Genomic DNA, 121,896 nt, shown 5'->3' with positions numbered 1-121,896 from the left:
CAACCGTGTAGTCAATAACTCAATTTGTTTAAGGGTTATACTTAATATTAACAGCAAGAGGAAATTTATGAGAGACAATAATATTTTCATTAAGGTGATTTGAGCTGTGTTGTCTCCCTTACGGCACAATAGAAAGATTATTTCGATTAATATAAATTACTTATTTACAAATGCAAATTAGCATCAACATATGTAAAAAGTCGCGGTTAATGTTAATAAAAATTGTACGAACCAGACACATTACTACTGTAAATGTCTTAATGTAAAATTTTATTATCCATATAGAGTGTCTCTCATTTCAACTTTATGTGAGAGTCGCGAGACTTAGTTGTATCGAGTTATAGGATAAGTCACGTTAATTTAGGCTCAAATATGATTGCTTTCTGCGACTCGGTGAGTAGAAAAGAAATATATTTTCATTTAATGCATTTAAACATACGTCATATCTAATTCCGATATTTGTTTATATTCATGATATTTCTGGTTTCATTTTTTTTATTTTTTTTTCTCACTTTTCAATATCTTTAAAACCTACTAAGATCATGTATTTTCTTCTATTCAAGTTTAAGAACATCAACGTTAGTTTTTGTGCTTAAAATCAAAGTATTCTAATTTTTGGTTGAAGTTATTGAATATAGATGCATATGTTAAGTTCGAACGAATTTATCCAATAATTTTCTACATAATAAGGCTAGTAACGTATTTTCCTCAGCGTGGTCATTCCTACCCTTCATTTATCAGTATTTGGCCGGATTTTTATACCTAAAAAATCTATAAATGGTGATGTTAATTTGACTTAGCTAGCCATATGCAGACTGCATCAATTTTTTTTTATATCACGAGTCTTGTTTAAAACTTTATCCAAGTCTATTTCGATCATTACATTGTTTGACTCCCGCTCATTTGTTCTAATATACAACTCTCTTCTTTGGAAAAATGTAAGGTTTGAACTTTTGTTGATTGATTTACCAGTTGTAGCTCTCATATCTATATTTTATATTACTAAGCAGATCTTAAAATGGCTATACCAAAGTTATCAATAACGGTTGTCATAGCAAATTTTACCGAAGACACATTTATATTATAACATTTATTTGTCAATAATTTTCAATAATAGGTTTAACATCAATGAGGCAAAACAAAACCACAACAACCACAACATATATGTACTTTCTAAATCATGTTTTGTTTAATTTAATGAGGTTAATGACTGCCTTGTTATATAAGTTTATAGTGCATTGCTTTTTATTTGTTTTAAGATATTGCCTTTATTGGCAAGGAAAATGTAAGGTTAAGAAATGAGAACACTAACCATCCAATCCACACATTTTGTTTCTAGTAGACATTTGTTCTAATAGGACATTGAACGGATATAACTGTTCACTACATCTTAAATTAGGAAATAAATTTTGCTATGTTTGCATGTAAAAGGTTCAAATGTAGATGAATATCGCAGAACATATTCTTCATCAATATGAAGGTGGTGATATTTCATACACTATCAATAACATTATAGTTTGTGTTATAAGTTATAATGCATTAAACATGGTAAAAGCCTTCTGTATTTAAAAAAAGAAAAAAGATTTCATAAAAAGGCAAAAAGAGCATCAACATATTTGTCTGTCCTTGCTTAATCTTCACCGGTTGAATGGTTATTCAGTATAGCTGCAAACAGTGTCAGGACCAGACAGAATGCATATGGAAAATGAAACATTTGAAATTTCATTGGTGATTAACTATAACAGCCACCTTGGCTTGGGTAGACTTTCAAAACCATTTTCAAGGGTTACCATGATTTCAGTAGAAAATATTATGAAATGTTTCTTTTGATAATTAAATTTATAGTGCATAACTTTGATAAAGTAAGTGTAATGTACTGCATTTCTTTGCCAAAGTAATTGTAATGTAATGCATTACTTTGCTAAAGTAATTGTAATGTAATTATTTCCAAAATAAATGTAATTGTAATTTTAATATAACGCTGGTTTTGTCAAAGTAATGTTATGTATCAAATTGCAATGTAATTCGCTCATTGTCAGGTTTCTACCTAGTAAGATTACCTGTTCGAAACTTGTTCCTTATAACTGTATAATCGACGAGTTGGCTGTGGGTGTATTTGTTACATGAACCAAGTACACATTTTTACAGTTACTATGATATATCATCATTCTACAATTTTAGTTTACGTCAGTTTTCCCCATTTTGAAATATCTTATTGCAAGATAAAGTTTTTGGAACTTTAAACGTTTTGAAAATAAAAAAAAGGGGAGCGAACATTACTTTACATAGTGCGTCCGATGAGCTATACTGAGGTTCATTGAGAGCTTAAGCCTGAATATTTGAAAGCTAAGGTTTTATTTAACCGAACCAGTTGAAGAGCTTTCAGACCAAAAAGGACACCAAACAAAATAGCCAAATGTATTTAAGAGCAACTTTGCTTGAAGTAGTAGGAACTCTGTTTCTGTTTTATTTTTTAATCTATAAACGGACAATTTAAAAAGGTTTGTTATAAATCATATCAATATGATATATTATGAATCAGAAGTTTATGACAAATGTATATTTCCCCCTAAATTTCCAGGTGTTCAATTTTTTCCTCCTATAGGTCGAAGTCGTCTTGGTATTTTCTACAACAACATATATTGTTTGACAAATATATGCATTACAATATTAGCAGAAAAACAATTTGAGGTCCAAGGTCCATAAACTACACAATATATAAATTTTTAAAATCAAATGCAAGTGCCCCCATTATTGCATTGATATTTAAATGACAAAACTCTGTTTTTTTCGAGCTGAATGAATAACTGCCGCAATAAATTAAACCTCAAAATGATAAATGTTGAATATTTTTTAATTGAAATTAAAAAATAAATATAATAAATATAAGCAACGAAACATTTTTGGTAAATGAATCACAGAATTGAAAAATATCATATTCATGGGTAAGGATAGGTATATTTGCGTCACTGTTGGAAATATTGTGCATGTACACTTAATTTTTTACCTTCGACAACATTAAAATCTACCCTATGGTTTTTTTTTCATTTCGATAAAAGATTTCGAAATATTCATTCTCTGATGTTAAAATAAAATCTCAACGAAAAACGAATATTTACCTCGTGAAACATATTTTCGTACCAAACAACATAGTACATTGGAATCTTTATTTGCTCGGTCTGTCTGTTTTGGGGATCCTTAATTTAAAAGAGCAAAAAAAAGAAAACAAATTTCAAAGGTGGGAACAACGTTTATTGACAGAATCGGAGATATTCATTTTTTGATGTTGACAACATAACATATCTTTAGCTAGTTCCCTTTTCTTTTAACCTGTTAGCGTGTTTGATATATTTGTTGCTTATAATTTTCTTTCATTTTGAGATAACTTCTGAGGGATTTAACAACGCTTAGTTGTGGTTTAACAAATATGCATGCAAGGGAAAAGAAACGGTATTGTGGCGATTATTACGTTCTATTTGTGGATTACAATTTGGACGAAGTGTTCACCACTATTATACGGAAAAGAGATTAATCCGCATGTGTTTCTTCAAACTTTTAAGAAACGATGATCAACTACTATGTAAAGATTATCAAGTTTTCCACTGAGTTCTGTTTCTAAGATAAATTGATATATTTGTGTCTGCAATTTGGCTGATTTTTCATTGGTCGCTTTCGTTCGAGTTAAAGGGGCACTAGCTACAAGATGTATGAAAAAAAACTAATTTTTTTTTTTTGCTCAATCAATAATGAAATGCAAATAGTGAAATAATTATTGGCTTTAGCAGCCAGTATGGTTTAATTTTGTCAAAATAAGTTAAAACAAGAGGCTGTCACAACGACAGCAAACCGGATTTATTAACATTTATTTGTGTCCTCGCAATATCACAAGAACCATTACTGATGAATGGTGAAAGTGAAAATCGTCAATATCAAATTTGACTTCCATTTTGTCATCAGTATCAACATATTAAAATTTGAAAAGCTTTGATTGAATGGTTCATGAGTAAGTGCAACAACGTGAATGGAAACACCATTTTACGATCTTTCAAGAACCATAACTCCTGAACAGTAAAAGTCAAAATCGTCATTATTGAACTTGACCTCCATTTTGTCATCAGTAACAACATATAAAAATTTCAAAAGCTTTGGTTGAATGGTTCATGAGAAAATGCACGGACACGACTGGAAACACCATTTTTCAATCTTTCAAGAACCATTACTGATGAATGGTGAAAGTGAAAATCGTCAATATCAAATTTGACCTCCATTTTGTCATCAGTATCAACATATTAAAATTTGAAAAGCTTAGATTGAATGGTTCATGAGTAAATGCAACAACGTGAATGGAAACACCATTTTACGATCTTTCAAGAACCATAACTCATGAACAGTAAAAGTCAAAATCGTCATTATTGAACTTGACCTCCATTTTGTCATCAGTAACAACATATTAAAATTTGGGAAGCTTTGGTAGAACAGTTCATGTGTAAATGCACGGACACGACTGGAAACACCATTTTTCAATCTTTCAAGAACCATAACTCCTGAACAGTAAAAGTCAAAATCGTCGTTATTGAACTTGACCTCCATTTTGTCATCAGTAACAACATATTAAAATTTGGGAAGCTTTGGTAGAACAGTTCATGTGTAAATGCACGGACACGACTGGAAACACCATAACACATGAATGGTATGTGTAAAGTTATTTAAAGGAAAAGAATGTCAACATTGAAAGTGAAACAAAGATAAATCATTTGATTGACTTATATGATCCACAAAAAATCATCAGGTAAAAACGATGATAAACATTTATTTTTCAGCTATAATATGAAATTAGATAGACTTAGAATAATCAAACAACACGAGTTTGCTTAATCTATTTATATTTATATTTATGTTTACATCGCTTATATGGTCATCACATGACTTTAGAGGTCAATTCGATAATTAATTAGATGGCGTCTGGACTAAAATACACACGAAACGAAGCTACGTATTTTCATGCTCATGCCCTGTTTATTAATTATTTTAGACTTTAAATAGTTTGGATAAATGACTTACATTGTTATAAATAAAATATGAGAATTTAATTAAAATCGGTGAACATGAATTTGACAGCTAGTGCCCCTTTAACATACCGGTAAACCTTACATGTAGTATCAGATTTGATGGTGTGTGTAGCAAAATCTAAATGTTTTACCAATTTATTAATTTATCTTATTTGGATTTTTTTTTATACTCATTAACAGTCACCCTATATATTCCTTGATTTGAAATTCTAAAATCTATAAAAAAAAAACTACACAAATATTTAATATTTATTAGTACAGTATATGAATATTAACAGTATAATTAAAAGAAACCTTTATTTCATGAGTTTTTTTTAAACAGTTGTTAACGATACACGAACATTTGCAGTGAATAGTTCATTCCAATAATGTTAAAATCGCTTGAAAATAGCAACGATCTCGGTTATACTGGAAGGGTAGAACAGTGTATACTTTGTACAATTATCGGTTTTATCGACATAGAGATCCGGTATTATGCTGCATAATATTGTGAAGAATACATGTTCAACCAAAAAATGTCTACTTATGGTGACATTTTGCTAAAAAAAAAAAAAAAAATAGACAATATAGTTACATGGCAAACTCAAATTTTTCCAGCACATGGTTTGAGCCAGTTCAAAGCAGTGGTTGTTGTCGGTTGTGGTCCGCCATATGTATTTTCCCACATTTTGTTTTACATTTTATCATGTCGGCGCCTTTTATAGCTTGCTATACGATATGGTTTTTGCTAATTGTCGAAGGCTTGTTACCTGTAATTGTTAACATCATCGTCTTGTGGTCTCCGATAGACAACAATAAGCAATAATTCTATATTTATTAACCCTTATAGGAAATGCAAGTAAACCGTCATCGACATATTTTACCACATGTAAATGAAAAACTGCAAATCAATAATTTGTATCCGCTCAGATCCAAAGTTATAAAACGGCTTAATGTATATGCAAATGTTTCTATTTCAAGAACATTTTTGAAAAGATGATTGGTTATTTATATATGTAACACCGATTTGATCAATCTTTGCTATTTTTGTAATGACATATTAAAATAATACATTTTGATTGATAACTGCATTGGCAGATTTTCATGAATACATCACTAAAATAAAAAACATGTTTTCATATGCATATCATATAGACAAATTAATTCAGTCAGCTCCTCTTCTTTTTGCATTAATTGTTCATCAACATAATTATATAAACTTAATTATAAGCATCTCGAATTCATCCTAGCAATGTTAAAACTGCATTGTCGCATTTGCAAATTTGTAGTGTTTCCTCGAAGTGATTTGCACCTACTAATCTGTTTACACACCAATTTTGTTTGGCAATTCTTTAAAAACTTCGCCAGCTATGCTGCATAGCTTTGATCTACCATATCTAGATCCCTTTACAAGTTGTTGCAGTGGTTCGTTTGTAAAGGTGCAGGGGTCTTGGCACAAACCCTCATAATGTAATGACTTCAACGTCCACACTCCTGCATAGTTGCATATCTTTAATTCCCCACAGGCTAACGGACGCCTGCGAAGGAATCGAACCCCATAAAAGAATGAAACTGGGTCAATAAAGTGGCTTCATTTTGTTCAGTTGAACCTTTACAAGTCGTTGTTGTTGGGTTTACTAAAGGGGGGACTTAAGATTCCGGAGGGACTGCCACATTCATACATTAAAAATAAACTGACAACGCAATACAAGTTCATCTTTTTGGCCAATTATCTTTCGGGTTCACGTAATTTCCTCTGAAATGTGTTCTAAGAAAGATTTATAAATTAAAACACCAACTTACGACATGCATAGAAAATGAATAGTTTGTATTTCAAGGTCTACAACTAGACATGACTGTAAACAAAGAAAACCCAATTATAATACTGTTATGAATGAATGAATGTCCCAATAAATTAACCTTTACCTGATAAATGTAATGTGTTTTAATTTGCAATGCAACATTCATTTTGACAAATAGGTGCGATTGCTTGTTCTTTATGAATGCATCGCACAAATGAGAAGTAAATATTGAAACACTTTACAGAAATGTGCGACTTTGTTGGAAGATTTATGTTTTTCAACGTTAAAAAATCCTGACAATATGTGATTGAACATTTGAATGAGTCTTTTATTTATCACATAAGATGGTATCTTATCAATATGTCATATCAAAGTTATTTTACTAGAAACTGTCAGGTGATGTTTTATATTGTTATTTCTTCAAAATAAAAAGTTTCAAACCTCACCAGGCATATTCCATCCAACAGATGATTTGTCATACCCACTCTATCATACTTTTCTCTTTTCATCTGACAAGGAGCAAAACGTCGGGAACCACACTGGACCAGAAACTGATTGTCATTCAGCAACACACTCACAAGCCCAGTAGTCAGCACTTTTTGTGCTGACATGAATTATCATTGATATTGTTATATTTATAAATTAACTGTTTACAAAATTTAGAATTTTTTGAAATAATAAGGCTTTTCTACCGCAGGCATAGATTACCTTAGCTGTATTTGGCAACACTTTTAGGAATTTTTGATCTCAATGCTCTTCAACTTTGTACTTTATTTGGCTTTTTTTTTCTTTTTTTTTTCTTTTTTAATTTGTTTTTTTTTTTTTTTTTTAACTTTTTTGGATTCGAGCGTCACTGATGAGTCTTTTGTAGACGAAACGCGCGACTGGCGTATATACAAAATTTAGTCCTGGTATCTATAATGAGTTTATTTGTATATAGTTCTTGATCAAATCTGCATTTTCTGTGTATTGTTTTGTGGACTTGTTTTTCTTATCCTTTTTTTTTCTTGACTCAAAATTACTTTCTACGTTTTATTGTTTTTTACTGCACGCCCAATTGATATTCAAAAATTGTAGACACCATTTGTTATAAATTTCGAACGCCGAAAATGCTGTTCAATTTCACATCTATAATAGAATATTTTCAAAAATCATAAGTATTTAAGACTGAATGTCCCACATACATCGTCTTTGTTTTTTAATACCTTGGTGTTTTAAGAGACCATATTATTCTTTGTTTGAATTGCTTTCTGCTGAATTTTAATTTTAAGTGCAAATTTATCCTTAAATATAGTTACATTACTTAGTTTCAAACTATAAATTGGGTGCAATAATGGCTAATTTACGTTTAATGTCAACTTTGAGTCATCATCACGTGAAAAATGTACAGCAAGAAATAAAGCAGAATATCGCTACTGTTAGAAACCAGCTGACATGCAACCAGAAAAGTTCCAATAACATTATTAAAACATTTAAGTAATAAACCATCTACAGCTGTGGTTGTAAGAGAATTGGTACTCCTCAATAGATCTCATAGTACAGTGAAACCTGAATAAACCGAATCCTGCATAAACCAAAAACCTGTATAAACCAAACATGTTCTTAAACACCGTCGTATCAAATTGTATGCGTTGTGAACCCGGTAAAACCAGTTATCGACCAAAACCGAACAAAATTTAAAGTCCAGAAGAGGTTCGATTTAAACAGGTTTCACTGTACTTACACAAACGGTTAATTTTGTCATGATAGTATATGAGGTAATATTCCATTAAATAGATATAGATCCATTTATCAAAAGCATTATTTTCAAAATGGTTGCATAATTATTTTACACGTGTAGTATTAATGACACTAGTTTAAGCATATACGAAAAACACAATGTTCACCTGCCAGGTGTTAAAAATTTATTTGTGAATACTAAACTCAAGCACTTTTACTCCTCACATATGCATTAAGACTTATTTAATGGTTTAATCCTTTACCGAATAATCAGTTCTCTATTAACAATAATTAAAGATGTATAATGTGTCCTGGCTGGCCATTAGTAAACTAGTATTAATATGTAACTGTTATTTTGATCTTAACAGTCTGAACGATAAATCATTATGTCTTTTAGTCTATATTTTGCAGTATATACAGTTCTGGTGTCAGACCACTAATTCACTCCCTCCAATTTAGAACGTATGTAATATTATCCCCACAATGAAGCGAAACAGTGCCTTTGGAGTCATTTTTTACTTATACTAAACAAAAAAATTGCAGGTATTTAACTTTTCGTGAAAGAGACATGAATTTAGCACATTTTGAGCCCAAATGTACTATTTAAAATTTGAAGAATTATGCGCTCCAAAGTATACAAATATAAGATTTTCAGAAACACCTTTATCTTTCTTATGAATTACAGTCACAATGTAACTATATAGTACATATACAGTTACATAATCAGTATATACCTGGAAGTTAAACTGCATGTAATTTTATAGATTTTTAGTAGATAGGGATTTTGCATTGGTGGTTTTACACCGCATGTGTTTATTTAATTCATTCACAAAATACGTGATATTTTAGTTCGGGAAATAGGGTTTATTCACAAGCCACAATAAGGATTTTTACTGCGAGTATTGTATTGTGAAATCGGTACTTTTCTTTTTGATTTTGTAGTGCTACGTATAGATTTGATCGATAAGAAAATCCCTTTCAACTTAACCGTACCGTTGTTCTGGTACACACACAGGTTTGGGGATGTACTCGCAATAACATGTTCAACTCCACCACATTGCATATGTGTCTTTCAACAGCCACAGGTCTGTAGTCCTGTGAAAACCGTTGTTTGCCATCTTCAAGTTATGTTGTTTTTTGTTTGTTAGTGTGATTGGCTTACTCCGAACTGTAAGTGTTGTCTTTCAAAGTACATGGTAATCATATTGCCTCAATATACGATATCAATTTTGGTCATTATTGAAGGATGTACGTTGACCCGTAGCTGTACGAAGGTGACGAACAGGTCTAAACCATGCGAGTCATGTTGTTTTAAATACCACTTTCACCTTAAATATATGTTTTCTTTTACTTGAAGTTAAATCGTTTTGCTGCAAAAATAATCTTTACTCTTGTTTTGTGCAATGCTGTAAAAATAAACGATTAAAATAAAAACGCATTAATGGTAAATATTGTAACTTTAGTCAGTACCGTATATATTTCATTTTTCAAAACGCATTCATCGTAAATCAATAGTAATAAAAATTATAGATTTTAAATCATTTCAGTATACATACAACATATGAACAGGCTTGCTGTGCGGATGGTACCATTTGGACTACCATTCCACTTCTATTGAAACAGAATCATTGGTAGAAAAATAAACATATAATACTAAATTCAGTCTTAATTGCACCTCATGGTGAATTATCAAACATACTTTTTTCGTTGTGTAAAACTTTTTGACATTTTTATTCAGAATCCAAAGAATGTCCGTTTAAAATGAAGACAACGAAACTATATCAATGTCTACCCCTTTTCCTTTCTTGTAACTTACGGTCACAATGTAGCTATACAAAACGTATACAGTTACATAGGCGTCAAAGCATTTTTTTTTCTTTTTCGAATCAACAAATGTTACCACAAAGTCCACAACTACGCTTCATGGAGTGTTTAATTGTTGATACATAATTTATCGCAAGGAACTTGAGGTGAAGGACTGTATGTTCTAATAGATATGTACTATAAGAATCCCCCAACAATAACAAAAACTGCGGATATAGACTCGTCGTCTTGTACATACTGACGTCGTATTATGTTTGCGTAAACTGTGAAAATTATTTATGTTGTTGGTTTTTTATTCGCCGCCAAATGTACTGGAAACAGATTACATGAAATTTAACAACAGAAGACTTTTCCTCTTTTGATATTAGAAACTTTAATTTCCCAATGTATCATGCCTGTCGACAAAACAGTAGGTGTAAAAACCGAGGTCTTTATTCTCCGGGAGTCTAATTGAGCGGAAACCACGGCGATAGCAATGATATCTAAAATCGTTTTTCCATACTGTTGCACTGAGACATCCTCGAGGTTTAACTGTTTGTTTTCTATGTTATATTATACGATAAACGCTTAAAACATACACCGTACAAAACGTTAGTAGTACCTTTAGAACTAGTATTAAGAATTATTGGAAATTGAATGTAGAAAGTTGAACGTGGCAAAGACTTAAAGTCATTCGATAACATAAATAACAAAATATGTATTAAAATAATAATCATGAATTAATGATTTCGACTAAAAGGTATCATAAATGGTACTAGTACTTGACAAGAATTAACCGCAGAAATCTATACTATATATTGAAATTGTTTCGTATGGCAATAGTTTTTCGATCAGATACAATATGTCCATGATAAGCTTTTAAATTGATGCTTTAGTTGCAATTTCTTGCAGATTTTGATCAACCGCAACAATAAATTGGGCCAAAAGATTGTAACAGAACTGTCTTTGCCGAATACGTTTAAGTAGCATCCTTATCTTACCTATATATGTTTTTAATGTTTGGAAGGTTTAGTTTCAGACTCCCCATAACATTGCTTGAAATGTTATTCAACCTCGTTGCTCTCATATTGTCTTGCATTTTGCATTGTTACATTTTGTTTCAGTTTAACACGTAGCTGAAGGATTTTTTTCTCTATAGACATATCTATTTATATCCGACTGTCTTAGGCTTAATAACATATATCCTTACCAGAATTTAGTCATTGACATCTTTCATTCCATGCATTACAAGCCTCTTAAGAAATTTTGACCTTTTGACTATAACCCTACAAGAAAAAAAGCAACAATATTAATAATAGAAAAACAATTACCCATATCATGATCACCCATTTATCTTGGTAGTATGACGTTATACATATAATATGATAAATGATCCACTAAATTACTTATCAAACAATTACCATCTTTTAAGCCTTTTGATACCGTAACTAAATCGTATTCTGATTGATCATTTTCTCTGGATTAAATTGTTCAATATTTGTTACAATTATCACAAATGGTTAACAGAACTTTCTAAATAATAAACGTTACACGTGGGTAAAAAATAGATTTTAAAAATTGCAAATACTTTAAATAAAATGTGTGTTTTATAATGTGAAATAGGTTATATATTTTTAAGTAGATAAGGAATATGCAAAACATAATTGTTGAGGGGACTGTTTAGATTGTCAAATGACCAATAATCAAAAAAAGACTGAAAGAACAACGGTTTGTGATTTGAAAACTCATTGTACAACTGGCAATGCTACTATTATTTAATGCGTTCTGGAGGAATCTAAAAGAATGCTTATGAGAAAAATATATATAAAGTATGTTTTCTTTTTTTTCTCGCCAAAAAAATCAAAACTAAGAATAAAGTAAAAATCACAAAAATACCGAACTCCGAGGGAAATTCAAAACGGAAAGTCAAATTTAAATGATAAAACACATCAAACGAATAGACAACAATTGTCAGTTTTAATAAAATTATTGCTCAAGAGACAACGTTATCCATTTATGAACTCAAAATCACAACATGTTGCACATCTAAAAAAATAAAGCAGGTTGCAGCATTAATATATATGTACAAAACAACACAAACATTAAAAAGGAAACAGTGAATATAAGTATCAAGGAATATTTCGGATAACATATATCCGTCATCAGTGTGATGTAAAAATGAATCTTATCAATTTATTTTGATATTGCAAAAATAAATCTTTCGAAAAAAGCTAAAGTTTTTAACTAGATATTTAAGACTTAAGATGTTTATCATTTTAAAGCCTAAATTAAATGATGACAAATATTCGGGCCCATTCAACGTTGTGATGTTTCTATCGGTCCCATTCTTTCTGACGCACCTGAGCTCAATTCGTGGTTTTATTTTGCTGGGTTTTGGTTGCACAATATTTAGTTATATATATATGTAGTCTTCTGTGGTCTTTTTTTTTTTTATTTCTGTTTGTTAATATTTTGTATGTGTTTCGACGAAATATGATTTTAATTTAACTCTTGCTATCTGTACCCTTGAATTGTGTCTTCTCTTTCTTCCCATGTGACAATGACAAGGATGTCTCAGTTTTGTAGCTAAAAACAGAATAATATATTATTATAATTAATAAATTATAATTCATCAATTAGTAATACAAAAGTTGCATTCGTTTGAAATGTATATAGAAGATGAGTATTTTGTTAATAACTTTTATACAATTTGTAACGGTTAAATTAATATATGATTTGTTTCACTTCTTTTCCTTTTCTTTGTATGTTCCATTAATAATTTAAAACGCTTATTTTTTGGAGAAAAAAAACAATACTTCCTGTAAAATGATTTTATTTTACTTACATTACGAATAAAACTTAACATAGTTATGTATACGTTTTTTTTCTTGATAATTAAATAAGATACAAAAAGCCACTTTCTAAATTCACAAATTTGGCTAAGTTCATAAATTTGGGGAAAAGCTACGTAGACAACAACGTGGGGAAAAGCTTATATAAAACAAAAGTCTGTTAAACATTGCCTAAATGGAAACAATCTCGTTTAAAAAGTGTGGATTATCTCAGATGATCCGAGGTATAATCAAGGCAACAGTTGTATCCCGTTGTCAATGTTCATACATCCATTACTAATTAGCGAAAACAAATCCGGGTCACATACCAAAACAGACAGAACAACGGAAAAACTGAAACTGAAACTGAAACTCTGAACTGCAATAAAAAAAACTGTCATATTCCTGACATGGTACAGGACATTTTAAGAAATTAAATGGTGAGTTGAACATGGTGTTATAGTATCATATGTTCCTGTTCGCGGCTTTTAATAAATTGTTGTAGCACTGTTGTTAAAAAGAAATGTAAATAAAGGTTGACTCGAATAATTAATTTCTACAAAACATGCTAATAATTGAAATTAAACCAGTCAAGAAAAGCTGAAACATGCTAATAAGAAGAACCATAATATTTCAAAAGTGCGAATGAACTGTTGCACAAAACATGCAATGCTATAGTTGATATTCGTCAAACTTAACTTCATCATTTAACAATTTGAGTGAAATTATATGATAATGCAAGCAATTCATTTGCAGTTTCCTTGTAACATGTTACCAGTGACGGACTGAATCACCTCCAATGATAAATACATTTGGCTACAAAATTCTTTTATAATCATTGATTATGTATGCATTAGTGTCCTCCATGACATCTATACCTCTGTATTCACCAGGAAAGCGCTTTATGTCACAGCTTGATGCGGGATTTGGAAGTTTTTTGCCATTGTTTCTAAATAAACACAATGTAACACTAGCATACAGATTACAAAAACAATGATATAACTGGACATTAAGTCTCAATCGTACTTAAATAACAGGACAAGGGCCTCTTTGATGTTTTTAGTGCAGGGATAAACGGATATGACTTTTTGTGTTGAACGAATTTTTCCTTTTTCATAGTATAATTATTAAAATCAACGTTACGGGATTATAGAATATAAAACTAAAAGACTAATAAAAGAACTCATATACATTTTCAAATTATTCAGAAGCAAACTATCGACATATTTTAAACGACATTGCATCTAGAAAAGCAGTTAAATCCTGTTTGGTAGGAAATATTTAAAATATTTGAAAGGGATTGTTTACCTTTTGTACTTTTTATAACAACGGTTATCAAACTTAATATACAGAATGTACATAGCCAGAAATAAAGCGTGTGTTGCTCTTTGTATTTTCGGCGTGGCGGCTAAACTTATTCCACATATTTCTATTGCCCGACTGCTTACTTTTTTTTTTCAAAACAGGAAAGTAAAAAAAATCAGTCGTACTATAGCTGTTTAATAAAGTTACAAAGGCGTTTGCAGTTGGAGATCTTTTCCGAAGAATAAACGATTCCAAATTTATAAACAAATGTAGGTGTCCTTTTGTCTTTTTTTTTTGTTCATCCATCGTTGTCAAGATAATGACATTTGATGCGACTGTCATACAAGTGAGAGGCTAAGCGCTTTAAAACCAGGTTTAATCATCATTTTCTACATTTGATTTTGCCTATACCAAGTCAGAAATATGACAGTTGTTGTCGTTTGATGTGTTTTATCATTTGATTTTACCACTTGATTAGGAACTTTCCGTTTTGAATTTTCCTCGGAGTTTAGTATTTTTGAGATTTTACATTTTAACATATTTCGATGTACATTTTTTAAGACTTCATGATTGTTTTTATTGCTCTCATATTTATATCAAAAGAGAAATGGAAGATAATAAAGGGGTATTTAAACTCTTAAGTTTTTCAACAAACTGATAACCTCATGGCAGAAACGAAAATAGCACAACATGACAAACAACAAACAAAAGTAAAAGACGGAGCAACACGAATCGAACCATTACCGGTTGATATCTGGCACGTCAAGTTTGTAAGTAGATCCTGTTGGTGGTATTTTTTTTACTTTTGAATTATGGTATTTTATTGAAAACTTTGTATCTTTTTCTTGTAAAACAATTTTCGCTGTTGAAATATTTATCCTGACATCTATGATGAGTTTATTTTCTACACTATTCCTCAAAATATAGCTATAATATGAGAGTTTGATATGTTTTCCCAGCATAACGTGAGGCTAAAAATAGCAGAAAAACAATGTACGGATAGATTTCGCAACATACATATGTCTCATCTTGATCTTCTTTCTTTTTTAATACCATCATGTCATCCTTGCGGTATATGACAAATAAAACATCTTCTTTTAAGCCAAAATAATCGGTTTTATATTTGAAACTCAACGTGCGCTCTAAATATTAAAACGGTCCTTGGTCCAGTAATATAATTTGATATGCACTGGTGTCCGCATGTCAACAGCTTATTTAACTAAGATTGAGATGTCACATTCTTATAAACCGAATTAAATTTCAAGTTTAAAACGTAACGTTTTGTTCAATATTGAAGAATAAATGTCAAATTACGTTTTTAATTCAAAATATAAAATATTTTAGTAGACTTCCGTCATCTCCATGGTAATCAGTTATTTCAAGTGGTTAAGTTGAAAAAGTCAAAACTGTTTAAAAGCATGACAAATTCTTAATTTGTTTGCATATATTTTGTTGACTAATATAATTCCAAAAGGTTGAGTGACCGGTATAGTTCGATTGCTGACATTTCGTGTGTTTTAACTTTATCTGGTTTTTATGTATACAATGTCTGTCCGACCTTTTTTCGTGTATTGTTCATCTTAATTTGGACCGATGATAAAAAGTTGAAATTAATAAAAAGTTATATATGATCAGTTTAATGTAAATTTTCACGACAAACTCCTTGTGTCAAATTCGGTATTTTGTAGTCAACTTAGATCGGTTCTATATGTATTCTAACTAGTACATTTGTTTATTTACAAGTCATTCTACTGGTGCAGAAAAATTGGTACCGTTCATATTATTAATTAGTCTTTGTAGTTGAATAAGTTTTTACTGATTAGTTAAAATTACCAATCTTTCTGATTATTTAATAAGTCCTAATAGTTTTATCTACCTAGTAATTTGTACTAATCCTATGCACGACAAGTGTAGTGAACTTCTAGATATATCTTTAAGTGTCACTGATTTTCAGTAGCCGGCTATTTTGCAAATAAAAACAATAGATACTTACCTCTCTATAAATTGAAAAGAACAGTATATTGGATGGACTGAAATCAAATGTCTGAACAGTACTGAACATATAAGCATTATAAGTATAAAAATGACCTTTTCAAACTAAAATGAATTTACTAGTATTAATATATTTATATGTTTAGTCATGTGTCTACTGTCTAGAGAACAAAACAGATCAAAGCAGTTTATATAATAAATTCCATACCATTACAAGTAAAAGAAAAACTTGTTGTATAAAAAATATCTTTTGAGTTACTTTGATTTGTTAAAATATATTTTAATCAGAGTTCATTTATTATTTTATCCAACTAAATGGATAATGTAAGATTCTATTTTGTTGCTGAACTCATAAAAATATGAATTATTGTTTTTTTTAAATTTATATTTCGATTTAATAATAAACAGTATCACAAGACTGAATTGGTTTCATTAAAAGGATGGTCAAAATCATAAAAGAGGCAAATGAAATGCAACAAACTAAATGTTTAGACAAACAAACAAAAAAAAGGCGTATACAAACAGGAATCACTAACATCTAAAGCTTAATGCATTAGCAATTATTCCTATGAAAGTAAAGTCCGCGGAAAAGAAAACTTAAACATTAGATAACCTTTGCAATAAACTTGTTTTTCAATGACAATAAACGATTTTTTTCATGTCAATCGAAACGGTCTATATCCTTATCTGTTCAAAATGACATCAAGAGCCATCTATAACCATATATACATAGAAAAAACTGTCCCATGTATCCCCTTCCGGAAAAGTATTTATATGTATCAAGTTGTTTTATTCATTAACTATTTTTCCTTTTATGGTGTTACTTTTGACGTGCTAGCTCTCAACGTAAGTACTTTTGAATTTCTGAAACCAGTATTAGGGTTTGGGCTCAACTGAAGATATTTTTATTTCTCGAAATAACCAAATGATGAATCAAACTAATGTATAGTTACTGTTCACAGAAGTTTATCTAGCAATTTTTTCTGGTGTTCAGTTTGTGTCAGTTTGACCCTAGCTACTTTTTGGACCTAAAAGGTAACTTATAAAAACTAGCCCCCACCCACTATAAAAACATAATCATATTAACCCTATGACTAACAATTGGTCACGTTACCATGACAACAAGGTGACTATACAATAAACGTCTTTCCGATTAAGTTATGCATGTGCTTAAAATATTACAAACTTTAAACACGTTTATGCGTTATTATAAAAACATTATTTTTTATTGACAGTTGACGAGAAAAGTACAAGATTAGAACTTGCACTGGATGACGGAGAATCTAACAAGGACTTCTGATCGTAAAACGGAAATATATCTGTAATAAATATCGAACGTACCGAACTGGCCTCCAAATTCGACATTTTGTTGTCTCGATGAAAATAAGACAGCGTTTGTACAGAAGATTACTACAAGTGAAATTGATTAGTAACAAGAGAAATCCTTGTTCTTCGTTTGAAAATGATTTTTGTTCCGTTGTCACCTGGCGCTATCATTGTTTTTGATGTTTGAGTGCAGAATAAGAAAACTTTGATGAATAGTCAAAATAAAAGAACATTCTATAACTTTTATCAAGGTAAAACATAATCTTTATTCTTATTTTATTTTCATTAATTATTCGTCGCGAAAAATGGTGACGTTGCTATATTTGTTTCTTCATGTTAATTTCGATGTAAAGTCCCTTAAACTAAATTTATGTAAACTAAGCATTACGTTTTATGGCAATTGTTTCATTTTTGTAAATTCATTGATTAAAATCGAACGATAACCTGTGATTCGGTGTATAATTTAAATTCTGAAAGAGTCCATAATTGTTCAAATAAAGAATTTCTTTTTCCATTTGTATTTAAATCTTGGACACTTTATCTACATTTTTTTCATTGTTTTCAATGCACAAGTTTATTAATTAAAAAACCCAAGTATTTATTATGTTAATTAGTTTATCTATTAAAAACATGTACATGTATGATCCGAAAGATTAAAGGCATATGAACAAAACAAGTAAATTTACAATGCAAAAAATAATAAAATACTAAAACATAATATACCAGTTGCAAAATAAAAGTAATAATACTAATGCAGGTGAAGTATTCACCCTTCTAAGTACAAACGACTATTAATGCTAAACAAACAAATTATTAGAATTATTTTAAAAAAAAATAGTGAACCATGCAGTGTCTTGTTTTTAACCTTCTTTCCATTGTTTGTTAAAGAGTCAGTGATTCTATGTTGGTATTTTCGGATTGATAGAGTTCATTCAAATTAGTATTTAAAAATATATTAAAAAAATAAAAAAATCTCTAGCCATGATACATTTTAATATTGACATATTAGTATGATACCCATTCCAGCCACACTCTTAAGGAATAAATTTCATTAAATGCGATCGTCACACAATTATGGGAAAGCTAAATACATAAAAGTTTAATGGACACCAAGAGAAACATTGGCGTTAACAGCAGGCAAACACTATAAAAATCAAATTTGAGTTTCTGAAATTTACAATGAACTCTATCATTCCGAAAATACCAACATAGAATCACTGACTCTTTAACAAACAATAGAAAGTAGGTTTTATTTTATTTTGTAATTTGAAAGGGATTCGAAAATAATCATTTTAATAAGTATTCATTTAATATTCATCATTTTTACTTTAAGTGGACATAGACTTAATAAAACAAATATCATTCGTTGTCTTTTATTTAATGCTTTTTTATGTAAGGAACATACACAGCGGACACGGCTTCGTGTGTGAATAGCGTGCTTGGTATATGACGGGTCTTGATAATGCCTTACTTTTATTGCTTGTCCATATGTTTAGAAAGCTGAAGGTTGTGCAACAAAATCCCTTGAAAACAATAGGGCTGATCTCGGGTGCTCCGGAAGGGTCGATCTTGTAATAAATCTATAAAAGATGAAGACGAATGTTGTTGACATTGAGAAAATACATTAGTTGTCTTCATTTGTTTCGTTGATTGTAGCGTTAATTATGTTGATACGGATTTCCCATTTTTGAATATGCCTTTGAGTTTAGTATTTTTGTTATACTTTTTGAAACTTGTCCAACAGTGGGTATATACATACTTATAATTACGGTGTTAACTGTTTACAAAATTTTGTGTGAATTTTTGAAAAAGTAAGGCTTTTCTACCTGAGGCATAGATTACCTTAGCTGTATTTGGCATAACTTTTAGGAATTTTGGTCCTTAATGCTCTTCAACTTCGTACTTTATTTGGCCTTTTTAACTTTTTTGGATTCGAGCGTCACTGATGAGTCTTTTTAGACGAAACGCGCGTCTGGCGTATATACAAAATTAAGTCCTGGTATCTATGATGAGTTTATTTACAACCACTAGGTCGATGTCACTGCTGGTGGAGAATTATTTTCCCGAGGGTATCACCAGCCCAGTAGTCAGCACTTTTTGTGCTGACATGAACTATCATTGATATTGTTATATTGATAAATTAACTGTTTACAAAATTTTGAATTTTTGAAAAACTAAGGCTTTTATACCACAGGCATAGATTACCTTAGCTGTATTTGGCATAACTTTTAGGAATTTTGGTCCTTAATGCTCTTCAACTTCGTACTTTATTTAGCCTTTTTAACTTTTTGGGATTCGAGCGTCACTGATGAGTCTTATGTAGACGAAACGCGCGTCTGGCGTATATACAAAATTTAGTCCTGGTATCTATAATGAGTTTAACTGAATCATTAAATACATTTTGTCTATCTTAAAATTGAAAAACGGCACATAGTGCATTTGGATTAAAAAGTTACTATTAATATGTAAACATCACTACATCTATATATTCATATGAAGACAAATTCAAAAACCCCTTTCATAATACCTCCTTCTGAAGGCTGCATTTTGGCTAAATAGTTGTAAGTTGACACATGTTTTCAATTTTCTTGGAAGGAGTACTTGTACAAATGTATGGGACAGGGCAAATTAATGAGGAACTATCATAAACTATTATAATGATTTTTATTATTTTTATTTGAATTGATATTTGGCATGTTGTGTGTATTTTCGTCATATAAATTGGATGATATATTGCATTTTATTTATGTTATCTTTCATATTTGGTATGTTTCGATAAATATACTGATGACATATATCCAGGTTGATTACATATGAATAATTCCATATATTATGAAAAATAAGTGAACCAATGTTTTTAATGTCACATTATTTCAATCTCTGTCTTTTCGTTTAATTGAAAATGTATGTTTTAAAAACTCGATATGGGTGAGGGTGATTGAATATATGTTGTAGTAAACCATGACAATGTATTATCATGTTTGTGAACAATGGCATAATTCTATTTATTTCATTATTATTTAGTTAATAATTATCTTTATTCACAAGATCATCTCAAAGCGATTGTTGTAACAAATGTCATTTGCTACTATTACTTACTCTATAATTATGAGCATTGGTTAATGGCATGTTCGCATTGTCATGGCTTCTAATTCTAAACATTGAAAATGAATAAACCGAATGAATTCTCGAATAAAAAATTTGAATAAAACAAGAAATAGGTATAACAACATAATGTTTAGTTTAGAATGGACATTCAAGGATACACAAACATAACTTTTGAATAACACTTTACTGTCTAACACCGGCTATTGCTATCTTTCTTGACGTAAGCAGACGAACAATGGCACCGTTCCAAGTAAGCCCCATAAATATTGTTATCGAGTCTTGATCATAATTTTCAAACATATAGTCTATTTTTATAATGATAATGTTCTACATCAAAAAGAAAAGTGATTATTTAGATCTGTGAACATTTAGTAACAATCTGTACGAACTGAACTACCAAATGAGTTTTTACGTATGTATATGATTTCGGTTGCACAAATATCAACAAACAACGTTGTTGAACGGGAATGAAACACAAAACAAAACTCTTCCGTAGAATAATTGCTTTATTTATTTAAACTCATCTATAGTAACAATAAATACATTTAACATTCCCATATTCACAAATAGAACCAATTAATACATTCAATTATATATTTCATTTAGTTTTTATCAGTGGTAATTTATCAGCCTTTTACACGTCGAAATTAAAACGTTCCATTTAAATTGGACCACAATTAAATAACGAATATGAATTCAGACGTGTCGATGGTCTATCAATGTTTCAAAGGTTCGCGAGCCCAAATGGTCTTCTAAACGCACAACCACTTCGTGATGGTCGTTTGTGAATTAAATTCAGTTGTATTTAACATTTCAAACACGATGTAAAAATCAAATATTTGGAAAATGCTGGGTAAAATAGATTCAAAGGGTGCTCATAATGTTTGGATGGGGTCAAATATTAGAAAAAAATGATTTACCAAAATATTACTACACATTCAACACATTATATTAAATATTCAGCCATTAATATACATCAATATTTAGGCATACATAAATGATGATGGCGATAACAATTGAATTAAACAACTTGTTCCTTTTCTTAATTATTGAATTTATTTGTTTCATTTATAAATGATTTATGGTATCAAGTTACCACAGATATTCATAACGCTCGGTGATTTAAGGGTATAGTTATCTACAATCTGTATTTATTTATTCCTTTTATAAAAGCTATTCACAATGGTTGACATTTTTTCAATATCATGGGTTATGACATACATATAGAAATATATATCGGAGAATTTTTTTTCCACAACTCTTTCGAGAACAAATGGCAGCTACAGTTGCAACTCCCTGAGTTAAAATTGACCGTAGACGATTTTATATGCTTTCCTTTGTAACATTTGTATCCTTTATGTTCTCAAAAAATTGTGGTCAGGATCTTACAAGATTTCAGTTATTTCGACAGATAGAATTGATTGGTTGATTGATTATTTGTGTTTTACGCCATTTTCGGCAGGACAACTGCCAGTCCTAATCAGTTAAAAACCAGAGTCAAACAAACCCGCCACGAGGGGGTTCGAATTCGTCTTAGTGTTTTTAACAGGCTAGTGATCGCTATAAATGAGCTATTTCACTAGTCCATGGCACACAGACCCTCGACACACGTGTAGCATGCATGAAAGTGTTATCATTCGCGTTTTTTAGCCTCATAGTATAAGTTGTGTGTCCCCTTAACTGTGTTTTTTCTGGTGTTATAGTTCTGCCGTTTAAAAAGTTATCTTTCGGGATAGGCCTTATTAAATTGCCTTGTCTACATCATCTTCAATATAACACTCCAATTACATGACAAGTGGTTTTATGCTATCTTGAAGATGAATGTTCTTTTCGGTTTGTTCATACTTCCGTTTTCTCTTCTTTCAATCAAGTGTTTTTGCATGTTGTACTTTATATAATGCAATATCGCGTTACATGTATAATTTGATGGGTGTAAATGTATTTAATTATTACTGTAATGCCATTTTAGCAATCGAATCTTTCATCTTTTTGTTATATATTATCATGCAAAAACACATGTAAGCTGCACTCGAATTGTATATATCGATACCATTTGAACGGTTTATGATGATAATGATTTGTCTTGTAGAATAACTATAAAGTTTATCTAAGAAATTGATATTATGAATTCTGTATATTTAAAAAACTTTTGTTTTTATTTAAAGAACATCCTTTTTTTTTAATTGCAATGTCACAATTTGAACGTCTACTTTTACAAGGATTGATATATTTTGTGTTTATTTTTTATAGAGTCAGATAATTTGATTTATAAAATGAACATTCGACATAAAAGCTGGTATTCCTTGAATCTCCAAAAAGTAGAACTTCAAGGGAAATTGAATACGGATAGTCCCTTATCATATGGCAAAATTAAACACATCAAAAGAATGAAAAACAACTGCCATATTCCTGGCTTGATATGGGCATTTCCTTATGACAATATAATGCCCTAACTGATATTATTTCTATCAACTATGCACTAGGGCTGATAGCAATTCAAAAGATGGTTAGTGATCAGGGATATCATTATATATATATTATGCCTGGTGTCGATACACCCTAAAAAGGATCGTGATTATTTTTGTTTTAATAGAGATTATAAATTAAACTACGAAACATCGGTTATGTTTCATTGCTGAACTTTTACAAGTCAATAGAAGCGTAGCGTAACATAGACAACGCTACCACTGTTTCGGAGTCTGATTATAAATGCAACCGAAAATCTTCAGGTACAGATTTTTTATTCTTTTGCTTTGCTACTTTTTATACCATATATAAACAACGAATGCGCATTGAATTGAAATAGGAGGAATAATTCGAAATATGATTCTTCATGTAGAACGCTGTTCGTTGTTAACTGCTTAGTGTGTACACTCCTTACACAAACGTTATAACTAAGATAGAAGATATAAATGGGTTGAATTGGGCATTATAATGACCAATCAAATGGTACTTACATAATCATGAAAATATGACGACAGAAAGCAAAACAACATACAGAAAACAGACAAACCTCACTTAAAACCATATACCCTTGTCCAAAAAGGGAAAATACTGCCATCTAAAATTGTAAGGGGTATAAATCTGGTGTTGTGCTTGCTGTAGGGGTGAATTCATTTTGACATGATAATAAAAAAATAATCTACCTTCTACAACTATAAGGATCTTGGGTACATCACTGTTTGGGTCTCAATCATACATTTGAACATGCACATCAAAACATACACATATTATTTTTTTTATTTTTAATTTACGGTATTTAATTAAAAAAAATATCATTTAAATTAGAGGAGTTAACCGTTTCAACTATGCATTGCACTATAAAAGTTACAGCATAGTTTTTTTATTGAAGTATATTTGTCGGAAAATTCTTTTATTAATCTATTCTTGACTTATTTCCTTTCGATTAATAAAATATACAACTTTATATCACCCGGTCATCAAGTGTGGATATGGTAAATATTTATATATTTAGTTATGATTGATGGTATTTGTCCCGGTCAGTCCTCTGAAATGGTATCTGTTAAAAAAACACCTTTTGATATTATTTAAACACGTCATTTAACTTTTGTCAGTTGGACAAGTTAAGGTGTCAAACGTTTACCTTTATCGCATCTAATTCATTTTTCATAATATATAGCAAAATGGGTTTTTAATTGACAAAATTATTTGAAATAAGTCAAAATTGATCCTTTCTGTTTGGTGACTGTTGAAAGACTATACAAGTAATACGGATTTCTATCGTACACATGCATGTCGCTAGAAGCTTAAGGTATGCTTTCCAAGATTTTTATCAATATCTTATAAATGGACTTATAAATTGCTAATTCATCAAGATGCCGCCTCGTCTGATGACCTTTTCGTATGCAAGTTTTTAAGGTTACTTAGTACATAAATTATCATAAAAAGTATTAACAATTTACGATCCTTAAACAGTATGTTACATTCGATTGCACGTCATTTTGCAGAATGTTCGTTTTTTTTCTTTTTTTGCTATTGTACATGACAGTTTCTTAAATGACTTATAAGCATGACCTCTTGTTTGATAATTGAATAGTTGTCATCAATGTATTCCATAAGAGATTTGAACATGTAATTCGAAATGCTTTCTTTTTTAATATTTTATTGGTAAAATAATACTTAACCTTTATTTGTAACATATATCAAATAATTCATCAGTATCATTATTAGCTTCAGAATTATTTATCCAAGTTTTATATTTTTCAATTTATTTTCTATTGTTACTATAATTGGTTTTTTTTCTTTCCTTGTTGTGTTGTTCATTTTTATCATCAGCATCCTTCTGTATAAATGTTTTTTCATCTAAAACTTTGTGTTTTTTGTCATAAAAATGAACAGAAACCGTATCGTTTAAATCCGTTTACATTGTATTTTCCGATAGTGATTTAAAACTGTTAAAGGGGGCATTAATAGTGCCCTCCAACAGGTTTTCGTTGACAAGAAAATTCATCAAAATGATAATTTACAAAAAAAAAATACTATTCTTCGATAGCAATATATTACCGAAGAAGTTTACCCACACAAATTTATTTTTAAACAAAACCTATTTATTACAAATGCTTAAAAAGACAGAACTTTGATGTGTGTTTAGGAAAATATTGCTTTTTCGAAAGGCGGGACTGTTGCAAATCGTATACGGTCATGCATAAAATCTGACATGTTAGTTTTTCTTCTGTGTTGTCGCAATTTCAAGATCAATTCAAATTTAAAATAAATTTTCTTTATGGAAACACATTTGATCCATGTAAACTTCCAAATTAATTTTACAAATATATATTAATTTCTATTTTACTGCAACAGACGAAAACGACAGATCGGAAATTCTGTTGAACGTGAAATTGACCGGAATGATGACAATCAAGTGTCACGTGACACGGTTCATTGATCAAAAGTGAACGGATAAATGGTAATAAACTTACTTTCTTAAGGTTTAACAATTGTCGAGTCGATAATGTGAAAATGATTCTTTACTAGGAGTTTGTTTTCGTACAACAGTTGTGGATTTGGTCACTTTCAACACAAAAAGTTTGCCTTGAAGCTATTAAAACTTTGTCTGATGTTAAAATTGAGATATTGTTAGTACGGTTGATATCATTTATAGGGGGCGGGATATATTGTGCAACAACTTTTTTTTAACTCGCGAGACATACTGTTTTGTGGTCACTCCCTTTTCTTTGAATCGGTCGTCTGCCAAAGTCGGTGGTCGGGTTATTGCTATTGTCTTTGTGGTGATAACAAAAATCTTTTGAAGATTTATTATTTCATAATACCACCTTTTTCTATTTTCTCCATTTTCTTGTCTTTTTCTAAAGTGGTCACTCTGTCCTGGTGGTCATCTTGCATACCTATCTATTAAATAATTTGGACAAAGGCTAGGTTGTTAAAAACTTCGGTGTCTTCAAAGAAAGTCATTGATGACCTCTCCTGATTGAAGTTAGGAAACGATATTTTAAAACTGATGAAGATTTCAAAATAATGACTATGGTATTTATTGATCAACATAGTTGTGGCACAAAAGTTTAACTGTTACAGAAGATAAATGTTTCCTTACTGTGACTAATGTGCCGTATGGCCTTACTCTGTTTACAGTTATAAAGTGGTCTTCATTTTTGATAAAGCATCTTTTATCGAATGTTATTTTATCTTATAAAGTAATTCTTCTGATCAAAGCTATACCGTTTCCTGTGTTCTTGCTAATGCTTAGGCAACATTCTATTGTATTGTTGCTGAGATTAATTGCTGTCCTTGTTCAGAGGAAACATAGTGTTCCTATCTACACTCTGCTCAAATGTTTCTTTATACAGGTGTTTGTTCTGGCTTCCTTGATGATAAAAATCTCTCTCATATGACTTTTTTGTACCTTGAAGTTTAATGAATATTAACAGATAGATGTAAATCTTTTAAATTTTACAACTGTTACATTATTATTGTTTTAACACCATGACACTTACTGAATTCTGAAAAACAATTCTTCAGTAGTTTTACTCATTCGTGTATCTAAGAACAGTTTCAAAAAAATTGTCATGTAGAGTTTAAAATCTGTTGAAATTCATTGCTTTGTAAAAAGAGAACTTTCTAAGTTTATCTTAGAAAGATTTGGCACCTTTTACTGTCCTTATAGGTCACACATCTCTTTAACTGTTTCGGTTCTTGTACATTATCGTCTTTTAAAATTCGGTGTTGAACCTACCTGATGAAGATAAATTCAGAAAAGCTCTTTGAACGATTGAAGTTTATAACGTGTTTTTATTTTTGAATGAATTGTAAATAATTATATTTTATTTAAGGTCGTTCAATTTGTTCAATGAATATACTCCTGCTCAACCTATGTCTCTCGTTATATATGTAGATACGGAATTAAATCTAAGAAAACAATGAAACCGGTAATGCACAAAATATAGGCATGTAAGATCCATGACAGAATTAAAATGTCTGCAGATTTTATATAGCAGTGCATACGACAATTTATGTTTAATGATTCGGAATCTGCCTAAACGATTTTAGGTCCTTTTTATCAAATCTTCAACTGTTTCGGTTCTTGATCTTGTTGGTATTTAGCTTCAATCGTTCTTTGTGAAGGTAAATCTAGAAAAGCGCTTCCGAAACATGGAATTCATAAAGTGTTGTTTTCATTTTTTTTATGCCCCACCTACGATAGTAGAGGGGCATTATGTTGTCTGGTCTGTGCGTCCGTTCGTCCGTGTGTTCGTTCGTCTGTCCCGCTTCAGGTTAAAGTTTTTGGTCAAGGTAGTTTTTGATGAATCTGCTGTCCAATCAACCTGAAACTTAGTACACATGTTTCTCATGATATGATCTTTCTAATTTAACAGCCAAATTAGACTTTTGACTCCAATTTCACGGTCCACTGAACATAGAAAACGGAAGTGCCAGATTCAGGTTAAAGTTTTTGGTCAAGGTAGTTTTTTTTATGAAGTTGAAGTCCAATCAACTTGAAACTTAGTACACATGTTCCGTATGGTATGATCTTTCTAATTTTGATGCCAAATAAGACTTTTTACCCTATTTCACGGTCCATTGAACATGGAAAATGATAGTGCAAGTGGGGAATCAGTGTACTTTGGACACATTCTTGTTTTATGTGAAATTTGTTTCTTATAAAAATGACGCCCTCTCATTTTTAGCTTCCTTATACGTTAATTACCTGTTTCCATACTTTTGTTTCCGCATTTTCTTATTCCTCTCAAGCATGAAAATGCATTCCCAATACTTGCATACCTGTCAAAATGAGGTTATCTGTTTGACCTATATGGAACCAATGATCTGTGTAGAGTACTAGAAATTAGTGGTTGCAGGGATGTTATATGAAATACAAAAACCACAGTTATTGTTTATAAACTTAATCAGGAAAAAATATTTGACAGGATGTCATGTTTAGCTTCCAAAAGTAATGTTCAACACCATTTTAACTACATGACAATTCATGGCGGACTTGTTGTGACACTTGTCAGATATTTCTAAATCAAATATGCGTGGTAGGATCTTTCGAGAAATTAGTTTCTGTCATCAATTATAAGAATATATTCCCTTCTTTCAAAAAGTAATTTCGAGTGAATTTCGTAGTTCGGGTCTATTATGCAATTTGGTGTCTGTTTTAAATCGTTAGATGGATAAGAATCACCAAAAAGGTTAAGCAACTTCTGAAAGAATGCACGATAAAAAATATAAAAACTGTAGACATTTTTCAAAAAGTTGTGGTTGAAACCGCAAAAGTAACAATGACAAAAAGATAAGATGAGTGGTGCATAATTATAGTACGTGCTAAATCGGAGCACTGGCAGATTCTTTGATAGTTACGTTAGATTATCATTACAAATTTGGAAGGGCAATACTCTGAACAAACGGACTGAAGACCTAAATACGGACAAAACAGACCGTAATTTTCTTTATCAAAAATCAAAAAAATAACCGATCTGTATCATTTTATAATTAATAAATCGGAAAAATTTCAGTAAAATACAACCAATTGAGAAGAAGTATCTCGTATGCAGTAATAAATTACTACTGAAAATAATTAAGACATGAAAAAGAGGCAATGGTATTGGACTCGACTGGTTACCAAGAAGATAGACGTATTCAATCCAGTCATACAAGTCATATATCCCCTCGTGTCATGACTTTACGTAACATCCAATAATTTTTTGTATTTGATAAATGAGTGTTTTGTCAGTTAGATAAAATAATAGATATTTAATGATCAGGGGAAACAATCTCTGTCAATTATAGAAAAACATTAGTATCCACGATAAAGTGATTTTAAACAAATTTAGTAGATTATTATGTGAAGATCCACACATTAGTTAAATTGGTACAAATTAGGTCATATGATTTGTATATTCTTCTACAAAAGTTTCGTCTTAGTAGAAACAATAGTATATGATAAAGACATTTATCATTTATTTTATAGATCCCCGTTTGGAATTTAATGACACCCGTGCATGAATTGTGCACTAATGGATTTATTTATCAATAGTTAGTGGTAGTAGGCGATTTATATAATTACCACATAATAATAACGGTGGGTTTGATTAATATGTTTCTCAATAATCCATTATAGATTTAGAATATTTACAGGATGCAGATTTCATAGGTGGTAAATCAAGGTAATTTTCCATTTCAACCCTGCAAACCTTGTCAGTTTCAATTGATGTAAAATTTTATTTATCTTCCTAGCCTATAAAAATACATTATTTCAAATAGCAGCATTTTAAGTCAGCTTCGGAATACATTACTTAAAAACATTTTCAAAAATGTACATATGGAAGCCCTTGCTACCTGAAAAAAATATAGATAAAATAACAGCAAATTTGTGTCACAATATGGTCCTTTTACTCCTTTTTCTAAGAAGTTCCCCCTTTTCAATGTCAATATCGGCACGTGTAAAGGATGGGAAATGGTTATAACAGGTGTGTTAGAGCTCTGTCCCTTATGTGGTGCATGTTTCCTAGGGAGACTGTCAACCATACGAAAGAAGTCTGTGTGATAGAAATATTTAAAAAAAAGTTACGGTTCTGACTGTTCTAATGGTTTGAAATCTAAACATATTGTCTGTACATTTTTGTTACTAGTATTTGGCATATATTAACGGAGCTATTGGGTATATGTTAAGACAAATGCAACCTCAGATACAAAGAGCAAAAATATCTTGAGTCCTCATTATCATTCTAAAATTACTTCTTCTCAGTGTTTCTGGATGAAAATGCGAAAACAAGAAATATTTAGTGATACGTGTAGTTATTAATCGAACGAATATCAATTGTACTTTCTTATTTAAGGAAAATAAATAGTCACAGTGATAACGGTAAACTTGATTAATCATATACACTGACGTATCAATAATAGAAGACAATCAAACACAACAATCAAAACTTCACAATAATAATTACAAATTTGACAAACTTAGTTAAGACTAACTTGGTCAACTATACCGCCTTGTTTTAACGTGTTCATTTAATGTTGACAACCTTTCATTTTTATGTCTTATATCCGCGAAAGGACATGCCGCACAAACTGAAACTTTGGCCGACAAAGAAGTACACTGGACATTACATATGTTCAAATATGATTTACGTTGTAGTATGGACCTGTCCATGTCCGATAGTAGACTTGTCGGTTCCTGATTTAACACAGTGATTGACGTTGTGACATGCACTTTGCGCAGGTAACTAATGTCTTTAAACCTGCCTCGCGACTGGCGCGTGCATGTTTCAATTACCAATATTGTTTATGGTCATTCCTTTGTTTTTGGTCAGTTTGGGGTACGCAAAGGGTATATATTTATATCAGATTATTTTCACTTCAACAATTATAGCTGTATTGTTAAAATTTTCCAATTTATCAATGTGTAATTGAATTGTAAAACATGCTTTTTCAATTGCCTAAGGGAAATCTTATTATCAATGAATAAACGAAGGTAAAAGATTTAAACATCCTCTGTTTGATCCCCAAGGATACAAAAGTCTATAAATTAATATGAAGTTAATTTGGAGTTAATAATTTACTATGTGCAACATTTATGTCGTGTATTACAAGTAGAGCGTCGCGTTGACATATGAGTGTGCATCTTTATATCTTCTTCTCCACTCTACGTACATATTTAATGTCTAGAATATGATTTACAAATGGTAAGGAAACATAAATTTCCCCTATCAAGACTTGATATACTGCAAAGTTAATAGTCGTGGTCAAAATAAAAATAAATAATCAACCAGGTGCATTTATTTGGCAACATAAATTTCAAAATTACCTTATACGGGATCTAAACTGTATGCCGGTAAGAAAGTGTGTTGCCCTGGGTTCAGTATATGAAATTTAAGTTCACAGATTTTAATTATTCTTCTCAGATACCTATGCTATACCTGTCTCTGTTCATGTACATATTTTATACATTTTTTGTAGTACAGAGCAACCATCCGTTTACAGAAACGTTAATCAATTTATTATCGAATCAAATTGGTCTATAAGAAAACAATTTACAGCCATTTTCATTAATATCTTCGCTTTGATTAAATCTACAAGCCAAAAGAAAGAAAACGGGCATATTACATGATGCAGCAAAAAGTACTGCATATTAAATTTCACTTCAAAGTTCTATTAACATTGCATGCAATACGTATGCACATATATATGTTGATCTTGATACAATAGTTATTACCAAGTGGCATTTGTGATTAATGTTTTGTGTGTTTTAATAGTAGTCTTTTTTTTCATACAAAAGATTTATAATTGAATAATTACTTTCACTAAAAGCATTTACATGCTATTGGCTGCTAGGTTTTATTTCGTTGTGGTGTTCCATCTGCAGAGCACATTTAAACTTAAAATTAAAATTCCTAACAGAAATATGTATATTAAAGAGGATTAGTTTAAACATATTTATTTAAAGTGGATTGGGAAACAAGTTTTGCAACTTATAGTAATTTAACCCCTTTCCATTTTGCGGGTGCGAGTGCTGCCTTGTAGCGGCATTAGCCTGCTCTTTTTCGAAATCTACAAGGGTGTCTAGAACGTACAAGAAATATGGCTCTCTCTTAATACGGGTCAGCCATGTATATCATCGTTTTCCTCAAGACCAAACTCGAAAATGGTATTAGAGGATTAAGCTAGGGATATTTATTTCAAAGATCGAAAAAGAAGGGACAAAGGTAGACATGTGATAAAATGAATTTTCTCACAAAAAGATTGTCAAAAATAATAGCGATAACTTTAATCACGAAAACAATAAACGCACTGGTATCAAAAACTAGGTCTAGAATCATATTCAAATCAGTGTGGCTGTGGCCATTGATTGACGATCTAAATTATCCCATTGACTGGGACAAAGTAGGTGAAGGTTTGTCTGTAACGATCACTGCTCACTATGTACTTTTTAAAGACACTGAAACTGTGGGGTCACCAAAGGTTCTCAAAACCTAAATAAAGTAATTCGAAAAATTAATCAGGAAGGAATAACACGATGTTTTGATTTATATCAATAATATAAATCAAAACCTAAAGGTAATATTCCTGATTAATTTTACGATTTTTTAATTATTAAAGGCGTTAAAAACGTTTGGTGACCTCACAGTTTAAATTCTATAATAAGTCAGAAGTGAGCAGTGATCGTTACAGACAAACGTTTACTTAATCTGTCCCAGTCAATGGGATAATTTAGGTTGTCAATCAATGGCCACAGCCACACTGTTTTGAATATGATTCTATTTTAAATGTTTCGTCTTCAAGAATTATAATATTTCTAGGAAGGTTTCCAGCAAAGTTTCGCAAATAAAATTGTATACAAAAGTAAATGAATAGATTTTTATAGTTTTTATATAAATGTTTGGTTGGTGAATGACAAAATTAATTTCATATGATATTTGTTATTTGTGTTTTTTTTTATTATTTTTATGTTCTTTTCATTTTTTTTTTTTGGGGGGGGGGGGGGGGTCTGTCGAAATAACATATCCCTATTTTATTCAAATCAGGTTTGCCATTTAAAAAAAAAGAAATCCACTAATATTTCACTTGATCAAAATTACAACAGTGTTTTTTAGACATAATCCATTAAATCATTCTGGTAGTAGTTTATCGTTTCTATTCCGTATGTAATTTAAGATTTAGAAAGGACACACAACGGGCATTCAAATTGCGATCACCATCACGAATTTTGCTAACCAATACGATGTGTGACTTCACATGGCGGGGATGCATGCCTCGGATGACTAGTAAGCCATATCCACACACTCCGTTTTGGTGTTAAATGAATTTCATTCAGGTTCTTCTGTATATTAGTGCATTAAAGAGATTTGGACTTCTGTAAAGTAAAGTTTACCAATACATATCACCAGAATTGAATGGTATTGTATTCGCCAAAGAATTCTTATAACAACTCAACTCTGAATCCCAAGGTATTATTTTGTAACACAATATCTATCCTACTGCAATACCTATCCTACTACAACATACTATCTTACTTCAATTGAAGTTTAGAGTGCCTCTTCGTCCCAGTCAATCCATGCCACTAAGTTAAAGTAAAATTGAAATTATGAATTATATATATATCACTTTATTAAATTATGAAGAGCTGTATGTATTACAACAATAAAGTCTCATTCATGGCACAGAGAAATTATACGTATGAATATAACTATACATTTACTATTCTTTCCATTAGACAGTTTTTGCCATAGAGAGCTACATCGTTTCATAAAAAACTTCCAATCTATTAAAAACCAATATCAAAGCATTTGGTACTGTATTAGCAATGTTTTGAGCTAGACTAATGCTCCCATTTAAGATCTCTCTAGAGTTTAATTTCTACTTTACGCGAAACACTTCCAAAGCTCAACAAAAATAGCAGGCTTTGGAAGTTGATTTCCGTTAAGTCTTATTAGACTTTCATTTTTAGCAGATGCAAACACAACAATCCGAAACAGAGAACGTGATTTTAGCTATGTTACTTTATTTTTAACTTTTAACTTGTCGGATTTACTACATATGCACTTTGTCTGTATCTAAAGCAACTATTGGAATGAAATTATTAAGACTAAACTGCAAAGTATTGAAAATCCACTCTCGAACTGATTGTACTCCATAATACCGCTTTGCAGCAGATAACTTGTAAATCGAACTTTATACAGTATTATATATAACCTAAGCCGACCGTGCAAGGGCTGTATAGCCAGTCAAGGTCGTTAAAAACTTCCATTTGTTGTATAACCTAAGATCATAAAATATAAATGATATCCTAAATGTTTAGAAGTTTTTAAAAATACATAAGGGAAACAAATGTATATTTTTATAATATTGTAACTTTTTGGAATCAACTAAACTAATGATGGAATGTTCGGGGTCATCAACAATAAGCAAAGCCCATGCTCGTAAGACATACAACAACACAAGGTGAATGATCAGTACATAAGAGATGATAGAAATGTGTACATTTTTAATTTTAGTTCATTTATTTGTTTTGTATCTTTGTATGACGTGCATTTTCACTGAACTAGAACACATTTTTATTTAGGGGCCAGCCGAGGCCCGCCTCCGGGTAAGGAATTTTTTCGCTGCATTGAAGACCCAGTTGTGCACGGCCTTCGGCTGTTTTCTGCTCTTTGGTCTGGTTGTTGTCTCTTTGACATATTCCAATTTCCATTCTCAATTTCACATTACCTTGTAAAAGAGGGACGAAAGATACCAAAGGGACAGTCAAACTCATAAATCTAAAACAAACTGACAACGCCATGGCTAAAAATGAAAAAGACAAACCGAAACAACAGCACACACGACACAACATAGAAAACTAAAGAATAAACAACACGAACCCCACTGTTGAAACCCCCCAAATAGTGGTCAAGGGTGCCTTTTCTTTTCCTTAAGTCGTCTCGAATTAAAATAATGTATCCTTTTATGTTATTCCACATGGTTAGGTTCATTAATATCAAATAAGTTTTCCTGATCTTAATTCCCCAAATTTTAAAATAGTAATGGTAATTTCTTTTAAAAAAATGAAAACATAAGCATAAGTACATAAATGACGAAAAGGAAGAGGGGTGAAAATTTTGAAAGTCTTTAAGTTTCCTGTAAATAGAGGGATTTAACACGGTGGATAAGAGGAAGGGATATTGTATATAGGAACCAGTTGATATGAACGAAAACGTTATTCAATTTGGAATGCGACTATTTTGGCACTAATTAGGATAAAACGGAAAAAACTGTTCATCGTAATATTTCGCTTTAGTTTTATTGCAAGAAATTTCGAAACATTAAACAACTAAGCATCAGTCCAAAAAACAATCATAAAATTGGTTAACACAGATTTGATTTTTCTGTTTGACTTACTAAATGTGCAAGTTATCCACCCATCGTCCAATGCATGATTTTATGCGGAGTGGTACTTTAAGAAACATAACTGATGCAAATAAAGTATCACGAATTATTCTAAATGCCAACACATTCCATGTAAAAGACTAACAGATACAAGTTTCCGTCCAGAAACAATTTATCCTAGCATATTCAAAACAAAAACAGTTACCATTTTTGTTTAATGTGTGCACGGTAATAAAAGAGATGAGTTTCGACTGCCATTACAGAAAAAAAAGAATATTTTTTAGGGGCAGAAATTTATATATATCAACAATCAGTAATTTGTAGCAAGGGTTTTCTAATCAACAGAGGTTGCGTTATTACCCTTCATGATGCATCGGGTTGAAGAAGTCAATACAATACCATGTTTCAATGCTCTATTCAAACCTTGTGATATCTCTATCATGGAAGCGAAACCGATTGTTTTGCAGGGCGCTCAAATGTCCTCCGCCGGGGAGAGAGCGCAACTTCTGCAGATTAGAGAACCCTTGCAAAACCGGCGGAGGACATTTGAGCGCATTGATAGGACATTTGAGCGAAAAAAAATAGGACGTTTGAGCGAAAAGTAGAATCCGTTTGAGCTCCGGAATTTTAACCCATTTTAGAGAAATTTAAAATTGTCAAAGCCGATTTTAGCGAAATATTTTTTAACCCTTTTAAGTAAATAAATAATATATAATAAATTAAAATAGACTCAAGACAGCACAATATAAAACAATATAAAACATGTCCATTAAAATACAGCACAAATAGACTCAAGACAGCACAACATAAAACAATATAAAACTTTTCAATTAAAATACAGCACTTAAAGTCTAAAAGGTTAAATCAAATGTTAAAAGTCTGTTTTAGCATGGAATTTATAACCTAGAAAACGTACGTAATTGGGCTCTAGATATACCCCTTGTAAAATACTGTTCATAAAATTGCATAAGGAATTGCTCTTTCTCCTGGTCTTTTCTCGATTGTGGTGCACGTGCACATTCCTCTATACTTCGTATCTTTATATATGTTGTTGTTGAGTGTAATTTTATAATAGTATCGAGGAAAACATAAATTGCTGGGTGACAACTATTTTCGCTAAAATGGGCTATCGAAAATACAGGTGAGCTGATTAATCCGGCGCTTAAATGGGCTCTAATGTTGGCGCTCAAATGTCCCCTAGTAGTTTTATTTTTTTCGCTCAAATGTCCTGCGCCCTCTCTCCCTTCATGTGGCATCAGTGTGAAGAAGTCCATAGAATATTATATTTCTATGCTCTATTCAATCCTTGAGAATCAGACGTTTTTTCTCATTAGCTAGTTATTGCAGAATCATTTAGTATCATTATATTTTTACTCCAAACAAGTATATATTTTTTTTCAATTTAGATGCTTCGGTTTACTGCTTGCGTTTTTTTACTAAGCTCAGGTATTTAGTAAAAACAGTTTCTAAAACAGTTTTCACATCAAAACATCTACGCCGGATGATTAAATAAATTGAAAAAATACTCCTTTATGATTCCTTTGAATTCAAAGGTGTCTGGAAAAAAAACGTTCGTCACAGTTTTGATATTAAAAATTAATAAACAATTCTAAATGAAAAAGCAGTAATTAGGCGATTCATTCAAACAATTTCATCAATGACGAGAAATTTGAGTAAATTAAAAAAAAAACAATATCAAATTGAACTTGACTATCTTCAAAAGATAATTCTCATTTAGCATAAATGACACGGAAATTCCATAGGGATAAAAAGATTTTTTGAAGAATCACTACTCTCTGAACTTTGAAAAAAGGGAGATAACTTCTATAGAGAATAATATATGTAGCAAGTCTCGTTGTTCTGTGACATTGTAGCTCTCGTAAAGTTGTCCTCTCGTCACTTTTTATTATAGGACGCAAGTATTTGTGTTTCCTTTTTATCATTTAACTTTGGTATATGCATTTTTGCAATAAGATAAAATGACGTATCAAATTTCAAATGTATAATTTTGACGATTCCTAGGATGAATAAAATTGCTAGACAATACAGCAATTTTAAACTGCTTTATATTTAAAATTTTGGTTATTTGTATATATATTTAAATTTAAAAACATGATCAACCTTACGTGAGTTTTTACTGGGAGAAAAGGTGTTCGATAAAATGTTTTATCTTATTTATCTTTATGTTATTCAAATAGCTTCTTTTTTTTTTTAAATAGACCCCCGACCCATTACTTGCAAGAAATTATTTAAATTAGTGGTATTTTTATCTAGTTGACTACCTAAAGACGCATACACAAACACATGAACACACACACACTGAGTTGGGCAAGAGTTTCTTATAATCTTGCTATACCAAAAGTCGTCGGATGCAAGTTCTGAAACTTATCATTCAACAAGATACAAAACAGAAAGAAGAAAAAAATCACAAATTGTCTTTTTTTTTAAATGTTATCACTATTCTTCAATCTAAAAGCAAAAAAAAAACTTTTGTTTTTTCTTTTTCTTTTTCTTCTTCTTCATATTTTGGCTTTTTTTTTCATTGAGAAATCAACTCGCACCTGGTTGCACCTAGAATTCTATGAATCTGGCTAAGTACGTGAAGGACCAACGATTTCTTTTATCGAATTCGCTCTGTTTGCAAACTATTAAGAAAAAGACATTTATCTACAGCTAGGAACACATTACGCATCGCCATTTAGAGGTAATGCTTTTGATTTGAACTGATGAAACAGATTCTTGCCGAGCAGGAACACGTTTTTTTCGATGGGGTAAGCGGAGACGTAGATTTTTAGGTGGTGTACTTGATAACACTATAGGTAAACAATTTTGGCTTTTTCGTAACCCTCGAGATTCTTGATTTTCGATGATATTTTACAATATGGATTCTCTCTTCAAAATTCGTATCAGATTTGTGTATATGCAAATGTTTTATGATTAATTCATGGCAAATGATCAGTGAAACAATGATTTGTTATTGGTTTGCAAAAATGTAGATATAAATCAAAATGAAGATTTTTTGAAATATTGAATGCATAATTTAATGATTGTTTAACTGTGTAAAACTATATCAATTATAAATTATATAAATACTAAAACAGGGATAATTTCCTTCAATGTTTATGTGTCTCTTCCCTAGATTTTTTTAGTATTAAGTAGATAAAGGGAACCAAGGATTACATCTTGTGAATATTATTCTATTTTCTTTTAATTTTAATTTTTTTCATTTCATAAATGCACATTTAAAAGTTCCATGTTAATTTCTTTGAACTTTTTCTCAGTTGATTCATTTTCTTGGTAACTTGTTTTATTCAAAGATCTTCAGAAAATACTTAATCTTGATATGACACCAATCAAGATCATTATGTTTAATCTGCAGCCGATGTGTTGACCAATACAATGACAGAAAAAACATCTATCTTCTGCTGTCGCTGGTCAGAGTCTTCCAGATGTTTGATTTCAAAGAACAAACAACGGATCGCTCTTCATATCCGGAATATTTCTCACGCCGACGAATAAACTACTGACACGAATTAAAACTGTGACAAAACTAATTAATTATTTCTTGAATAAGATTAGTTTCTCTTCTTTTAAGGAGTTTATTTCCAGCTTTCTGTGGTTTGCTTCGGAGCCTCATCCAAGTAATATTAAAGATTCAATGTGTTTCTGATTATTCAGTAGCATGTTGGGAGCTTAATTCTTATAATTTTCTCTCCCTGATGCAACGCATTTGTTTTTTTTCTGCAACATTTAATTAAGTTGCCGAAAATTGAAAATTTTAAATATTTAATCTATGGAAAACTTTCATCTCTAAATAACTGATTATTATTGTTATGTGTTTGATACTAGTAACATAAGAAATAGATAAATAAATATTAAAAGACAAATAAATGATGAATAAATAAAAATATAGAGCGAAAATAATTTAATTTAATTGAATCACGTAGAAAAGGGGAAACAATAATATAAAATGATATCATTGCTTTTATGTAAAACTAGTACCCCCCCCCCCCCCTATTATTATGATGGTTATTATTATTATTATATTGATATTATTATCTTATGATGGAAACAAAATAGTTTGCATATTCTTACGATATATTTATCTTTTTCATTTTCTCTCTTTCAATACCCGTTTTAAATATAGCTTACCCGTTGTAAAAATTTGCTTTAAAAGGATTTCTTTTTACAATTTAATGTTCACAAAAAAGTTTAGAATGCACGATTGAAGCAGATCTATCCGAAAACCACTTAAGTGCAATTCCGTTGATAGAGACCCATTCCGTTATGACTTATGACCCATAATGGCCAATATATTCTTTGGTGATAATTTAAGGCTCGAATATCAATAAAATGAATTCTTATTTTTCATAAAAAGGGAACACATAAAACCGTTTGACCATCATTTCTAACTAATGGTAAAGGACACACGGGGTTTGTGAGGTAAATGTTATTTTTCTTCAACTTTGTGTAAATGATGATTATAATGTATAGATAATCATACTTAATCACGGTGATATCAATTTCAGTTATTTTCGGATTATATCTACAGATTAGTTATAAGAGGAACGCTAATAAGGTATTTAGTTGTATATTTTGATATTGAGGAATAAGTCTGTGTCGGTATTTGTTCCTTTTCCAAGCAAGGGCATCTTTAAAATTAGAGATAAACCAAATTTATTTTTTTATATAAAATTTTGTATTTATATGTATTAAGTCGTATCTTTCTAGTATTATGATACAAAATGAAAAAAAAACCAAAGAAATGTATTTTTTTGGATTATAATTAAATCGATTTCAGTACGAATTTTGAACAGAACCTTTTGCAATTAAAAAGAAAGTCAGAAGAAAAAAAGAAAGAAAATATTTATCTATTTCCACGACTTATTATTTTAATTTTGTGTCCAAACCTGTTTTTCCAATTATATATTTTCATTATTTTATTTATCTTTAAAGACAACTTTTTATTTACTTAACGGGAATGTTTACATATATGTAAACATCAAATAGAGTGGTGCTAATCCTTTCATCTGGGAGGTATCAAGCCGCTAAAACATCACACAATTCTTTTGAATAACCCCGATTACATGGATGATGACAAAATGATTGGATTCTAAAAAATACCTAGAGGGGAGTTAAGGACCGATTATCCAAAATCCACAATCTTATTTTCTTGTTGTTCAAGTATTGTAACGCCTTTCACCGCAGAAAGGAAAACTTGTTGTGAAATATCGGTACAAGTCTATAGGGTTAGAGTAATCCTATTGAAAAAATAAAATAGATAGAGCCGTTGATAATCAAATCTTAACAAGATCGTTTTGTTAACGTGTTATTTCTTTTGATTAAAGGAGTGAATATCCTCGCCTTTCGGAAGGATCACAGCTTTAATCTTACATCTCATGTTATTCAATATTTTGAAAATAGGTATATTACAAAGTAAATAAATAAAATGGTGTGAAGTAATTGGAAACGAAGTGTGTTTGATTTTCACCTTTTAAATTGTTTTTTTGGTTCCTAACTGATATAATTATGATTTTAATAATGTCCTATTAATAAAAATGCAAAAAGTTTCTTAACTTTTATAATTCATTTTTTAAAGATACTTTTTACTTTCACCTTTCTCGAATTACTGAAAATCAACGCACGAAAAACGATTGTTTTAATGTAAACTGATAAAATACACAAATAAAATACACAGTAGACAAAATTAGTGAAGTTTGCAAGTTGTACACCCATGGGGGACATTACATGTTTATTGAGCAATAAAATAATAATTATCCGTAAATGTAATGAAATAAAATCACAGCAATAAAAATACCGCTACTAAACATTTGTGACCAGAGAGCAAGACAGTAAGATAGAGAGAAAGTGTGAACAATTTACACCTTACAGATTTATAGGACAATAAAATAATAATTAATAATAAACTGATAAAAATATTATTATCATTCTACTACTCGAGTGCGCATTTGATTGAAATATATATTATATAGAGTTGCAGAAATGTTCATAATAATTTCTTTTTTGTAAATTAAAAAGAATTATTTGTGCATAATTTTCAAATTATGATCGTGAACATTATATGAATTATCATTAAACGTAATAAAATATTTATTGGGTGCACTTTTGGTAAAACTGCGTGAACATATATATTTCATAAAAAAATATTTGGTAATGTTTATCGAATAGAATGGGTAGATTTCACTAATAGATAATAATAATGAAACAAATCTTCGAATTTCTGTTTAAATTCAGTTGATTATCTTTATACAAACTAATAACAAATTTCCTAAAATGTCGTGATACAAGCAAAATACTCTATTTCGTTTCGTAATGAAATTGATTGTAGACGAGTGTTCTATCAAATTAATTTCTTTCAATGAAACGAACATTTTAAATTGAGCAATGTGTAATTCTCCTTGTTTTATTCACTTCAAAGAAACAAACAAATGTATAATTGATGAGAAAAATTGTTCTGTCCATGTTTCCAAGAAGGGTAGAGCGGATGGGTACAAACCGCTGTAGAAATGTACATCTTCAGATGGCTCTTGTACATTTCACTTCAAACATTAGATAATAAATTGGTTTTGTGTTATGCATGTTCTTTATAAAAGATGAATAGAAAAAGAAGAAGAACTGCCGATTTTTCGATATTTGATGTTGTTAACTTCTGTATAATGTTATTAGTGTAAAATCCAGACAATACGATTGTTTCTAGATAGTAAAAAAATAAACAAAAAAAATACAAGCATATGCCATTGACAAAAAATAAGTTTTGAATACGTGACAACATCCGTCTTCTAAAGTTAGCATTATAATTATAAAAATATTATATTTAGAACAGATCGAAAGAAACAAATGCTGCATAACTCTCTTATATATATTCACATTCTAAGTTCATAAGATATATATTCACATTCTAAGTTGATAAGAAGAAAATAAAACAAAAAGGGGGGAGGAAATAAAAATTCTGTTGAATTAAAGACAAAATACACTTTGAATGCGTAATAAAACATGATTGATTGATTGTTTAACGTTCATTGTAAAAAGACATGCAGTTGTTTGAGCTAGATTTGAAAAAAAGGTCCAAGAATTTTTCCCTTTTCTCTTCTTTTTTTCTAATGAACATGTAGAGCTACAAATTATTACTACAAATTAGAAATGAGGCACAGACGTCTTCATTATCAATAATTAATGCGATGTGCCATTTTTGTGTACATCTTCATTATCTGGTTTATCATAAGACTCAAGACTCGTGAATGAGGCCAAATGAGTTTGGTTTATCATGATCAGTTCGAGTAAGAAAACAACCTTCGCATTTTAAATTTGAATATTCAAAATGAAAAATATAAAAATATGCCCTACTAAAAGAAGGCAGGGTTAAATGGAAAAGTAAAGAAAAAAAAACATATTATCATTTAAAAATTCTACAAACAAAAGTAGAAATACAATTTCATTGATATTTTTACACTTCATTTGAACCGTTCTCATGCGAAATTTATATTCTATTTACGATAAATTTTCCTCGATTAATTTATTATTTAAATGATTGTTTTATCATTAAATAGCATACTACAATCACTAATAGTTATCATTCCTTCGCAAATGAAAATACAATGATTTTCAAAGAAACATATAAAAAAAATCATAAACGTTTGTAAAATGATTGAAAACGGGGAATTAAATGAACAATAATTTGGTGCCATATGTTTGCTTGAAAGAATATGACCCAAATAACCAAACGCTAACAATAACAGTTTTAAAACATAATATATAGAAAGAAATGTGATTTAGATATTGGTTTTTAAGTGCATTTTCAAAAATACTTAAAATTTGCGCCATTATAGTATGAAATTTACGTATCCTGTTCCAGATTTGTATAAATGTACAATATTCATTATTGATCACCTTCTATTGATTCATATATATATTTTCATTGAATTATGATTTCAATGAAAATATTGTTAGTTTAGACTTCTCCAATAACGACTCGGTTGAGTGGTGTTCAGTAACCATGAAAATGGTGAGGTTTGCCTACTGGCAAAATATGTGAATATAAATATAATTTGTGGTCATAAATACAATCATAACACATTGAGATTGACTAGACAAACTACTGCATAAATCTTGTAAGTAAAATATAATATAAAATACACTCAATTTTGAATATTATTGAAATGATCCTCAAATAATCATTGATTTTAAATTTTATTTTCAGATTAAGCAATTGACAGAATAGCAGAAGACATTAATCACGTGCTTTCAGAGAATTAATTCGATTGGTCGGAGCAAGAAGTCACATGCATCATTCTGAATAGTGAAATTTGTATGACGGCTAGTGGGGGTGGCTATTTGAAAAATATTAGAAAGTCATAGATTGCCTTAATGTTCAAACACAAATCATTAAGAAGATAAAATAGACTTACACATATGAGTTCATACTACAATAACATTTTACCAGCACACGTTCCGGTTAACTCCGGACCAACGGATATGTTTTACCACCGGCCAGAAAAGAGTTTGGACACTGGAAGTTTTCATTCATCATCTTATAATAATATGTGTTACGAAAACGAAAATCCGTCCTATGGAGTAGGAAACTATCAGTGTTATCCTTCTATGTACGACAGACTTCATGAAACATCACCGCCAAACCAACCTATGAACTTAGCGAAAGCACAAAACTTTCAAAGTGGAGGCAGTGGGAATGTGTTTCCATATCAGTCATCGAATACGTTTAACCATTTAAGTCATCTACAAAATTTACAAAATTTGTCATATCCGGATGATCGACCTAATTGTATAAAAAATGAGGACAGTTGCATTCCCACACCTCCTCCAAATTATCCTCTATTGGACACTCATGCGGGCGGACACCAACATCACCAACTCCCTGTGTCGGGACATCATGATATTTCACATCATCCACATTTTAATTCAAATTCTGTGCAAATGAATGGACTTTCAACTCAAGGGATGTCTTCAGTTTATCCATGGATGAGGGCAGCCATGAATGGAGGTAATATATTAAAATTTCAATTTAAGATATCATTTTTTGTTATATTTTCTGTTGGGGGTACATTTCAATTCTAATTCTGCATGAGAGTTAATGCTACATGGAGCAACCAGCAGCTTTCGAACTTCTTGATAAATATGTTATGTCAAATTCAAAGACTTAGACGAAAGCAGTAAATCAAATAAATGTTTCATTTTAATGGCTAAAGAATTATTTCCGCAGCGCTAATACCGCGATAAGCTAGTGTGAAACAAGGCTTCAACGGCCTCGCTTCAGTGTTTACACATCATTCAATCTTTCATCATCTTCTCAGAAAAACGAATTAGTTTCTTTTGATTTTGTGTTTTTGCTAGTCATATATAAGTTTGCACTTTCTATTTTGGAAATAGTTTTCTTTTGATCTTCTTGAAACAAAATATTTATGTAATGTTAAATATATGCATGATGTGTATCACATCCCTCTAAAACAAGGTATTAATGTTGAAGGAAATCGTAAAAAAATATTTATAACGCACTAAAACAGACAGACAAAATAAAGATATTGTTGATAAATAGTTATCATTTGCATAATATTTGTAACAGCTTTTATTATCAGATCACTGACTTGTGTTTATTAACAAAAAACATTTATAACTATACTTCATAATATACATTAATGTTTCATTCTTAAGAAAATATATTTTAAATTTCATACAAAAAGAATTTATAACTTATAATGGAAATTGACCAAAGAAAAATACAAGTTGTTTTATGTATATTTTAATTAATAAATGAAATTTTGCAACATTAAAAGAAAAACGAGAATTGAAATTGCACCACTGTCAAAATTTGTATTCATGATATAAATTAAGGTATACGGTATTGTGACACGTTGTAAGTATAATTGTATGAATGTGAAGAAAAAAACAAAACAAATAAAACAATTTGAGGGCTATGCGTCTGTGACACAGCAACCCAACTACTCAATACAAACAGAAAAATATCTGATTTTATAAACAAGGAAATGATTGTGAAAATGTCCTTCTACCTTAAAGTAAAATATAGGCTTTATAAACAGATTTTTTTGAATTTATAAAACAGTTTTAAGCAGCTTGATGCATGTGCTGAAATGTTTACAATGAGGTTTTATTCTATATTCTAATTATTCAAACACATATCTGCATAGACAGGCTTAAGTATTCTATACATTTCCATTGTTTTTGTTTACTTAATTTCTATATGCAGATTTCTTGCTAAACATGGAAGATATAACACATATCTACACATATAAATTGTACCGTTATGTAAAGTTTATGAGGTGCGAAGATAGAACAAACGAGTACAAATAACTGCATTGGTCAACTGTCCTATAACGGTCACTTTAGCCGTAAAATAATCATAAAGTAGACTTATTTACGACTTAACCTTTGAAAGGGACCTATGGCTATGGAAAGTCTAAATCATAGCCTTTCCTTCTAAAAGCAGTTATTTATGTGATTTTCTACGCTAAGGTATTGTGAATTTTATTGCGATTCATCCCGTGTAATGCGATTACACAATTGAACGATGATGCATCTAGATTGAATTTTATGCTAAAATAAATAGTAAAATGTTACAGAGAAAAAGAGAATACATCAATAACTAAACATCACCACAATAAGCTGTTAAAAATGCTTAAAATACAATGCGGTAAATAATTTATGTTTCTTCATTGTTTAAGTACCATGCTAAAAATCAAATGAGTTGAAAGTATCAAAAGGCATCTACTCTTTCTCTATTTACTGTCTGAAAAATATGGGTTTTCTTTTTCTCTTCCTCCGAAAAGAAAATAATTTCCTGTTTTTAAAGTACATTTTTTTCTATTAATTCCAAATCTTCTACAAAATTCTGAGTCGTTTTATTTCTTTAAAAAAAAAATAACATTTTGTTACAATACAAATATCTTTTTAACTTCTCATTGATGGTATTTTTTCTAACACAGTAAAGGCCAAAAATGAAAGCTTTGAAAATTATAAAAGGAAACATTTAATGCCTGAACAAATTCCTAATAGATGAGATAAATTCTACTCTATATATTTTTGTACTGTGTCATAAAATTAAATATTCGTGAATAAAAAAAAATCAGAAGCGGGCTTCTTTTCTTTTTAAGAAAAACAAATGCGCACAAAATCTTTATATTAATATTGATAATATTTTTTTAAGTTCTTTTTGTATTTAAACAAAAATGCTAGGTAAGGTAAATGAAAAATCTTGAAATAAACCAAACGCTGAAAACCTTGAAAAAAATACATTAATTTAGAAGTATATAACAAAATGAAATAAAAGCGAATGTAATGACAGATATCCATTTTTTAAAGTAAGCATTGACGCTTATTTCAGATGAATAATGATTTTCTGTGTATATAATATTACTGAATATAATACTATTAACCTTCTTTTGATAAACAACACTAGAATTTGTCTTGTAATTCGCAGAAGATATAAAAGGATGCATTGACGCGATTCGTAGTGTTAAATATCATCATTATAATGATCATTCAAATATTTTTATATCTTGCTTACAGAATTTTTTCAAGAAATGATTTTAATCCATATTTCCCTTTATTTCGTGTCAATTTATTTCATTTTCTATATTTAACATAAATATTTCTAAAAACTTTTGTACGTACTTGACCTGAAAGGATGAACATTTTGATCTACTGAACGAATTCAATGATAGATCACGTTAATTATAAATAATTTGGATTAAGATTCCTCGTACAAGTGAACCTAATTTTTTCTCTATTTTCTGTAGTGGTTTTCATCCCTAAGCATCATTACAAATCCATTATTTAGATATCATCCTTCATATCCAAACCTCATTAATTTCAAATTAACTACAGGTTTGTTTAAAAAAGATTTAAAACCGACGGTCAATATTTTTTTCTTTTAGAGAAATGACAGGACAAAATTTGTCGACAATGAATGACTATAGAAATACATTTATCTTAATGAAACATACACCTATTATTAAATATGAATTTATGATAATAATGTAAACAAAGACGGTTTGAAGATATATTGTGAAACATGATATATTAGAATAAACCTTGTGACCAAAGAAAGATCATAATTTCCGTTTTATCTATGCAAAATGCTCGTTACAAAACTAAGGTATTTGGAAAAATAGTAATGCATTTTCTATGGAAATAGAATGATAAAACTCATCATGCGGTCACGAATTTGATATTCAAGATATAAATAACATCACCTGTCTTGAATCTAAGCTACTTGATAATTTTTTATTTAGATGCATTTTCAAACAAATGTCAAAGGTCAATACAATGTATTATCTTAATTATTAAAACAATTGATAGAGGATCGTGTTAGAATATCGCATTCATTTACATATTGTAAACTTTCCGATGTATACAAGGTAACGGAATACGTATTTTAACCATCTTTTTCTGTTTAATTAAAACAAAATTGCGAATTGAAATAAAACTTGTGATTTTTAAAATACAATTTTATAAACTTGCAATAAGTTATTCATATTGACTTGCATGCCAATGTAAAAGCAGACATAACACAAAGACGTCTGATTTTATTTTCTCTCTCAAAATCATGAGTAATTTTAGCAAGACGTCTACATTAAGAAGCCTTGATAAAAAATTAGAAAGCCAATCGACGAGTTTCTGCATTAAAATAAAGTGGATTTTCATTATCTACAAAATCTTCGAAAATGACGGAAAATTACGGAAATAATTTATAATGTAATAATTTGGTATGCTTAGTTGTCTTTTAAATCATCATGTCATACGTAGCTCACTTGACAATGAAATATATGTGTAGGCTAACATGTCAGGTTTTCACTCTCACTAAACTGTTTTGTCATAGTGTTATTTACAAATTAAATATGGTCATAACGACCTATGCATCCACGCTAAATATGGTACGAAAAAAACATTTATTTTCACCATTTTCCTGTCTTGTGGTAACTTTTAATTATTATTCTGAAGCAAAATATGGAGCAAGAATTTAAACAGATATATTTGGTTCCTTATACCCTTATTTGCATATATTATTCAGAAGTTTTGTCTGTTTTTAAGACGTGAAGAAACAAAAATTAAATCAATCAATCAATCAGTGTCTTTCAATTTCACTACGAGCCCAGTGTATCAAAACAAAGACAAGATGGCTTTTTATTTTTTCATACATGTGATTCTATCGGCGGGAATCATAATCTCCCACTTTTCAGACCCTCTTCCTTCCCTCCCGTTAAGATTTGAAATCTGCCGCATTTTGAAAATGTCAACATCGAAAAAATTTCAGTAGACATTTTCCTCATATAGAATCGGGAAAAAGAAGGTCAATACATGTTATACATATAGTTTTGGTATACATGTACTTGTCTTATATAGTTTCTTCGGCTGTTTTCTGCATTGGTCGGGTTGTTGACACATTTTCCCTTTCCATTCTCAGTTTTAATATCTTCATCACTATTTTTTAGGATGTTAAAACAGTGACCAGAATTCGAAGTCTTTGATTTTGATCTTTTGGTGGCTATTTTCATTTGCCTACTTCTCTTTTTCGTGGTATCTCTGCACAATTTCGTTACCTCTGCCGTTATTTTAATCGTCTGACGTTTCTCCTATACATACACGATAGTCTTTGATTTCTAATAAATGTCGTTAAACCTCAATTATAACATATCTACCCCTCTTATATGTTTCTTTGGAACAGTTTTTTGAAGATATGCACAGCGCCTGTTTTAAAACTAACTAAAACCATTTCATTGCCTATCACAATCATACAAATCTGATTCTAGTCTACGACTCTAAAATACAACATGCTCATTAACGATGAAGTTAAAAATAGGTACTTGTATTCATTATTAATTCCGCCGTGTTTTGTTTCTATATTGATAATAAAATTACAGTTATAGACTCCTTATTTGTTATTAAACATGCTCTAATAACCGTCTATGAATTTTTCCCAGCAGACTTTCGTATCATTGTGTTAGACATAATATTGTTCTTGATCTTACCACAAGATAAGGAGGTGTACCTAATAAGGGAGTTAATATTTAATAGTATACGTTCTATATATTGAAAACTATGGCATGCATATCGTCTTGTCATCGTTAGACAATACGAAGAGATCTTATAGGAGTTTAAAAAATATAAGACATTCCTCTTACTCATTTGACACAAATAAACCACGACTCAGAACTCTCATCGATTTAGGAAAAAGATATCTGTTAGTTGATGAAACTGGCTCATGTGAAAAGATCAAATCTGCTTGCGAAACTACATCAATAAGTTCCCGTCAATACTGAAATGATATATTGTAATGGCTCCTTTGGGAAGTGTTCAAACAGTCGAATGACATTTTACAAAATACAGAACATACATAAATCATTGAAGAATTTTTCTATGGAATTAGAAATTATCATAACTTTGTTTGCCTTTCCATCTTGGAATCCACATGGAGGAGTAAAGTTAATAAGTCCGTTCAGACACGATTGATAAAAAATGAGTTTCTATTCAATTATATAGCATATAACCTTGCCCTCAGTAATGTATTCTTAATGGCTTTTACGCCATTTCGCTAACAGATTTGCTATACAAAAAGGGTTGATAAAAAAGGAGGCTAACACAAACTATATTATTTGAATGTTAAAATACAATGTCATGGTCAAAAGTAAAACGACTAAAAGACAAACAACGGATGATAAGTAACTAATGATTGAGTATAACACAAGCACACAAAAGTCAGGGGTTTATCCGAAGTGCTCCGGACGGGTTATCAGTTTTATTAAGAGTATTAAGTTTGGCTGTTGCTATATTGCTCTGTGCAAGACCCGACTCTACTTTAGTTTTCTATGTTGTGTCATGTTTACTATTGTTTTTCTGTTTGTCTTTTTCATTTTTAGCCATGGCGTTGTCAGTTTGTTTTAGATTTATGAGTTTGACTGTCCCTTTGGTATCTTTCGTCCCTCTTCTTTGAGGGGGGATAGGACCTTTATCAGGACTCCGGGATCGGGTGTTTTTAAGCTCGGGATTTCGGGATTGACCCTTTCAGGATCCGGGAATCCTTTTTTTCGGATTTCGGGATGTCGGGATTTGCTTTATTTAAATTCGGGACCTCGGGATTTCGTTTTTTCAAGTCCGGGATTTCGGGATCAAGACCCCTCCTATCCCCCCTCTTCTTTTACTCTGTATCATCTTATGTTCAGAAATTTATATTACTCGACAGATTTCTTCGTTTAAGCCAATTTATGCACATATGCTTGTTTTGGCTCGTGTCTACTAACATACAAACATTGGGAACAAAGATATGAAAAGCTATACCTGACTACCAAGGGGGATCACACGACTTCTCCATTTTAACGGACTCCGACGCTTTTATACAGTATTTACTACAGCAGCATTGAATGTAGTTTGGGCTGAAGATTGAGAATGGTCTTTTAGTTTTAATAACAAATAGGATGTTTTTCGACATTTCTTATATTTACATTTAACAATTCTAAAAAATTGAAGCAAAACCTTGTTCTTGGTTTTCTCAGCTACTGTTTCTTGGAACTTAGTTACCTCCATGAGTAAGGTATAGGAGAAACTATTTGCTTTTATTCATTTTTATCACCAAACGGTGTCTATCTTGTTGTATTCATAAACTAAGTTATTGAAAGATGCGTTGCAGTGTATGAAAAACAAGTAACCTATATCATCAATTACACATCGATTTCAGTATGCAGACGATAGATATAATAGATATATAAATAAAACCATCTGGTATTGTATAGTTTAAAATCTTAAAAAAGAAATAATACATTTGAAATTCAACTCTCTTTCATATTGGTCAGCAGGGGATAAAAAGTCTATCATAATTAACACACGGCACTTTCATTATTCAGAAAATAAATCAGAAAACTAATTTCGCTCAGAATCGTTCGACCTTTAGGGTGTAAAAAGTCATGCTTTCCGATTGATTTAGAGAAATGGTATAACATTAATTTGTCCATATTAATATGAAACCATCGTGATTCAGCACATTTGTCTCACAGTAAACTATGAATGCATTAAATAGTTTTTGTAGGCATATTTCAAAAGAAATTCTAGAACAGGCTTTGACAGTCTTCACTATGCAAGTTTTCGTTGAGTTTTTGTGTTTTATCGTGATTTGATTGAAATTTCGTATTAATTCAGTCAATTGCTGTTTCAACTTAATAATGATGATATTAATGATAAAATTACGTAATGTTAGATCAGGTTATTTTTTTCTGTTTCTGTAATTATGGCTTTCGTATTATTAGTATTTGATCTTTCAAACTTCAAACAACAAAGTGAATAAACGCGTTAAATGATAAATGATATCTGAGTAACCATATCGAGATATTTTATGAATTAGATTAACAATGAATAAAGAGTTGTTTCTCTTTAGTTATAACTTGAATATTATACGATTATCTTTTTAAATAAAGAATGAAATCCGTGTATGAACTAAGTTCAGAGCAAAAATATGTGCTTTTAACTTTAACAACTGGTTATTTCTTTTAATCAATTCTGCAAAAGGATGATAGGTTGCTTGTTTTAGTCTTTTTTTCTTTTTTTCTTTTTTATCGTATATATATATATAGCTCCTCAGATAAACAGGTTTTTATACAGTCGTGGCTTTCATAGCTTTGGCTGTGATCGTTGCCAATGCAGGGTAACCCAGAAAACGCAACAAATATAATATGTTATTTTCCTTTGCATTGTTGATTCTTGTTTCTTAATGTTTTTTTCTTTTTATTTTTAGATGTAACATACGAACAAAAAAGAACGAGACAAACATATACGAGACACCAAACATTAGAGCTAGAGAAAGAATTTCATTTCAACAGATATCTGACGAGACGGAGGCGAATAGAAATTGCACATATGCTAGGACTAACAGAAAGACAAATTAAAATTTGGTTTCAAAATAGGAGAATGAAATGGAAGAAGGAAAATAATATACCAAAATTAACTGGACCAGATAGGTCAAAACCGGAAAATGACTCTGAAAGAAGAATTGTTGCAAGTCCCAGTTCAGATGAAGCTAGTTTTTCAAGTTGATATGCATAAATCCTCGCTTGTGTTATAACTCAGGGTAAAACTGAATATGTTCTACAAGAAAACTATACTATTTGCTCAGATTCGAAGTGTGAATATTTGAGGACAGACTTTTCCGAGTGCTGAGACAATGTTGGTAAAACCATGGCGTTTGATATTATTGTGATTAAGTATTTAGTAATTACGAATTTAAATCCAGAATGTCGTGTTTTATATATTTAAGCATAATTTATTGTGAAATATCTGAAGGAAGAAATAATAAAAATGTTAATAGTTTATTTTACTTTTTTCCTCATTTTTGTGTTGCTTTTAAAACGTTTCGTACACGGCTGAACGGTATCGTTCCTTTCGTATTTTATTGGTAAAATAATCATAGTTAAATCAAGGAGGTTATATTTTATTTGAATATAACCTCATTTGTTTAATCTATTGTATTGAAAATTAACATCCAAAGAATAAAAGTGTAAAAATATTTTGCAAAAAAGCTTAAATAATTCTGCAAAACTGTTTTGCCAATAGTTAAAAGAAAATATTTTAGAATTTTCCATAGTGTTAAACACTTATGAAAATGGCTAAGCATAAAACCTTTCTAATAGTTCTGCGCAATAAAACTGCGTAAAAGACTTTATCATTTACATCTTCTGGTACCCAACACCTCTACTAAAATTAATTTGGCTCGTTTAATTTTCATAAAATTTTGACAAAGTATTTACTTTGACCCTTTGACAAAAATATAAAAATTTCAAAAAATTTTAACCAACTGTTTTATCAGAAAAATTACACTGGTTATATAACAGTTTGACAAACACTTATTTTGATCAACGAGAAGCTTAATATTTCATAAACAACACAGCGTAATTAAAACGTTTAGCTGATTTTACAGAGTTATCTTCCTGTAGTGTTAGGTACCACCTTAAACTAATATCTTGCACAAGATTACAATTTTTGTCGGATGTTACTTACTAATGAAAAGAAAGAGAGAGAAAAACCAGCAAAAAACAAAACAGAAATATTGTTGTGTATTTTCCCTCGAAGTAATTACATTCTATTCTATAAACTGACAGTGAAAATTATATTTATTTACTAGTATAAATGAATTTATTTTTTCAACTGCTTTCTGCCGGGCTGTACATTTTGTTTACGGAATAAGCATCGTTGTTTCGTATATGTATTTTTGGTATGTCCTAGATTACTGTGCACTATTTCTGCATGACACCAATAAGGTGGTTACATTCAAGTTATGATGGAAATGTTATTTTTTCTGATTATTAATGAATATTTCAAGGGTAGGCCTTGGTTGTGTTCCGTTGTCAATTAAAAAAAATAATACTTGTTTTGGAAAGGGGATGCTTTTTTTAAAATTATAGCTCAAATCTCATGTACAATCAACAGCCATATTTATTATGTTTTTACTTCTGAAATGCAAAAGCAACACTATCAAAGGAAGATGTGGTATGAATGCCAAATGAGACAACTCTCCACAAGAGACCAAATGACACAGAAATTAACAGCAAACTTGTTTGCTTTTAAAGATAAGATTCGTATTCGAACTTGCAAAGTTTTTTATATACATAATTTAGGTTGAAATTTTAGACATGCAAATAATAATATGCATTAAAATTAAATTATCATATTTTAGGAATATTGTAAATTCATCTTTAGAAAGGAGGAGTAACAATAAGATCTTGAATTTAATAAGATATTTAAAGTCTTCATTTCAAACTTTCAAAAACATATTAAAGTTCTATTAATAAATGAAAAAAATTATAAAATGTATATGTTGTGTACAAATTGTAATGTTGTACAAATTATAATTTGTACAGAATTTTTGTACAAGTTATCAGTGTTTTATGACCTGCTGAACAAAAATGGATGGTGCAAGCACACAGTCTTTTGCTCCGCATATTTCTGTCAATTTTTCACAACTTCATGATACAGTCTAATACTGAGCATTGATACAAAAGCATTATAAGACCTCACAAAGATTTTGTATAGATATGAATATGGTATAAGGAAAAAAATAAAATTAGAATTTAAACCATTCATGTATCCTCATTTTCAGTTTGAAGGCAAGGAGAATAGCACTAAATGTTAGGTTGACGTATATTTGTTTGAATTTAAAACATTACACTGGTACATTTTATAAGTTAAACCTGTATCACCTGTTGCAAGAAGGTAGGTGTCAAAAAACTTATAACTTGTACAAAAACCCTGTACAAATTATAATTTGTACAAACTTACATCTTGTACACAACATATACAGTTTATTATAGAAAAGTTCGTGTTGGTGTCACTAGGGTATTCAATATATGACCTAAAATAGCCAATTTTATACACCATTAGACTGTGAGTAAGGTTTAAACACAAGTTATAATTTTTATTGTACCCACATTTCAATATTTGAAAAATACATCTTTTAGCAAAATATCCTTTTTGGTGACCCCCTTTTTGGATAAGGCCTTTTTTAAATCATATAAAAATATCAATGACAAGTTCATTCAAATTAGGTTTTAAATGCAACATAAGTTTGAAACACATAAGGATATCAAATATGTAAGACACAACGTCAAATTAGGACTCCTCCGGCCATATGTGACTGGAAAATCAGACAAAACCTTGTGAGCATCAGAAGGAAATTGAAATATAGATAAAACTTCATGATCTTTGAATTCAGGGACCAAAAATATGCATAAGTATACCATCTTTTTTATATAAAAATATACGAAGGAGTAATATGGGATTTTTGTCATCTTCATACATTCACTTTATTTCATCAAATGAAAAATAACTGATAATTATAGTACTTAATTTGGTTCGATTCTTACAAGCTACTCCTTAACAATAATATCGCGCTAAGGATATGTTTAGGACGTCCTAACATGAGATGCGTCTTAGATAGCTTCAAGGCACAACTTAAGAGTGTCTTAATATGATTCTAAGGTTCATATTAAAATTGGTCTTATAATGTGTCATTGGACGAATCTTTAGATACTTTCGAGAACACATGCACTGGTGTGCCATCATGTTTTATTTTTATTTTATAAAATACACACAAGTAGATTGATGGCTTTAAAATAAAGGAATTCCATTTCAAGGCCGGACGAACTATTCACCACTGGACGTTAATGAATCAATATTCGAATTTTACAATTTAATTTAATTAACGTGGTTTTGGAAATGTTTATTTGAATTACTAACTTCTATTAACCAACCAAATTTGACTTTTTCTAGAATATGGAATTTGAGTTGACGTAAAACAAAAATAACACAAAAGGCAATGCCATCATAGAAAAGGTTTGACTGTCGACACGTTTATCCATTTGGCAGCTTTGGTTATATTCTATCTTCTATTGATGAATAATTTAATTTTGGATGTAACGCGTCTTCTGATTGGCTGACGTTATTTTGTTATGAGCTCATAGACATAATTTAGTCATGTGACCGTTACGTCATCAACGTTTTTTCATGGTTTTCTACATTTTGAAATGGAATTTAGAACTAAATTATAAGAAATGACTGTAATATTTTTTCTGTCTATTCGAAATAACATAAAAAATGTGGTGTACACTGTTAAATAACCCGCTACGCGTTATTCAGTGTGCACCAAATTTTTTATGTTATTTCTTCATAGACAGAAAAAATATTACAGTCATTCCTTAAATAGAGTATGCTTTTTCAAGCATAGAAACGAAAGGTAATAATAGCAAAGAATTATTTATGAGAAAAATGAATTGTACAGGCATTGAATTGATATCACAAATCGTATTTACCCCTTTTTAAATTTGAAAGTAGATTGCATGGTTTTTTCTTTCTAAACTTTGTTAACTGAGAAGGGGTCATTAATGAAACAAACGCACACCAACACTACTGAAATATAAAGATAAATAAAATATACTTATAAATGTCAACATATACGGTCTTCAACGATATATTGACAAACTTTGAATTTATTTGCCCCCATTCGGGCAATACGAGTCGAGATTGAATGCTGCCGACACGACATAAAATCTGATATCACCATAAAATTCCAAAATAGACAACAACTGACAAATATTCTTGCACATATTTGAAATGTGCAATCTGTTTCCTAAAACGCTGGTATTGTATTACATTCATATGTCGTCTGACTAGAAAGTTTACATGATGAATGTTAAATCTAAAGGTTACCCACAGAATAGCTGCTGTATTTGCCTTGGTTTTTGGTGATTATCGATGACTTTCTATGCACAAATATTGCGTATAACCGTTTGACTGTGCAGGATGTATAAATCTAAGGTCTACCCGAATAATAGCTGCTTTATTTGCCTTGGTTTTGGTGATTATCGATGACTTGCTATGCAGTAATATTGGTTATATGCGTTTGACTGTGCAGGATATATAAATCTAAAGATTACCCAAAGAATGGCTGCTGTATTTGCTTTGGTTATAAGTCATTGTCGATGATTTGTCATGCAGCAATATCGGTTATATACGTTTGACTGTGCAGGATATATAAATCTAAAGATTACCCAAAGAATGGCTGCTGTATTTGCCTTGGTTATAAGTCATTGTCGATGACTGGTCATGTAGCAATATCGGTTATATTTGTTTGACTATGCAGGATGTATAAATACACAACAACGCCCAGTATAGATGAGGACGATACAATATAATCTATCGTTGTTCAAAGATTTAATTTCATTGTAACAGGATAATTATACCACAGCTATAAAGGTTTTGTATCTTGTTGTTAGGGTTAACATGTTCGGTTATGCATCTTTACGGTTTCGTGAGATGTCGGTCTTTTTTACTGCGTTTTAACCTGTGTTTGCATATAAATACACGTGGTCATTGAGGATCAAAAGCGTGGTCTTGCAGATGAAGGTCTTGTAAAATCCTTTATATCATTTTCTCATTTTGCTTCTGCTGGTCTTTCTGTAAAAAAGAAGAAAATATGGTTTGATTATACAAATGAAATAACTATTCACCCGCGACCAAATGACGTAGTTTGAAGCATATATATATACTATTACTAGTAATGGCTATTATATATATATGGTTGAAGCAACGATAGGTCACTGTTCGGACTTCAACAATAAAAGGATTCCAACAAGAAAGGAAACTGTCTCATTTATTTACAAAATAAAACAAGTAAACGAAAAATAAATAGGATAGACAGCAACAACAACAAAATATCAGGCGCCTGACTTGGTTCAGTCACAGATTTTCATTGTCCTTAAAAATCTGCCATTTGTGATGTGCCTCGAGGTTGAATTGTCCCTAAGCTTTCCTTAGCATCTGTGAAAGGTTTTGGGGTATTGTATCCTTCAGTTTCTCTGTATTTTTAGTAGTATAGATCTTGTATTATGCTTTGTCTTTTTCTTTGATGATTCAGGTGATATTTATGATTCTCTTTGGTAGTCTTTAAAATTGAGAATGGAAATGGGGAATGTGTCAAAGAGACAACAACCCGACCATAGAAAAAAAAAACAACAGCAGAAGGTCACCAACAGGTTTTCAATGTAGCGAGAAATTCCGCACCCGGAGGCGTCCTTCAGCTGGCCCCTAAACAAATATATACTAGTTCAGTGATAATGAACGCCATACTAATTTCCAAATTGTACACAAGAAACTAAAATTAAAATAATACAAGACTAACAAAGGCCAGAGGCTCCTGACTTGGGACACATCAAATATATGCCTTGTCTCCTGGTAGTCGAGGAAACGAAAGGATAAGCTGTTATTATTCAAGACACAAAAATCAAAGACGCACTTGACAATATACAAAGCTATAGAACAACATTTTATTACAGTTCTTTATTTTACTTGTATTTTCTGATGTATGTCCAGAATAACAGGTGACATGGTGTTAAACGTCAATGAGCCAGAAACCAAGAGACATGCTACTTTTATTGTTCTTTCAACAATTGAAAAGAAAACCTTTATAAAGTGTATGCTTCTGTAGCGCTTCTCTGTATTAAACATCACTAGGAACGCTCAGAGTATTTGGAATCCAAGGATATTTAAGAACCGAAACAGTCGAACAGCTAAATGACAAAAAGGCCATATAATAAAACATTGTATTTATTTGAAATAATCTCGGTGTTTTATCTTTTCTGTGGTTGCAGTCGTGTCCTCTGAATTACAACCTTCACCGATTTGTCTTGGCGTTCTTTTTGAAAAGTTTTTTTTTCTTGTTCAAGATATTCTGCACCACGAAATAATACTGAACCGGATTACCCCTGTTCGTGTAACCCGATATGAAGTTGTTCTATATTCTGCCGCTTCCAGCTAAGTTGCTACTTGATGATTGGTTTGCATGGATAAAAACCATAACGATAATTAACTAAATGGATTGTAGTTTATAGATTTCAGAGATCAAAGGCGTTTTAACATACTTCTCTCGTAAAAATATTCCAAAGTCATTATATTTAATTAGCAATATTTTTTCACGCTTCTTAATATGTTTTCATTGTTTATAGGTCATATAAGTCTCTTGGAATTAAGTTTTATATAAGCAATGGTGTTATTTTTAAAACCTATTAGACATTTGATCCATTAAAATGTACAGAAATGTTACTTTTAATTTTCCAGGTGTGAAGGCTAGTGTTCTATGTCATCGGTTTTACGAAGAAAACGCTCCTTTGATGGAAGCTTAGAAGGCTCCTCCAAATCACCTAACATTTTAATATCTCACAATTTCTAAATGTAGCAGCAAAAGATAAACAGCAAATAAAATGTACTGCATCCTCACTTATCTAATGCAATGCACACAGCTGTGAAATGAAAAAATAAGATGTGGTATGATTGCCAATGAGACAACTCTCTACAAGAGACCAAAATGACACAGAAATTAACGATTATATGTCACTGCATGGCCTTCAACAACGAGCAAACCCCGTACCGTATAGTCAGCTAAAACAATCACAACAACAATCAAAACACTAATAACAACAACACAAAAGCAAACACTATAATATCACCAACAGCAACAACAGCAGCAATATCAACAACAATTAAAACACCAATTAAAACACCAATCAAAACAACATAAAAAACAGTGACTACAACCACAAAAACAATGACAACAAAATACAATAACAACAGCAACAACAGCAAAAACAATTAAAACAGAAACAACAGAAAAAACAGTAACTACAACAACAATATCAATGACAGCAAAAGCAAAAGCAATAACAACAATAGCAGAATTTATAATAATAATAATAATAATAATAATAATAATAATAATAATAATAATAATAATAATAATAATGATAATAATGATAATAATGATGATAATAATAATAATAATAATAATAATAATAATAATAATAATAATAATAATAATAATAATAATAATAATAATAATAATAAACTTTTATGAATAATACTAATAAAAATTAATAATACAATTATTATTATTAGTGTACAAATTCTAATAATGTTCTATCGATTAGAAATGCATATAGAAAGGATGTGTTGGATTATTTAAGAGACAAGTGAATCACTTTGGTCTAAAGCAATTAAGTTAACTAGAAATTCTTATTATCGATTCCTTACCAATTTTACAAATTGGTCCACAGTTAGAAGACAATATTTCACAATCTTTTTAAAAGCTTTCCTCTGTAGAACATTGATAACACTTGCTTTACTTTGGTTTATGAACTTGCGTTCATATAGAACACAATTTTCTAATGACTTCATGTTGCTGAAGGTCCTCCCACGTATTAGAGTCAGGAAATCAACCCTGTCCACTGGAGATAAATGTCATTGAAAGACACATGCATTGGAATTATCATATTATAACAAAATATGAATAAATTTGCATATATCTGCATGTAATTATTGTCAGTATAATGTATAACGATACACAGATAATTTATAATTGATCTTTATCAAGGAAATTACATTTATACATTTATAAATTCTTTCATGCAGTTTAGGGGAAGTTCCCATGGCTAAGAGTGAAACAATTTTATTATTTTACTTTTTATCTTATCATTTATTAAATCTTGTTCGAATATACATTCGGCCTAAAAAACAGAATGTATATAATTTTAAAAAGTGTTTTCTTTATTGACTTTCTTGTTAAATTGTTTATTTTAATTTATTGTCTTGTTATGAAGATAAAATAATTTTGATAATATCTCAAATAATAAAAAATAAAACGCTGTAAATATTTGATCAACTTGAATGATTTCAAATATTTTGTAAGAAAAAAGAAAAAGAAAATTAGTTATTATTTCTTCAAACAGAGCATAATTTAACATTTGACATTAATGTTCTACCACTGAATGATTTTGACGGACATTAATTAATGTTACTATATAGTACAAAATTTGTGAAATTGCCTCGTGCGGACATTAAGATCGTAATCAATAAATCTATAATTGATATATGCAATCACAGACTGATGAAATACCCCTTAGGTTTAACTAAACAGGTTTAAAACACAATATCCTATCTATTACATAGATTTAAATACACGCGAATAGAATAGCTGTGGGAAAAGTAGAACGACGTGTGAAGATTTGCCAAAAAGTAGTTAAGTGTGCCTAACCTTGCTTTATTTCCACATTTTCAAAGCTCGGAGCCTGTAATTCAGTGATTGCCGTTTGTTGCTCTGCTGCTCTGTTGCTTATTTGATTTTCGTTTATTATTTTGTACATAAATTAGGCCGTTGGTTTTCTCGTTTGAATTGTTTTACATTTGTCCTTTCGGGGCCTTTTTATAGCGGACTATTTGGTATGGACATCGCTCATTGTTGAAGGCCATACGGTGAACTGTAGTCGTTAATTTCTGTGTCAGTTTAGTCTCTGGTGGAGGGTTGTCTCTTTGGTAATCATGCCACATCTTCTTTTTTTATAGTTATTATAGTGCAACCATTTGGTTCACCGGGCCTTTGTTAAGAATTACATATAATATTTTCGATTTGCAACAGACAAGAAATGTTCATCAAGTATCGTAAATCTATCTATTTGTCAAGGGTCTTATACAGTATTTTATGCATTCGGAAACGGTGCTTCATTTCAAATTAATTTCACTAAAGTTTAACGATGTTCTTTTGTAGGGTCTCTATAGGGTTGTCTAACGGGTTGTTCTAGGGACAACATTTCCATTCCAACTGAAATGGGATTTTTTTGTTTGCCTGAAAGACAACCTCTTTACAAACTTTACATAGACGAGACTGAAATATGCATTTTAAATTGATCAGGTAAACATTTGAAATTGACAGATTATTTTTAGTTATGAACCAAACATATCAATAATTGGCTTGTCTATGTTGATAGAATTTCATAATCCTAAAACCACATGTTTAGAAAAAAAAAAGAAAATTAATTAAAAAAACAGTAATACTCATCAATGCAGTTCTGCACTTAGGATAAAATATTACTTTTTGTGCTCAAAGTATTTATAAATTACAAGACTAAGAAATGTGAAGCTACTAAATCGACCCAACTTGGTAGAAATTGGAGATCATAAAAGTCTTTCGAAAATCAAAGGGTCTCTAAGGAAAAGGTCAATCAATTAATTAGACATGGATTTGTGTAGTTTAACATATGAAGACTCATCGAGTGATTATTTTGTATTATCATCGCGATCGTCTATTCCTCTATCTCCTTATTTTAATTCTATACATCAATACAAGGACAAAAACATCATCACCACCATAATGAAACAGCTTTTACACAAAACCATTATACCACTACTATCACAATAACCATCACCATCACTACACCACAACAATCACCACCATCACCACAATTTATCATTACTACCATCATCACCACACCACAATCATCACCACACTTTATCTACCACCATCACAACTCCACAACCATCACCATCACCATCATCACAACAATCACCACAATTTAGCATTACCACAACCATCACCATCACTATCATCACCACCATAACCACAATTTACCATTACCATCACTATCATCACCACACCTAAACCATCATCATCTCCACCATCACCAAAATGTACCACCACCCCCACCACCATCCCCACCCCACAACCATCACCATCACCTATAACACACATCATGACCGTTATCGCCATTTATTAACAGAGAAGCAAACTAATAACAGCTTTTATCGTTGTTCTTCATCTTAAAATCTCAGTAATTTAGACTATTGTTATTATTATTATTAAGGTTATCAGATAACAGTAGTACACTGCTTATAGCATTATTAAGTCAGTTACACTTGAGAGCAGCAAAAATTCTTGAATCCGGGTCATTTTTATCATAAACCCTGCCACATTATTGTACTTTTCTAAAACCATGAATATTTACTATTCTTATTTCATATCAAATAATAGCGAATAAAAGCAGATGTTAGGTATTCATCATAAACCAAACAGCAACCCAACGATAAAAATGACAAAATAACATCAAATGGGCAGCATAGTCTACACCGTTAGACAAGTATCTGTTCAGTTTGTCCAGCTCTAATTATCTGATAAAAACGTGTACATAAATGAGTAAGACTGTAATAATGTATTCAAAGAACAGAAATCCGTAGAGTTATTTTTAAAATCAATGACGAGGGGGGATGGTCAGAGGAATGGGGTATTGTTTAAGTGGCAAGATAAGAAGAAAAGCCATGGCAATAACTTAGGCAAAACAAATGATTTAAGTTCTGTAAAAATAATCTGTTTGATTCGTACTTAACAAAACGTACTACCGCTACTTTTGGATGTTGTCAAATGATAAGTCGGGTGTGTTGTGTCCCATGGAATTTGCAAAACAGAATATCAATTTCAATTAACAGTGACAACAGTGTAGCAGGAATTACTTATGTAGACGAGCACAATAGCTGCTCCAGAATTGAAGTGCGGAACTTTTTTTTTAAATTTTTTATAGTGTTTTCGCCTATTGTTTGCAACCCAAGGCAACGATAAAAATGGACAACAAAATCAAGAGGGCAGCATATGCATCAACATTAGACAAGTATCTATACAATATGTAATAGCTCTAGAGATTACAAAAACGTATGCATAAATAAGAAAGACTAAAGCAATGCATAATACATATCACGAACTGTTATTCGGATTATGAAATAGTTAAAACGTGATTTTTTGTAATAACTCCTTGTGTTTAATGACTTGTTGTTGTAGAGTTAGGCCTCTGCACCAGTTCAAGGGGAGGATTGAAAGCTCACACACATATTTCACATCTTCACATTCTTTACCTCCATGTCCCAAGCAAAGAGTCTATAGTTTAAAGGTTGCATTGTTTTAGGTTTTTCTTTGTTTTTTTTGTTTTTTGTTTATCTATGTTAGGATCACGGTTTCCTCTTTGAATCGTCTCACATTTGTTAAACACGACGGTTGCCATATGTGGAGCAGGGTCTGGTTACCCTTCCGAAACATTTGAGATCACCCACAGGTGTTGGTGGGGTTCTTGTCGCTTAGTTTTTTTTATGTTGTATCTTGTGTACTATTATTTGTCTGTTTGTCTTTTTCTTTTTCGGCCATGGCGTTCTCTTTTGGTCTTTGTGGAGTTGGCTTATTGGCAACCATAAACGATCTCCCTGTTTTAATTTTGACATATTAGTAATCTTTTAAAAGCAACCTGTTATTTTACTTACTACATTAGTTTTTAAAGAAAAATAACTAATAATCCAATTTTGTTTTAAGGCATAAACTGGCAACGTTTTGTTCTTACTGCAAGTCTATTGTATATTTCAAATGTGTTTTATTCTTTAAATCCTTAGCTGGGCTTGAGAGTAACTATGAGTCTTTAGTTTTCTGTGTAGTGTTTTGGGGAACTTGTTAGTAATTTCTATGTCTTTCACTTTTTATGTGAAGTGCTATAATATTATGAAGTGTTGTTAATTTGCCTCGACTTATAAGTTTTGAATGTACCCTTGGTATCTTCTGCTTTTTTTATATATATATATATACGGACAACCAAGATACAATGGAGCATTTGCAATATTTAAAGTTGCACTCAAACATTCACATATGAACACAATTTATACATGCATATGACCTCCGCTTTAAACTTTGGTTTAATATAACAAACGCTTTGGTATTAGTTAGAGCAAATATTAAACAGTACCGTACAACTGAATGTTCACAGGTATTAAAACAAGCTAAACAGTAAAACCCCCCCAAAAATACTAATCTCCGACGAAAATTCAAAACGGAAAGCCCTTTAACAAAAGGCAAAATCAAAAGTTCAAACACATCAAACAAATGGATAACAACTGTCATATTCCTGACTTGGTTAAGGCATTTTCTTATGTAAAACATGGTGGATTAAACCTGGAGGTATAGCTAGCTAAGCTCCTCATTGTATGACAGTCGCAAAAAAATCGTTTATATTGACAACAGACATAATAGGTAAAAATTTCGAGAAGTGGGATACAATACAATTCTTTTTTTTTACTACCATAGAACAATAACACAATGACTGGATGTATAAGTACAGAGCCGAGTCAAATGTACATCACAAAAAAACAGACTAAACATGCAGTAAAAGTAATAATAGCAAAGACATGCAAACAAAAGAATACCATATAACACGTTATAAATATGATATCCGCCGACCGTGCAAGGACTGTATAGCCAGTCAAGGTCGTTAAAAACTTTAATTTGTATTGATATCCAACGTCAGTACCTAGAATCTCTACTTCAAGACAATCGTGTATTATTTGTGAAGTTGATACAAAACATGCATCAACAAGGTCTTGGTACCTGCCGATGAACTTTCATCAACTTTCTGCTCAGACACTTGTTACGTTTTACAAAGTCTGAGCAGGAACTGCTCTTGCATACCAAATATGCCGATAAAGTTGGTATATTGCTACTAAGGTTGGGTAGGGGGGGGGGATTGATTATTTCAAAATTAAATTCGTCTCGTTTGTCAAAGATTCTGGTTCTGAGATGACCATGTATGTAAAATTCCAGGTATAAGTCTAACAATCAGATGAAGGAAGCCGTGTCTGTTGTTTCTTATTTCTAGTTCATGGAGATATATTCATGGATCCCAGTCAGAAAAGTTTAAATCGTTAATGGAAAGAACATAATCAATATATCTGAATGCTAAATTAAATGACCTGGCTTCGTTGATCTTCTTATTTTTTAGGCACGACATCAAAAAATCAATGAAGTATATAACACTTAATTCAAATAGTTTGGGGGTGGGGGTCAAAGTTGCTGCAATTTTGGTTTAATTGACATTCATTTTATATATATCCTTATTGGTCAATCAATTTTCCCCAAATAAAGTTAAGAGGGGGTGGGGGATAGGGGGTCAGTGAAAAAACTACATGAATTAATTTTTTTTTATCCTACTTTGAACTTTTGATGTCGTCCCTTACAAGTGTTTGAAAAAACTCCGATTCATACGAAAATAAGAAGAGGACGGCAAGGAGACACAGTTCGTTCCCAATGGAATGCCGACAATTTGTTGAATAGGTCTACCTCCAAATTCAACAAATATGTTGTTAATAAGAAACTCACAGTTGGGCCTTAAACACGGTGCAAAACAAAATTTCACCTCATTGCAGGTTTAAGACGGCCCTAGCACCGGCTTGAGCGGAATTCGTTGCAAATTTAATTTGGATAGACTTTGTAACACCACCGAATCGGGTTCGATAATTTGTTTTAGCATACTTGAAAGTAGTATTTAAAACAAAATAGTTCCTATGCATATAGGTAAATCTTAATCTATGAAGCCTTTATTTTAGTAATTAAGGTATCGGATGAAAGGTGAGGTACTAGTGATTACACGATTTACTGATAATTCTGAATAATACAAAAAGGTATGAATAAATTTTAAAATTATAAGCAAATATAGCCTGTTTCTCAAATAGGAAGTTCCCGGTTTGGTGTATCCAAAATTCCAGTAACCAGTGTAATACGATCTAATGTATAAATACAAGTATTTGATCCCATGTTTTGAAGTGAAAAAAAATGACGTTGATGGGAATGAGGACCAATAATAGATAGTGTGCGTCTTCTCACAAAATTTAGCATACAAACTTGCCTTAACTTGAGAGAAGCATGTTTTGCCTTTTTACCTTTTTGTTCACAATTAACAAAATGTGCCGTATGAAATCAAAGTAATACACGTATGCTACCATTTCTATGTTGAAAAGCATTGTAAAGATTTTACTGGCTAATAAAATGTAATGGCGTTATGTAGTCCTGTGAACATACTATATTGCAATATAAACTGCCAACAAAATTGTTATCGGGAGCTCATGTAACCATGCAATCATAGTAAAGGATTTTTTACTTTATTTACATTGATAACTTTGCTACATGAAGGCAAAGAAGAACATCATAATAACTGGTTCAACGTTAGACATAAATAAAACTGATAAATCTATATTTTGTTATAGTTTCTTGAGAGTAACACTTCTGTTGTTAAAAAGAACCTCTTGACATAAAACACGAATAAAAAAAAAACACAGCACACAACTGAACCTGTCTACCCACATTGATATGTAGAATTGTTTGTATTTATTTATTTAAAATCTTGCGTATAGGTATAAAGTTTCTGACCCTTCCTGATCACCCCGTGTTCTTGGGGGATTTCGTGTTCCTCAGGGTTTACTTATACACGTACTGTTTCGTGGACTGCTGTGGTTGTATTTTTTCTACTTCAAATGTTTGACTGTGACTAAGTTATCTTTCCTCCCTATCTTAACTATTGCATGATTCTCGTAGTTTCTCACTAGACTCAAGCTGGCAGCCACTTTTATCGGCCAATCAAGATAGCAGCCACTTTTTTCCAGCAGCCAATTTTGGTGATATGTCTAAAAACCAAAAAACTGAATGAGACTCAAACGTTCCAAAAATCTCTAAAAATTAGTTAAATGCAATCTAACACCGGAAATCGACGATTTCACGGCTTGTACTGGTTCTAAAAGCATTTCATTCCGTTTAAAATATGTATGTGAAGCTAGTGGTCTGTTCGTTATTTGTTATTCGATAATTGATATTCAATATCCAATCTGCTGCTAGCAGTCGGTTAAATATTCAAATTTAGTTGAAAATCATTAAAAAGCATGAGGAAAGGCTACGCCGGAAATCGTTTTATGACCCCTTCAAGCTGTCGTAAATTTTCGTTCGAATATAAACCATTATATAAGTTGCATAGTTGTCTTTATTTTATATAGATTTTTATCAATAAATCGACACAAAAGATGTAATTTGATATATTATATAACAAACAAAAACAAAAACAATCACTCCAGAAATATTAAAAAAAAAAAAAAAAAGAAAAAAATGTATGGAAAGCCAAAAATACAAAAACAGAAATGTATAGTGAAAACCTACCGAGGACTGCTTAAATAAGGTTAAACCCGGGCAACTTTGAACCTCTGTGGTGGCTAGACGGGCCCGGATCCCAGAAAAATATTTAAGTGGGGAATAGCCTGGGTCAATACCTTTAAAATGAGCTAGGTCCGGTTCGGAACTTTGCCGTAGGTATATGTCGAAAAGTACCGAATGTGTGTTTGGTATGGAAAATACGTAAATGGGCGACTTTGAACCTCTGTGGTGGCTAGACGGGCCCGGATCCCAGAAAAATATTCAAGTGGGGAATAGCCTGGTTCAATACCTTTAAAATGAGCTAGGTCCGGTTCGGAACTTTGCCGTAGGGATATGCCGAAATGTACCGAGTGTGTGATTAATAATGAAAATTTGCCATAAGGGCAACTTTGAACCTCTGTGGTGGCTAGACGGGCCCGGATCCCAGAAAAATATTTAAGTGGGGAATAGCCTGGGTCAATACCTTTAAAATGAGCTAGGTCCGGTTCGGAACTTTGCCGTAGGTATATGTCGAATGTGTGTTTGGTATGGAAAATACGTAAATGGGCGACTTTGAACCTCTGTGGTGGCTAGACGGGCCCGGATCCCAGAAAAATATTCAAGTGGGGAATAGCCTGGTTCAATACCTTTAAAATGAGCTAGGTCCGGTTCGGAACTTTGCCGTAGGGATATGCCGAAATGTACCGAGTGTGTGATTAATAATGAAAATTTGCCATAAGGGCAACTTTGAACCTCTGTGGTGGCTAGACGGGCCCGGATCCCAGAAAAATATTTAAGTGGGGAATAGCCTGGGTCAATACCTTTAAAATGAGCTAGGTCCGGTTCGGAACTTTGCCGTAGGTATATGTCGAAAAGTACCGAATGTGTGTTTGGTATGGAAAATACGTAAATGGGCGACTATGAACCTCTGTGGTGGCTAGACGGGCCCGGATCCCAGAAAAATATTTAAGTGGGGAATAGCCTGGTTCAATACCTTTAAAATGAGCTAGGTCCGGTTCGGAACTTTGCCGTAGGGATATGCCGAAATGTACCGAGTGTGTGATTAATAATGAAAATTTGCCATAAGGGCAACTTTGAACCTCTGTGGTGGCTAGACGGGCGCGGATCCCAGAAAAATATTTAAGTGGGGAATAGCCTGGGTCAATACCTTTAAAATGAGATAGGTCCGGTTCGGAACTTTGCCGTAGGTATATGTCGAAAAGTACCGAATGTGTGTTTGGTATGGAAAATACGTAAATGGGCGACTTTGAACCTCTGTGGTGGCTAGACGGGCCCGGATCCCAGAAAAATATTCAAGTGGGGAATAGCCTGGTTCAATACCTTTAAAATGAGCTAGGTCCAGTTCGGAACTTTGCCGTAGGGATATGCCGAAATGTACCGAGTGTGTGATTAATAATGAAAATTTGCCATAAGGGCAACTTTGAACCTCTGTGGTGGCTAGACGGGCCCGGATCCCAGAAAAATATTTAAGTGGGGAATAGCCTGGTTCAATACCTTTAAAATGAGCTAGGTCCGGTTCGGAACTTTGCCGTAGGGATATGCCGAAATGTACCGAGTGTGTGATTAATAATGAAAATTTGCCATAAGGGCAACTTTGAACCTCTGTGGTGGCTAGACGGGCCCGGATCCCAGAAAAATATTTAAGTGGGGAATAGCCTGGGTCAATACCTTTAAAATGAGCTAGGTCCGGTTCGGAACTTTGCCGTAGGTATATGTCGAAAAGTACCGAATGTGTGTTTGGTATGGAAAATACGTAAATGGGCGACTTTGAACCTCTGTGGTGGCTAGACGGGCCCGGATCCCAGAAAAATATTCAAGTGGGGAATAGCCTGGTTCAATACCTTTAAAATGAGCTAGGTCCGGTTCGGAACTTTGCCGTAGGGATATGCCGAAATGTACCGAGTGTGTGATTAATAATGAAAATTTGCCATAAGGGCAACTTTGAACCTCTGTGGTGGCTAGACGGGCCCGGATCCCAGAAAAATATTTAAGTGGGGAATAGCCTGGGTCAATACCTTTAAAATGAGCTAGGTCCGGTTCGGAACTTTGCCGTAGGTATATGTCGAAAAGTACCGAATGTGTGTTTGGTATGGAAAATACGTAAATGGGCGACTTTGAACCTCTGTGGTGGCTAGACGGGCCCGGATCCCAGAAAAATATTCAAGTGGGGAATAGCCTGGTTCAATACCTTTAAAATGAGCTAGGTCCGGTTCGGAACTTTGCCGTAGGGATATGCCGAAATGTACCGAGTGTGTGATTAATAATGAAAATTTGCCATAAGGGCAACTTTGAACCTCTGTGGTGGCTAGACGGGCCCGGATCCCAGAAAAATATTTAAGTGGGGAATAGCCTGGGTCAATACCTTTAAAATGAGCTAGGTCCGGTTCGGAATTTTGCCGTAAGGATATGCCGAAATGTACCGAGTGTGTGTTTGGTATGGAAAAAACGTAAATGGGCAACTTTAAACCTCTGTGGTGGCCAGACGGGCCCGGATCCCCCAAAAAAAGTGGCGATTAGCCTGGGTGATACCTTTGAAATGAGCTAGGTCCAGTTCGGAACTTTGCCGTAGAGATATGCCGAGGAGTACCGAATGTGTGGTATTTATGCCTTGGGCCATTATAGACATTCTCGACCATTAATGCAGACCTTGGACATATAACAAGGCCATTATAAAAACACCCATTCATTAAAACTATAATGCAAAATACGCTTAATATGCGCAACTGTTAACCTCTGTGGTGGCCAGACAGGCACGGATCCCAGAAAAATATTTAAGCAGGTAATAGACCGGGTCAATACCTTGATAATGGGTTGGGTCTTGATAGAAAATTTTCCGTAGTGATATCCCATGAAGTACTTAATGTGATGTTTGTAAGGACAGTACTTTTAGGGGAAACATTGGTCCCTCATAACAAGAAATGTGTCACGGTCAAAGATGCATTGCAAGCGTTTATCACACCATCATGGGTTGTTCCAAAGCTATGAACAGATAAAGGTGCTGAATTTTGCAGCAACGAGGCTGAAGAGTTTTGTCAGGAACACAACATTGAACTGTACTCTACCGAGAATGAAGAAAAAACAAGTTTCTTTGAATGTTGGATGAGAACAATGAAAACTATCTTTTTTAAATACTTTTGGCTTATTCTACGCGTACTAACATAGATGTGTTGAATAATCTCGTTCATCAGTACAACACCTCCAAACATAGATCCATCAAGATGACTTCTTTTAATGCTAGTTAAACTGAACACGAACATAAAGTGTACGGAACTTTTATGGTAATCTTCTTCCATTAAAACAGGGTAAATTTAAAGTAGTCGATACAGTTTGAAATACTTTAAAAAGCGTGTTTAAAAAGGAGTACATCCCTAGGTGGAGCGAGGAAGTCTTAACTTTGTCCCACGTATAGAACACTCAAACCCAAACGTATCGTACCATGGATTTTAATGAAGTCTACGTAAAAGGGTCCTTTTATGAACCTTAACTTCAGAAAAACGAACCAAGGGTGGTTTAAAATAGATCTTTCTTCTTGTATTTAACAATCAGATTTGCAGTAACAACCTTTTATCAAGTATAGTCTTTGGCAATTTGCACAAGATCATAAAGGCTACTTTCCCTATGCAACTAATATGGCGAAGGCTTAAACATCTGGGTTATATCTTTACCAGGTGAAGAACAACCTAGGGTTTTTGATCTCACACCAGCATGTTTCAATAAATCAGACATCATCAGACTCTCTAGATCTTCCTTGTTTTGCTCTTAAGCTTCCATTGACAATGGACGTTCCAAGAGTTCATCAATGTTTTATGTGTCAAGTTTTTAATCTTATGTACCTAAAGTTTTTGTTGCAGAGTGGTCTTAAACTCATCTATCTTTTTCTCAAGTTCTTTAATGGTTGTTATAAAATCTTTCTCTAGTCGTTTTATATCCGTCTCCAATAGGTTACACTGGGATTGTAATTCATTTCTCAATTTCCATAGAATCCAAATGTGTCTGTCATGTGTTGTAGCAGATATTGATTTCAAGAAATTCACCATTACGTAGGGAGGGAAGGAAGTTTTATAGTCGGGTTGTTGTCTCTTTGACAAATTCCCCATTTGCATTCTCAACTTTATTTGCTAGTTGTCGTCCAATGGGTTACATGTCCCATAACGGTAGGATTAAAAGGTTTGGAAGGTAGGGTAACCCGCATCAACAAACTTCTCAAATATGAAAAGTTTTAACTGTTCTCTACAATTTCCCGTTGAGAGTGGCTTGTTTGGAAGTAGAATGTTGTGTACACGTAACACTTATTTTAAGTTTTCGAGCCTCCAAACAGGCACGAAATTGCAATCATCTTTCAATATCATTCATATTATTTTAACATATGATAAATGTTGTTGTTCCTTATATAACAATATTTTTAAGAGGTTTGATGAATCCAGGCATTGTTACTTCTATCACCACACGTCTCTTAGGTATTCGTTTTCAATTTGAAAATATCCATGTGCCAGTGTTCTGATTCCATCTTTTAAAATGTAACGTGTGTCATCTTGTGTGTTAGTTTCCTAAGTCACCACGTTTTAAAGGTAGCTGCGAATGACGTTCATTTTTCTATGACAACTTTGATAGGTCATAAAACACGTCTGGTAATCGTAACACGGAATATTCTGTCGATTGACCTGTTTGGTTTTTCCTAAGCTTTCCTTGTGTTTTAACCATCATTCATTCGATATTAAAACATTTTGCACGAAGCCCTACAAACTCAGCAATCATTTGACCACCAAATGTATCTTCAAACACACCAATCACTATTTGCTGACGTTGTTTGGAATTTTAACGATAGGTTGTCCGTACAATAGTTAAGTGTGTCAAACTTGTTTTGAATTTGAGATATCATGTCTTTAGAAAGTCGTCAGTTTGAATTTAATAGACTAAATTATCAGGGTCGGTAAACAATAGTCGGACTTTGTTCCCGAAGGTTTCATAATGAATGTCGTACATTAAAATCTTTGAAATGTCTAAGATGCATGCTCCCAAATACACAGGCTTGTCAAATTTGAGTTCGGTTTTCTTCATGTGTACGATTGTTTTTCGGTATTCACTTATTTTATATTCATCCGTTTCAGTATGTTTACCATGGTATTTCCAAACTTTGTTCATCAGTTTGAAAAAAAATGTTTTTTTCAGACACGGTGCGAGTGGTGGTTATGGTTATAAGGTTAATATTCAGTTAAATGCAAATTTCAAGCCTACATGATTGCTTAAATTTTAACACATGATACACTTTTGTTAATACCAACCCATTGGAATAACTCTGTTTCAAATTTCTATTATAAAGAACATACTTTACACCTTTGTCGGAATTGAATACGGTACCAACTTATGAAACTTGTTCATTTCTGTTTTCATGTAAAAACGATAAATCGTTATGATTATCGTAAAGGTCGACTGAGTAACCAAATCCCATTCAATTGTGTACCCAACCTCATCCTCCTCTTTCCACATGTCAATGACTTCAAAGTCGTCCACCAATTCAAAACCACTTGTTGGCTACAGTTCTGACATGGCCAACACATACTCATAGTTAGTACTACTAGTTAAGTATTCCCAAAAAGCCATTGGGAAGGTTGTGGAGGGTCTCATTCACTCATGTATTTGTTGTTGGCCACCCAATGTCACGGCTTATTTGAGCACAGTCCCCTCTCGTGTTGCTTATTCAAACAGAAGTAACATGTCTGGGTCGTGTAACAATTGTGATATAACTTTGCTTATATTTAACGCCGAATCGTAAGCTATCCCTGATGACGTGTAATAATGAAATACGTCAAGACCCGTAAGCTTTTAAACAAATGACACTAGTTTTCAAATATATCATCCAATTGCACAACGTCTCCTTTCAAGTACACATCATGGTAGTCTTGTAATGTTTGACAATTAAATCTAGTTAACACATGTTTTGCTTGAGCATAGTCAGCCACACTAATGTGTTCATTGTTAAGTCGGTTGTAAAACTGGTCAGCAGATGGTAGTTGTATTTTCTTCTTCTTATGATGACCCTTCATGAAATCGTAAGGGTACACACTTTGTTTATTAGTATCATTTATTCATAATGCTCCTAAAAACAAGACTTCAATACCTTACATTGGTTCAGCTTTAAATGGCTAAATATAGAAAAATAACATAAACATAGTACACTAATCAATGAATAGAATGTCTTACCCATCAACTTTCTTAGAAAGACTAATGTTCTCTTCATCGGTATTTGGAATGCAGTTCACTTCAAAAACAGTATACCCCAATGCCTTTACGAACAAGTGGGCGTCATACATTGTTAAGTTGTGAAATATAATGGATAAATAGGTAAGTAAGTTTAAGTTACACTAATTATCTGTGCTGCATCACGATACTTACGATCAAGTGGTCGCGATCACGCACTTTGCCTTCCCCTAATTCATCATCGCACATGTGACAACGTGAACTCGCTTTAAAACATTGGGGATCTTCAGTCATAACCAGGTCTTTTTATCCATGTACATGTCTGCAATGTCCTTCATCTCCTCTTCCTTACAAGCCACACATATATAACCATGTCACCCCCTGGGTACACTTTTGTTTCTTTGTATTTTCCAACATCATACCTGACGCGGTAGTAAAAAACCTGAAGGTGTATTTTGTTGGTAAGCATTCGTGTAAGCTTTTGACTTGTCAGGTTGGCATGTGTCTATATGTTATAAGTAACATTAAACGTCAGCATAATTAACCTAAGGAAATCGCATTTTACGTTTACAGTTGTATATTTTATAAAGGTATCTTCTTCAGGTATCTTGATTTTCACTCCAGCCCTCTAATCCCAATACTATAAATTTTCGTCTAAAATGTCTTCTCTCAAACAGTGCTTCTTACACTTTCGACAAAAAATACTTTAACTTTGTAGATGACACTTGGGCTCTGAACAAATGTGATAAACTTTTTTTTTTATCTAGCAGTTATGTTGTTTAGTTACATGTCTGCGTGGGTTCTGTCCTTTCCGATGTTCTTTGAAATTTTTCTCGGGTTCTTCATTTTTTTAATCGTTGTTGTTTATTTCAACACCATCATACCCAAACACGTTAATAGAAAAGCTAGTTCTAGTATTTAGCCTTTAAAATTGGTCAATGTGTTTCAAACACATGGGGGAAACTAAACCCTTCTGGTTCAACTCATTTTCACGGGTTTTTTTTATATTGGCGCACTTTGTGTGTACTTTTCTGATTCACCTCTTTATGTGTACTTTTGATAACACAGCTCACATTAATAATGGCCTTCTTTTGTGCTAGTTTTACTGAAAGGCGAATGTAAGGTTTACTCTTCAGGAGTACAATTTATCCATATGAAGGTGTAATTCTACAATACGTCTTAACGGTCATCCCCTTCAATCACGCATGTAATATGCTATGCATTCATAACTTTTAACGTTAGTTAAGTGTCTTAGTTGGTTGATTCAGTAAAAATAACTTAAGTTGACCTAAAAAATGGAACGACTTTCACCTGTTGCGGGGTTGGTTTTTACCAACTCTACTCGAAGCATCTACTGTACCTTCGATGCCTTCTTCACTTTTGTGCTTCTGACATTTTACTAATCAAATGTATGCAAAACACTTTGACTTGCCTAAAAAATGGTTCAATGGTCACTGTGGTAATTTTCTACCATCTTTCACCTTAATAACAGATTCCTTTTCTATGTCTTGTTGAAGTCGTATTTCCTTAATCTAGATGTATAAGGTATACCACGTTTTTTTTGCTTGTAGTATAAATTCATTTTTAGGAAACACTTCTGTACGGGTTCACACATGATGCGTTATGACTCCAATAAGCTTTACCAGCACTTCCTTTGGTTTTCTACTTTATCCTTTTAACCCAAAATCCTTTGCCAAGAGGGTACCCGTTTTAAGTAGTAAACTTTTACTTTTCGGCATATACCTACGGCAAAGTTCGGAACCGGACCTAGCTCATTTCAAAGGTATTGACCCAGGCTATTCCCGACTTAAATATTTTTCTTGGATCCAGGCCCGTCTAGCCACCACAGAGGTTCAAAGTTGCTCTTATGGCGAATTTTCCTTATTAATCACATACTCGGTACATTTCGGCATATCCCTACGGCAAAGTTCCGAACCGGAACTAGCTCATTTTAAAGGTATTAACTCAAGCTATTCCCCACTTAAATATTTTTCTGCGATCCGGGCCCGTCTGGCCACCACAGAGGTTCAAAGTTGCCCATTTACGTATTTTTCATATCACCTACACATTCGGTACCCTTCGGCATATCCCTACGGCAAAGTTCCGAACCGGACCCAGCTCATTTTAAAGATATTAACCCAAGCTATTCTCCACTTAAATATTTTTCTGGGATCCGGGCCCGTCTGGCCACCACAGAGGTTCAAAGTTGCCCATTTACGTATTTTTCATATCACCTACACATTCGGTACCCTTCGGCATATCCCTACGGCAAAGTTCCGAACCGGACCTAGCTCATTTTAAAGCTATTAACCCAAGCTATTCCCCACTTAAATATTTTTCTGGGATCCGGGCCCGTCTCGCCACCACTGAGGTTCAAAGTTGCCCATTTACGTACTTTTCATATCACATACACATTCGGTACCCTTCGGCATATCCCTACGGCAAAGTTCCGAACCGGACCTAGCTCATTTCAAAGGTATTGACCCAGGCTATTCCCGACTTAAATATTTTTCTGCGATCCGGGCCCGTCTGGCCACCACAGAGGTTCAAAGTTGCCCATTTACGTATTTTTCATATCACCTACACATTCGGTACCCTTCGGCATATCCCTACGGCAAAGTTCCGAACCGGACCCAGCTCATTTTAAAGATATTAACCCAAGCTATTCTCCACTTAAATATTTTTCTGGGATCCGGGCCCGTCTGGCCACCACAGAGGTTCAAAGTTGCCCATTTACGTATTTTTCATATCACCTACACATTCGGTACCCTTCGGCATATCCCTACGGCAAAGTTCCGAACCGGACCTAGCTCATTTTAAAGCTATTAACCCAAGCTATTCCCCACTTAAATATTTTTCTGGGATCCGGGCCCGTCTGGCCACCACTGAGGTTCAAAGTTGCCCATTTACGTACTTTTCATATCACCTACACATTCGGTACCCTTCGGCATATCCCTACGGCAAAGTTCCGAACCGGACCTAGCTCATTTTAAAGGTATTAACTCAAGCTATTCCCCACTTAAATATTTTTCTGCGATCCGGGCCCGTCTGGCCACCACAGAGGTTCAAAGTTGCCCATTTACGTATTTTTCATATCACCTACACATTCGGTACCCTTCGGCATATCCCTACGGCAAAGTTCCGAACCGGACCCAGCTCATTTTAAAGATATTAACCCAAGCTATTCTCCACTTAAATATTTTTCTGGGATCCGGGCCCGTCTGGCCACCACAGAGGTTCAAAGTTGCCCATTTACGTATTTTTCATATCACCTACACATTCGGTACCCTTCGGCATATCCCTACGGCAAAGTTCCGAACCGGACCTAGCTCATTTTAAAGCTATTAACCCAAGCTATTCCCCACTTAAATATTTTTCTGGGATCCGGGCCCGTCTGGCCACCACTGAGGTTCAAAGTTGCCCATTTACGTACTTTTCATATCACCTACACATTCGGTACCCTTCGGCATATCCCTACGGCAAAGTTCCGAACCGGACCCAGCTCATTTTAAAGATATTAACCCAAGCTATTCTCCACTTAAATATTTTTCTGGGATCCGGGCCCGTCTGGCCACCACAGAGGTTCAAAGTTGCCCATTTACGTATTTTTCATATCACCTACACATTCGGTACCCTTCGGCATATCCCTACGGCAAAGTTCCGAACCGGACCTAGCTCATTTTAAAGCTATTAACCCAAGCTATTCCCCACTTAAATATTTTTCTGGGATCCGGGCCCGTCTGGCCACCACTGAGGTTCAAAGTTGCCCATTTACGTACTTTTCATATCACCTACACATTCGGTACCCTTCGGCATATCCCTACGGCAAAGTTCCGAACCGGACCTAGCTCATTTTAAAGGTATTAACTCAAGCTATTCCCCACTTAAATATTTTTCTGCGATCCGGGCCCGTCTGGCCACCACAGAGGTTCAAAGTTGCCCATTTACGTATTTTTCATATCACCTACACATTCGGTACCCTTCGGCATATCCCTACGGCAAAGTTCCGAACCGGACCTAGCTCATTTTAAAGGTATTAACTCAAGCTATTCCCCACTTAAATATTTTTCTGCGATCCGGGCCCGTCTGGCCACCACAGAGGTTCAAAGTTGCCCATTTACGTATTTTTCATATCACCTACACATTCGGTACCCTTCGGCATATCCCTACGGCAAAGTTCCGAACCGGACCCAGCTCATTTTAAAGATATTAACCCAAGCTATTCTCCACTTAAATATTTTTCTGGGATCCGGGCCCGTCTGGCCACCACTGAGGTTCAAAGTTGCCCATTTACGTACTTTTCATATCACCTACACATTCGGTACCCTTCGGCATATCCCTACGGCAAAGTTCCGAACCGGACCTAGCTCATTTTAAAGGTATTAACTCAAGCTATTCCCCACTTAAATATTTTTCTGCGATCCCGGCCCGTCTGGCCACCACAGAGGTTCAAAGTTGCCCATTTACGTATTTTTCATATCACCTACACATTCGGTACCCTTCGGCATATCCCTACGGCAAAGTTCCAAACCGGACCCAGCTCATTTTAAAGATATTAACCCAAGCTATTCTCCACTTAAATATTTTTCTGGGATCCGGGCCCGTCTGGCCACCACAGAGGTTCAAAGTTGCCCATTTACGTATTTTTCATATCACCTACACATTCGGTACCCTTCGGCATATCCCTACGGCAAAGTTCCGAACCGGACCTAGCTCATTTTAAAGCTATTAACCCAAGCTATTCCCCACTTAAATATTTTTCTGGGATCCGGGCCCGTCTGGCCACCACTGAGGTTCAAAGTTGCCCATTTACGTACTTTTCATATCACCTACACATTCGGTACCCTTCGGCATATCCCTACGGCAAATTTCCGAACCGGACCTAGCTCATTTTAAAGGTATTAACTCAAGCTATTCCCCACTTAAATATTTTTCTGCGATCCGGGCCCGTCTGGCCACCACAGAGGTTCAAAGTTGCCCATTTACGTATTTTTCATATCACCTACACATTCGGTACCCTTCGGCATATCCCTACGGCAAAGTTCCGAACCGGACCCAGCTCATTTTAAAGATATTAACCCAAGCTATTCTCCACTTAAATATTTTTCTGCGATCCGGGCCCGTCTGGCCACCACAGAGGTTCAAAGTTGCCCATTTACGTATTTTTCATATCACCTACACATTCGGTACCCTTCGGCATATCCCTACGGCAAAGTTCCGAACCGGACCTAGCTCATTTTAAAGGTATTAACTCAAGCTATTCCCCACTTAAATATTTTTCTGCGATCCGGGCCCGTCTGGCCACCACAGAGGTTCAAAGTTGCCCATTTACGTATTTTTCATATCACCTACACATTCGGTACCCTTCGGCATATCCCTACGGCAAAGTTCCGAACCGGACCCAGCTCATTTTAAAGATATTAACCCAAGCTATTCTCCACTTAAATATTTTTCTGGGATCCGGGCCCGTCTGGCCACCACTGAGGTTCAAAGTTGCCCATTTACGTACTTTTCATATCACCTACACATTCGGTACCCTTCGGCATATCCCTACGGCAAAGTTCCGAACCGGACCTAGCTCATTTTAAAGGTATTACAAAATGTAACTCAAGCTATTCCCCACTTAAATATTTTTCTGCGATCCCGGCCCGTCTGGCCACCACAGAGGTTCAAAGTTGCCCATTTACGTATTTTTCATATCACCTACACATTCGGTACCCTTCGGCATATCCCTACGGCAAAGTTCCGAACCGGACCCAGCTCATTTTAAAGATATTAACCCAAGCTATTCTCCACTTAAATATTTTTCTGGGATCCGGGCCCGTCTGGCCACCACAGAGGTTCAAAGTTGCCCATTTACGTATTTTTCATATCACCTACACATTCGGTACCCTTCGGCATATCCCTACGGCAAAGTTCCGAACCGGACCTAGCTCATTTTAAAGCTATTAACCCAAGCTATTCCCCACTTAAATATTTTTCTGGGATCCGGGCCCGTCTGGCCACCACTGAGGTTCAAAGTTGCCCATTTACGTACTTTTCATATCACCTACACATTCGGTACCCTTCGGCATATCCCTACGGCAAATTTCCGAACCGGACCTAGCTCATTTTAAAGGTATTAACTCAAGCTATTCCCCACTTAAATATTTTTCTGCGATCCGGGCCCGTCTGGCCACCACAGAGGTTCAAAGTTGCCCATTTACGTATTTTTCATATCACCTACACATTCGGTACCCTTCGGCATATCCCTACGGCAAAGTTCCGAACCGGACCCAGCTCATTTTAAAGATATTAACCCAAGCTATTCTCCACTTAAATATTTTTCTGGGATCCGGGCCCGTCTGGCCACCACAGAGGTTCAAAGTTGCCCATTTACGTATTTTTCATATCACCTACACATTCGGTACCCTTCGGCATATCCCTACGGCAAAGTTCCGAACCGGACCTAGCTCATTTTAAAGCTATTAACCCAAGCTATTCCCCACTTAAATATTTTTCTGGGATCCGGGCCCGTCTGGCCACCACTGAGGTTCAAAGTTGCCCATTTACGTACTTTTTATATCACCTACACATTCGGTACCCTTCGGCATATCCCTACGGCAAAGTTCCGAACCGGACCTAGCTCATTTTAAAGGTATTAACTCAAGCTATTCCCCACTTAAATATTTTTCTGCGATCCGGGCCCGTCTGGCCACCACAGAGGTTCAAAGTTGCCCATTTACGTATTTTTCATATCACCTACACATTCGGTACCCTTCGGCATATCCCTACGGCAAAGTTCCGAACCGGACCCAGCTCATTTTAAAGATATTAACCCAAGCTATTCTCCACTTAAAAATTTTTCTGGGATCCGGGCCCGTCTGGCCACCACAGAGGTTCAAAGTTGCCCATTTACGTATTTTTCATATCACCTACACATTCGGTACCCTTCGGCATATCCCTACGGCAAAGTTCCGAACCGGACCTAGCTCATTTTAAAGCTATTAACCCAAGCTATTCCCCACTTAAATATTTTTCTGGGATCCGGGCCCGTCTGGCCACCACTGAGGTTCAAAGTTGCCCATTTACGTACTTTTCATATCACCTACACATTCGGTACCCTTCGGCATATCCCTACGGCAAAGTTCCGAACCGGACCTAGCTCATTTTAAAGGTATTAACTCAAGCTATTCCCCACTTAAATATTTTTCTGCGATCCGGGCCCGTCTGGCCACCACAGAGGTTCAAAGTTGTCCATTTACGTATTTTTCATATCACCTACACATTCGGTACCCTTCGGCATATCCCTACGGCAAAGTTCCGAACCGGACCTAGCTCATTTTAAAGCTATTTTCAATACCCATAATCCAAGATCCTTATAGTCACGTTAATCTCTACACCCAATTTTATATACTACAGAGTCTATAATATCGTTGCATTTGGGGTATTGAAACACCAGGGGTGTAACTGTCATCTGAGCGGTCTCCCGTAGCTTTTCACAATATATTTATTCTTTTTTTGGCTTTCCATAGATATTTCTTTTGATATGTTGGAATGTTTTTAGAGTGGCCGGCTTTAGTTTCAGTTTTATATATTATATATTAAATTAAATCTTTGTTGAATCTTTGATGTCGTTTTATTGATAAAAATCTTTATTACATAAAGACAAATATGCAACTTATATAAGGGTTTATATTCGAGGACAACGAGAATTTACGACAGCTTGAAGGGGTCATAAAACAATTTGCGGCGTAATTTTTCACTCCTGTTAACTATGAAATCATACTTTTTAATGATTTTCAACTAAATTTTGATATTGAACCAACTGCTAGCAACCGGTTGTATATTGAATATCGAATATCAAATAACAAACCGGCAGTTAACTTCACATACATATTTAAAACGTAATGAAATGCTTTTAAAATCAGTACAAGCCGCGAAACTGTCGAATTCCGCTGTTAAACTATATTTAACTAAGAATTAGCGATTTTTGGAACGTTTGAGTCTTATGCAGTTTTTTGGTTTTTAGACATATCGTCAAAATTGGCTGCTGGAAAAAAGTGGCTGCTAACTTGATTGGCCGATAAAAGTGGCTGCCAGCTTGAGTCTGGTTAGTTTCTCATATAAACACGTGACAGCTTTCGTTATGTCGTGATACTGATTGTAGTGTAATATACTAGTTTTTTTCTGTAAATTATGTCATTTCAATAAGTTAAACACCTACAAAAACCACAATGCATTGCGATGACGTCCGGTTCTGACTGGAATTAGTTAATCAAACGTGATGACGAACATGCATGCATCAATTTTTTCAACTTTTTTCTTCTTTAGTTTAAATGTTGAACAAAAGAAATGATCACAAAGCCATTCACAATTATCATTTTTTTGTTTGTTTCAAACATATACATACATCCCATGACTTAATTCTTGTGTAAAAAGTAAGGACACGATTTTCATAGTTTATCAAAAGACTTTCTGTTTTACCTTATATAAAATGGATCTCTAATTTTAATCAATAAACCATCCAAAAACACAGCATCGTATATGTATATGTCGCTGAACTGTAAAATGATTGATTGATAATGAAGTGACGTTTGACAACTTTTTCGGCACTTTTGGCTTCATTCTGACGGTCATTTTGTATTGGTGGAGGAATCCAGATTGCACAGACCTCCGGTGTAAATATTTGCAATCCTTGTTAACTAAGAAAGGAATGCACTGCCATTTTCGGTACATTATGTTAATATCGCCATTAACACAAAATATATCTACCAAGAAGATATAAAAAGCAAAGACAATTCGAGTTAAAACTTATGTATTGTTACTTGTGTTATCTAAAGTATTTCACATGCATGTATTAATTTACATGAAGAATATATCTATGACATCTTGAACAGTATATATTATATAAATATATATATTTTACTGTGTCTATGTCTATAATGACATACTGACATCATTTGTGACACAGTACAAATATTATTTATATCATGTTGTTACTGAAAATCAACGAGGCAAAGCTTAATTTGTGACCTTAAAAGCGAACAACGATAGCATAGAGTTATATGATTTTAGTACTAGCAGTTTCTGAAATTACTAAAAGTTTATACATTTGAAGTTAACTATGAAAACACAGGTTTAGCTCTTCAAAAAAAAAAAAGAAGATGTGGTACAGGAGACCAACATTACACAGAAATTAACAACTATAGGTCACCGTACGGTCTTCAACAATGAGCAAAGCCCATACCGCATAGTCAGCAAAGTTGTTTTAAAGATGTTCAGTGGTTTGCATGGGTCGTTATCTATCGTATTTGCCCTTTATTTAATGTTTTGTACATAAATCCGCCCGTTGTTTTTCCTCTTCATTTTGCTTATTTTTTTATAAATTTGGGGCCTGCTATAGATATCTATGGGTTTGTTCAAAAAATTAATTTCCAGCAAAGTGTGAGGAATTATTAGAACCATTATTTGGTCCATAAAACGGAAAAGAATGAAATTCTTCTGTCATTATATCTTCAGAAATTGGTACATGCATTTGCTGATATATAATTAAAAAGATATTAAACAAGTGCTGAAGCCACAATAACGTTATAAACAAGATAAAATTGACATATTTGACCTAAAATGTCACGTTTACTCATTTTTGACTCACGGTTTTGGCAGAATTAAATATGCCAAGAGGTAGTTTCTAATTTGCCATTTTTTTTTATATTAGATACATTTTAGGTAGGCGCTTTGATCATATTCTAATATTGAAGGCAAGCTGTAAAATAGTTGTTTTGAGCGTTTCCCGGTTTGATGGTATAAACAAGGAGCAGTACAGGTTACAGAATCGTTTTTATAACTGTGTGGACGATACCATTGCATAGAGCGCTCAGGTTAGCAATTGACTGAGGCGAACTTGGTGAACGTTCCTCTGTAAAGCTGAATTATTACATCGTACTTGTTATAGACACTATTTGTTAGTGTTTTTTATGTGCTAAAGACCGATCTGATGAGACTAACTGTTCCTGTAATATGATGTTACACCACTGTCTCAGGTTAGGGATGTTGAACGTATTTCAATGCTTGTCGTTTGTTGGTGTCTGCAATAATTGTTTTACGTTTATTGTTTTGATCGTAAATCCGCTTGTTGTTTCTTTTAAATTATTTCACATTTTGTCATGCTGAATCTGTATAGAATACTATATGGCACGGTACTGCCTCAATGGTGGATAATTGTTATATTAATTTGGCAACTGATTAATCATACCACATCTTCTCACCAGTTCTTAACTTATTGTTAATTTGGTACTACCAAACGTTTGCCTGTGTGCCTTGTAATCTGTAATCTGAAATCCTAACATTCAAACTTCTTTTGTTAGTTCATTTTTATATTGCTGATAGCGTGTTTTTTCTCTCAGTAAAATTGAAATACAAAGCAAAATAAACCAGAAGCAGCTAGATATTTTTTTCCAAACTCCTTTGCAGTGCCCTTATTTCAACTGTCATTTGTCAAGTAGTTGTAAATTTTCTAATAATGTATGTTCACTGTCTTCATTATTTATTTTTTGTTAAACGTTATTTCAATTAGAGTAAGTGGTGCAATGCAGTCATTAACACAACTTTGTTTTAATGAACTCTTAATTAACATGGTTACGACACAGCAATTACGCTTTTATTTAAAGTGAGAAATAATATGTGTTACTCAACATACGATCTTTCTAGAGACAAAGGACTTTAATCCAAAGACAACTTGAAAGTATGCAGGAACACTTACGGTGCCTGTTGCATCCTTTTTTAATCAATATTTCCTGTGTGTCTGTTATAAAATCTTATTCATCTTGAAAGACAAGGTATGCGCTAAAGACAGTTTACTAAAGTTTCAATCTCATACATTCATTAAGAAGAACAAACATAAGTTAGAGATTCGCTTGAACTCCGAATGCATTATGAAAACGAGGCATTGACTAAAGATAGTTTATCAATGTCTCAAGCTTAAATATTTACTAAGAAGAAGAACAAATAAGTTAGGGATTCGCTTGAGCTCTGAAAAAGACTGAGACCAGATGCGTTGAAGGTATAAACGTCTCTACATTTCATTTTGTGTTTCTATGTTGACATTGATGTTTATTTTTATAGTGAATACGATAATAACACAATGTTGACTGCTGTACCCAAATTGTTGACCTTGTTACCTATTATGTCTGTTCTTTTCCTCACATACTGTTGTTGTCAATATAATGAACGTGTCAGAGCTTTTTATTTTGCTATTTGTTTAGGGACTTTCCGTTTCGAATTTTCCAAGTTTTTTTGTTATTTTCCTAATTTTTGCTTTGAAGGCATCACCCTACAAGTAACAATGCATAAGAGATAAACAATTAAGATTATCACTGCAAGGATGCACCAGTGTCAACCTATTATACCACTGCAAGTATTGAGTTTTCTTGCAATTTGAAATACCATATATACCAGAATGAAATATATAGAATATTTATTCCGATGGGAACAGATCTTATAACAATGATTTCCAGATAAACTTCTGTAAGGATGAAAAATATTTGTTTACAATTCGCCGTTGCAGAATCTAATGCATCCTGGTTAATATTTTCAAAAGTGTTCACCAAAACGTCGTGATTGGTAAAAGATGCCATAAACACTGGAATTTAAACCAATAAAGTGACGTTATTTTCATTTTGGGGTACGAACAATGAAATTACTCATGACTCGTTAGATCCTGAAACGAACAATTCAAAATCTGTTCCCGTTGGAGTAAATATTCTATATCTTTCATTCTGTTAGGAACAAACACTGTTTATTTCCTATGCATTTGATATTATAAAGGAACTGCTATAATATGAAAGAATAAAGAGCTGCATCATGAACGATTGATAAACCATTAGTCAGCTTTACAGTTTTCGACACCTTTTCGACTAATAAAGATTCATGATATGTTCTAAAAGTGTGTTCAGTTATTGTTCTAAACTTGTCCGTTTATAAATTTCGAAATTATAAAGAAACCTTTCTGTCATACAGCTATCAAACTGTGTCGGTTTTTATACATCCTTGGCTTTCAAATATTCGAATTGGAGCGTTCCTGATGAAGGTGAATAATGAAAAGTTCTTCGGACGCTAGCTCTTTCTACAGTCTTGTTTTGATTTTTTAAAGATGTATAATTATGACAAACAGATTTATATACACAAAATGCTGATGAAAGAGGGGCGAAAGATACCAAAGGGACAGTCAAACTTATAGATTGTAAATAAATTGACAACGCCATGGCTAAAAAATAAAAAGTCATACAGACAAATAATAGAACACAAGACAAAACATAGAAAACTAAAGACTAAGCAACACGAATCCCACCAAAACCTGGGGATGATAAAACTCGATCAATAAGGGAAATATATAAGGTTGAATGGAGGGGATTGATAGGGTTATTAATGACAGATTTGTCTCCTATATTTAAAAGAAACTACCTTGTACACAATATATTCAGAAGTACTTCAGTACTTTAAAATAATCACATTACCGCTATATTCTTTAATGAAATAGCTGACTTATTTTAGATCCTGTCTAATGAAAATATTAGTCCTTCTGAAGTATGTCAGACAATTAAAATCTAATACTTCTCACCTTTTGATAAATGTGCAAAAAGCAGGACAAATATAATGCAGATGGTAGAACATGTCTACCTTCAGGCCTTGAATGCACTAGCGTAACAGTCATCATCATATATACATAAGACACTAAACGTACGAGAAAAAAGCAAACATCAAAGAGGCAAAATGCACAAAATCGTTTAATTTAAAGCGTGCAGACCAAAATGGGCATTAACAAAACTGACCATCGGTGCCTGATAGATTTTACACCTTAGTTTTCGAACAATTTTATTCATAATGCCTTCGGAAGTAATAAAGGCAATCACTTGACACTTAAAAAATAATCTTGCCTATTGAATTTGTAGAATGGTGTAAATTTGATCTAAAGGCAAAAACCCAGAAATACTGTTTTTACAACTCATCAAATATAACAGGTATTTAATTTGGTACTCTTTCATCTGTATGTAACAAACAAATGGCTTTTGAATCGAAAAGTTTGAAGGTAAAATCAAGACGAAGTTTTCCATCTTGAAAGCCACAAGAAGTTTGAACAGACATCAATAATGTATAAAAAGCTGCATACTTATTTATATTATCAGTTTCGTAGATTCAGTAATAATATTACATCGTATGTCTTTAAGGTATTTATCCTAAATCAGAAAGTATTATATAAGGAGTAAACAGCATGTTCAAAACGTGAATATATTGCTTTGATATAATAATATTTGAATGTTGTTGGGTTTTTTTAGAGTAACAGATGCACAAAATACATATTTGTCTTTGATGATTTTACATTTATACTTATCAAATATATCAGAGACTTAATATTTATCGCAAATATGAAAATTAATGAATCAATATTCCGCGATTGTATATCTTGTATTCAATGGAAAGCGGTGTGGGTAATATTTGGTAAAAATTGTTTTCGAAGCTTCATTGTGCTAGGTTTTCTTGCAATATAACTGTACTGTACTGTAAAAGTATGAAACTGCGTCGTTTATACAGATTTAATTTGCTTGGACAATTATTAAGCCTTCTTGACCATGTTTTGTTCGTTGTTGTTTTACCTTGTTTGTACCTCTTTTTTTTTCTAGAAGCATCAATATTTAGTGCTCTTGATGTCTGCTGCACTGCCTTATATTTATGGTAGTTAATTTGTGCATTTTTAAAATTGTATTATTAAGTGTAACTAATGTTAAATGTTTTACCTTCCACCTTGAGTTTAACACTTCGCCGAAAAGATTCAAAATGGCATTAGAACAAAATTTGCTACTAGATTTAGATAGTGATAAATATAGATATGTGAATAGTATTTCAAAGAATTCAATGTTTTGTAAACAGTTATTTCATGATAATGACCATAGCAATGATAATTTATCTCAATACAGAAGGGCTGACTACTGGGCTGGTGATACACTCGTTGATGAAACATCCACACACGCGGCTGGTGATCAACACTCGTCGATGAAACGTCCACACAAAGTTGCATCGACCTCGTGGCTGACTACTGGGCTGGTGATACACTCGTCGATGAAACATCCACATAAAGTTGCATCGACCACGTGGCTGACAACTGGGCTGGTGATGTACTCGTCGATGAAACATTCATACATAGTTGCATCGACCACGTGGCTGACTATTGGGCTGGGGATACACTCGTTAATGAAACATCCACACAAAGTTGCATCGACCACGTGGCTGACTACGGGGCTGGTGATACACACTCGTTAATGAAACATCAACACAAAATTGTATCGACCACGGGGCTGACTACTTGGCTTGTGATACACTCGTTGATGAACCATCCACACAAAGTTGCATCGACCACGTGGCTGACTACTGGGCTTGTGATACACTCGTTGATGAAACATCCACATAAAGTTGCATCGACCACGTGGCTGACTACTGGGCTGGTGATACACTTGTCGATGAAACATCCACACAAGGTTGCATCGACCACGTGGCTAACTACTATGCTGGTGATACACTCGTTGATGAAACATCCACTCAAAGTTGCATCAACCAAGTGGCTGAATACTGGGCTGGTGATACACTCGTTGATGAAACATCCACAAAAAGTTGCATCGACCACGTAGCTGACTACTATCAAGTCAAACGCTGCACCGTCGTATGAAAATAAAACAACAAATATATATCGTTACACAGAATGTTGACAAAACCCGACCAATTAGGGAATTATATTAGATGGGATGACGGGAATTTACCTGATTATTTATGACATATTTGTCTCCTAAATTTAAAAGGCACCGCTTTGTCAGCATTCAGTAGTACCTTGGTATATAGCAATCGTATTACCGTTATATTCTTTAATGAAACTTGATAACTTCAGATTCTGTCTAATGAAAATATTTGTTTTTATGAAGATTGCCATGCAATTAAAGCCTAATACTTCTAACGTGTTGATGATATGCATAAAAGCAGGAAACTGTCACGAATAAATGGCAGAGCATGTCGGCCTTCAGGCCCTAATAAACTAGCATAACAGTCATCCTCATATTAAGATAAGACTCTAAATCGGACTGGAAAGTAGAATTGCTTTCATAAAGTATTAGAAGAAAAGCAAATTTGAGGAGGCAAAATGCACTAAATCACTTAATGTGGTTACACCGAAAAGGGAATGAGCAGAACAAGTCATTGGTGCCTATTTATTGACACCCTTTGTCTTTTGTAGACAATTATATTTTTATAATGCTTATTTTATGCAGGTTAGTCTTTGAACAATTATAATCAATTTTACCTTTTAAATCTACCCCAAACAAATCCATTTACTCTCAAATAAAAAGCCCCGAAATTATTGTCTTAACAACTCATCTACGAAAAATATGCATTTAGATTGGTATGCCAAACATGAGTTTTGTCTGCATAAGACGATCCAGTGGCTTTGAATCAAGCAGTAAGAAATAAACTCATCATAAATATCAGGATTAAATTTTGTATTAACGTCAGACATGTATTTGTATCATGTGTCTTATAATATTATTATGCATGTCTATATATTTCTGTACACTTACACTATTGTATCAAATAGTTGGGGAAGGTCTATTCCAAATTTCATGCTTGTAGCAGGATGTGCACAATTCGTCTGAAATATGCTTGTAGCCGCTGCACTACAAAGGTTTTCTCAGAAAAATAAATATATATTAATCTAACTGTGGTTCCATTGTTAAATACGACTACTAGTAAACTACTAGAACAGAATCAAAATAATGTATAAAAACCGTTTAACAAACAACAATTACTAGTTGCTAATATCCATCAATAATTATATGAAGTCATGTTCTTTAAAGTTTTAATCTTAAATCAGGGAGTATTATATAAGGCAGAAACAGCATGTTCAAAATGTGATATATATTGTTATGATATAATAATATTGGACTTAGAGAAACATATGCATATAACCTCAAATATTTGTCTTTGATGATTTTGTATTGATGTTTATAAAATAAATTAGAGACTTAATATAAACCTCAATTAAGAAAATCATGAATTTATATTCTGCATTAATAAACATTTCCTTTTATTTACGGGGCAATAGCTACGAAATATAGCAATGTTTGATTTTGTTTTGTTCAATCATTAATGAAAGTGAAATAGTGAAATAATAATTCCCTTTTAGCATACCGTATGTTTCAATTTTGTCAAATTAAGCTAAAAAACATTCATTATGGAATTATTTGCTTGCAAGTGAATAATTCGACCATATTGAATCCGTATTCCTGTGAACATCAATTTAACCCCTTACATACGGATGGATAACAGATGCAGTGTTGGGCGTGTTCGGTTATTTAACAGGGGGAAAAAATCAACATTGAAAGTGAAAGAAAGGTAAATCATTTGATTGACTGATTCGATCCACAAACAATCATTCTTATACAGGTAAACCGATGATTAAAATAACATTTTAATGTATAATATAAAATTGAACAGACCTAGAAAAATCCAATTACACGTGTTCGCTTTTTATTTATATCTATATTTATATGTTTATATGGCTTATAGGAGGAATTCAGAGGTTATCTTGATAGTTAATGGAATGGCGTCAAGACTCAAATGCACACGAAACGAAGCAACATGTTATCGAGCTCATGCCCTGTAAATTGTTTATTTTAGACTTTTAGTAATATTGATCAAATTGATGAACGTACTGTAGTTGAATCATATTGATTGGATTTCTATAAAAATCTATAAACTTTAAAAAATGCAAATTCCCCCAAAAACAATTGACTGACAAAAAAAATTGTAAGTACGTAAAATGCCGCTTTTTGAAAGAGAAAAGCAAATCAATCCATAGTGCATTAAATGTGAATATAATTGCTATGTATTATTTGATGAGATTTTGCGGGACAGAAACTGTTTCTTTACTTGTTTTCTTTTGTCGTATTTGATATTGTTTGTTACATTATGTGCAAATTTCATGACGTAGATTTTACATTTCGTACACAGAACTTTTCCTGGATTTCAAATTCAAACAGGAAAATACACCTGAAACCTTATTTTTTGAATATTAAGATATAATCAGTTATATTTATGAAATTATGAAAAGAAAAAACGCTGTAAATCGGTTCTAGAATACAAGTATCAAGTCGAAGTATACGGAGTTGCCTCTTATGAAAACCAAATTCTATATATTTTATAAACTAAGGTTCAGTTCACGGAACGATTTTTTTTTAACTTTTGTTAGAACTAGAAATAAGACAAACAATCTGGTTTTATATTTCATTCCGAATGGTCTCAAAATATAGGTCTCAAAAGATACCTTTGTATTTTTGCAGGTTTAATTACATTCTAATATGGCTCGTGACCTATTCGGTTTACGATGGTAAGTTTTCAACCATATTAAATACAACGATATAGCTATTCATTGTTTGATTGACTGATGAAAATTAGTGTTTTCATTCACTTTTAAAGTCAATTCACGAATTTGAATGCTATTATTTAGTAATGCAGTCATATGATAGAGACAAATACATAAATGCGCAAGTATTTATTATTTGGAATCTCATGTATTCTGAAAATTAAAGGAGATTGGGTATGATTGTCGAATAGAAAATACCAGATACCAGAGTATAAAGTACGAGAAGTATATATCAACAAACATTCCATAACAAAATGACAAAAACTGAAGTTACCGATTGTAGAGTGCTCGCATTTACCGTCAGCTACCCTTATACCAATCTTAACTTATAAATAAACTATGTTTTTCCAAACTATATATCAATTAGTAAACATCTGATTTATTTACTAAAAACAAAAACAAAGTTAGTGTCGACGAAGACGCTATTAATGTTCAGTTGATATATTATCAGTTTTAGTTTATTCGAAGGATTAAGAAGTTTGCGTGAATCGTATCTTAATTTACGTGCTCTATAGAAACAAGGGTTTATATCATTTGTTTTAAAAAATACCTGATTAACGATTAAATTATTTTAAACGAAAAATCGGCTCGTTTGTCATACATTTATGCAATAATAGAATTTTCAGTGTGTAACTGAAATATCAAAATCAAAATAGGGAAATTGTACATATGGTAAGATTTCGAGTACTGTGATAGTTTGCAAAGTGGCACTATTGTCCTATCCAGACGACATCCATTTCGATTAAATTTACATGCCCAAAAACTAAATATTAATATATTCCGATTCTTAAGTAACATCAACAGCTTTTTCTGCATGAAGGTGAATTAGACAGTTTTTATCCTTCGTTTCGTGCACATATTAACATTGTCTACTTTTAAAACGTTAACGATTGGAAATCAACAGCGTGACCGAAGATAACATCATTACAGATACCATGATTGTAATTTTGTATTTGCGACAGACTCGCGTTTCGTCTACAACAGGTTTATCAGAGACGCTTGAATCCCTAAAAGTTAAAAATGCCAAATAAAGTACGAAGTAGAATGAATGCTTATTTTATATAGAACAAATTCTAGATGATAATCGCAAAAATTTGTAGCATCGATATTTTTAATTCTCCGTGAGAAGTTTATGCGTTAGGAATACATTTATGATATTGACGACGGTTTAATTTGAACATACACGCGCGAACGTATCGATGGATATAAATAAACGTAATACGAAGGGACAAAGGGTAAATATTTTTGAGCAATTTGAAATTGTACTGAGAAAGATTAAACATTAATATTTGTCATTGATTACAGAATGACATCATTTATTTATGATAGATATTTCAGTAAAAAGATTCGAACATGAAAAACTTTGCTTCAAAAAATATCCTTCATTTAAAATACTCTTGGATATATGAGATGCAAGCTTAAATGTGTATAAAGCTTGGGAATATATTATAATATATCTAAACGTGAAAATTAAGAACTTGACACGATGCCCTTCTGTTTTTTGTTTTTTTAGACTATTGTACTGTGCAATAAGCATAATAAGAACTCATTTAAACACTAATTGCTGGTTGAAATATCAGTCCTACAGACTCCACAATTGTGATAACCTATTTGACAAGAGAACTATAACAATACTGATAAGAATAATGACATTTTTAATCAGTATTGGTGTAGTTTTCTTTTCAAATCTACCAGTGTTTGTCTATACAATTAATATTACAACCATCTTCATCGTATTTTTTTAAAATGAAAGGTTTGAGAAGTAAGATGCCAATTTTATAACAAGAAGTGTTTGTGTTATGGTATCTTCACATTCTTGCCATAGTGTTATATTTAATTCAATTCTCTTTTCATGAATACTTAGTCAACATGCTTAAATGACAAAAGATCATTTCCAATTATCTCTAAGTACTATCTTATCTATCCGCAATACAAGTACGTTCATTCAAGGAAAACAAATATAAAAAAGAAAATTACTTAACGAGAATACTCAAGATGCATGTCACAACCTTAGAATTCTATGTTCCAATTGTTTGTTTTATAATCAGGACATCAACATATATTAGCACACGTGTTACACTATCTATGCCAATGCACGATCATTGAACTCTCTGTATAGATCAAACCTTAAATGCATTCATGCTGCTTAGTCACCACGAAATAGTGCTGTACGTATTATAGTTATAACGAAGCGATGTGATTTTAACTAAACAATAATTATATAATATATGCATAATGTAATATGTACTCTTATTAGCATGATTGATATCATACACTAAATGATAATATGGACTGCTGGGGTTTTGGTAGACAGTTATTTGACTTTTCAAGAGAATTAATGCTTAGCTATTTTCAATATCATTTTTAAGTTTCTGAACAGTTAAAACTCTTTAACGAAATTCGATTTAAATGCATACAAGGATGAGTACAATGTCAATCATTGTAACAGAAACCAAACAACTCAAAGAACAACAAAAACATACAAGGGTCAACATACGATCTTCATGTTTCTATGCAAATAAGATCAACAATAAAAATGTGTCGTTAGAAAACCAACATGTGGGTTTACGACAAAAAGCATTACAATCCAGTATTATAACAAGTTTAAAAACATTTACCAGTTAACTTATTGACGTATTGAATAGTCCCTGATCTATCGTTAAAGACCGCATAATGGATCTGTAAAGATTTTTATATTTTCTTGTGGTTGGTTTGCTTTCGACATATTGATTGTCACCGAATGATCGATGTTTCAATATAGTATTTTCTCGTCTATCCTAAAAGAGGGACGAAAGATACCAGAGGGACAGTCAAACTGATAAATCGAAAATAAACTGACAACGCCATGGCTAAAAATGAAAAGGACAAATAGACAAAAAACATAGAAAACTAAAGAATAAACAACACGAACCCCATCAAAAACTAGGGGTGATCTCAGGTGCTCCGGAAGGGTAAGCAGATCCTGCTCCACATGTGGCACCCGTCTTGTTGCTTATGAGATAACAAATCTTAAATTTCTAAAATCTTACATTTATTTGGAGACTTTGTTTAAGACAGTTTTGCATACCTTGTAGGATTATTTGTAGTCAAAATATTTTTAACAATACTCTACAATCAGTTTGATTTTATAGCTTTAATGGGAGTTATACAATGACACCTTATAAATGCAACTCATTTGAGATCGTTTTATTGCAAGATATCATATTAGGAAGGATCATTTGCAACCTGATTTTGAAGAATATCAAAAACATTTCACGTCTTTTTTGTAGCGTCATCATCGTGTGATAATGCATTTTTGTTTTGTGCTGTTTTATGTGCTGTCCTAGTGATTATTTTTAATTTGTGGTTAGTCCCCACTTTGGTGTTGACATGAACATCAATTATATAGTATTTATTAAATTTACTGTTTGCAAGGGTACGCATTATTTTAAATACTACTGATGTTCTTGTTCAAGGTTTAGATAAAATAAGCCGTGTTTTGCACAACTTTTTGGAATTTTGGGTCATCGGTGCTCTTCAACTGCGTACCTTTTTGGCTTTCTTTACCGATTGTGATCTTGGCGTCGCTATGGGTTTTATGTAAACGAAGCGCGCATATAGTGTATTAGATTGTAGGCCTTGTGACAATTAGCATGTCGAAATGTCCTATTGTTATGTTAATTTGTGTATACCTCTTTCCGTAATGTTCTTGCATTTATTTGTACTATAGTCCTGTTCTGTAATGTTAACATTTAAGTGTTATATCTAACAATGCCATAAAAGCGGGAGGTTTGATTAGCCGCAAAACCAGGTTCAACCCACCAATATTTTTCAAAATGTCCTGTGCCAAGTCAGGAAAATGGCAGTTGTTATCTAATAGTTCGTTTCTGTGTGTGTTACATTGTCGTTTCGGTTTTCTGTTACCTTTTCCTTGTTTCTGTTGTTTCGTTGTTTTCCTCAAATAGTTGATGTGTTTACCTCAGTTTTAGTTTATAACCCGGATTTATTTCTCTCAATCGATTTATGACTGTCGAACAGCGGTATACTACTGTATATACTTTATTTGCCATATGTACAGTTTACTTTATGCTACCTCATTTTTAATTTGATCGTATTTAAGAGAGTTATTGGACTTTGGCTTTATGGAGACTATCCTACCATAATGACATATTGAATAGTCACTATGTACTCGGTAGGATTGTTTGCAATCATTTGTTAGCGACAATATTGAACCGTCATTTATGCTAGTGTTGTGTACACATTTATAAGCCTGGGGCCGTGTCAACGAAGCTGTCCTAGGACTAGGACATGTAATAGGATGGTCTTAGGACTCGTCTTAGTTCTTAGTCAGGTTAACGAAGGTGTCCTAAAATAAGATATGTCCTAAATTTGGTCCTTAAGTTAGGATATATAAATAGGTGTCTTATAATAGTCCTTAAAGTTACGATGTCCTAAAACGAGATAAAAACAACAAATATGGCATAAATTCATTAATAAAATTACTTATACAATACTAAACTATTATATAATGTTAAAACAAATAACTAATTAAACAAAATTTTTCAATATTAGTTAAAGATTTAATTGTGTTTTATTTTTTTTAACTTGTGGACAATTTGATATTTAAAATATTCCAGATATCAGCAAACAGCATTTATAGTATTCAGTTTGATTTTTTAAAATAATAAACATATTACAAGAATTTTGTTTGGGTGTGCTAGAACTAACTTGATGCACATATCTGAATACATTGAGATATTGCGGAGTCATTTGGTAAAGTGCTTTACTATTAACCAAAAGTGCTTTTCTGTACACAAATTTATATGAAACGGACATCAATAATAACTCTTCAAAACGTATGTTTGACAATGTCATATTGATACGCTCATACATTTATACAGAATAAATGGTGCTGTCCTTTTTGTTTAAAACATACAATCATCATGAATAACATTTTTTGCACCTAACCAAACGGTGCAATGTTAATTTAAATGTGGGAAAAATACCTTCTTTTACTTAAATATAAATTCTTATGGAATACATGTAAGGAAATCGAGTGGACCCTAAGACAAAACTAATTTACATACTAACATTACATTGTAGCACGAATATCACATTTAACAAAGCTGTGTGACTATTTAGTTTTGTTGTCGTGTGAAATTCTTATTTTTTTATCGTTTTTGATAACTTTAATATCTACTATTATTCATTTTGCGTAACTTGTTTTTAACAGATTCATCCTCCCTTCCTTTACACATATAGTGAAATACATTAAAATATATGTTATTGAATTCCTTACATATTTTTGTTTAATTATATAAATGTGTTAGGATGGTCCTAGGACCATCGTAATTAGGACTGTTCTAAGATAGCTTTGTTTTACATCATAAGACATGTCTCAGACACGTCCTAAGACCATCATAAATAATGTCCTGAGACCTATCTGAGGATATATCCTATGATACTTTCATTGACACGGCCTCTGGTATCTTTGGTGAGTTGTTTGGTACCAATACGAGAAGATTTTTTTCCCTCGAGGGTATCCAGTTCTGCTGCGTTCACATGAATTATCATTAATATGGCAATTTTATAAATTTAGCGCTCACTAAACATTGTCCGAAATACCAATGATGTTCTATATTGGAATAGCAAATTTAGCAAAACCATTCAAAATTGTTGTACTCTATGCTCTTTTAACTTCTAATTTCGTACTTTATTTTGCCATTTGTATTTTTCGATTCGAACGTGACTGATAATCTTTTTGTACATGAAACATGCGACTGGCATACAGAATTATTGGCCTGGTATCATTGGCGAGTTTTATTCTCAAGATTTTGATATTTTTTCTATACTTTAAAATTGAGACAGGAAAAGGGGAATATGTCAAAGCGACAACAACCCGACCATAGAGTAGACAACAGCCGATGGCCACCAATGGGTCTTCAATGTAGCAAGAAACTCCCGCACCCGTAGGCGTCCTTCAGCTAGCCCCTTAAAAAAATATGTATACTAGTACAGTGACAATGGACGTCATACTAAACTCCGAATTATACACAAGAAACTAAAATTAAAAATCTTACAAGACTTACAAAGTCCAGAGGCTCCTCACTTGGGACAGGCGCAAAATTGCGGCGGGATTAAACATGTTTATAAGATCTCAACCCTCCCCCTATACCTCTAGCCAATGTAGAAGAGTAAACGCATAACAATACGCACATTAAAATTCAGTTCAAGAGAAGTCCCAGTCCGATGTCAGAAGTTGTAACAAAAGAAAATAAATAAAATGACAATAATACATAAATAACAACAGACTACTAGCAGATAACTGACATGCCAGCTACAGACCTCAATTAAACTGATTGAAAGATTATGTCTTCGTCATATGAATATCAGGCACAATCCCTCCCGTTAGGGGTTAAGTATCATACTATCATAAAATTGTATACACACAAGTTCGTTCTTCATAACAGTTGAGGAAGGGAAATGTGGTACAGTGTAGACATATTATTATTGTGATACTATGTTCGAAACAATAAAGTTATGTACAAACAAACAGTTGCACAAATAAACTTAAAATTTACTGAACTAACAAGTAAGTATTTAAAAAAAATGATTCACATTGTCTTGTTATGCAGTCAGCTGAGTTGCCTGATTAAATTGTATTGCAAAAAAACTTTATTGAAGATAGGCGAAAGATACCAGAGGAACATTCAAACTCATAGATCAAAAATAAACTGACAAAGCCATGGCTAAAAAAGAAAAAAAGACAAACAGACAAACAAAAGTACACAAAACACAACATAGAAAATCGAAGACTAAGCAATATGTATCCCACCAAACATATTGAACGATGTATTTTCAAAAATATTTATATCATTTTGTATAATGGTATGTTTTATGACATCTTTCTTGAATCTATTTGTCTATCCCAAATTCATGTATTTGGTTTTAATGTTATATTTGTTATTCTCGTGGGATTTTGTCTGATGCTTGGTCCGTTTCTGTGTGTGTTACATTGTAGTGTTATGTCGTTGTTCTCCTCTTATATTTAATGTGTTTCCCTCAGTTTCAGTATGTTATCCCGATTTTGTTTTTTGTCCATGGATTTATGAGTTTGAACAGCGGTATACTACTGTTGCCTTTATTTTTCGATGCTCTTTAATCTCATTTTTTATTTGATCTTCCAATTATTTTGGTTTGAGCGCCTTAATGAGTCTTATGTAAACGAACGCACGCTCCAAATTATAAGCCTGATATGTTAGCTGAGGTTTAGGTACATTTTGTTTCTCAATAGCGTAGCATTCATGTACAAAGCGCAGAAATTGAGAACTTTCCTGAATAAACTGGTCTCGTGTTATGTATGTACATCCTTAATTGAAACTATATACCAGTACGAAGGGTATTGAATCATAAATATATCATTTGTTTTGATTTCAGTTCATTTTTTATGTCTTCAAGGATCACACGATGACCCTTATGTTTTTATGACATGCATGTGAAATTTTACTACATCGTCCTACTGAGTTAGATGCCAACAAGCAAAGACGTATACTATATCTGTGTACAAAATCCTCATTTGTTTTAACGTTGTATCTTGATGATTTATTTCTGTTGAGGATAAGGGTTTTCAATGGCAGAACTTGTATAGATAGTCTCTGATAGTCCGCCAAAAGTTAAGCACCACTGTTTTATTGCATCGAAAAAAAAATCATTTAAAAATATAAGTTATTCTACGAAAAAGAAAACATTCATGTAGTAATTTTGCTAACAAATACCATTAACAAATCATAACCTTAAGTTTGGTCACTTATGCATTTACATTTTGTGTTCATAGAAATAGTGTAAATTACACAAATCAGAAACGGAATTTAAGTTTCACTGTGATTTTATTTTTTTTTAAACAATTAATCACCCAATATCATTAAAATTCTCTACAAATAATTTTTGGTATGTTTGGCAAAATTAATGTCAACATTTGAGTCAGAAGGATGTGTAACAACCTCTCTTCCGGTACAATTCCATAACACGGCGTCGCAGACTCTACAAGCTGCCACTCTTAAATCGCCTTTAATTTGCAGTGATGGATCTCTGCGATTGAGATTTTACCAATGGCATCCCAGATATGTTCAATGGGGTTCAAGTCTGGAAGGCAAAAAGAGAGTGTCAATGGAGTCTTGCTCTTGAGCCGGATCACCCCTACCAGATCACCATAACTTGAGTCTCTTTGATTTGCAGGCTTTCCCTTGATTTGTAACATTTTGGCGGAAAGGCCTAATCCACAATGAAACTTAGAATTATTTATACAGAAAAGACTAACTGTCAAAATTTATTTGGAAGAAATCCAATGTCTATGCTGGGATTCAATCTAAAGACCTTTAGCATATCAACCCCTACACCAGGATGATTGGATACGATCTTGATGATCCCTGTTAATTTAACATACTTAAACATTGGTTATGGGGCTCATTAAAGATATATACTATATAAGTTAGTCTTAACTTGATTCTATGAATCGTAAATGTTTTTTAACTAATCTAGAAAAGCTGGGATGTAAAATAGTTATCCCATTCGGACTTGGTGTGTCAGTGTAAGATCACCGTCTGGCCTCCGGCCATTGGGACGACCTTACACTGACACACTCATGGGATAACTTTACTTATCACATATTTTGTACTGATATGTACGTTTTTGCATGGTCAATAATATCTGGATGTCAAGGTTGGTTATCAGCCCTCGAAATCCATATCGGGACCCCGAGATTAACTTCCGATAACCTGTCAATCAAAACCTATTTGTAAACAAGTCGTCACCCGAAGCAGCTGTGTGCCCTGGGGTTGAAGTCATAAAACTTTGCTCAGTGGTCGGAGCACAAAAATCATACTCGAAACCTGAAATCCAGTATTTTGATTGGTTGATTCTTGAGTCTGAGTACAAAAATCGTGCTCGAAAGTTTTTTTGACCGCAAGCCCAGAAGAGGTTTCTCACAGATGAAATGACGATGCATGTAAATTCATACAAAAAATAAAAAATGAGAACACAATGAAAAGAAATTTAGAAAGTTATGAATCTGCTGTAGTAGAAAAAAATGTAAAAATCATCAGTGGATTGTTCATTTTTTTTTTATAGAAAATCATTGATAGTTGTTTTTCTAGTCATATATTGTGAATCTAAAACACAGTATAGAAACGGAATAACTTTGCCTAGGAATCCATTGCTCATAACTTCATATCATAAGAAAAGTACATTGTTTAACCTTTGCTTTTATTTAATTTTCAAAAGTGCTACTCTCAGAACTGGTTTTATCACTGAAATATCTTCTTTTAACAAGCATTCAATTTCAATCTTTTTTAGTTGAAGTAATTGTATACCGGTGAAAAAATGGTTTGAAATGAATATTGTCATAACAATTTCTTAAATGTAAAAAACGAATAAATATCTCCCTTTGAGTATCGTTGCTTTGGCATTCATTGTTAATGCCTTTAAAAGACAGTTTCTCATTTATAACATTTTCGAAAAGATAAACCAATTACAGAGGTCTTTTGTTTGTGGTATATTTCATTTAGGAAAACATTACTTAATAACATTTGATAGAACATTACTTGCAAGCATGTAGGAAAACAATTTGATTTTGTTTTATTAAAAGATCAAATAAATCTAGAAAAAATACTATTGTGTATCGATTATGCATTTTGTATGTTTTAACGCGTTTTTAAAGAGAGACGAAAGATACCAAACAGTGCATTCACACTCTTGAGCTGAGAAAAACAACTTACAATGCCATTGCAACAAATCAAAAACAAAAACTATCTGGAATTGAATTCAATATACTGTGTTAAAAAAACCTCTCTGAATTAAGTTTTCCTTTAGCATACAAAGTATCGCTGAATTATCTTATTGATATGTACTAATGTTTTTCTACATAAGAAAATGCCTGTACTGAGTCAGGAATATGATAGTTGTTGTCCATTTGTTTGATGTGATTGAGCTTTTGATTTTGTCATTGGATTATTGACTTTCCGTTTTAAATTTTCCTCGGAGTTAAGTTTTTTTGTAATTTAAAAAGTAGTACGATACAAAAGGAAATGAGGTTATCAACCGAAAAAAGACACGATCATAATAAAACCATGACAGTAAACAAAGACGAAAATATAAACTACAAATTATATACAAACCAAGAAAAAATACATATTGAACATCAGTTAACCCACTAAATAAAGTGAACTCAGTTTCTTGATTACTGTTCAATTTTTTGTTTATCTAATATCATGTTTTTTCCACATTTTGATGTTGTTGTGTCGACAAGAGAAATTTGTCCTCGCCTTCTTGTCGTACCAACCACATTCATTTGTTTGATAACCATATAGAGGAAAATATAAAAAAGTACACATAACAAATGATAAATATAGTAATACCAGAACAATCTTAGTCAAGTAAAAACAACGACAGACAAGCAGAACACAAAGCCCAGAATAGAGATTTAACAGAGCAAATCAAAACAAGTACTCTGCATGGTGAGTGTGATGTTTCTTCTCTTCGTTTGTGATATAAGAGGTTTTAAAAGTGTCTTTGTGAACTCACTCAACATATTTTTTCATTCAAATATTTGTGTAACAATTAATGCTATGGATTTGGTCTTGTTTGTTTGTTTGATTTTTGGCCTAGAATGTTTGTCCCTAATATTTTATTAACTATGTATTTGCATTCAGGTATCGCAGATCAAATTTATTCGTTCATAGTGTGTTAATTTACGTTTTTTGATTGAGTTAAGCCTTCCAATTGATATTTTATCGTGTGTTTTTCTATGTTGTGATGTTATACTATTGTTTCAGAAAAAGGGAGAATGTTTGGTACCATAAAAACGTTTAAGGTTTATGTACCCTTCTGTAGCCATTTTTGTACGAATTTTTCAAACCTCAATTGTATCAAAACTAAGTATATAATAAATAATAGAGATAGGCCATTTAGTACATGTTCCAAGGGGAAACTTGATGCAAAGCATTATTTTTTACTGTTTCATTGCATTTGATAGAAAAAGAGGACTTTGTGGCAAATAAATCAAGATTTTTATAGAAAATCCACAGCCTTTAATACAGAGATTTTTGTTATAAAATTTGAAACATAAATTACTCACTTGATTTTCTATGATGTGCTAGTGTTTATTTTTTACAAAAAGTTCTAAGTAACCTGTAAATTCCAAAACACCTCGTGCTGAGTCACTAAAGTCGAGCGCACCCTAAAAGGTGTGCTTGATTTTGGCCATATTTATACTTGTCTTAACCAATAACTACATTTATAAACTTGTTTTAAGGAAATCAATGCTAGCACTGCATGCAATAATCCTATATCTATCAGTCATCAAATTGCCAAATATAAAAGTACAAGGATAAAGGCTGTGGATTTTCTATAAAAATCTTGATTTATTTGCCACAAAGTCCTCTTTTTCTATTAAATGCAATGGAACAGTAAAAAATAATGCTTTGCATCAAGTTTCCCCTTGGAATATGTACAAAATGGCCTATCTCTATTATGCATTATATCTGTAGTTTTGATACAATTGAAGTTAAAAGTTCGTACAAAAATGGCTGTTGTTTGTTTATGTAATTTATACGTGTTTCTAGTTTCTCGTTTTTTTATAAATAGATTAGACCGTTGGTTTTCCCGTTTGAATGGTTTTACACTAGTAATTTTGGGGCCCTTTATAGCTTGTTGTTCGGTGTGAGCCAAGGCTCCGTGTTGAAGACCGTACATTGACCTATAATGGTTTACTTTTATAAAGTGTTATTTGGATGGAGAGCTGTCTCATTGGCATTCATACCACATCTTCCTATATCTATACATTATGTTTGTTTTATACCTTGAACTAGGAAAGTATTTAAGGAATTGTAATATCGGGATGACATAGATGTTTGTCTCGTGCAAATCTATCGCACATGTCATCTTATTTATAAAAAAGGAAGTAACTAATATTGCATAAGCTACAAGAATATAAACAGACAGGATGAACATTATTGGGGATACACAGACGGAAAAAACACCTCATCAAATGTAAATTAAATAAATAAAAAACCCGGAAGAATATGAAAATAGTATATGTCAATTGTTTTGACATATCAGGAAATTCAAGACTCACACAAATATTGGAGTAAAAATACTTGGAAACGCAGTGTGACCCTACACTGAGTTGTAATTATCTCCTTCCATGCATGGAGCACTTATCATGCGATATCACAATTTCAAATTTAAATTCAGCCTCGAGTGTCAGGATATAAAAATGATATTAAGATCAGATAAACGATATTGCATAATTAGAATCTATGACCGAAGACAATTTTTCTAGTATAATAAGTTCAGACATTGTTTCGTGACGTTTGAATGGGTATGACGTCATTAATTGTTGTGAAATGACAACTATGAGGTTATTGCATCATATTTGTGTAGATTGTAACGAGTAGATTGTTATTTAGCAAGTGCTTGCGGTTGCAATATATATTCTACAGGGTATATAATGCACCAATATGCATGCTATAACCCTTTATTATATGGTAAACCTTGAACTATTGGTTAAACCATATTGCTGTCACTAATGGATGCCACTAATTTAAAGTAAATAGATATAGGAAGATGTGGTATGAGTACCTGAGTGCCAATGAGACAACACTCCATCCAAATAACAATTTATAAAAGTAAACTATTATAGGTCAAGGTACGGCCTTCAACACGGAGCCTTGGCTCACACCGAACAGCAAGCTATTAAGGGCCCTAAAAATTAGTAATGTAAAACCATTCAAACGGGAAAACCAACTAATCTATCGAGAAACACGTATGAACTACATAAACAGACGACAACTACTGTACATCAGATTCCTTGCATATATATGCATTAGAGTTACACGATATTATATTGCACACCAACTTCTGTTTACGTTCTGTACGAAATATTATGTCGTTTTAAAGTATAAAACTTGCTTTGCCATATATAAACTCAAACATTGAAAGACAAGATTGAACTATATATAATTAAATAAGGAAAGGAACAGTGGAACAATGTCAAAGAGACAACTTCAATCACAATCCAAATTAAGTGAATGTAAGCAATTAAAGCCAGCATGCTACCTTTAAAAAGGATCAAACCAATAGCCATCAATAGAAGGTCCCGACATATTAAAATGCGAAACAACCCAATCGAAAAAAAAACAATTTACGATAATCAAATCTAACAGACAGGAATCCATGATTACATGCTTAGCTCAATAGATCGTGACAAAGCACATAACAACTATCAACCGGTTCATATCCAACGGATTTAGTGAAAAGACGTCCAAGTAGTCTAATAAACTCATGATCTTGTTCAATTAAGGTTATTGCTACTAAACAATCAATACAAAATTTATATCATTATTTTTATCATACATCTTATAAAAAGTAAAATAACAAAAATTCCAAATTCCAAGGAATAATCAACTTGGAAATTCCCTTATCAAATGGCAAAATCAAAAGTTCAAACATATAAAAAGAATGGAAACAAAAATGCAATATTCCTGACTTGGAACAGTCATTTACTAATGTAGAAAATTGTGGATTAAACCTGGCTTTATGGCTAGCTAAACATCTCACTGGTATGCCAGTTCCATAGAATTTCTTTATATTTACACTATGTGTGAACAAAACAAACAGATATCATAGGTAAAAATGTCAAAAATAGGGATACAGCAGTCAACATTGTATTATAATCTTAATCTCTATAAAAACAAAAAAGATATGTCAACAAAGAAACGCAAAATTTCAAATAGACAAGAACATAAGCAAAAATTGAAGACAAAACTACAAATTATGACATCAGCACGACATTACATTGGCGGGAGCCATGCCAAAAGGATGTTATAAAAAATAAGTATGACATCATCCTTAAGTGATCCAATCACAATCAAGGAAAGCTATTGGATAAAACCAAGCTGTCAGCATCATAGAACAAATGGAAAACAGATTAAGATGAATTGTTTATTTTAATTTTGTACAAGAAACATGTTACTACTAGGGCTCGGACTTCTTTTGAACTGAATTTTATTATGCGAATTGCTGTGTATGTTTGTTTTAAAATACGACATTGGTTAAGGAAGGGTTGAGATCTCACTTAAATGTTAAACCACGCCGCATTTTTTGTGCCTGCTCCAAGTAAGCAGCCATTTATTGACCTTTGATAGTCTTGTAACTTGTTTTTTTTAAATTTAGTTCATTTATATTTTTTGAGTTAAGTATGACGTCCTTTTCACTGAACTTGTACACATTTTTGTTAAGGGGCCAACCATTGGACTTCTTACATGCCTTTAAAATAGTAAATCGGTCGTTCATAGAATTAAAAATTGGTTTAATACAATAACAAATATAACCAACAAATGTCAAAAGTCTACTAATTGCCAATGAGAGAACTACCCATCGTATTAAAAATGAAATAAGCAACCATAGTTCACAGTCTTCAACAATGAGAAAACCCTGTACCAGATAGTCAGCTTTGAAATGTCCTGATACGAAAAATGTGAAATTCGCACTTTTTTTTTATTTTTAGCTGTAAATCAATTGAGATTTGATTATTATTGTAAATATTCAGAAGTTTTGTTTTATCATTTTCTTTGCATAGATTTAAAATAATTCAATGGTTTCACATGTTTAAAAAGCTTACCAATCTATTCAAACTATGAAAGGATGTGACAACATGATATACAATATGTTTTACCAAATAGATAATTATTACAAATTGTGTAATATACAAACTGAGTTCAGTTTGAGAGAAGCATGCTTTATTTATTAGTTTTTGGCTTTGAATTTGAACTAGCTTACAGTATCTCTTAGATCAGTACCTTGTCACGGTCTTTTATTTTTATATTAGTTTCCGTGAATCCACAGATCGGATGAGTCAAGCCATGCTATATTACATCACCATCCATATTAGTACATTTTGTATTTACCTGTTCTAAGTCAAGGTCTTTAGTTCAATGGTTGTTTTATGTTGCCGGATATGAACTAAGTTTTCACGGAATGGTAAACAATTCATACAGAAAAGAGAGTTGAAAGAATAATTTAAACTGGTTTCTTTTGTCCTAAATTTTTTATTGCAATATAACTTTGAATATTCATTGTTGAAAAATAATAATTTTGACCACAATTTAGTAATTTTCACACCGTTTATCATTGTATAACCTTCTTAATCTAAAAAGAAACAAATTGATAAACGGTACACAATATTCACGACTCAAGACTTTCAACACACACTACATGTACGCTTCATTAGAATACGTTATTTGATTGGCTTACAGCAATCTCGTGTCATTCTGAAATATTTCAAAATGAAATGTAACATTGATGATGACACGAGCTTTAACAAAAAAGTGCACAGATTATTATTATAAGGAGTTGAAAGAAATCATTTTACACTAGTAATTTTGGGGCCCTTTATAGCTTGCTGTTCGGTGTGAGCCCTAGCTCCGCGTTGAAGGCCGTACCTTGAGCTATAATGGTTTACTTTTATAAATTGTTACTTGGATGGAAAGTTGTCTCATTGGCACTCATACCACATCTTCCTATATCTATTTCATGACTACCAAAAAATGTAGTTGTAAGTATTCACGGTGGGTATGGTTGTCCTGCGAGAGAACGTTCTGTGCTGGTGATTCGGTCCTGACGGGTGCTGGTGATCAATGAAAAAATGTAAACAAAGACGAAAATGATGATTTTTAACGTTTTGACTAATAAAAAATGGAAGGAAACAGTTGAGATTTTTCAATTTTGTTTCTTATGGGTTCATAGGTAAACCATTAAAAAGTTGACCCTCTTAAATGTTTCAGAAAATCTAGAACTGAAAAAATAAAACAAAAATGCTCATAGAGTCCGCTTTCTATATCGCAATCCACACGACAAAACTATTTTGTGAAAAAAACATTGCAATTTATTAAAATTTAGCATTTTCTCAATTTATTCATGTCCTGATACTGTGCTGGTGGGTCCTGATACGGTGCTGGTGATTTTGGATAAGAAGTTGGTCATATTTGAAACAAATGTTACAAAATCAATAAAATTGGGCAGATAATTGTTGTCAATAGGATCTATGACTCCTATTTTAGCTTTTGTGCATCCATTTGGCTGTTAAATATGTGTTTTCAAATGATCGTAACTTGTATTACATAATTACATAATAGTGCAACATCTTTCGTCCAATATCAGATAACAATATATATTATCTAAAATAAGAATAGTTTTATTAAGATGTTAAATGTCCCTTAAATTGATGCTTCAACAATTATCAAAGCCCATGCCGCATAAACATGTCTTTTTGCGCTCCACATACCCCTCCCCACTTTCACCCAACCAACCCTCCTCATTTCCTCCTTCATTGTTACAGTGATGTACCAACATAACAATTTATCACATAAAATATTAACACAAAGACACACATTATTGAACAACGAATGCTCGAAGGTACTGAAAGCTAGTTCAAAGCCGCATTTTCAACTAATAGATAAAAACCATGTTCTCATATACAAAAATCCCAATCGTGTCGATAAAAACATGTCTCAAAACTTAAGTTTACATTTTAATGTTTGATGAAGCAGAACTTTAAAAGTGTGCAGTGAATCCTGTGCTCACAACAGTTATTATCCTAATTATGTATACATCAGACATATAAAGGAATTAAGAAGGTACCAAGAAATATTTTACAATTCAATTTAAGGATCATGAATGGAAGGAAATGGTACGGAAGTTTACATAGGACAAAAAGAAATTGATAGTATTTTTTTGCCAAAGACTTAAACGCTTCTTTGCATTATATAGTACAGCTCTTCTATAAAAGCATGCAAAAAAACAAACTTTGATCGACTTGCTTGCTATGTTTGCTTGGATGTTTTCAAACAATAGGTAGGCAGAATTTCAATACATACTGGGATTTGATTGGACAAATACAAACTGACAGGAATTGAAGTTAATGTTTATTGTCCAAACAAATTCTAGTATATAGTAAACAGTCTACTTACCTGTCGTTTACAAACATCCAAACAATCATAGCAAGCAATTTGATCAATGGTTTGCTTTGCATATATCAGTGGCGGATCCAGGGGGGGGGGGGGGGGGTTCCGGGGGTTGGAACCCCCCCTTTTTTTTGGCCGATCAATGCATTTGAATGGGAGCATATAGTTGGAACCCCCCCTTTACTCTGGGTTGGGAACCCCCCCCCCCCCCCTTTTTAAAATGGCTGGATCCGCCACTGTATATTTATAGAAGAGCTGTAAATTCTAAAAAAAAATCTTGTTGTCGTAGATGGTTAAATCCTCAACAAAATCTCAATAACTTTGTTGGAACGAATAAAGGGTTTAATCAAATTTTCGTGGACTTTTTAGCTTCCACCCTGACGAGGCATGTCAGCTGTTCGTATGCTGTTGCACCTGACGCACGTAAACTTTCACATTTCCATCTTCTTTTCTGAAATATTTTAGCCAACTCATACTTGACAGGATTGTTATCCTAGTAAAAGGTGTAACCAATCATGAATTGAACACAAGTTAAAAGTTTACAATACTATATAATTCATTTTATGTGTCAATTTGTTCGAAAAAAGTCGAAAAGAAGAGAGTTTTTTTAATGTCATGATTATCTGTCACTTTCTAGATCTATGCTTAGCATTTATTTCAGATGACATGGACTCCTCACCCTGGTGACCCTGCTGCCTTTCATAACTTTATCTGTATACATATATTAATAGATAAACAAAAGGCTGCAACTGGTATTTTTGTATTTTAAATGATTCGTTGTAACGAGAATATTTGTGCTGAATGGAAACTGTGAGGGTCAAAATCTTAAATTGCTTATAAATGTTGCTGGCCCCAGTTTCGTTATCTGATCTGAATTTTCTGAAAAGTGCAAGGTAGATAGACATTGGCCTTTTGATTTTTTTTACTCGGTAAATTTTGCCCTAATTGCTTGAACTTTTTCTACTAAATACAATAATGAACTATAAATAATAATTCTTTGCAAGAAGTTTCCCCTTGATATATGTACGAAATTATATCTCTATTATTCATTGTCTGTGCTGTTTTGATACTATTGCAGTTTGCACATTTCGTAATTGACAGGCCACAGAAGGGGTCATAAACCATACACGAAAAGATATTGATCTAAGTACTTAAATTGCATCTCTGAACCCCCCCCCCCCCCCACCCCGGCTTTTTTAGGAGGGTGTCTAAAAATGGTCGATTACAGACAGCCGAGTACGCATTTTACTTTAAAGGCGTGTTTACGTTGATTGTTAAAGTCCTGAAAACGGATAGATGGAAACTAAAATGTTTGATATATCTGGCTTTAGATTCAGTTTTAAAAAAAAAATTAAGGCTACATTTTAATATAATAATACTAAGAATTTACAATATCAAAAAATGCAGAAAAAAATGGATGAAGTGAAATATCTTAGTAAGGAGTCATTACTACAGAAAGGTGTGTTTGACACACAGAACTTAAAAGCTTAGTGATATTACCAATATTAAAATAAAAGTGTATTTTAGTTGGGTATTTTTTCCATTTACTCATTTTCAATTAGAATTAAGGCACATTTGATTTTTATTCATAAAAATATTTAAATATAGAAAAGTAGGACACATTGTTCACTTCCTCCCCCGTAATTCTTTATCAAAAATATTTATTTAATTTGGAATTTTGAAATGAAAAAGCTAAGAAATCTTAATTTTGTAGGTGTTCTCTATGTTATCTCGTCTTCATTCTCTGACATATTCTAGTCTGCCCTTTCATAAAATAGTGAATTTTTTTTTAGTGTTCTATCGTACTTTCGAATAAAAATACCTGACAACAGTTCAGACAAAAAAATTATGTTTAAAAAATCTTACAGATACAGCAAGTGATTCCTAATAGCTATAAGATACATTTTTCTTTGAAAATACAACTTTTAAATCTTACGGGAAACTATTCCAAGCTTAAAACTTTCACTGTAACCTCGCTCTAACTAATCCCCCATCCCTCCCAAAAAAAAAAAACCAAACAAACAAACCCGCCATACTAGCTCTTGTCATTCTTATAGTCAGCACTAAATTGTTCACAAACAAATGTGTTTTAAGCTTCTAAAGACATATGATTCAAACGTTCAGAAAGTCCGTTGTTCTATATTTTTGCTCTCCATTTTTATGCAAAACCTTTTACATTTTCATTTTATGGGTTATTGTTGAAGGTCGTACGATGACGTATGGCTGTTAACACATACTTCCTTTGGTTTCTTATGGAAATTTGTCCATTGACAACAAACATACCACATCATCTACTTTATATAAGTATTGTATAAATTACAACGTATTTTGTGATCTTGCAAAATGATCGTAATCCCGAAAATCGTAAACATATTGTCTTGATCTTAAAAGGGGCCAATAAATAAGATTACAGTTAATTTAAAAAAAAAATAAAAAATAGGGTTACTTTTTCTCTCATAATAACAGTAAACAGATTCCATCACCAGCACATCGTCAGGACAATTTCGTTTTGCGAACTTGCACGACTTTTGCAATAAAAAATTGTTGTAATATTCTTTGAATGGTACTAATGACGTATCAGAGAAAAATTAAGGAAAAAAATGGTTGTTTTTTTGCCGTTCTGATACAATGTAAACAAACCCACCAGCACAGAATCAGGACACACCAGCACCTGACAGGACCAAATCACCAGCACATCTAACGTTCTCTCGCAGGACAACCATACCCACCGTGAGTATTGATTACTTCTATTGGTAATTCTATAGGGTTTTTACAGCGTTGACCATGTGTACATTTTTAGAAATGTACTTCAGCCAACGTTTTTATAACCATATAAATTTACATAAATAAGCATTCAATACTTAACAGAAATAAATATATAAGGACAGTTTTAGTTGTCTTTTAATTGATTTATCCATTATAGGAATAAGAAATGGTATCTCAACGTCAAAAGGTTATTTCTCTGTTAAATGTTACAACAATTTTCTAAGGAATTGGCAGTCTAGTTGTTTTGCTGTGATTTACTCGTCTGATAACAATAACTTTGCAATTGTTCTAATCGTATAACATAGTTTTGTTTAAAGATGGACGGTTTACTAGTTTGTTAATTGTTTTCATTTTTATCAATAGAGTTTTCTAGTGTACCAATACATAGATCTTTGAATCTATTAAATCAAAATGTTGTCCTACGTCTTTCTGTCTAACCTTTTGGAACCAAGGAATCATTACTCATTGGTATAAATGACAGAATTCCAGTGCGCAAGCGTATTACATGTATGTCAACGAAATTACGCAAAGGGACAAACATCAGACAGATTGAAGTGCAAACTTGTTTCCTTTTCAATATTAGCACCAGTGCAGTTTTGATGCATATTTTCTTCTGTTTACCAATTCGATATAATGTTCAAACTTATAATCAAGGATCAAAAATGAATATCAAGAATTAAGTTTCAGATATCCCTGCTATGTATTAGTTATGTAATAAATAGTTTTTCCATCAAAAGAAAGTTATCAATCAAGCTATATACCAAAAATCTTAAAAATTAGCTTAAATGTCAAAAATGTGATTTCAAAGGAACTGATGATTACAGGAATTGTGATGATACATAATGAATTGGCTACGCTATATATTCTGCAACCGCACAATTAATTAGTATGGCAGATAATTGTTGCTGTAAGGATATTTTGGAATTCGATTACGAAAATGAAAACAAGTCAAAAAACGCGTTAAGACAAAACCACACTCATTATTTACGTATATTTACCATCTTGTTTAAATTAATAATTAATCATTCATTTTCTTTCATTTTAATTAATTATATTTGTACGAAACCAAACTGAGAAAAACTGCATTCCTTCAAAGATAGTTGAATGTCTGATATTACTCTTTCGGTGCACCTGATGCATACTCGATTTTTGTTCGATTTCGTAGCATTATTTTTATGTTTAAACGTACAAAATACATTCCAAAAAGATTTAAACCAACAAATGGAAGTTTTTAAAGACCTTGACTGGCTATACAGCCCTAAACCCAGAAAATAAACATGAAAACATACCGTGCCTACACAGAGGTGCTATATTATTTAAAATCTTATTTGTACGGGAACCAGTCATATATGTAGTAATATTGTATAATTTATACCTAATACGCACTTAAGATAAAAAAAAATCTACAAACTCTATATTTTATTCCCTTTTCTCGTTTTCCTCTTGGTATTGAGCGGTCCATGAATAAAATATCATAGAAACCAGGATTAAAATTTTGTATTTGTGGAAGACACGCGTTTCGTCTACAAAAGACTCATCAATGATGCTCGAATAAAATAAAAAGTTAAAAAGGCCAAATAAAGTACGAAGTTGAAGAGCATTGAGGACTAAAAGTTTTGCCAAAAACAGAAAAGGTATAATTATATTCCATGTGTATAATAGAACAAAAGTTTTATTCCAAATAATGAAATCGAACATTTTGACAGTTAACCAATAAAAGTGGAACGCAAATGTATAAGACAATGAGTGATACGACACATACACTTTTACACGAATCACAACAAGCTGCATCATAAACAGCAATTATTCTATAGTATTAAGATTTTTGTGAGCGGAATATTTTGGTAGACCTCAATAACACTACATAATATGCATCTGCAGAACATGATGTTTTGCGGGGTAAGGTTATATTGGGTCAAAGAAATACAAAAAGTACTGATGTAAGTTATAACAAATCTTTATAAAAATACAGAAAAAACAGTTATGCAACCAAATTACACATTAAGATGGTTGTCAAGTCTACAAGCAGCGGTATCGACCAAGTGCTACAGAAAACGAAAACAGCACTAAGACGGTACATAACACTACAGGGAGATAACTCTGTATACAATCAGATGAACGTTTTAATCACATTTTATTCTTAAGTATAAAAAGGAATATTACGCATTTCAGTGATCAAATTCTGTGTTTGTCAAACTGCTATATATCCAATGATTTTTTCCCATTAAGTGTGTGGTTCAAGTGTTTTTCAAATTCTTATATTTTTTTCAAATGGTCAAAGTAAATACTTTGTCAAAACTTTATCAAAATTCAACGAGCCAAATTAATTTTAGTCAAGGTGTTTGGTACAACCTTAATATAAAAAACCTGAAAACAAGAAAGATAAAGACGAGAACACACATTAAAACTGTATAGAATAAGAAATTAACTCCCTTACACTAACACGAATAATCCAGTCCCTCCCCTTTATCAATCTCTCCTACTTAATGTAGCAATCATAGATCAGCAGAAAATAACGACTGAATGTACGACCTCCACACAGTACGAGAGAAAAACCCTACTTATATAATGGAACAGAAATATGAAGTTTAATTCATGACACAAAATAACTATTCACAATTCTAAACTCATTATTAAAAATAAAACAGTTTTTCATTGCTGTTCTTCATCTCAAAGCCTTAAATATGTCATCAGGGCCCTAAAAAGGGAATATGAAGAGCATTGAATAAACCCAAGACCATAATATGAGCAGGTGTAACCAACAGTCAGGATAGCATACTGAAATGTAGTATCCTTTATAAGTATAATATGCACTTTCAGCCCAGGGTTCCGACATTTTAATAGTAAAAATTAGAAGGAGTTGGTAGAGAGAATTTAAAAGTATCACAACTATTATTGCAATTCAATATATATTTTTTCATATTATTTTAGGATAATATAAATGTTGACATTTTTCTATCAGCAATTTTAGTTACAGTTTGAAAGTATATTTCTGTTCGTGTTACCTCCCTTTGTCCACACACTTAAACCAGACAAATTCGTGTGTATTGTAGAAACATTGCAACCTTGAAACTTAAATACAAGCTAAGTATTGGAATACAACGTCTAAAGCATGCTTAACAAGACGAATTGAGGGTAACAAAGCTTCAACTCTTTTAATAAAAAATGAAAAGAAAAAACGTACGAAGCTGCGACTAAACTAAACGGAACAAAACCACTTACTACAAAAACAATACAAAAAGTAATATTTCAGTTTTCCTTACAAACTTAAAGTTTAAGTCGTAGTATATATATTATTGGGAAGAAGCTAGTGGTGCATTTCGATGCATTTTTATCCTACTTTATAAACCTTTGTTTTTCATTTCTTTAAATGAGTTCACAAAATACCTAATTACGTATGTAGCAATATCATACAGCACGTTATTGAAGTAAAAAGAACAGAAAAATATGCATTAACACTTCAATACGAAAAAACATATCTTAAAACAATGTTTGAAGTTATGGAAAGAACAAATGTTACACTGAAATACATGAACATCGCATGCTACTTTGTACTTTGAAAATGATTCTACAAAGCTAGTGCTTTAAATGAGAAATAAAATAAAATTCATTGATGATTTTTTTCTCTCACTTCTATCAATAACAGTTTTTCTGAAACACACAGAAAACATTTTATGATGAATTCTATTCTCACGGACCATAAAAATCCTTCGTTTTCTCTGTCTCTCGGATATTTGTCATTGTAAAATTATCTCAATATTGAAAGGCATGCTGCTGTTTTCCTATTCTTATTCAAGTTTCGAAGTTAAAGGGAAACTACTCAATGATTTATGTCTTTATTAAGAACGATAATCCTATCAATAGAACTGAGATACTGGCGTTCAACGAACCATTTGACATTATAATAAATACCTCAAGTGTCCCCAGTGTTCGACAAGAGGTAGCCCTCAAGCCACTGGAGACCACACAAATCACCGTGAGTAAAGTCAGGGTCGGTGGTTCATAATTTAATTAATCTGTTCAGAAACACATTTATTATTGATAACAGATTTAAATTGAATTGAAATATATCTTCGGTGGCTGTTACTTCAAACAAAGATTTGAAGAATTCGTCTCTAAGAGGGAATTCGAAAACAGATTTGTCAGTCTAACATGTGAATCCATGACTTGGAAGTTTGAATCGATTTTGACTAAATTAATTCAGTGTTTATTTAAGTAAAACAAATAAATCTTCTTAGATGAAATAAATCTTTTTATAATTGAAATAAATCAAATTCTTTTTTGTAAGTTTCCTAAAATTCAAAATACTGTTCTATGATATGGAAGTATGCGCGTGCAGATGGTTTTCGATTAAAACATGCAGATGTATCATTATTGCTGAGCATGTGTACATTTCACGTCATTATGATTTATTTGATACTATTAATTGTGAAAATGACAGTTGGTAAAAGTAGTCCAGCGGCAGAGATTTTATGAGGGAAATAAGTTTCATACTTTTACGATAGCCAAACATCATCAAATCACCAACTCTATACATTTTAATACATTGTATTAAAATTGTTGTTGTTATACTTTCAAACAAAAAGACAGTTTTATAATTTATTCATTTGTAAAATTTATTGGATTTTCATATGTAAAATCTAGATTTTGAAAATTGCAACTTTTGCTTGATAATCTTTTCAAAGGTCGTTAGTTTATTCTTTTTCGAGAAAAAAACGGTATGAATTAATTAGATGATACAGGGGAACTCACAGATTGCATGATTCTTCCCCCGACAAAAAAAGACAAACATACATGCACAAAACTATTCGGAAAACATCATACATAAGTATTAATTGAAGCAAAACATGAACCCACCTCAATCGTCGCTAACTTGTACTCCCTGAATAATTACGTAGACTGCTTTACTAGTCAAATAATAAGGAAAACCTTATTAATCATGTATTTTTTCAATATAAAGGTATATGAAATCTGTGAAATAAAAGTAGTTCATTTTTGCTGTAGTTATCTTTCTTTCCACATTGCAGACTCTATATAGCAGATAACCATTTATGGAAGCCTTATACAGTCATAAAACAATCATCGCCGACAAAATAATGTCGATACTATCATAATAGCGAAAATTAGTACTGCCGTTCAATATGAAATTGTGGCTTTTCAAAAACGAATTTACTTTATAAAGGAATAATGTCCGTCACCAGAATAAATCATTTATGTCATTTACCAGACAGAAGGGGGTCGCCTATATTGCTGCACTATTAACGTTCATCAAGCGTCTTAGTGAGCGTCATTGTACAGGATAATCTAGAAATTATATTTTCCACTTTCTTTGCTTTGTTTAATACAAAATTATCGAAACATTCGAATATTCAGAAATTCTGTGACGTCCCAAAATGAAATATTCACTCTACATCTCTTTTAAAATGAAACTAGATGTGCCAAAGCGACACGAATGGCCCCGTCCCAAAAAGTTGAAAAATCTGCAATTTCAATATAAACACATGTGGACACAAACATGATGGTAGTATCACATGTAAAAAATCAGCTCAAAATCTGGAGGGGAATAGAGAAAAATCCGTATAACTGTGATTTTCAATAATTTATCAAAGTCCAAAGCCCGTAATTTCAGGGAAAATTAGCGGAGCGGAACGAAACTTAAGCTTGACCTATAACTCATCATGGTTAACTCACATACCAAAAATCAGCCAAATATCTGAAGGCGTTTAGAAAAAAAGTCCGTATAACTGTGATTTTCAACAATTTCTCAAAGTCCAAAGCCCGTAATTTCGGCCAAAATTAGTGGAGCGGAACGAAACTTAAACTTGATCTGTAACTCATCATAGTTAACTCACATACCAAAAATCAGCTCCATATCTGAAGGCTTTTAGAAAAAAAAACTCCGTATAAAGGTTTGTTGTGGATTGACGGAATGACGGAATTTCGGAATGACGGAATGACGGACAAGGATAAAACTATATGGCACCGACAACTTCGTTGCGGGGCCATAAAAACAAAACATTTACGTATACGACATATATCAACTGAAAGAAGAGCACATATGGTTACCATCGCTATGCCGAGAATCGGCTGAAAAAACTGTCTACCAAATGTATACATTTAACAGGACCTTTTTTGAATAGAGGGCTGTTTTTAACCACATAACTTCAATTGCCAGATTATTTTGACCCGCTATCCCATTTCAATGCATGATTGATGTCGTAGTACTTAGCTGTGTGCATCCATCCTATTGATTTAATATACACCTTTTCAGGAAAAGATTAGCATTGTTATGGGAACCATGTGTGCTTCTTTTCTAGTCGATACGTTGTTTAACGGTATAAAGTCTTCTAACTCGCCAGCAAATAAGCAAATATATGGTATCCTCTTGTTAAGTAATAAAACCCATTAAACTTTATATGAAGAAAACTACAAATTTAAAGCATATAGGTCTTCTGCGTATCTTGACTAATATATTGCAATGAATAGTGAGGTCGTGTGAGAACTAACCTTTAAGATAAATGAGATGACTTCAATATTTCCGCTTTGAACTTTCCCTTTTGATGTTGTAACATGCCAGACGCGCATGCAAACTGAGCTTTTATCTCCAAAATGTATTTGTTTCGTATTACAAATTCATTGACAAAAGGTTACTACTTACAAAACATCTATTGAACCAACGGTCATAGATTTGACGACGTCATTTTGATTATGTTTATCGTTATGAAATAGTTAAGTCATAGAGGACATATGGTATGTTCAATTTCATAACTCCATCATCCTTTCCTCGTTGATGACATTGCCGAATGAAGTATCAACCTTTTGCTGGAGCGTTTAAAGGCAAACTAATTGAAATCAACGATGTCTTCGTTTACTTTCCTTCAATTAAATGTTGTAATTTAAGGTTTTTATGATCAAATGATTCTTTTTATGATTGAAATCCTAAACTTTTCCAATGATGTTATTGCAGGATGTTTTGCTAAGCTTCGAAATGCATTCTTATGTAGTTTTAAAACTGTGAGCATGTTTCTGTTAAGTAACACATACTTGTGAAACATAGACAGAAATCATGTTGTTAATTTTATTCAGGAAAAGTGAATTATGCTATGTTTTCTATAAGTTGAAATAGATATATAAGATATTTCGTTTGAAATTGGGTTTTCCCGTTTGCTATTTTTATAACTTATATAAAGATGGGAACTAGAATAATTAGTTCTGATACTAGTTCTGCAACAGTACGTACTTATAAAGTTTGATGTTATGTGCATAAGGCACAAGAAACGTTTTGGCAGTTTCTACGGTTTGGGTTTTATGGTACTTATAAAGTTTTGCATTTAATAGTTATCAAAGGTACCAGGATTATAATTAAGTACGCCAGACGTGCGTTTCTATATAAGTCTCATCACTGACGCTGATATCAAAATATTTATAAAGCCAAACAAGTTCAAAGTTGAAGAGCATTGAGGATTCGAAGTTTTGTAAACAGGAAATTTATAAACATGACCACATTATTGATATTCATGTCAACACCGAAGGGTTGACTACTGGGCTGGTGATATCCTCGGGGACGAAACGTCAACCAGCAGTGGCATCGACCAAGTGGTGTTAATAGTTATCAAAGGTACCAGGATTATAATTTAGTACTCCAGACGTGCATTTCGTCTACATAAGACTCATCAGTGACGCTCATATCAAAATCTTTATAAAGACAAACAAATTCAAAGTTGAAGAGCATTGAGGATCCAAAATTCCAAAACGTTGAGCCAAATACAGCTAAGGTAATCTATGCCTGGGATAAGAAAATCCTTAGTTTTTCGAAAAATTCAAAGTTTTGTAAACAGGAAATTTATAAAAATGACCACATTATTGATATTCATGTCAACACCGAAGGTTGACTACTGGGCTGGTGATACAATCGGGAACGAAACTTCCACCAGCAGTGGCATCGACCCAGTGATGTAAATAGTTACCAAAGGTACCAGGATTATAATTTAGTACGCCAGATGCGCGTTTTGTCTACATAAGACTCATCAGTGACGCTCATATCAAAATATTTATAAAGCCAAACAAGTTCAGAGTTGAAGAGCATTGAGGATCCAAAATTCAAAAACGTTAAGCCAAATACGGCTTAGGTAATCTATGCCTGGGATAAGAACATCCTTAGTTTTTCGATAATTTCAAAGTTTTGTAAACAGAAAATTTATAAAAAGACCACATTATTGATATTCATGTCAACACCGAAGTGTTGACTTCTGGGCTAGTGATACCCTCGAGGACGAAACGTCCACCAGCAGTGGCATCGACCCAGTGGTGTAAATAGTACAAAGGTACCAGGATTATTATTTAGTACGCCCATATCAAAATATTTATAAAGCCAAACAAGTTAAAAAAAAATGTATTAGTATCAAAGTTGCTCGCAGTTACGTCGAACTGAAGTTAATCACATTAGTATATATTACTATTGCTGCTATGTTTATAACATGTATTTATGTGTTGTTTAAATCGAAGAAATCTGTACAATAAAACAAAATAACATATCGTATCGCAAAGGAAAATGATATGTTACTGCTAACAGCTAATCCTTTTTTTTTTGTGTGATTGTGTTTGTCTTGTTTATATCTTATTGAACTCAGAGTAGAAACACTTTTAATACGGACGAGCAGAGCGATGGAGAATTTAAAGGTATCAGTAGGTATCTTAAGGTATGTATGACCTTGAATACTTGTTGCTCGTGATTTTAAATGCAAACACGTAGCATTTGCCAACCAATTCGTGTGGGGGACTGTTTAGTTAAGAAGTGTCGGTTTCAGTCATTCTTCTTTAGAACTCTGTTGGAACATCAGTTTTCTTATGTCAGGCTCTCACCCTTGTATCTGAATTCCGTACAATTTGAAAATGCGGAAGCGTATAATGTATTAATTGAAATATGAAAACTGCATACACTAGAATAGTGGGTATGTTACTGATGCTAAATGGGAGGTTGACAATTGGAAAGCTATAGTCATCACGTTTAACATTGATTCTTGTTAAGTCGTCACTATCAATGAAAAGATTAAGATATGAAACCAGACCTTGTAGTTTAAAATAGTATCCACAATCTCAAGTTTTTCATTATATATAAGATATGAACACTCTTAGTTATCAGTGAACGACCATTATCAATATATCTGAGAGCAAAATTGAAAATCAAGGCAAGTAGATAGATCTGTTTGCCTTTGAGAGACCCTATATGTTCCTATAAAAAATCCGATTCATATGACTACAAACACGAATCGGCCAACCAGCTGCATAGTTAGTACCAATTAGATAATAGAATGTCCTTGGTTGGTCAGAATTGTTTTTAACTATTTTATCTTATAGATAAGATATATGCTAGTATATCATATTTGCCGAAGGCAACATAATATTATAAACAGAATCAATTGACAGACCGATCATGAAGATATCAAGTTTTCTGCCAAACTAATTTCCGCCATTTTGAATGATATTGGGCTCGACGTGTATTATGACATTTACGCCAATTTTACGACATGCCGTCAGTAGAATTCACATTTGAATGTCGTATTTATGTCGCCACAAATGTCCATTCTTATTTTCCTGAAAGACAAATTGGTGTTGTTACTGGAATAATTTATGATACTGAATATATTGTGAGGATTTCTGAATTCATACTTCGATATTCTTCGCGACTGTCTGCCATAATATTGTAAAATGACCATTAAATATCATTTAAAGCACACACAAAATATAATAAAACTGGAAAAAATATTAGTAAATGTACAATAAGTAGACATTAATGCAAATAAAAATAGAATACCGAGGTCACTCAATATTCCGAAACAAAGTCTTAATGTAAAACATTAAAATATTTTTGCAAAAATATCGTACTTTTCAAGAACGAATACAGCGAATAACTAAAAGAAAGACAGCTGCTGAGTCTTACTATTGTACAGATACAGGCGCATGTGACCGATTTAATACTCAAATTTATGTGCAATGTAGCTATTTACACAAGAAAATGCCTGTTTTAATTCAGGAATATCACATTTGTTTTCAATTTGTTTGAGATGACTATCAAGTATTTGAGCTTTTGATTTTGCAATTTGAAAAGGGACTTTACAATTTGAATTTGCTTGGAGTTCAGTATTTTTGTTATTTGATTTTTTGCTTACTTTTATATGTAGTGTTTTGTGAACAGGGTTTTCTTTCGTCGCTATCTTGTTTTTTGTCATAGCGTTTTCAGTGTCTCTTCAGCTTATGAGTTATGAATATACCCTCGGTATCTTTTGCCTCATATTTCGGATTTATATAATCACAATTAACACAGTATAGTAGGGACTTTCCATTTTGAATTTTCCTCGAAGTTCAGTATTTTTTTAATTTTATTTTTTGATATAAATTTGAATAGTTTGATCTTAGAATTTTCTATCAGATGAAATGAGGCAGTTATATGCATCTCGCAAGAAAACACATACAAAGAAGTAGCAGTATTGACTAATCATATTGTAAACTATTTCATCGATCTTTCTGAAAAAATTATTGATTATTTGCTGTATTTGCATTTTTAAATGAGTCTTTTTTAAACGAAACTCGCGTTTGTCAATATTCTAGTCCTGGTATATATGACGACATTGTTAGTCATATTAACACTTTAACTCAACTGCAGTACCTGACACACTATTGTTACTTTGATGGCGGTCAATTAATATCTGTTAAGTGTATTACTAGAGTGGTCGGTACCTGTTATTTACTTGACTTAATAATACATATGATTCCTTATAGACAATAACATAAAAATAGTAGGAAAATATAGTTAAATAAAGGCAACAGTAGTATACCGCTGTTCGAAAATCATAAGTCGATTGAGAAAA

General features: G+C 32.5%; 1 protein-coding gene across 5 annotated transcripts; it reads left to right on the top strand.

Annotated features, from left to right (window-relative positions):
• Positions 1-291: 291 nt before the first annotated feature.
• On the top strand, positions 292-52,625 carry LOC139511884 (homeobox protein Hox-B7a-like). 5 transcript variants are annotated; one of them, XM_071299023.1, is made up of 4 exons: positions 295-393; positions 17,736-18,077; positions 43,496-44,296; positions 52,052-52,625. In XM_071299023.1, the coding sequence occupies exons 3-4, from the start codon at positions 43,708-43,710 to the stop codon at positions 52,348-52,350; spliced, it is 888 nt and encodes a 295-aa protein (XP_071155124.1). In that variant the 5' UTR covers positions 295-393; positions 17,736-18,077; positions 43,496-43,707; the 3' UTR covers positions 52,351-52,625. The 5 variants fall into 5 exon arrangements, with proteins under 5 accessions (XP_071155127.1, XP_071155124.1, XP_071155128.1 ...); XM_071299026.1 differs by lacking the exon at positions 17,736-18,077 and having other exon boundaries at positions 292-393; XM_071299027.1 differs by lacking the exons at positions 295-393; positions 17,736-18,077 and adding an exon at positions 37,949-38,048.
• The last annotated feature ends 69,271 nt before the right edge of the window (positions 52,626-121,896 follow it).

This window comes from Mytilus edulis, chromosome 2, assembly GCF_963676685.1.
Source record: "Mytilus edulis chromosome 2, xbMytEdul2.2, whole genome shotgun sequence".
In the NCBI taxonomy this organism is placed as follows: domain Eukaryota; kingdom Metazoa; phylum Mollusca; class Bivalvia; order Mytilida; family Mytilidae; genus Mytilus; species Mytilus edulis.
This window is presented reverse-complemented; position numbering and strand designations above follow the sequence as displayed.

Excerpts from the sequence above, each read along its gene's own strand:
- LOC139511884 (XM_071299026.1), top strand. The coding sequence starts at position 43,708 with ATGAGTTCATACTACAATAACATTTTACCAGCACACGTTCCGGTTAAC. Across the intron at positions 44,297-52,051 it reads GAGGGCAGCCATGAATGGAG|ATGTAACATACGAACAAAAA; the intron begins GTAATATATTAA and ends TTTTATTTTTAG.